General features: G+C 39.5%; 1 protein-coding gene across 1 annotated transcript in view; it reads left to right on the top strand.

Annotated features, from left to right (window-relative positions):
• LURAP1 (leucine rich adaptor protein 1) overlaps positions 1 to 696 on the top strand; it is a 14,823-nt gene extending 14,127 nt beyond the window's left edge. Inside the window, exon 2 of the mRNA XM_063297859.1 lies at positions 1 to 696. This exon is cut by the window's left edge and continues 3,569 nt beyond it. The gene's annotated coding sequence lies outside the window, so the exon portion shown is untranslated.
• Positions 697 to 144,179: the final 143,483 nt, after the last annotated feature.

Consider the following 144,179-nt stretch of genomic DNA (forward strand, 5'->3'; position numbering starts at 1 on the left):
TTAGTTTATGGCCATGTTGTATGGGAACAGAACATCAGCTATGCTGAACTGCCTCAAATCATAGCATGTGGTTTTCTGGAAATAGTGCATATATTTTGTGTTTTGGAAGCATAACAATGCTGACCCTTTTCCTTTTTTTTAGAAAAAATGTTCTCCACATGACAAAATTAAATGCTGGATATTTCACTATTTTAGCCCAGGAGAATTCCTCCATTTGCATCAAGCAGGGAGAAATGAAGTTTGTAATTGATGTAGCTCTTTCTTGGGCACCTAAAAGTCTACGTCTTTCCCTTTGTTATTATAGAAATGGTCTCTTGAGATTGATCCTTTTAGAACCACATATTAACACAGGGAGAGAGAGAGAGAGAAACAAGATCTTGGGGATAATGAAAATAATAGAGTCCCCTTTTTGGGAGAGATGGGCGGTGATAGAAATTTGAAGAATAAATAAAATAAATATCAGACAAAAATTTCCAGTCTTAACATCTGCTATTTTATACGTACATGATCACTGGTAGCTTAAAAGCATTGGTGGGATTATATAGAATTTCTTTTTCCTTTGGGTGCAAAGTTCATCATGCCATAAAATGTAAATTGATGCTGTGCTGAATTTTCATGAGGTTCAATTTTCATTGCAAATGTTCTTGCCTTGTGGGATGCAAAATATTTATTAATAAAGGCTGATCTTTAACTCTTGTGGCATTTTGAAATATCAGTTCACAACTATTGTTTTCCCAATCTGCTTTGGTGATTGTAAGAAGGAGTTGTCTGACCAACAAGTTACTTCCCTCATTTGTTACTAGGTATGGCAATTACACTGACTGCTAGCTCTATGACCTTCTTTTTGTCCCATTCCAGTTGTAGTCAGTTATATTTGTGACCAACTAGATTTAGCAGATTGGATTCAGATGCTCAAACCTAGACCTTGCCCTTTGCATTGCATAGCTTCCAGTGAAATACGTCTTCAGATTTACATCTATTACAAACTTTCAGCTATGTATTATGCTCCTTTTCATCATTTACAATGCTATCACTTTTATGGGTTTGGTTGGCCACTTCTAGGGATTATTGTGAGAAGTTCTGACCATTTATTGTACCAATGTAGGAACTGACATTTCTGGAGTGGCTGTTACAAGGCTTGAAGAACATTTAAGTGATTTCACATGGATAGAGATCAGATGCACCCATGTGGTCAGTCTCCACCCATGTGGTTGAACGCTAAATATATTTTCAGTTCCTCAGGAGTCACTCATCACTAAATAACTACCTTACACCTACACATAAAGGCGTTCCATGTTAAGACAGTGAATCCTATGGGGGAAGGAAGTGGGAAAATTGGGGAAAAAATACTGTAAATACATTCTGGTAATGAACTCTCTCTGGTGATTTTCCCTCCTGTTTTCATCAATACTCCTTGGGTATATCTCACAAGCTGTCTAGCAAGTAAAAGGAACAGATTCATGGCAATACAGCTAGCAGTGATTGAGTTGATACATTATACTAAATTATAATTAGTTTGAACTAGTATTTGCTAACAAAACACTGGTTCACAAAAACTTCTGAATCCCAAACTAAACAAATCAATTATGACTTATCTAGACACAGGAGCCCTGCCTGTATGTCCCAACACAGAATTGGTGTCAGTGATGAATTTGTCCTCACATATTTTGTTACTTGATTGCCAAGTTACAAATCCTTTCTCTTAAATTCAGACAAAAAAAAAAAATCAAGTATTTTTCAATCCCCTCTCCCCAAACTGAAGTAATAATAAGTTAAATTTAACTCTGATAAGAAGTGATCTGGAGTCTTTCGAACTATCTTATTTTCATTTTAAAAGTATCTTTAAAACCATTCACTTCTCCAAGAGGTGAGAAAACAATCTTTATGCTTTCAGAGCAGCATGGGGGAATTGATACAGGAAATAGCTGAAAAATATGTTAGAGCAGTGTTTCTGAACCTTGGCAACCTTCTCAACCTTGGCAACATGCTGGCTGGAAGATTCTGGGAGTTGAAGTCCATCCACCTTCAAGTTGCCTAGGTTGAGAAATGCTGCTCTACTGCCAGAAGTAGGGCCTGCCCCGACTTTTATTTCATTTAGAAAAGACCAGAAGACAAATTCCAATTAGCCTTCAGCCCATTGTATGATTGTTGAGTGACCATTCTTTATTTTACTGAAGATTATATTATGTTCTCCTTGTTATTTTTATTCTGTTTCTGCTTATTCAGCATCAAGCAAAGTCCTAGTAATTGGAGCAGCAAAGAGAAAGGTAAATGAATACATAAATTCCTTGAAAGAATTTTGTCCAAAAGAACTGGCTTATTGGACATAGCCGCATAGCTGCAAAAGATGGCAATATTTATCAATATGCCTATAACCAACACCATCTAGCAGGCTTATGATTTATACAGTGTAATTTTAGTAGAGTACAGTGCCATCTATGGATTTTGTTGGTGGTCAATTCTTGATGATTTACTGAAACAGATGTAAAAGAAATAATATTCCATGAAGTGTTCCAATCAGTTTGATTAAGTTTAAATCAATGGCTTTATTCACCCAAGCTTTTAAAGACCATTGGGATTAATGTGAAAGTATTCTATAATAGTGACATGATGCCCTTCAAATGTATTTAATGTTTTTACTTGATGAGACCTGGAACATTTTTGAAGGAAAAACTGAACTTGATTCATATGAAACCCAGATGGAATTTACAATTATCCTGCAAAATACATTCAGCAATATTAGGATTACCAATATTAGGATTATTACGTTTTTCTGTAAAATCTTTTATCTTTCTATTCTTTATATTGATCAGATTTATCCTCATGCTTAAAAAGAGAATGATGAAGTTGTGGGAGAAGACCACAGGGGCAGAAGCCAAATATTGATTTCACTTTTTTCCATACATTCCATAATTTAAGATATGAGATATTATTTTTAATACAAAATAGGAAAAAAAGGGAAGTATTTATATGAATATCTAATACAGTAAAATTCAGCAATTACTATTTTATAGAAAGTTTGTTAAATCCTTTATAAATACAGAGTTGTAAAACACTTAGGGCTGTAGGCCCACATCTACATATAAGAAGGTGTTCTAACTGGAAATATTGCCTCTGCAAACCGCTGAGCTGTCGATCGGAAGGTCGGTTCGAAACCGCGCGGCGGGGTGAGCTCCCGTTGCTCGTCCCGGCTCCTGCACACCAAGCAGTTCGAAAACATGCAAATGTGAGTAGATTAATTGGTACCGCTTCGGCGGGAAGGTAACGGCGTTCCGTGAGTCATGCCGGCCACATGACCACGGACGGGTCCTTAGGGACAACGCCGGCTCCAAGGCTTAGAAACGGAGATGAGCACCGCCCCCTAGAGTCGGACACGACTGGACTTTACGTCAAGGGAAACCTTTACCTTTACCTATACTTATCTTGAAGATCCTCAAAAACCCATAATATTTTTAAAGTACATATACACACATGTACCTTAATTGATCTAAAGCATGTATGTGTTTGTGTGTATAGATTTAAAATAATTTACTTTACACATGGACCAAAGACCACTGTAGGGGCAGAAAAGCAGTTGAAAGAAAGCACAGATGTTCCAGTCTGGTAAGTAAAAGCATCTGCTTCAGTGGGATTATTTAACTGACTCATGTTTGAATTGACTTATTCCTGTGAAGTTTTTCATAGTAATACTTGTAATAAAAGAGATGTTGCATGAATTTAATTCAGTTAATTGTGACTTATTCAGTCAACAATGCTTAAAGAAGCCGTGACTTAGCATTATGTGTGAATATATTTACTTAATAAGGCAAAAGTAGGACTGTATATACGGGACGCGGTGGCGCTGCGGGTTAAACCGCTGAGCTGCCGATCGGAAGGTCGGCGGTTCGAAACCGCGCGGCGGGGTGAGCTCCCGTGGCTCGTCCCAGCTCCTGCTCACCTAGCAGTTTGAAAACATGCCAATGTGAGTAGATCAATAGGTACCGCTTCGGCGGGAAGGTAACGGCGTTCCGAGTCGTCATGCTGGCCACATGACCCGGAAGTGTCTATGACAACGCCGGCTCCAAGGCTTAGAAACGGAGATGAGCACCGCCCCCTAGAGTCGGACACGACTGGACTTTACGTCAAGGGAAACCTTTACCTTTACCTAGGACTGTATATAGCAAAATACAACATTCTGAAACCATAACTTTCAGGAGCACAGTGGGAAAATCTGCATTTTTTATCCCATTGACAAAAAAAGAAACACAATCAAAGGACTATTGAAACAAAATATGAATTGATTCACTTCCAGAAGGCCTAAGCAAATGAGAGGGGCACAAAGGCAAATAAACCTCAGAGCCAAAAACTTTCTGACATGGGAAAATTACCTTCCTTGCCATGATCACTATTAGACATTTGCAAGGTCAACCATCTCTAGCTATATGTTCTTCAGAGGAAAAGTAAGAGCTCAATTATTCAGCTCAGAAAAATGGAAGATGCAAGACCTAGCCAGATTAAGCAGTTCCACACTGAACACCCAGTCTCTCCCTCTGTTCCATGAGACAAGTCCCGTTTGTGTGACTGGGCCCAAGGGTGCATTCAAAAAAGAATAATTGTCTGGGTTACTAATGGAGGGGCACATTTGGAAGCAAGATTCTCCTGAATGTGCTGACAGTGGGGAGAGCATTATTCTAGTAGCTTCTGTACAGAAGCCCCTTGTCTCTGGCTAATTGGATGAAAAGGAACTGAAAGAACCTCTTTGAGCAAAAGAAAAGCAGAAGCTGGCATACTAAACACATCCATACTGTCCTCCTCCCCCAATATTTGATGCCCTTCATTCCTCCCCACTCAAATAATTCACATTTCTTGTCCTCTATATTTTTGCTTGGGGTTGCAACAGCCAGTATTCAAAGTGTACATACCATGCCATACATTTTACATGCTCTCCACATACAGAATTGTGCCACTCGCTCTCCCCACTCTTCCCTCAGCAGTGGAAGTAATATGCTATGAAGCATTCCAATGAGATTGATTAAGTTCAGATCTATGGGTTCACCCACCCAAGCTTTTAAAGGCCGTTGGGATTAATCTGCAAGCATTCTATAATAGCAACATGATGCTCTTAAAATGCTTTTGCACCATCGGAATGAAAAATAGATATGTAAGAATTCTGCAGCTTGAAGACCATCACCCAAGCTGGGTTGAAAATGTTCACCTCTAATCACCCCCAATAACATATCTCTGAACCCCGTTCATGATGTCTGCAGCCATCTAATCTATCCTTGTTTTGGGAGGCAAGAGCTTGTATTGCAAATCTCAGTTCTTCATATTTTAAATATTTATTTATTTATTTATTATTCAAATTTTGTTACCGCCCATCTCCCCCAGAAGAGGGACTCTGGGCACTTTTTACATAATATTTTTTAAATATTATCTAATAAAGGGATGCAAATGCTTATAGGCCACATGTGGTCTCCCTTTTTTGCAGCTCTCAACTCTATTCCCATTGCACCCAATTTGCAACTGGGAAGTGAATTAAAATAGGTGTATTATAGCTATGATAGATATAATGTATATCATAGATACTCTTAGTAAACTAATAACTATTCAGAACTCCCAATTCCCCCAAATCTGAAAAATCATGGATCAAAAATCTTCCTTTTGTCCCTCTCCCATAGATCAAAGGGGCACTTCCCCACCCACTAGAGCATTTTGCAGGCCAAAGGAAAAAAAAATGTAGCCCCTGGACACGAAAATGTTACCTGCCTTAATCTAATGGCACAAACAGAACTTAATGTTTGGCTTCGTGTCTTACTATTTTTTTTAGGCAAACAGCAGATCTTAACCATCTGCAGACTATCTTCAATGCCCTAACTACTCCTGGAAAATTTTCTTAGTCACAGTTCCTTGCTCCCCTCACATTTTCCTCTTGCAATGATTTGAGTTGTAATAATCTCAAACTTTGGGACAATCAGGTTATAGGCCAGGAAGCAGTTGACTTTGGGGTTATTCAAAATCATGGCAATGTCCTGGAACAGGAGTTAGAACAATTGCCCAATGTCCGGCCAATATCACAAGTATTCACACATCCCTATAGGAAAAGTCCTTCATATGGATTTTGCAGATGGATCAGCCATTGTGAAATCAGGAAATCAATGCTCCTATGGCTCCCTTTTTACTGAAGGGAAAGCAACTTGTAATTGCCAACTCACATGATAGAAACCACCAAATATGTGCTCTAGAATCCACTGAAAGCAGAAGAGAGTGAAGAACATCCATCCATATCTTTGTTACTTCCAGGGTTTGGCTGCAATAATAAACGTGATTTGACTCAGGCTACCATTTAGAGGGTTATATAAGAGCTTAAGAATATAAGAAGGTGTCATACTCCCAGATCACAATGTCCTCAGAACATCCTGATCGGACTCGCATCCATCTTCATCGAACCCATGTCAGCAGACAGAGTCGTCAGAGGGGAGGGGGTATTAACCTGGAGTGTGAATTCATTTGTTTAGACCATGCATTTATTGCCCAAGGCCATCTGGCCGAGTACCATCCAGGCCATCTGTTGGCAAGGGGTTGAGTACATGCTTTGATGGGTAGAAGTGGGGGAAAGTAGAGAATGTGATTTTTAAATTGTAGAATGTGCGGGAAAGAAGCCATTCACAACTTTGCTTTGTACCAGACACTTCACTTCATTAAACAGTTACTAGAACCCAAGTCTCAGGACTGTCTTTGAGTGAATGCCCAAGCATGTGGATCATTACAGAAGGGCCCTATGCAGCATTCCACAGGACTATCTAGTCTAGCATTCAGTGGCTGACAGGATCATTTGGGAAGGCAACTGGTCACAAGCCTGGACAAGAGGACAATATGTTCTTCTGCTATCAGTTCACAGCAATCAGTATTTAAGACATACTGGCTGTGATTCAGGAGATAGTAAACCTCCTGAACATTATCATTAGTAGCCATTGGTAGCATGACCCTACATAAACCCCAGTATCTTAGTAGATGGTATCTGAATAGGAGGTCTCAATCTAGTGAGTTAAAAACCCATGTTAGCTGGAGAATTCTGGGATTTGAAGCTTACATATCTGGAAGTTACCATGGTTGGGAAACATGGGTTTAAGCAATGAATCAGGATACACCCATCCCCATTCCAAACTCATCTCAGCCACAGATTTATTGGTAAATTACCATCCAGGATGACGACTTATACTACTAATGTTAGAAGGATTACCTGTGTAAATGCTGAGGATTATCAGGTAGATAATTCCTTTAGCATTTTAAAATAATTAACCATACACACCTTGTATTTACCACATCATTCAACTCTATGAGTCTACATTTGAATTTTGTCAGCAGAAAGGAAAGGAGATGCTTCTAAAACTTCAGAGCTGAATTTGCTATCAGTGGGTTTACAACTGTCTGCTCCATTTAATCTCTGATCCAGATAGACAGAATCCCTTCTAGTTTTGTCAGGTTGACATAAGGTCTTGGTACAGCACTGAAGAATCCTGTGATTCCTATAAACAAACAGACTGGTGGATTTTACATGGAATGAATCAGGCTGCAGATGATAAAGGACTTAAAAATCCATGGAAAACTGTTCACACAAAGCTAAGAAATGTTACATATTTTGGCAATTCAGATGACTTCTGGAATTCTATTTCCAGAGAATTCATCCTTACATGGATGTTTCTCTAATCTGTGTTCCCTCTGTTTTATTACCGGGAAATGTCTGGCCTTCTGGAAGCTGTGAAACTATAACTACCAGCATCCCTCACCATTGACAAGGCTAACTAGAAGTCATGGGAGATGAATTCAGCAGTATTCAAATACTGTCCAGCCCCCATCATGGATAAAATGAGTATTTCCCACTGACTAGCACTGAAGCTGAGTTTTTGTTAAAAGGCAAGAAAAGACAAACCAGTGATTATTCTGAATGTAAGTAAAGTGCAATACTTTTTGAGGAAGAACTTGATAAAGCATTATTATTATTTGTCATGGAAGATTTTTAACTAAGTTCCTGAGGTAGCATTACTTGCCCCACTTTGGACTTGGAGCTGCTATGTCTGCCATCTTGCAGATTTTGACACTCCCTTGAAGTTATTCTTTGCACTCCTTCTGGCAACTTCATATCCTCTTTCCTTACATTCTGTTTCCATTCATTCTTTTGAGAGATTAATCTGTCTTCTAGTGATTTTTCCTGAAGAACTCATTTTCTCTTCCTGTAGTCAGTCTGCTTTCTCTCAAGTTTCTTTCACTTTTTTCCTTTTCCTCCATGTCTGTTTTTTCCTCAAGATCTACTCTTAGCATGATGAAAAAATGGTCTATCTCGCATTCAGAATCTCTCATCAGCTTTGTCTTTTTCGCTAATTCTCTCAAGACTGATAGAATTAAAAATATTATCATAAACAATGGAATCAATCATGTTTTAATCATTCCTTTTCCCTGAGTAAATTTATGCCTAAACCACATATTTGAAACAAAACAGATTTTTTTCTAAGCAGATGTTCACCAAACAGTCATATTCTCATTCATTCTTGTGCCTCCAAATGGTCAAAGCATTTTTTCTACACTTTCTCATCTTGTTCCCATGGATCAATTTATGTTACCTCATAGAATAATTTGGATCAGATTAATTCACAATGTTGCACAATTTTCCCCCAAACTCATCCCTGGTTCTTTCATCTCACAGTCTCACAGAAACATGACATATACTGTATATTATTCTTTTCATTTTTAATTTAATTCATTAATTTGTGCTCTTAACCATTTACTTTTTAAAATTCCAAGTCACAGCCTTCACTATTGTCAAGGTCATCATCTGATAGGTTCATAGATATTGACCTCCTCCACCAATCTTGGCTTTGGTTAACTGAAATATTCATATGACTTTTTTTTAGTAAGATAGTGAAGAAATAGACAAGATGAGCAGCCTTAGACACATCTATGTCCCATGTAGCATTCCCTGCTCATAGTAGGGAGAATACCGATCCTTTTGGCCAGCATGCTAAAAATACAACCAAAATTATATAAACTATGATTTATGGTTTCATGTGGTACATGAAATCAGCTTTGTAGTTTATTAAATAAGCCATGGTTAAACAAAACATTGACTAATACAATGTGTGAGTCCAATCAGTATGTAACTATGGAGGTCCGTTGGCTCCTCCCTTCATTTGTCTAATTGTGAGATCACTTGGGGATTATAATTATTATGCAAGGTTGGCATGCAGCTTGATTGGATATGATTGCAAACCATTTTGCAACATAAAACATGGTTAATAAATATATACTTAACAACTGTAGAGATTTCCAGGTGAATATCAATCATAGAAGCAAATTAAGAGAGTAAAGAAGCTGATGTCTAACATACATAATTTTACAGTGGTGCTGGTGCTGACATAAAACGCATCCAAAATTCATGTTAAACAGATCCATCTCCACACAGCAATATTCTTTCAGTAAGATGAAATAAGAATGGGGTCTTTAACTTTTTATGGGTGAATTTCCTCTTATTAGTGTAGTAATGTATTTGACCTATTTCTTCCAAAAGTTATAAGATAAATGTCCTGGTGAGCAATGCTTATTTTCCTCCAAAAACCTGGATTTCAACTGCACCAGCCTTACAGAAGTACAGTTTTTTCCCCAGCACAGTTTCTCTGGTATTGGGCTGCCTCTGCTCCACTTCTCTTGCACTTTTGGCATGATATTGCTTATTGATTCTTGTCAGGCTTTGTAAGTGGACAAGCAAAGCTTTGGCTTGAAAAATAAATGCCCTGTGATAGCCAGGCCAAAATATAACTGAAGCCCTAACCAAAATATAACTGGAGAATTCTCTTCCTTGATTGATTAATCCAGATGTTGCCTGTATCTCCTATTTGTTTCTAACTCAAAGTGAATAGATTCATTAGATAAAATATACTTTCTGCCACTAAAATGCTCCTGGGTAGTAAGAGTTCCATCTAGGTGGAAATCTTAAAGAAGATGAACTGGTGATTTCAGATAGAATGACACAGAGAGCCAGTTTGGTGTAGCAGTTAAGGCACCAGGCTAGAAACCAGGAGACGGTGAGTTCTAGTCCTGCCTTAGGTACAAAGCCAGCTGGGTGACCCTGGGCCAGTCACTCTCTCTCAGCCCTAGGAAGCAGGCAATGGCAAACCACTTCTGAAAAACCTTGCCAAGAAAACTGCAGGGACTTGTCCAGACAGTCACCAGGAGTCAAGACTGACTTGAAGGCACTCCCCCCCACCAAAAAAACAAATAATGGCACAAAGAAGAAGCAAGGCTGTGGTGTGAAAGCACCTGAGCTAATGGGCTTCCAAAAAGCATAAAACCAACTATGCAAATCACTGCATGTGCACAGGGAACATAAAACTACAGACAATAAACACAAATACTAGACCTTCTGAGACATGTAAGCACTTAAGTTGCATCATACCTTAAAAGAAACCATAATGAGGGCTGTGGTGGCTCAGTGGTTAAGACACTGAGTCAGAGGACCATTAAGGCTGACAGCTCAGCAGTTCGAAACCTGAGAGTGCAAGCTGCACGACGGAGTAAGTTCCTGTCAACTTGTCCCAGCTCCTGCTAACCTAGCAGTTTGAAAGCATGCAAATGCAAGTAGATAAATAGGTACCACTTCGGTGGGAAAATAACAGGGACATGAAAGGATCCCCCTCTGGCGTCCCCCAGGCAACAGTGATGTCACCGGCAAATCCTCTCAATACAGAAGCGCCTTGGTAGGTGCTTCTGACACACACACACACACACACACACACACAAAGAAACCATAACTAGTTATACTACTACCATAAATTTCTAGATGAACCTAGAACAAATTCAAAGAACAATTGCTTGAATCAAAAGCTTCTTCCTGATTCTTCCTTGCCTTGCTTTTAGTTTATCTGGAACATCCAAGCTTATATGTTGTGGTTTTGGAGAGATGGTGTAGCCCCATTCCTTTCAGCCTCCTCTTCTGGACTGTCTTGCTGTTCTAGCCCCTGAGTTCTTCCCCTCCATCTTCATGGCTTTGAGATTTCCCACTTTCTCCTTTTGAGATTAGGAAATCCTTCCCTTTTGTCTTCCCTGGCTTACCTAACTGAAAGTAGCAATATATCTTTACAAATTATGCAGGCCTTAATTCATTTTGCGTAATTGGTTCATCAGAAAACAACCTAAAGATATCTCATTAACTACACTGTAAAAAACAAAAGAGTGTATTGTTTGGCATTTTGCATTTATCTCTATTTTCACAGTGGGACTATTTTCTTGAAACATGTTTGTCCTGCAACCACAAGAACTATCTCTTAATTTACATGCTTCTTATGTAACCAAAACAACATGAACAGCACACCAGTGGGAATATCTGCAGTCTTAAAGGATACCCAATGTTTGCAAAAGAAAAGGAAAAGTTTAGAATCTCAGCATACACATGGCAGCTCATGGATGAGTGAGGATGCTCAAAGTGCATGGAAAGTTGGCTGATCATTGAAAAAGAAAGAAAACTCAAAACAGTAAATGGAATGGAGTGGCTGGGTCAGGAATCAATAGTACTGTATGAATTTCGTAAGTACATCTTCCCACCTCTAATCATACGCAAGCAGCTAGAGGAGTAACTCATCTTTGGGCAATTTGGCACTGTGGCTGCCATGGAGAGAAGCTCTCCATCTTTAATAGCTCTATGATAGATAGAAGTCAACCAATGAAACATTTTCCTTCCTTTTCCCCTTTCCCCTTTCCCCTTTCCCCTTTCCCCTTTCCCCTTTCCCCTTTTTGCTTTTCAATTCCTGGCAAACTGTTTCCTTTCATATACCTGCTTTGATGGTCTGTGGGATGCCTTGGCTCCAGCGGATGGGCTCCTAGAATTAATAATCAAAAGCCATTAAACAGCTATTTCAGTCCTTAGTGAAATAGTCAATTTACTGTGATTTCTAAAAAAAAGAAAGGCTGGGGAGAGAAAGGGATGATCATTCAGATTCTATAGGTCAGTGTTGCTCAACCGTGGCAACTCAAAGAGGTGTGGACTTCAACTCCTAGAATTCCTCAGCCAGCTTGCTGGCTGGGGAATTCTGGGTGTTGATGTCCACACCTCTTTGAGTTACAAAGGTTGGGAAACACTGCTATAGGTGAAGCAACATACTGATGAAGTAAAACCTTTCCTCTGTCTGCAGTGTGGCTGAACTTCCTATTACCTGGCTTTTTCCACTAAAGGTGAAACTGGATAATTTGGTTTATCTTTTATTCTCTAGTGTACACACACACACACCTTCAGACTTCTTTATAAAAACAAGGTGTTTTGTAACACTTTAGCATTTATAGTACATCTATGTTTTGGAATAAGTTTCCTTGGACTAGAGTTTCATATTGAAGTCTCCACATCGTTGTGCTATTAAGTTGTTCAAGACTCTGATATTATCTCTGCAACAAATTACCTAATTAGCTTTCTGAAAGCTTTTTTTTTTTTGCAGTGCTGATATTCTCCTAGAAGGATCAAGGGCAAGGATTTGCTATTACGTCAGATAGTATTTCTTTGTGTTTCTTTACCAGTAGGTCCCGAACTTCACTTGAGCTGTGTTAGGCTCGCTAGGAAAAAACAAACACATCAGTGTGGGAAATAGAAATGGATGTGATCTCTGGGTTAATCTGATGGGTTTTCTCTTTCTTTTCTTTTCCTTGCTCCATTCTCGGCAAAGTGGCCACATGCCCAATCTGGCACAGCCACCTGAACCTTTGGCAAAGCAACAGACAGCTGATGAATGAGGCAGCAGGGGTGGTTCAAAATCAACTAATTATAAGTTTGCCTTTGTTTATAACATTTCCCGCCCTTTCAAATGCTTTGAGGCTTCCTTTGCCAAAATTGCAGGGCCCAGGCTGGGGGAATATTAAGACTGAACAGAGAATGGGGGATTTGTATAGAAGAGGAAGTTTAATAACAAAGCGAAAAAGGAAGGATGTGTGGGATACTGAAAAGACTCTCAATAAAGGCAAAATTCAAGATGCTTCACATGGGTTCCTTTTCACTACAGCTGTTGTTTTGTTTTTATATATCTGAGCTTATGTTTTTCCTTCTTTAAATGTCCATCTCCTCCTCCTGTACTTACATTCAGATATGTAACTCAACTATAGCTGAGTTTCTGAGGTATGGATTGGGAGAAGAAGCAAAGCTGAACTGGGTATGGGTTGCCCTACTCTGAAACCAGCATTCTACCAATCTCTCTCTCTCTCTCTCTGACTAAACTCAAGCAAACTTCGTAGATTTTCATACGAAGTGATATCAGTTCATGTGAAAAATAATATATTTCAAGTATTTGAATTTTTTTCTTGAACTTCTTAAGAATCAATTGAGACAGTACCTGAGCCTGAGTTCATACTCAGTCGAATATTTTAGGGTTCAAGGCAATGATCACATGACAACATTGAGAGTTGTGTATTTTTCTTGGGATCCTTTTAATTCTGGTTTTAAGTGTTATTAGTGTTATTTTAGATTATATTTTGTATGTTTTACCACAATAAGCCATCTTGATTGTTGAAGAAACAGAAAGGCTGGGGAGAAATTTCACTTCCCCTTCTTCTAGTGCGTTACTGAGATTAAAGAACATTCAAGGTACTGAATACTTCCTTGGAATTAAAAGTTACAGAGCAGGAGAGCTGTGTTTCATCAGCATAATGATGACCCCCCCCCAAAAAAAAACTCAAAATCACCATGCCCAGTGGTTTCATGCAGATGGTGAATAGCCTAGGAGACAAAGTAAAGCCCATAGATCGGAGACTTAGGTGTCGAGCAGTGTTCCCTAGCATTTCTCTATAGGGAAGACTCATCAGGAAAGACTTGAACCACTACAAAGCAATATTTCTACAGCCCACCCAGCCAAACAATCCAGAAGAACATAATAGATAATGGTTGAGAAATCCAGAAGAACTAGCAGATGAAGTTTCTAGAGAAGGCCTCTACCAAAGTGACCCAATTAATTTCAGTACCGCATCCCAGTTGAAATCCCAGTTGAAACAGGTTCAGAAAATCAGTTCCATCCAGAGGTTTCACAACATTCAGAATCTGTGAGGCTTCCATTTCTCAATCACCCTGTCCAGGAATGGAATATTTGACACTGGCCAGTAATTAGAGAGATCTTCCAATTCAAGGCTGGGCTTTTTTTTTTTTTTTGGTTAAATGATCAGCCAGGAAGAACAAAGGTTGAACATGTAGATGTTGTCCTGTACTCTGCCCAGACAGAGGTACACAATGTGATTTCAGTTTTCTTAGTGCTTTTGTAGCCAAAATGGCACCATTCCCTTGCAAAAAGGAGAGAGTGATCAGTGTACAAAATAAAATGACCTTTAGGAGAATTGAAAAGGCTTCCAAAAATAGCCCAAGGAGGGCTGAACATACATAGAATCAAATCATTTAAGGTAATAAATAACTTGTTTATATTATAGAATCCTCATATAAATATTAAATATATTTATACTAATGAAGAATGAGTGGTAGTGAAAATTAAGTTAACACAGTATCCAGCTTGAAGGAAATTATCCCTAGTATGCTTTAGGTGACATACTTATGTTTTGTAAGCACATTCTAGATTTTCTCTTTGAATATAATTGTGGCTACCTTATTAAATAGCTCTGTAAATATTTTATGAAATGCAACTAATTTCAGTTTCCTTCCCACCAGGTGTTAAATCTAGAAAATAATTTATTGCTAACAAACAATTTGTGATTTGCTGTTTTATACGCAAAACTTGATATCAGTTAATTTTGTAAATAGAAATGATTATGTTATCCATATAACAAATGCTGTTTTCCACATTCTGATTTTTTTAAAAAATTCATTTGAGATACTGGTCTAATTACTATTAGTTCTTGATTTGCATTTGGCTCACTCCTGCTTTTATTCTGATTGGGTTTGTAGCTACACTTCTTTGCACTGTTATGTTTGATCTTACTGTTTTTAATGGCACCATTTTGCTGTCTTTGTGGTGGTTACCCACCTTGGCCATTTTTGTAAGTGGAAAGGCAGATTTTAAAAATCGAATTAATTAATCCCTTCATTTTTTTGATCCAGGGTTTCTGCAGTATTTTTCCTCAACAAATCCTACTTTTGTTTAACTATTATCTAATTTTGCTTCTGAGATATTAAAAATTATATATGCCCCAATAACAAAACAAAGTCAAACAAACAAATAATATTCTGTCTTGTTTAGAAACATGATAATATAAAATTGGAAATATCAATAGTTTGGAAAGAGTGAATCACCTGGACTAAACAATGGTGGACGTTTGGCATGCACATATTTACTATAGATTGATGTATATTACATTTGTGGTTCAGATGCAAATGACTTGGAAGCAACTTTCATTAATATTTTATCCCTAATGAAATGCACCCCTATTTAGTTAGGGATGGATGAGAATTTCATTCATCCTGTATTACAACATGAACTTATCTTGAATGTATATACTCATTGGGATATCTTGAAAAAACGCATATTTTTCTGGACATTGCAATGCAGTTCATATCTCAAAAATATGTATATAACTAAAAATGTGCATTAATTAGGACAAATTGCCTGGGAAGAATGTGTGTTTGCTAAGTTTGCATCAATAGATATGATGGGAGAAAGGCATATGAAAGCACATGCTGTTTTCATCCAGATTTTTTTTATAAATGCAAACTGATGCAGAAACAAGGCAAATTTAGGATTTAAATAATCAGAAACTGGTGAAACAAAGTTGATAGGTATATAACCTACATAATTCCTGTCAATGAGAAAGGATCAGGGTAAAAATCTTGTCGTATGGCACAGGCAGGAAATGGAAGTGCCAATTCAGGATTGTTTGTTTGTGTGTGGGAAAGCAGGAATTAGCTTTCTTGGGCAATGGAAATCTACTCACTTGCCATCTGTCCCCCACCACTCAGAATGAATATGGTGGGGCAGCTTCAGTTCTTTTCAGCACATTCTGCTTGGCTCAGATCTTATGGAAAAGAATCCTGTTCAGGGGGTTGGGGAGGGGGGCAGCGAACGGGCTATTTGTGATGCATTGCAATTCAGAAGTTTCAGCTGAAGATGATGATCAGCAATAAGAATGTTTCAAGTGTTCAGAGTGTTTCAAATCTTTATGGATCCCTTCTGAGCATGTGGAAATTCTGCCACTCATTTTAAGAATTCCAAGGCAGCAAGCATAAAGTATTTGGGCCTTACAGGCAGAAAAGAAGGTTAATCCATTGGACCACAGGGCAACAGTGGATGACAGACTCTGTGTTAGTGCCTTCTTGTTCTTGAAGTTATTGGTGGGTTTTCATAATTGTACAAGGGCCCTGCAAGTCTATGCTCTCCACACATCAAAGCATGCCAAAGTCATGGCTGTAAGTTTGTATGAGCTAATGCTTGGTGCATTTGATTATTTTTAGGAGACTGGTAGTACAGAAGATGACTGTGATAATAGTGCAATAGGGCCTCTGGATAGCAGAATCTGGAGGGATGGGATGATGTATGTTCTCACATGAATCTGGTTGCCTGCATGGGTGCACGTAGCTGGTTGTGGGAGAAGGACTATATGAAAGGAACAACTGCTTCCAGATTTTTGGAACATCAGTTTGAAAACTCGGAGTGTTTCAGTGAAGGTCTCAAATGATTGTCTCTTCTCTGTGCTTCTCTGAATAAAATGTGCCTGGTTACAGCTAGAAGCAGGAAATGTTTATATTAATAAATTGCCTCCAGCAGGGAGGCTGAGACATCCTATGGCATCTTTCCAGATTGATATTATAGAAGATACATAGTTCATATGGAAGCCATTTCCATTTTTTGCCAGATGTCTTAGCTTTGAAATGCAAAGGCTCTCAAAATTGTTGTGTTGCTTTCTCTCCAGAAAAAAATTCCTTGTTTACAACAAGTGTCCCCACCCTGAACTGGCACCCTTCTCTTTAAATGGGGGTGAGCAACACATGCCCTCCAACTCCTATTAGGCCAGCATGAATAACCAGTGATGAGGGATGTTGGGAACTGAAACATCTGGTGTTCTAAAATTGGCTGATATTTGTGCTTAAAAAAAAAAATTAGGCATCATGATTGGATAAAGGCCTGATAATGCATGAAACAAAATAGATATATAACATGTTTTACTGCCGTTGTGTCAACATAAGCTCTGAATTATAGGGTAGCTGCATAAATAAACAAAATATAACAGGTGTAATTTACCATGCAGCCCACACCTACTAAAACTTCTGTATGACTATTAAAGGTACAGATACTCTGTCCCAGTCAAACAATTCCTCTTCAGGTTTGCTCTTTCTCTTCATTCATTTGGTAGGAATTAGGCCACTCCATATGGCAGTCACTCGATGCTGTTGTAATCCCAGATTGCAGAAATAAATGTACAACATTTGATCACTGAACCAAGGTGTTTTAAATAAATGAACAGGAACTTTGCAAACTGCATTCGCATGTTGGAAGTGAAAGTGAATGAAAGGATGCTGTTTTGCCCATTTTATATTTATTTGCTGGGATGATTAATATTATATGCTACACATCTAAAAGTAGTAGGCATGAAGGCAGTTGCAGAGAAAAGAAAAGAAAAGAAAATGACTAAAATGCCTTAGAATCACCTGGAAACAAGCATGTTTTGAAAGAAAGAAGTATAAAAGAAACCAGAGCAGGTAGGCAGAAGGGGGGAGGGTTCTAGGTTTGGCAGGAGATCCTGCTGGAGAGGTGGACTTGAAGAGGCAGCATCTGGAAGAGTCAGGATCCAGATGATCCACAGCCAGGGAGAAGAAGCCGGAAGGAGCTGGAGGCAGCTGAAGCCAAAGAAGGAATCTGCATAAAGACCAGCAGAAAGGAGAACACAGCCCTGGACTACAGATGGTGGATTCACCAAACTTCAAGGATTCAAGTCTAAGTGAGAAGTGTGTATTAAGGAGAGAAGCTGTTAGCTTTCTTAAGTCAGTGCTGAAGATAAGTAAGTGTTGGAGGAGGAAGAAACTAGCAGCTCAGCATTCTGCATGATAAAGTAGACATGTTAGTATACCATGTAGTTAGATTTTATTAGCGTACATATTTATGCTTGGTCACTGTAGTAGATACACATTAACAATTATTGTAAATACATCGTATACTGAGCTTGTACAACAATAAAGAGCACAGTATACACCCATTAGCTGCGTGTATATACCCACTTATCCATTCCCACCCTCTGACATGGGGCCATGATGCAACATGGGAGGATAGATAGCATAGTCAGGTATGAGAGACTGTAAGATTTTCCGTATACTTATAGCTTTTATATATGGCTTCTCACCCTTCAGTTCATATTTACCTTTTCATATTTCATTTTCTCAGACCAGTATTTCATTTTTCCTTGAACCTGCAATGTGTATTTTGGGACAACACACTAGTACAGTAAAACAGAAGATTATCTATCTATCTATCTATCTATCTATCTATCTATCTATCTATCTATCTATCTATCTATCTATCTATCTATCTATCTATCTATCTATCTTTCTATCTTTCTATCTTTCTATCTTTCTATCTTTCTATCTTTCTATCTTTCTATCTTTCTATCTTTCTATCTTTCTATCTTTCTATCTTTCTATCTATCAAATTTGTCACTGTCCATCTCCTCCCACCAGAGGGACTCTGGGCGGTTAAGGGCAGAATAGATAAATTCTATTAAGACATTTAAGACATCCTTAAATTTCCAAGTTCTGTAGAGATTTTATGTTTGCATGTTTGCATGTTTATTTGTTTGTTTGCTTTTAAGGCCACTAGTAACAAAGGTACCTGAAGAAAATCTGGTAACCTTCATTTAACTTCTGGACTTTAAAACTATGGTGTCTTAAAGAAAAAGAAGCAACATTAAGATTTTTTTTTTAAGAACTGCAAAGTGCAGACATCTTTTGGAATGAAAATGGAAGGTTGATATTAATATTGAAATATATACAGCACATCCACACACACATGTATGAATATGTATATGACTAGTGCTGTCAAAGGATATCATTCATTTCTATTACTCACAGATCCCAGAAATGACAGAACTTACTCACTGAGTTTATCTGTTCTGCCCTTAAGCACTACAAATCACCCCTTATCTTGTTGCATTCTGCTTGCTTTGCAGCTTCAAAGGCAAAGGAGTTTCTCCATGAAAAAGCTGGAAATTCCATTGCCACCCAGATATTCCCTGAATGGTCATCAGTCTAGGTGAGTTGTTCAAAATAGTCTTTTTTCCCCATGACAAACATTTAGAGGAAGTGAAGGGGCCAGAAATTGGTTTAGACTACTTTGTAAAGGCAGAGTCAGTGTGGAAAATCCAACCAGAATTCTTCGAAGAAGTGCCATTACAAGATATCCTGTAATTATAAATTAAAAATCACATTTTTTCTAACATCACTTAGCTACTTTTCACTTTCAGGAAAACCACAGCAGTCAGAATGCTTTGAACATCTCTTCATACAGAATTAATTTTGGTTTGTGTCATTTTTCTTTGCAACATATATTTAAATTATTTTCAGAAGACCATAGAGTTAACATTTTGAGCTCCAAATTCTAAATGCTGCATTTTATTTATTTATTTATCAAATTTATATGGCCGCCCATCTCACACCAGGTGACACTGGACAGAGTACAATAAAAACCAACAATAAAAACATTATAAAACCACTTAAAACACTTAAACAATTAAACATGAATAAGAAGATTGCAAGAGGATTAGAATCAGAATGTTATACATGGTACAGCCAACACGTGGGCTCCCTGGTGCCAGGGGATCCCCAGGCCTGATGAAAAACCACGTTTTGAGGGCTTTCTGGAAGGCCAACAGGGTTGGGGCCAACCGCACCTCAGGGGAATGAAGTTCCAAAGGCTGAGGGCCATGGCAGAAGAGGTTCATCTCCTAGGTTCCATCAGATGGAACTCCTTAGCAGATGGGACCTGCAATATGCCTCTCCTGCTGGATTTTGATTATAAAAACTTAATTCTGTAGAATGACAAGTTCTAACCAGAGCTTCTCTTTTTTGCTTCATCCTGATTTTTGAAAATTATAGAATTTAAAGAAAATTCACTACCCGATGCCCAGGAAAAAAAACAATGAAAAACAATGAAAATTAAATAAGAATTGCTGACTTTCTTCAACTCCCATGAATAGCTAATAAATTCATTTCTACATTTTTATGGCTGCCAGGAAAAAAGGCACTGGCTGAGTTCACAGATTGTGGTTTGTTTAGTTTGGGTTTAGTAAGCTGTGAGAACCCAGTGTGTTACTTTATGATACTTATAGTCCTTAACTTTCATCTCTCAAAAGCTCTCAACCCTATCATGCCATCAACCTCAACAGGGTATGCAGCACTAGAAAGGAAAGAAATGGATAATCTCTTGGGGCAGGAATTAACAACATTTTAGTTGCTAGGGTCCTTACTATTTTAGGATTATGTGGCAATTTTCAGTTCTTTCCCACCTGAAAATGTCAGCAGTTTTCAGCAATCACATTACTGAAACTTCTGCAATTACAGAGGATTTCAGGGTTGTGAGAGAAAAGAAAAGAAAAGAAAAGTGTGTGTGTATGGGGCGACTTTTTTGTGATATAGTCCTTGAGTGGCAGGTTGATCATCCTATCCTTTGAGATGATATCATAATCTTCATAGGATCTTCAAAGAAATATTTCTATGAATATACTACACATATTCATAAAGATGTTCATAGTATGAATATTTCTAACTCCTGAAACAATTGCACTGATTTTCATTAAAGCCCCATGAACCAGCAGGGCATCTGGTGCAGTCTCTCTTTTTACATATCCATCAGCAATGGACTACTGACAGTGATAAAGTTATTCTGATTTTTAGTAGTGGTGTACTTTTTTTTTTGCTTCTTGCTAATGCTACAATATGATACTTTAGTTGGCAGCCAATACCAGTAAAAAGTAGAAATTATATACAGGTGAACAGGTCTTCAAAGAACTTTCAATCATGTTTTTTTAGAGAGTCTATAACCTATCATCCATCCATCTGTCTGTCCATCAGAACAGGGAATATACCATCATTTTAAGAGATTTTCAAATATTAACGTCATCTATATTCTCTTTCCTGTCAGCCTGGATCTCTATTTGGAAGTCAAAGAGCTGTTATGATTACCTTATTGGATTTCCTAGATATCTAACATAATTTAACCACCCACATCTATTGGCAATATCCTCCCTCCCACCCCCACCTTGATGTGATGCAGGTGAGTTCTGCATGAAGGCAAGGTACAGGTTGGAAAAAGAGAAGACAGAGGAACAAAACTAAATCATGGGCAAATCTATGCAAATAAACTCTTCCCAATCATGCTTTTATGCATTTATCTGAGGCTTTCTAGTGGGGAAAACGAAACTGCTGAAATAAATCCTAAATTCCCAAACACGAACTTGAGAAAGGAAAGAACTTTTGCTCCCTTTCCCACCTCAGTCAAAATTTTCCTGTTTTTCTGTCACAGGCACTCAGCCCATTGGGATTTGAAAACAAGCAGTGAATCTGGATTATGCTGTTAAAAATAACCTTGCATCACTCTCCCCACATTCCTTTAAGATGCCCAGGACTGCAAAGTCAGACTTAGAAACCAGTCTCTTCTATTTAATAGCCACTGCCTGGAGCAGGAGGAGGAGGAGGCACCAACAGATGATTTGTAGCTGGGAATTGGGCCAGCAAAATTCCCTCCTGACCTTGGTTCTCATGAATCTTTGTGACTCTTGCTTCTTAGTGTTTCTGGCTTCAGTCAGATGGTGGAAAAGATGTTACCAGGGCATGAGACAGGCAATGTGAGGAGGCTTATTAGTTAGAATTTCACATGAGATCATGTCAGAGTTTGGACATAGATCTTTTCAAAAACCATCCCCATTTGAAAAAGTTATTCCTGTTTTCTTGATTTGTGATAGCCAGTTTAATATCCAAGATTGTAGTGAAGATCTGAGCTCCTCTGAGTGACTCCACATGTTACAAAAGGACCTGATTATGTCTTTTCTCACATTTCCAGCATTTAAAATAATTCACAGAAATGCATTATTTATCTTATGGAGGAGGTAGAAGTGGACATCTATGCTAATGGTTGCTGGACTTTCATATGCCAACTTGGTATCCTCTAGATATGTTAAACTACACTTCACATGACACCATCCATTATACCCAAAGGTCTGTGGATGATGGGAACTGTATTCCAGCACATGGAAGGTGCCAAACTGAGGAAGGCTAGTGGTGTTTTAGTGTGAACTTCCTTTGAGATGGTAACACTTTGGTTGCATTAGGACACACCTTTCTTGGTGGCACTCAGTTCAAGGTGAGCTTAGATGAGCAACTGAAACCTACCTAAAACTATGGGTGGGGGATGGGGGAAGGCTTTGTCCTGGGTGTCTTGTGATGCAATAAGACATGTTATGCAGAGTCTAACACCATCTAATTGTATCCTTCTGTCGTTACTCTGAAATGACAGTTGATCAGAAAACTTTCAGTTCATCACTCGTCTGCATGAAATTAAATAATAATAAAATAAATAATCACTTTCAAGGGTTACTTTTGTAGCTAAAAAAAATACCTACAGTGGTTTCATTAACATCTTGCTCCCAGAGGTGGGGTTAGCCCCATTGCTCCTGGCCTTCTGGAGGAACTTGAAGACCTGACTCTGCCACCTGGCTTGGGGTGGGGAGGGAAGTCGTCATGTTTGGGGATGGCTAGTGCCTTTAAGTACCCCTTCCACACAAAGACTGAATGAGATCACAGCCATCTGGACTTTACTCTTGTCCTAACTGCCAGGAAACACGCTGAGACAAGGAACTGGTCTCTAATGTTTTACTGCTTGTACATAACAGGAATCCTAACAAACTGAAGAAGCGTGGGAAAAACCCAGCCATATAAACCCCAAAGATTAAGGTGGTCCCGATCTGTGTCTCTTTGAATGGCTACCTAATTCCTCAGTGCTACGCATGCGCTTAACAGTCTGGATGGGAGCCCCCTGCTCGCTACCCTTACTCATGACAACTCTTATTTATATGTATTAGTGATATGTAATTTTTATAGTGCATTTTATATATTTATTGTTTTTGTGAATATTTTGTTGTAAACCGCCCAGAGTTCCTCTGGTGGGAGGAGATGGGTGGTGACAAATTTGATTGATAAATAAATAAATAAATAAATGCTTGGTGCTGTTCGTATTCATACGTCCATATGGATCTACTTCCTGAGTCTCCTCTAAAACAAAATAATCTCCTAGAATTGTCCTCTTGGAACAGTCAGTTTTGCTTAGATGGATGCCAAAATAACCATGAACAAGCCACTATTAAATTTGTCTGCAAAATAAGCAAGCCATCCCAGAGATATTGCCATTCTGACATATATGGATGGTTTTGGATCTTAGAGCTAGAAGTGGGAATAAAGCATATGGAGCAGCAAGAAAACTCCACCTGGCTCAAACCCACAGTCTGTACAGTATTCCTGTTTTTCACATGGCCAACTGGATGTCCATAGGAAGATTACATGGAAGACGTAAGGACAAAAGCTTTCTTGTTATTGTTGTTGTTGCTATTGTTACGGTGTGTTTCCAAGTATGTTATGCTACCTCTGTTCCTGAATGTAATATTAAGCCATCATTACTGGTACACATCAACAGAGTTATCCTCCATCAGTTTGTTTGTGTCTTCAGCCACCACAACATCCTATTACAGAAAATTCCATTGTTTAACTACTTGCTGTATTAAATTTGAAGGGATCTGATGCTTGTGAATTCCGAAGCAAACCGATCTCATCTGCACCTCCTAAACTGATTTTATGATGCACCGTAAAGAGAAAATTCACCTAGAAATATGTATTAATATGTATTCTCAGCCTTTTGGCTAAGATCAAGTGTACTGCATTAAGAAAAATGTGTTTCTGGAAATCTGCATTCATATTTTTAAAACCCTTAGATTAGAGGATTGAAACTTACCTGAGCTGAGTATATTATGATTTGTCTGTCTGTAGCTGGAAGGAATAAGATCTGTAGGGTGTGTGTGTGTGTGTATTTGTATGTGTGTTTTGCAGCTTCTCAGCTCCATTTCATTGCAACAAATTACAATTACATTAAATGCAGAAGATTTCTGTAGAAAACAACTCTTTTTAACACAGCTCTGCCCCCTCCTGGAAGATGTTAAGCAATTCATCAGGAAAATGCTTTCCCATGTTTTACCACATGTACATTTTTAGAGGCAAAATATTGGTCAGGCTGGTCTTTGAAAACGATCGTTTCCGTTATGCTTAATGCAGTCCCGAAACAATATAGGTGACTTCCTGTTTTCCATCTCATTGGCTCTTGTTAGGGTGCAGGTCCCTGACACAGTCCAAGTGTGCAAGAAAGCTGTCCCTTGCTGAAGATGGGATTCCAGACCTTTCAGCACAAGGGAGAAAGAATCATTTTCTAGAAAGTGTTTTTTCTTCCTGTGAAAGTGCAAGTCTTTCCCACCCAGGAAGTAGGGGCACACTGCTTAGAGAGCAATGTGTTTTCTGTACTTTAGGCATTCAAATTCTGTGCCAAATAACATTCAGTTCTGCAACTGGTGGCTTTTCTGCAAGCGGTGTAATTTATTCTGTTTTATTTATGTTGTTTCTCTTTGCTGTGGGAAGATATAAACACTTCTCAAGGGTGCAGCTGCCATTTTCTGCTCCCACCCTCTCTCTCTTATTTTCCTATTCTCTGTCTTCTAAGATCCCACTAGCTATTGCCTGCACACTTTTAAGCTATTTTTACATACTTAAAGTTTAGACATTTGATTCTTAGGATGTAGGATTTTGCAGCCAGCATCAGTGAGTTTCTGCCTTGTGCTGTGTGATCAACACATTAATATTAGCTTGGATTTTTTTCTCCCTCTCATTATTATAGAGAAATAACATAATTTTCTCCATCCCCAAATCATCCATCCACCCATCCAATAACTACATACCTTTAACATAGCTAAAGTCAATAGCTTCACAAGATCCCAGTACATTTACTGGATATATGAAATATAAATCAATTATGTAAAGCAGGATAGAACCTCTCTATATGGACATTAATGAAGACAGAAAATCTGTCTGTAAGGATAGACATTCCATACTATTTCTGAACCCTGGAAGTTAGCAAGCTATATGTTTTGATGAATTGGATGGACTAACAAATAACTGTAGTGATATCACCTGGCCGCAAGAAACAGAACATGATATGTTTGAAGCAAAACTTACAATCTTTTTCCATTTGATGGAAATGACAACTCCCCAAATTTCCAGGTTTCTGTTTGATGAGATGACAACTCCCCAAATTTCCAGGTTTCACCTGGAGGGCACCTGGTTGAAAAAGGATTATATCCAATTACCAAGCTATACTATGAGCTTCTATTTCCAGCTCCGTAACTTAAAAAAAAAGCCAGCTGTCCTTTGAAAGAATAGGCTAAATTCAGTCATCGGAAGGTCGGCGGTTCGAAACCGCGCGGCGGGGTGAGCTCCCGTTGCTCGTCCCAGCTCCTGCACACCAAGCAGTTCGAAAACATGCAAATGTGAGTAGATTAATTGGTACCGCTTCGGCGGGAAGGTAACGGCGTTCCATGAGTCATGCTGGCCACATGACCCGGAAGTGTCCTATGGACAACGCCGGCTCCAAGGCTTTGAAACGGAGATGAGCACCGCCCCCTAGAGTCGGACACGACTGGACTTTACATCAAGGGAAACCTTTACCTTTACCTTTACCTATATTTTCTTTTGTTGTCTTGTTTGGTGACCAAATATGTTATAAAACCTCACTGAATTTCTTGAATGAACAATTCATAAATTCTGTTAGAAAAGGTTTTTGTTGTTTGTGTTGTAAGGCTGATATAAACACCCTGTATTCCAGTCCCAGCAGTCTTACGTATGGCCCATGGCAAGAAGCATTGTGGGTTGCATTTCAGATCATTTGGAGGGCCATACTTTGCCCACCCATGGTTTATATTTTTACTACAAAGCGAGACCTTGGTAGAAGTCCTAAACAGGACTCTGAAAGGTCCAAAAGGAGGAGTAATCTAAGGAGATTCAGACTCTAGTACTGGAATTGATGACATGGTTGCAAGTCTTCAAAAAAGCACATACATTGCTTATACAGTTCTTCTTCATCCTAGTATTTTCCTGCACATGCAGGGTCAACTTTTCAAATCAATGAGCGCCATTTCATGTGATTGAATGCAGCAACCAGGTCCACCTGTATGATTTTCATGTCCACATTAATTGTGTACTGCCACTTTTGCTTCAGTCTTCCATGTGGGCATTTGCCCTCAATGTAAAAGTGGTAGGTGGTGCAGGTGATGGCGTGGAGTGCTGCTTGTAGAATGTAGCCATACCATTGTAGGTATTTTTCCTGCATTTTCTCTGTTATTGGTACAATGTCCATCTGCTGCTGGACTGTATCATTGCGGGCATGGTCAGCATTGGACATCTAATGACCAGTGGAGCATGTGCATCTCCATGACATGTAAAGGGCACTCAGCACTTTTGGTGATTGGCCAGCAGTCAGTGCCATATACTGCTATTGGGTGGACCATCATTCTATACACTTTCAATTTTAGGTTGATTGATTTTAGGTTTTTTAGGTTAAAAAAATTCATGCGCCTATCGCACAGCACTCCAGTGATCTTCTTCCACTGCAACTATGTTGCACTTCACAGTTCATAAGGGCAAATATGAGAGTGGGTAGGGTGAGACACATTATATTCTCAGGATTTTAAAGTTATGAAATGAGAAACTTAGCAAAAAGTTCAGGATACTATAATACTACTGACATGAAAGAACTGTATCTCAGCTCCAACCCTCCCCACCTGCCACCAAGTTTCTTTGTTCTGAAGAGCGAAAGGCCTTGACATATTGACCTAATGTTTATCTATCTAGCAGAATCCAGTGCTACGTGGAGCTGTAATTAATGTGTCATGTTAAGCATCAATGGGAGCATTTCACATTCTTGATTGAAAGTAATTCCAAGACTGAAGCTTGTTTCCGCTGCGGTGGGTTAACCCAATTTGCATATTATTACCCTGTATCTGCAGCGTTTTGCATCTCATCTTGCAATAATTATGAGAGGATCATTTTAAGGACTTCAGTGTCTCACTTATGCTTGTAGCAGCTGTGATCAAGTAGCCCATGAATACCTTTGAGATTTATTCACATAGTATATTAAGCAGATTCTCCTGATTATTGCAACTTTATATTAGAGTGGTGGAAAGGCTTATTATAAAATCTGGGCAGCAAATATTAAAAAATTTCTCTCCCAGTTTTTTGTAAACTTTCAAAAGTTGAGTGTGAAGAATGGAGGGGAACTACTGTGCCAGTGTGATAGGGAAGTCTCTGGTGATGTTTCTCCACCTGACTGCTGTTGTGAATCACTCCCTCTGAAGTTGGGTAAATGATGTTCCCATGACCCAGGGACATTTCTGGGATTAATTAACTTGCGAGGCACATTCCTTTCTGTGGTTGTCATCCCATCACTGAAAAAGTTTATTATATAGTACAACATTTCAAGTTTGGAAAGTAACTTCAAATTCTTCCTTCTGGGTTCCCCAGCTTTGAAGTTCTAGTTGGGGATGTGTTTTTGGCTTCCACCCTAGAAAACTGATTAAAGCTTTTAGAGAAAAATGGTCATGTTCATAGTTCATGCAGATGATAAATATAGAGCAAGTGTAAATTGTAAAATGTTCCTTTTGCTGAATGGTTTTGGGAATAGTTGATTTTTTAAAAATTTTATTTTATAGGGTTGTTTAAAATGGATTGAATCCAAAGGTGCTCATCCACCTGCAGAATGAAAATAACTTGAACTACTTGAATGCCTCCCAAGTCTCTTAGAGGGTTGGGAGACACTTTGATATTTCAGGGTAGATGCAGAGGAAATCCTCTTTCAGTAGAAGTGTGCTGACCCAACTTTATATGTAATCTTCTGTGTTTTCTTCTATGAACCAGTAATTACATAATTTTTACTAATCATAGAATGGAACTGTCAAGCAAAATGCAACTGGAGAATTCAGACTAGAAAATAATGTTACAAAAATGAATTTTAATTAAGAATCTATTATCCCTTATCAATGCCTAAGAAATGTATTTTTAAAAGTTATGTTCTCTACTGAGATAAATACTTGGCCAAAAATAACAAAATCAACCTATCTGGAAATGTGTGTTGAAGATGATGAATGCAAACATGGAATTATTTTAGCAGAAGACAATGAAGTCATAATTGGTTGATAATAAGCTACCACTAAATCTGAAAGAGAGTGTTGGCTGTAGATAATGAAGCAATATTAATTGTTATACAGCATGTGCATACTGCATATAAATTGTTCTTTGTGACCAAGTTCTAACATAATACAGTGATTCATGATACAGACCATCAAATCTCTAATGACAATCATAGATGGACTAATGAAATCTCAGATTATCTTCATTCCTTAAAACTGCATTCACAGGATTAAAAAAATTGACCAGAAATAGTCACATCTCTACTATGAATGACTTCTAGGGGTGGACAGAAGGGAGATCAGTATTTATTGGAAGGATTCTATTGATCTGCACTACATTGGTAATGATTTATGATGCCTTTGAGTTTATCAGTAGCAACAATGACTATTCTCCATCCTGCAAAGTTTGGTATAAACCTCAGTGCATTTTTGTATGGATCAGATATGAGTTCTCTACTTAGAACAATTTGTGGTCTCAAATTTATTTAATGCTAAGTGTGTTTTGCACCAGACTACAGTTCTTAAATCTCAGATTTCTAATTATAATAAAAGAAAATCTTACAAAGTCTTTCCATCTACAGCTCAGATTTTCCTTTTATCACCAAAACGGGGGAGCTGTCCAACATCTAAGAAAAGCAAGATTTCCTCCAGAGCCAAGATTCCACAAATTTCACAAATGCTAAGGTAGACAAACCAGAGGGCTTGACGGTTGCCAGTATCCACCCTTCCTGGTCCATGTACTGATTCTGGTTTAGTCCTCCTGAATTGAGCTTGGAGAAAAGAGGTCTTATGCTGCTAGGTGGGTGCAGTACCTCTGCTTGGACATGCCAGGTTGGTATTTAAGTGCTGCACTTCTGCTTCTATACTAGAGGTAATACTGGGATGTTTGCAAGAACTACATCACATGCTCTGAATGTATTTTCCCCAAGCAAAGGAGGTAATCTTTTTACATGGTTTTTTTTTTCACTCCACAGTCTCTTGTTGATCACTAGATACATTGGGGTCAGAAATGTAGTCTTCCTTTTGATGAAGAGCTGGTCTAATCTACTTTTTATTCTATGCAAGATGGCACTTAAACTGTGTTAGTCACAATGATTTCAGTCCATTTTAGCCATGACACCATCAGACAAGATATATTTTTGCATTTTGGCATTATAGGACTTCAGTCATATCCTTTGACCCCCTCAGCTTGTGTAACTTGAGCACAGTTACCTCTGGTTTTGTCTGGGCAGCTAGTTTTTGTCTTATCTGGAATTAATTAAGGCAAAACTAAATGTAACAAGAAAAATCCCTAAACAGAACTTCTAACTGCTTCTCATCCTGCTGACTCAGTGGTGGTTTCAGTGTGTAATTTGCATTTTTAAATCAGAGTTTTGAATGCAAGTTCTATTTTAATTTCAGTTTTTAATTATCTTATTAGCCTCTTCAAGTGCCCTTTAAGTGGAAAAACAGGGCAAAAAAAAGCAAAATAATATATAAAAAGATCTCCCACACTTTACTTTCATTAAAAAGCTGTTAGAGAGTCAATTTAGGTCAGAATCTGCTGTCAGGGGACAGGCTTTTTATGTTTTCCTCCATGTCATTTTCCCCCCACTTAAAATTATCTTCTTCTTGAAGCTGCTGTTAGCATCTCTGGGCAAAGCATACAGTCACCCAAGGGATGTGCATGTGTGATTGCAATCCAGAGAAGCCACATAAAAGGAAAGATTTTTTCTGCTCCTCTCTCCAAACACTGTGGTCCCATCCTGAATGCACCTGCTACTTTTAAACAATGACAATAATAGTATGCCACTTCTGGCTAGTCCCCCTAGAAGACCTCTTCTCTAGAGCATGTGAATTAAAAATGCTGCTTTCTGGGATAAAACAGTCTGACTTACATTGGGTTCTGTTACTGGCCTTAAGAGAGAAGTGAGATGGCCAGCCGAGGCTAATAAGGAGTTTGGAAAGGGAATTTATAAATGAAAAAGGGGCCTGGATGGGAGTCAACTGGCTGGTGTGAAGAAAAAGCTCTTGATTGATGCTGTTTGGATTTTGCCTCTCCTTCTGATGCTGCTGCTCTGGAATCTTTCTTGTCTTTCAGTGCAGGGTTCATCTAGCAAATCCAGCTTCTTGTCAAAACTGGCCCAATGGACCTTGGGCCGGATCTTTGCTTTCCTGGCACACATGAATTCACTGGTATCTGAACTGTAAGGGAGTTGCAATTTTTAATGGGTTGGAAATTACTGCTAAAATTTTGTGAACATAAAATAATTTGCCAGCAGCTGCAACTAAGAAACCACCCCCATTTCCTAACCTCAGTTCTCAGTAACCACCTCAATATTATCTCACCAGCTAATTTTCTTTCTCCATTTACCTCATTCTTTCATGCCTTCGATGTGTATAATCTTAAGAGTTGGTGTGTTGCTCCATCAGGGTACATCTGCCACACTTTCACACTCAGTGTTTGCAGTGAAAGTCTGGCAAAAATTGAGATCAAGTCTTCAGAGACTGGAAAGAAGTTTGAATCCAGTCTTGGCTTTTTCTAAACCTTTGGGAGAAAAATACTCTGGAACATGTGTAGATAGGCTGCTTTAGAAGACCAAAAAGGATTTTAAGGAAATTGAAGTAGGTCATTAACATAGATAATCTCCAATCTTCCAGATATGTTGTGACCACACCCTCATTTTTTCCAAGCTGATTGGAAAATGAAGGATGTTGCACATCTAAAGAAGGAAAACCTTTGTGACTATGAGCTGAGGAGGGGGGAGTAAATGGTTATGTACTGGATCAAGTGTTTCTATTCATGTTTAACATTATAAAGCAACCTTTAAACACAGAAAGTTCTTTTTTCCTCTCTTATTTCTTGGGGTTTAATGGGTTTGATAAATTCCCTACATTTTGTCAACTGACAAGGAAGAAAAAAACCAATTCTTAACTATCATGACCTTGTAACCAGATTTTAGGGAATTTAGTTCCCTTTTTCCTTCCTAGTTGTTCTTGTTTATTCGTTCAGTCGCTTCCGACTCTTCGTGACTTCATGGACCAGCCCACGCCAGATCTTCCTGTCGGTCGTCAACACCCCCAGCTCCCCCAGGGACAAGTCCATCACCTCTAGAATATCATCTATCCATCTTGCCCTTGGTCGGCCCCTCTTCCTTTTGCCCTCCACTCTCCCTAGCATCAGCATCTTCTCCAGGGTGACCTGTCTTCTCATTATGTGGCCAAAGTATTTCAGTTTTGCCTTTAATATCATTCCCTCAAGTGAGCAGTCTGGCTTTATTTCCTGGAGAATGGACTGGTTTGATCTTCTTGCAGCCTAAGGCACTCTCAGAATTTTCCTCCAACACCACAGTTCCAAAGCATCAATCTTCCTTTGCTCACCCTTCCTTATGGTCCAGGTCTCACAGCCATATGTTACCACGGGGAACACCATTGCTTTAACTATGCGGACCTCTGTTGTCAGTGTGAGGTCTCTGCTCTTGACTATTTCATCGAGTTAACATGGTCAAAAGCAGTACCAAGCACTTAATTCAATGTATTTCAAAAACAGCTGTGGTCAGTATTATAGTTATTAGATTTCAGACTGACGCCTGGTGCTGAATTCAGATCAACAATCTCACGTATATTCTTTGGATACTTACAGTGTAGTCCTGTTAATATGCTGCATGTGCACTCTTTATAGTGAATGATTTCCAACATACTGGTAGCAATGTGGCAACCCTTTACTTTGTATTCCAAATTTTTGCTGGCCAGACTATGATCTGTGTCTTTATAACATCTATATCTGTATCTATAATTTTATTAAGGGTTTTAATTACAGTGGTAAAATCTAATACAAACTAAAACAAAGAGTGCAAAGTGCAAAGGAGAATGAAAAAAGCATAAAAAAAGAAAGAAAAGTAAGAACGTAGTAAAAAAGAGAGAAAAGAAATATATAAAGAAGTGACTTCCAACCTTCATCACAACCAGTATAACGATTTTTGTAACTCTCCACCTCCTCTTAGTTTACACCCAATGATCTCGTCATCCCATGTCCCATCTCTCATCTATAGGCAGATCCATAAAGCATCACCGTTTCAGTCTCAGTGTCCGCAGACAGTCCATTAAGGGTACCAGAAAGAACAACATGTCTTATTTTAACCTTGATCAAATGAACCAACTTTATTCCTTCCTTTTACTTCTTTTTTTCCCTTTTCTTTAATTAATTAGTAAGTGTTCAAGATATAAGTAAGACACATAATGCAGGATATAAGACCGACAGAATACAAGTCTAAAAAAGAAACAGGAAAAGCTAAACCGGTGCAGGAGTAAGCAAAGAAGCATATCAGACCAGTGGCTTCTGACCTTTTCCAGCACAGGTATAAAAGTACTTAAAAGTTAATCCCTTACTATTAAACATTTAATAACCTTGTATCTCTAAAACCAAACCATTCAATCATAAAAACCTAAAATCAAGACTTCATTCGTTTGTGCTCTTCCTTTTACTTCTAACAGGCTTAATCTTTAGTCCATTCAAATAATGTTGTAGAATTTGATTTCTTTTCATTTTTTCTTTGTCTCTTCTCACAAGATTCTTCAAAGCTTTAACAAGCCTCTTTTGTACAGGCAGTCCTCACTTAACGACCATAATAGGGACCAGAAAACTGGTTGTTAAATGGTGCAGTCATTAAGTGAGTCACGTGATCGGACCTGATTTTATGACCATTTTTATGATGGTCGTTAAGCAACTCATGGGTCGTTAAGTGAATCCAGCTTCCCCAATGGATGTTTTTTGCTGGAAAATGGCAAAAAAGGTCACACAATCATGATCATGTGACTGCAGGACACTGCAACTGGTTGTAAATGTGAGCTGGCTACCAAGTGCCTGAATTGCAATCACGTGACTGTGGGGGTGGTGTGACATTTTGCAACAGTTGTAAGTGTGAGTACAGGTCATAAAGCACTTTTTCTGAGGCTGTCATAGCTTTGAGCCATCATTAAAGAATGGTCATTAAGCGAGGACTACCTATAAATCCAATATAAAAGTTATCCAGGTCATTCTCTTGGTTTACTATTCATATTTCCCTTTTGATTTTTTAGTGTTTTTATAACTTTTTGTTTTCATATTCCTCTGGATTTTTTCGAGCACTCAGAACAAAACTGCAAACAATATTGAGTCATAAAAAAAGAACTCTTGTCTATCTTAAACTGACATTTGAACAGTTACTTGTAGGTTGCAAGACATTCTGCTGTAAAATAGTTTGTGGGACCTCACTATTCACTTATTTTTTTTCTCATGGGAAATATGGTCAATTTTGATAATTTTAGGGAGAATCCAGATGATGTCATCAGGCCATTCTTTCTCATGCCTTCATCCACTTTGCTCTCTCAAGAGAGATTGCTGTGGCATTTAAAAGTAGCATTGTGCCTTTGTCTTCAATTTTTACTTTTCATTTTCAGAAGAGAAAAATTATTTCCCCACGTTTGTACAGAGGTGGGTTACATGCAGTTGAGCATTTTTATTCAGGAATTATTCCTATAAGCCTACATAACAACCCTGATTCTGAAAAGGGAAAAGAGATGAATGAACCTGTTGCCAGCTTTCAAGCAGATAATGCCCAAATAATTGTTCCTTAGGGAAAATTTATATATTAATCTATTTTCATTGTCCTTATAAATCCAATTATTAAAAAGTTGCACTGTCAAACAGCTTCTTTTATCATTTCAAAAACACAGAAATAGCAGTATTATAAAAGGAAGGCTCCGCTATGACCAAAGATTGCATGGAACATTTGAATTCTTCTTCTTCTTTTTTTTAATAAAACATGTGCACGGTAACTATTTTGTTTGGAATGCTGGGGTGTTCATGTGACATGTGTAAAAAAGGGGCAAGGCTTCAGTTATGAGCTGAGGCCACCATCTTGACAGTTTGGACCCTCCCCCCAACAGAGACCCCTAAAGGAATGATAGAGAGGGAACAATTATCTGAAATAATTGGAACAAATATATAGCAATTGGAGTACATTCTGCCACAGACCTTCCATTAGTATGGATTAGATATAGCAGATTGCTTTCCATGAGGTTACTTAACAGAAACCAATTGTGTGGCCTTTCTCTTGCAGTTCTAGAAGCAACACAAAGGGAGAAATGCAACATAATACAAATTGAACCTGATGTCTGCACACTGCTCTTTCTCTGCATACTGAAGGCCTGAGTTTGATGCAGTCTAACTTTATGATTGTAGAAACAGCATTTTATAGTTTCTTGAGACAGACTGATTATTTGGAAGGTTAAAAGTCTTTTTAGGAAATTATTGGATGATACATCTTTATGCATATTAAGCTCCTCCAACAAGTGATCACATATATCTCTTCTCTCCCCTCTCCAACAATGGATCCTGGGGAAATCCCCTCTCTCATACATCCTGTCTTCTCCTATTCTTCTTTCTCATATTATACTAATTCCAACCCCACTCCTTCCTCTCCTAGATCCACCTTCTACTTCAAGATCCTAGATCCATCTTCTATTTCTAGCTTGACTTTATTTTTGTTTCTTCTTTATATCATTTTTCCTAATGTATTTCTTTCCCCACCCTTGATAAACCTGCTGTTTGTATAAATAGAAGCTTGCTACTACAAGCAGAGTAAAAATCTCTAACTTGTATTCTTTTGTTCTACACTGTAAGGACTAAGCTCCAGTCTACAAAGCATGTTGTGTATAGTTATACAAGTATAGGTTTTTCTGAGGCCATTTATTCATTGGTATAAATGGTATTCAAAACACCTCTTGATGTAAGCCTGAGCACATTTGAAGACTTTTTGAAGTGCTTTCCTTTGAAATAACTATATCACATGCTTTTTTTTAATGTTTAAAACAAACCTTTGAAGGCACAGTAATGACAATTTAAGATGGAAATGATATGCCTCATAGTTGCTATCAACCTTTGAAATTAATGGTTAGGAATGATTAAAGTCTAGAACAGGAATATATCATTTTCTCCTGTCAAATTCTCATCTAAACAGTTTTTTTTTTTCTGGAGCTAGTCAGGTTCTGAACAGTTAAAGAATTATAATTTAGAAGAACCCCTTTGCTTGATTTTATCCTAGCTGAACCATCTCTTTTTCTGGTATAAATGCAGTGCTATTATCTTCCAGCAGAATACTCATGTCCTAAAGCATTCATTAATGGATCCTTGTGCAACATATTGAAATCATCCTGTGTATCCACTGCCTATTCATTTATCAGAACTGCTTTTAAGAAAGAGAGGGAGAGGGTGATCATTTTTACAATTATAGATGCTCAACTTACAAAGAGCTGGATCCCATTTTAATGCTAACAAGAGTTCATTTCTGAGCCAGAGCAAAATGACACTCAATGCTAAGGAAAAAAAAGTGCTATTGATTTTAAAGAGTGACAAGAATAAATGAAAGGGATCTTGGGTTTTCTTGAATGTTTCTGTTATACAAAACACAAAAGAAAAAGGTTATCAGGTCCTGAAAATCCTACTGCCAAGAAGTATATTGCTTGAAATAATGGACTGTGAACAATTTTTATCTTTATCAAAACTAAGGGTTTCTTTAAAAAAAAAAAATCAATTGCTACCATCTAATTCAACCTGGCTGAGGATGATGGAATTCTATGGAGGTCACCAGATGAAGGAAGTCTGCTTTAACTGAAAGGCTTCACTGACAATTTACAATTATTAAGTGTTCATTCTTCCTTGTTCTGTGGTTTGCTTTAGTTGCTGCTGGTCATACTGTAGAAGCCTAGCCTGGACCAGCATGAGCTCTTCCTTCCCTTTGTTTTCTCCCCTGGGACTTTAAGGCAGCCTGAAGAGCAGTGTGCTACACCTGAATTCCAATTATAAAAGGAAAATGCTGAGAGTAGCAGAGGGTGAGTGTGTAAGATGGTGATTTGTGGGAGGGCAGAAAGGAAGAATTTGAAGCCATCAGCTCAACAGGCAACTGATGGTAAAGGAGGAGCAGGCTTGGACTTTGTCAAACCAACAGGCTGAAAGGAGAAGAGGAGCTTCACCACTCCAGCAGCAATGCTGAGAAGCTACAGCTAGCCAGCAGCTGGTAAAGCATCTTCCTTTTCTCACTGCAGCACAGACTGAGAAACTGCCAAGCCAGCCCTTCAGCAGCAGCTTAGAACAGCAGCTGACAACCACAGAAGCCAACGTGAAGGTGGCTAAAGACTTTGGTGTAAGGTCAAGCAATAAAGGATAGACTGTTTAGGAATAAGAAATACACATCTATGTAGACACAGAAGTTAGTTACAGTTATAGTATAAGTTAGCATAGGCTTAGTAATAAGTGGTAAGATAGGAAATAGGTAAGTTTGTTAATTTTTTTTACAAACACAGGGAAAATGAAGGCAGTCTGTTTGTTGCTGGTCTGTACCATTTCCCCCCAAAATCCCCTCACACATACCATGATGAAGCAGAAGATGTTCTCTCAGTTTGCCTCTGTGCCTTCTCACTGTATCTCTTTACCTGCTAAATATTAGCGTCAGATTCCTGTCAAAGAACCAAGAACCACAGTACTGTGGTTTAAAAGTTTCTCCAAAACAAACCCACAAGTTGTTTATGTCCTTCAGATAAACAGGGGATTATCAGGTAGTATTTTCCTACCAGAGAGATTTCTGGAAGTGGATAGCATGAAATCAGTTTGTGGCAAGGGAGGATGGTAGTAAAAGAGGATGTATGGGGAGAACCATGAATATTTACATTACCTTGGGTAGTAACTCTGCCTTATGAGGTACGATGATATGGATTTCCCCCTATCTTTTCGTTTGGGCTTGTTTGAAGTGAAAAGGGACTTAATATTTGGAATTCTCTCACTGAGTATTTTCAAGGAAATAAAAAGTCTCCTTGGAGGTAAGGAAGAGGCAAAACTAATTGAAGCTTCATTTGCAATGCTAATTTCCATGACCACCTTGCAGGAACACACTGGGTTCACAAGTTTCACTGAACCACAAATTAACCAAGTCCATTTAGCCCAGTGCTGTGTGAATCAAGTTCTGTGAACCCAGAGAATGGGGTTAATTGAAAAAAAAACATGGCTCATTTAACCATGTTATATGAACACAGCAAAAAGAACCCCTGCTTTTTCTTCACCTGCAATTTCACAGCCTCTGCTCTACCCCATCTCTGCCCATTGGTTTAGTGTTTCCCTCTTCACATCCTTCCAAAGACACAATGACCAGTAAAGGAAGGAGAAGCAGCATTGACAAACTAGTCTAGGAGGAGGGAGGAAAACTTCTAATGTATACACCTGAATAAACAAGCAGACAAAACTAAGACTCAGTCGTTCTGGAGACTGGACTCTTTTTAAAACTGTTTTTACTCTTGCACTCCCAAAAAAGAAAGGAACATAGAATGGAAATCAGTAGGAAAAATGGAAACAAGCTGCTTTGCACAGAAAATGGTGTGAATGTGTATAGGTGTGCACACACACATAATTTTACTGAAAAGGCAGGCAGTGAACTAATCAGCAGAGTTAGCAACAGAAATTAGTGTTGTGCATACATTATTCTTTTGCACTTTGTAATACTTCATTTGAAATTGGCAGTACTTTCTACATATACAGCCCAAACCCTAATTTATGCCAGGCAACAGTCAGTAATTTGGAGTCTTTTTTTTCCCTTCTGAGCTCCATCATTTGTGAGATTATCAACTCCACACCCAAAGTAGCCTTCTATCCCTTTCAACTTCTGTAAAATTTGACCGATAGAGCAGAAGCTCCTGCCCCCATGGTACAAGAAGAATCACACGTCTCCATACAGAAGGCAAGGCCATCCAGAAAAAAACAGGCTTTACACAATCCTGTGGAATTGCAGAATTCATCAAAGTCCTGCTGATTTCTTTTTGCTGTCCCTGAACTCCAAGAAGGCTTTTGTGCTGCCATACTGTAAGAGCTCCTTGGTTTTATGTAAGCTGCATGGCCTTCAGGGATAGGAAATATAGTGACTCATCCTTAGGACTGATCTGATGAGTTGGAAACTCCCACAGAAAAGCCTGGGCTGCTTTGCCCTTGGGCTAATCCCGCACTGGCATTGTGCCCCTGGATTCTCATAAAGTTGTTCTTACATTGCTGAGCATATTTCCTTCCAACTCAGCTGCAGTGCAACTCAAATGGCACGATTTCCACCTGAAGTTGTTTCATTTGGGACCTCTGGGGCTTTGATGGACCACTTTCCATTGGTGAGAATTCTTGTCACCCCTGGTTGAACCTGATTCCAAAGATAACCCTTCAAGTTTCCTTAATACACCTGGTCAGTTTCACAATCCCTGTAAAACTACTTGCTGTCTGATTTTTTTCCTACTTACATAAGGCATGAACAAAGGCCTCTTATTACACCCAGCTTCTGGGATCAAGCAAGATTTCCTTCTCCCCCTTCCAGGCACATGGAAGTTTGTACTGCAGCCCATAATCATAGTGGCCACTTGAGAATTCCTGTGCCAGGCCATCCTCACAGCTTTCAGTGGGAATTCATATGCAGGAAGAATGTATCTCAGAAGGCCAGGTATGGTAGCTTTTCTCTCAAAGCTCAGATTCGGGGCAAAAAAAAAATCATCACAAAGTATAAACCCTATACTGAAAACACTGGGGAGAGAATCTTTTATTTTCTGTTCAGAATGAGGTGGGGTAAAGACTTTTTGTTACTCTAGCACAGTGTTTCTCAACCTCAGCAACTTTAAGATGTGTGGACTTCAACACCCAGAATTCCCCAGCCAGCCATGGCTGGCTGGGGAATTCTGGGTGTTGAAGTTCACACATCTTAAAGTTGCTGAGGTTGAGAAACACTGCTCTAGGAGATACCATTGCGCACAGGAGGAGGCACTGCCTCCCAAACAGTTTTTGCCTTCTCCTCTCAGCCAGCTGATGGGAGTATGGATTGGTTCAAGGGAGTCCCTGTCTGGTCTCTGAATTTCAAGATCAACAGAATTAAGACAATTGCTCAGCTGGCTTCAAGATATTTTGAAGGGTTTGGTATATGGAAATGGTGAATGTTCCATTTGTTCACATTCAAATTTAACTAAGTCAAGGCTGTCAATAATCTGGAAAGCAGTCCTTGAGAAAAATAGTGAAGCCACTTGAAGGGGAAAAAAAAAAATCCATGCAGCCTTTCCTTCTCTGATACCCTCCCAGCAAAGCCTATGTCAGCCTTACCCAACCTGGATATGTTGTATGACAGCACCCATTCTTCCCAGCCATTGGCAGGACTAGATGAGGATAATGGAAGCTGAAATCTAACACAGCACCAGAGTTTGGGGGAAGGGTCTAGGTTTCCCCAGATAACAGCTGGTTCATGTCTGCTGGGGAAGATGGCAAGAAGTTTCACTGATGGAAATGACCACATCCTGTGGCTGGTATTCCTGGTTGACCTGTGACCCTTGAAGCTCACCCATCTCATTCATGTTATTGCTGATGCAGTTCATGTCACTCTTGTTGCTGTTGTCATCAGAGTTGGGGCCAAACATCCAGTCTGCAAGCAGAACAAAAAAAAAAAAAAAACCCAAGAGAAATGAGTGTTGCAAAGATAGGAGGAGAGCAAGAACTGGAAAATAGCCTGACTGCATCTTCATCCCACACCTTCAAGGCTTGTTTTCAAGCCGAGAATTCATCTCCAGGGTGGGCTTGCAAGGACATTCATTTGTTCTGCTAGAGAAATAGATGTCCATCAGTAGAGTGTGATATTTTCTGTACTCAGGAGGCAGAGAGATTGGAAGGCGAGAGGAAACCCACAAGCCCGCTCTATTGAGATAATACATTATTTCTCCCCTTGTTTTCCCTGGGGAAGATCTGAGCTTTTTATCTTCATAGTTATATTCTTACAATAGCTCTGTAGGATAGATAGTAACCGGCTTATGACTTATAGCCCTAGTTTGCACATTACACTAAACTTAGTCATTTGCAGAACATGATTTATGGCTTAGCAATATATGTATGAACCCAGTCCCTCGGGACTTATTCAGCAGATGAGGGCTCAGTAGGATAAACCCTGTGTATGTGTCTCTGATTCAGGTCTGGCAGTCTCTCCACATTAACTATCTTCCAATCCCAAGCTGTTTCTCATAACCCATTATTTCCAGTTATCCAAATGTCAAACTATTATATCAATGGGTGCTGTGAAATTGGTTTTGCTGTTACCTTTCGGATCACATCTATGATTAGGTTGGTTTTGCTGTTACCTTTCAGATCACATCTATGATGAGTTGGTTTCCATGGATGGCTTTAGAATTGATAATAGTATTTTCTTTAAAAATTGGGTAAAGTTATATCCATCACATTTTAATTTTCCTGAATAACAAGAATATAAAATATAAATATTTTATGAACAGAAAATAGATATGCCAAGGGACTTTACTAACTTCGTATTTGCATTTGAAACTTGTGGTTTCTAGATCCTAGAGTCTCAAGCCCTGTTTGTTCCATACATGGGCTCTACATTCTACAGCATCTGCCTTTAAAATAAATGACAATAATATAATTCCTGGTATAACTCACAAAATGAAAATTATAGATTTGGCAGAAGAAATTATGTCAGTGTATGTATACCATTCTTGCTACCTTCTCCTAGGAATATGACTGAGACCAATTTCCTTAAACGTGGTTTTTTGAATAACTCCACATCGGCTGAATTCACCCAACATGCTAAATCAGAACTGAGCAAAACACATTCTGTCTTCTCAGGGTGTGTAAACCCAGCCTGGTTTTGTTGTACCACTCTTTCTGACCAGTTCCCACCCCACGGAATTGATTCTGAGTGCTGCCATCTTGCTACCCTGCAATGGATGGGGTTATTATAAAGTAACTCCCAAAGGGCACTGCAGAAGATTATTTTATGAAAAAAACAACAGATAAATCTACTCTAATTGTGTGTCTGAACACCCATCTGTCTCAATCTCTTTACAGGCAGGCCTACAGCTTTTTTTAAGCTTGCCATGCAAGAAGGCGCTGGAATTTTTTCCCTAATTAATCATCCCTAGGTATTTTGACTCCCTAGATTCTTAAGCACCTTCTATCACACGATATTTATTCAGCATGTTAGCCTTGAGATACCTCTCAGCTTTTGGAGGAAATGAAAATACACTCATCAGCTTTAGAAGGGAAGAATGTGGAATGCAATTTAAATTAGACTGTTAATTCCTGAGGGAAATACAAACCAAATTAAGCCTATGACAAGATACTTGCCATTCTAGTTATTCTTTGCTGGGAGGTGGCATAACAATATTGGTAGTGCTGGAATGCAACTTCTAGCTGTATCTGAAGCCAACTGCAGACTGAAAATGTGTCCAGTGACATACATCACCTTGTCATTTAATTTAATTTGCATAGTGGTGTCTGTTGAGTTGTCCCAGCTAGAGAAGTTAAAGATGCCCATTCCCTGGTGCTAAATACACATATACTGTAGATATAAATACAATACAATATATCTCCCCCTAGTGTGGGCTGCGCTCAGGTTGTTTATGTGCTTTGCTGAGCCTGTTATTCAGGGTCTAATTCTTGAAAGGCAAGTTCAGAAGCTGTTACATACATTTCTTATGATTGTTTAGCTTTAAGCCAGAACTGAACTAAACAAATTTTACAACCATATGTGTTGCAGGGTACAAGTTTACCTTCTAACTGTTGCATGTTTGAAGGAGCACTATAGAGTGAGCTACATGTGTTTGGTTCATTAGTCAAATGACATTCTCTGTGTTCCTAATGGGCACAAGTGAGATTCTTCACTCCCTTGCCTGTCTATGACCATAATAAAGATTTGATTTGATTTGATTCTCCTCTCCATCAACTGTCTAGGGCTTAGACACAGTTGTAAAGAGGAGAAGGTGATGAACATTGTAGTTTTAATCACCAGTAACAGATAGTGGAAAAATTTTGGAACTCTTAGGCCCTGAAGAACCTGTGTCAAAATTGAAAGGTCTTAGCTGAGATGGACCAGTGGCTGAAGGAAGTTTCCTCTGCTGAACTTAATTTTACGTGGCTCAGTGCGAGATAGCACTGGGCATATGTCTTTGTGCATGGTAAGATTAGATTTTGCTAAGGAGCAAGCAACCTTGGGAAAGGCCCTTCAGGATGCATATGGGAACCAAGTGCAGTCCATCAATTATAGGCTGATATCAAAATAGACTCAGTAGCACTGTGCAACCTAGCTTTGCCCCCTTATATGATCCCACTTCTGAATTATGTGTCATGCCAGAAAGATCTCTTAGTAGGGGCTGCTGTATAGTCAGGGGCAACAAGGTATACAATGCAGAGCAATATGGACAAGCCCCACTGAAACCACTTTGCACTGGATGATGATGGTTGATATAACTAGGAGCAGAGCACTAATTATATTATCTTCAACACCAAATCTCATTGATGGAACAGGATATAAATGAGTGCACAAAGGAAACAGCTGAACTGAAGAAACCTGGCCTTCAGAGAGATATTTTTTTCAACTTACTACGTGCTCTCAGGAATCTACACCCTCATTATCCATCTTTATTTGCTCTGGCTGCTGGCTAATTGCACAAATTATCAGCAAGCCACATCCCACTCCTTTCCAGGGAAAGTATACATGGAAAGTATGGTGACATACCCTCACCTCTGATGGCAATGCCAGGACCACATCAGGCCATTACTGGATTCCCCATTCCAAGACACCTGCAATGGCACAGTTTTGGTGGGAAAGCCCCATTTAATGGGGTTGTTCAGTGACAGGTATTAAATTTGCTCACAGGGTCAGATATCCCAGTATCAGAACGCTCCTAGGAAAAAAATTCTTGGAAGTTCTGAAAAACCATGGGGCTAGCTTTTGTTTTAAAGGGCAGTGAATTGAAAAAATAAAGGGTAAGAACAATGAAAGCAGCTGAATGGCATCCTCTCTTGATAGTGTTTCTGATACATTAGTTAGCTATGAAATGCTATGAGGACAACTTCAAAAGGTGTAGATATTATCTTGTAACAAAGTAAAAATCTCTCAAATGTTGCTCATCTTCAAATGCTGTGATAAAGCTGCTCAGCCATAATCATGTTGAGATTTTTATGGCAAAGATGACCAAACTTTGTGTGAGGTTTGAAGGTTAGTTTTACCTTCAAAACGAACACATGTCTTATTAGCTTTTGTGACAAATAGTATTAATATTAGCTGGCAAGAGTATCTTCTTTGTGCATCTAAAGAAATGCACAAAGTACAGTATCCATTTTCCCCATATCTCTCTGATGTAGGAAAAAGAGGCCCAGTGAGCACAGTCATTTTACAAGTAGTCTTTGTTTAGCAACCACAATTGGGACTGGCAACTTGGTTTTTAAATGAAGTGGTCGCTAAGTGAAACCACAACTGTACTTATGATTTTACTTCAGTTTTCCTTTGCTTTAAGACCTACAAGGATCATAAATGCGAGGATTGGTGATAATGTCACTTTTTCATCACTGTCATAACTGCGAACTGTCACTAAATGAGGCAGTTGCTAAATGAGGACCACTATAAAGGGAAAGATGGTCTTCAGCCCAGTGAGATTATGGGTGTACTCATGTGGCTTTCCCATTAACTCAATTATTTGTTTATTTCAGTTTTGAGGCCACGCAACTCCATAGTGACTCTGGGGGGCTTATAGTCAAAAAATTAAAAGAAACCAAAGTATATTAATTAAAAAAAGATAACTGACAGGAAAACAGGACCAAAAAAAAAAACCCAAGCAGAAAAAACAAACAAAAATGGATTCAACCATTTTATTTATTTAAAATGTTGATATAGTCGCCCTTCTTAAAACAAACTCTGAATGGCTAACAACCCATGGATAAAAACAATATCTACAAACAATGAAATAAAAGCAGTAAAACCAAAAGACCTGGTGATACAGCTAACTTTCAGAAGCAGCCCACAACACATTCATCCCATGCCTGTCTCCCAGCACATGGGGGGAAATCCAGGGCTTAAATACTGTTTGGAAGGTTAAAAGGGGAGGGGCCTCCCAGTCCAGGAAACAGCACAGTTGGTGCACAGGTCACGTATACTCAGCTTGTGCAGTTGGTGCACAAGGCAAATCTGTGGAAAGGCCCCCACAGCCACGGCTGCCATCTAATCCTCGACCAGGAGCCATGAGTCTAGGAGGACTCCAAACTGCATACCAGCTCAGTCTGGGGGAGTGTCACCCTGTCCACAGTCAAAGAGGACATATCACTCTGGTCTGGGGTGGCCAAAACCCCAACATCACTCAATCTTGCTAGGGTTGAGTTAAAGCTGGTTCTTCCCATCCAGATCCTTATAGCCTCCAGGCACTTGGTCAGCATTGCAACAGCATCAGCTGCCTGGCTAGGAGTGGAGATGTATAGCTGGGTATATGTGACCTTGACCAGCGGTTTCATGTAGATGTTAAAGACTAGAGGTGAAAGACCCGAGCACTGGGGCATGCCACATTGCAGGGGCCTAGGGCTCACCCTCTCCTACTCCACCAACGCTGATTGGAACCGGCCATGGAGGAAGGAAGAGAACCACTGCAAAGCAATGCCTCCCATTCCCAACCCTCAAAGCCGGTCCAGAAGGATACCATGGTCAATGGCAGTCGAAAGCCGCTGAGAGATCCAGGATGGCCAGGATGGTTGCACCACCCCCATCCCAAGCTCTCCAAAGTAATCTACTAGTGTGACCAATGCCATTTTAGTACTGTACCCTGGCCTGAACCCAGACTGAAAAGGTTTCAGATAATCTGCTTCATCCAGGGCCCTTTTTAGCTGAGTGCCAACCATCCTCTCAACAACCTTCCCTAAAAAGAGACAAAAGTTGTCCAAAATTGTTGGGTCCAAGGATGGCCTCTTGAGAAGGGGGTGCACCACAGTCTCCTTCAAGGCAGGCTGTACCACCCTCTCCTGCAAAGGGGCATCAACCACCACTGAGATCCAACAAAGGCCACCTCCTGTGAGGTCTTAATCAAGCAGGAGGGGCATGGGTCCAGAACACAGGTGGCTGAGCTCAAAAAAACAAACATAACTAAAGGGTGCTCCAGAACCGCCCTATCCCAAGGCCTGGGAGAACAGCTACAGTTTCCTGAACATCAGATATCATTCCAGAGGGCAGGTGCTGCAACAGAATAGACACTCTTCCACTTCCACCTCTGACTTTGACACAATAGCAGGAACTGATGGTAAAATAATCACAGTAACACATCTGACAGTGTTTTATCTGCTGCAAGGCTGGTTGTGAGTGTGCTCATAGAGATGGGGAGAAATTTTCTTGGGAAGCAATGGCAGTGGAGGGCTGTGCGCAAAATGCTCTCTGGGAGCTCACAAGGATATACAATTTCCCTCTGCTTCTCTCTCCCTCCCGACACTTTCCCCCTCCCAGGACTCTATTTCTCACTTGTCTCACCTGGTGTACTTTCTGTCTCCATTCTTTCTTTCAGCCCTGGCACCTTTTCTCTCACTCTTTAATTTCTAAACAAGATGAGAAATGCTGTAGAGCCGTGCTGCTGTTGCATCAAGAATCCTCATTTCTCTAGAGCAGTGTTTCCCAGCTCTGGCCATTTGAAGATGCTTGGCCACTTGAAGATGCTGGCTGGGGAATTCTGGGAGTTGAAACCCACACGTCTTCAAATGGCCAAGGCTGAGAAACACTGCTCCAGAGGTTATCTAGGGAAAGAGGTGGACAGGAGTTCTGCTGCATATAAGCATTTTTTGTTTTGTTTTATTTTTAAAATGTGTCCCTTTCAAGTTGCAGGTCTTCTTCATGCAGGCCCATGACACTTACCTGCACAGCACTGCTGCTGAGAGAGCAAAGACCATTAAACCAATGCTGGTTTAATTGCCCTGTGAAAAGTTCCACTTCAGTTAGGTCAAAAGTAACCAGAATTGCAGAGGGATTATTGAGGAACATGGGAGGACCTGGAAAATAGCCAAGTTCATGAAGGTTAATTCCTTTGGAACTTTTAAGTGTAGTTCCTGTCACACTGGTATCACTGGGGTATCATCACAGGAAACTCCCAACAATATCTGGTGGGCATCAAGCATCAATTCATTTTCAAGTTTACCTTGTGACACAAGAGCCATTCTGTGGCTCCAGCTAAGAGAGATTATGAAGGAATCTGGCCATTGGTATGAGACCTCCTTCTAAATTACAGTTTTTGATGCTTCTCTTTAAGAAAGAAAAAAAAGTAAGAAAGAAATTGGCAGGCCCAGTTTGTAATGAAGCCACATACAGAGACACAAAGTAATGTTCAGATGGGGGGATAAGCTTTTCCCCCTTTTATTAATTCATAAACCATGTTTCATGAAATTGTTCACTGTGCTCATATAGCTTCTGAATCTTTTCATTTGTTGATGACAGATTTTGAAGTCCTAGAAGCTGAGTGGGTCTCTTTATCTAGGGATACCCACAGTATAAATCTATTTTTCTACACATTCTGTTTTCCTCCTGGCAGAGGAGTGAGCTACTGAAGAGATGCAATGCAGGGAGGTGCTAAATGGACTCAGCTTGAAGTAAATGAGCATGTATTTACATACAGAGCTTTAAAATCAAGATATAGCCACAAACAGCCTACTTAGATAGTATCAGCCACTGGCCTCCTTGTGCAGTGAGGTCTTTATTTATATTACTGTGTCTGAATTACAAGGATGTCCCAATTTTCATCTGTAAGAAGTCATAGGGATTAGAGTTAATTGGATGAACATATGATTTGCATGTATTGTAGAAGTTCTTAGATTCAGTTGTTGGCATCTTTAGCTAAAAATGTAATATAGCAGGTGATTGGAAGATCTGTTCCTGGGACCCCTGAATGTTGCTGGTTATCAGACTAGATAAAATTGTCGTAACATGAACAAATGGCCTGATCTTATTGGTCACATGACCTTAAATAAATATGAAATCATGTAGTAATGAATTGGTACATGTTTCATTCCTTTATCGGGAAAGGAAATAGCTTAGCAGTAGAGCGTTTGATCCATATGGAAAAATTCTAGATCCAGTTGCGGTGCAACCCATCATCACTGTTGGTCGGCCTACTCCTGCCACTCAACGCCTACACTCAAATCAGAGCAGGTCTTTGCTGAACCAAATTTTAGGTCTTTCAGTGTTTTTGTAGAACAGCTGACTCTTGGCAGTCCAAACTCTTAGAACGTTCTCAGAGCAGCAGAACTGCTTTGGAATCCCATCTGCTGAATGTGCTGTAGGAGAAGAAAGAAGAGGGTACGTGTCATCTCACATTATTAACTGTAAGTGTTCAGGGTTTCTTTTCTTAAGGCTGATTTTAAAATTGAGTTGCACTGGCATCGCTGGCTTAACATGAACCAGGGAGACGCTAATTGTTCAGGAGAGTCATTCATAGTTAAAGTAAACAGACATATGAAAGATATAGCCAGAGCATCTACTCAATCAGATAATCTGATCTAGTAGAATGCATATGATTATTTAAGGGTGGGTATTCATCTCTCCTCTTGCAAGATGATGCTGTCAAGGTAATGCATGCTATATGCCAGCAAATTTGGAAAACACAAGAATGGCCATCAGACTGAAAAAAATCAACTTATATCCCCATACCAAAAAAGGGAAACACTAAAGAATGTTCAAACTATCAAACAGTGGCACTCATTTCACATGCCAGTAAGGTAATGCTCAAGATCCTGCAAGGTAGACTTCAGCAATTCATGGAGCGAGAATTGCCAGATGTACAAGCTGGGTTTAGAAAAGGCAGAGGAACTCGGACCAAATTGCCAATATCCGCTGGATAATGGAAAAAGCCAGGGAGTTTCAGAAAAACATCTATTTCTGTTTTATTGACTATTCTAAAGCCTTTGACTGTGTGGACCATAACAAATTGTGACAAGTTCTTAGTGGTATGGGGATACCAAGTCATCTTGTATGCCTCCTGAAGAGTCTGTATAACGACCAAGTAGCAATAGTAAGAACAGACCACGGAACAACGGACTGGTTTAAGATTGGGAAAGGAGTATGGCAGGGCTGTATACTCTCACCCTACCTATTCAACTTGTACGCAGAACACATCATGCGACATGCTGGGCTTGAGGAATCCAAGGCTGGAGTTAAAATTGCTGGAAGAAACATTAACAATCTCAGATATGCAGAAGATACCACTTTGATGGCTGAAAGCGAAGAGGAACTGAGGAGCCTTATGATGAAGGTGAAAGAAGAAAGTGCAAAAGCTGGCTTGTGGCTAAACCTGAAAAAAACTAAGGTTATGGCAACCAGCTTGATTGATAACTGGCAAATAGAGGGAGAAAATGTAGAAGCAATAAAAGACTTTGTATTTCTAGGTGCGAAGATTACTGCAGATGCTGACTGCAGTCAGGAAATCAGAAGACGCTTAATCCTTGGGAGAAGAGCAATGACAAATCTCAATAAAATAGTTAAGAGCAGAGACATCACACTGACAACAAAGGTCCGCATAGTTAAAGCAATGCTGTTCCCCGTAGTAACATATGGCTGCGAGAGCTGGACCATAAGGAAGGCTGAGAGAAGGAAGATAGATGCTCTTAAACTGTGGTGTTGGAGGAAAATTCTGAGAGTGCCTTGGACTGCAAGAAGATCTGACCAGTCCATCCTCCAGGAAATAAAGCCAGACTGCTCACTTGAGGGAATGATATTAAAGGCAAAACTGAAATACTTTGGCCACATAATGAGAAGACAGGACACCCTGGAGAAGATGCTGATGCTGGGGAGAGTGGAAGGCAAAAGGAAGAGGGGCCGACCAAGGGCAAGGTGGATGGATGATATTCTAGAGGTGACGGACTTGTCCCTGGGGGAGCTGGGGGTGTTGACGACTGACAGGAAGCTCTGGCGTGGGCTGGTCCATGAAGTCACAAAGAGTCAGAAGTGACTAAACGAATAAACAACAACAAATTCATCTCTCCATTTTAAGATCTGTTCGTGCTTACGCTCACATGAGAATGAAATATGGTGGAGACAAAAACTCTTCAGATTTTATAAATTCATAATGCATGGTCATCTGGGAGATACATTTCCAACCAAAAGGAAGAAGAAATGGCTCAGATCCATGAGGCTCTTCATTGCCTGGAAGGCAAGTTCAAAAAGTACAGGAGCCTTTCTGAGACACACAGGAAGAAGTATGATCAGTAAGGTCAGTGGAAGTTATCTGCCCTCACTTCCAGGGAACTAAAAGTGAACATAAGCTTAGCAAACTAGAGGGTTTGGCAGTTAGAAAAGAAGGAAGATGGGGCCGGTGAAAAGCAAAAACCCTTATCTGCAAAGATGCCGGCAGTCCAGAACAGTAGCTTTTCTTTAGTATCAGTGTGGTAAGAGGTGCAGCTGGAAGATCAGGACCTTTTCCTCACTATTTTTTATATGTGAAAAGAAGAAAAAGCCATGATAACTAGGATATCCAAGAATATTTACATTCCGCTGCTTGAGATCAAAGTCAATGGAACACAACAAATAAAAACAAATGCATGTGTCAGAAATGTTTTCTCCAATTAACAATGAATGATGAAGCTTTAAAGATGATCAAAGCATACCATTGTAGTTCCCATCATCAATTAAACTTTTCCAGATAGTTAAAACATCAACTAAACTCTGTTAGGCTGTAATCTTAAACCTACTGACTTGGGAGCAAAATCTATTGAATTCAATGGAACTAACATCTGAGCAAACATGTTCGGGTCTGTTCTGAGCAATTTGCATATGTGTTATCCTCATGTCCTGCACAGATAATGAGTTACCAATCACCAGATTAAAGGAATATTAAATCTTAAGGACTGAGCATTCTGCAGCATGGGAGGTTGTCTCCTGTCACCAGTAGTGGCATCACTGATTCCATTCAGAATTATTGATAAGCATGGTACAGTACAACTGTATTATTGTGACTGAGGGGGCAATGTGATAGCACTTTTCAAATTATCTGAAGGAGGTTACACAGAAAGGCAACATCTGTTCTTTCTCACTCCAGAGTACAGGATGCAAAATAATGGATTTAAGTCACTGGAACGTAGATTCAGACTGAACCATAGAAGAACACTTCCTTACAATGAAAGTGGTTTGACAGTGGAACCATTTGCCCAGAGAGGTACACACTTGATATGTTCAAGGAAGTTTAGACAGCCATCTGCTGGGAATTCCTGCAATGAGGAGAGTGTTGGATTCAATGATCTAAATGGCCCCTTCCTGCTCTATAATTCTATGAACCTGGAGCCCTCCAGCTGTTGATGAACTACAGTTCCCAACATCCAGCATGAACAATGGTGAAGGATGGATGAAAGTTATATAGAGGAGACTGCAAAGGGAGCCAAACGATGAAATGAGCATCATGTTCTTGTGATGCACGCTTCCCCCCTTTTGGACATATGACACAACACTGCATACACATACAAAAGGGGTGGCACTTGGATCATGACAGCAGGATGCTTATTTTATCATTTTCATGAAATCATTGGATTCTGTGGACATCTCTAAAGTTGTAGTACTGCAACAGCTGGAGGACCATAGCATCTCCACTTTGATTTAATGCCTGTACAAGCTAGGATTCCATAATAGAAGAGGGTGGAAGAGCAGCACCCTCCAGGCAAATCCTGATGCATCAAAAGCAAAATGGATTTTGCTAAAGCAAAGCAGCAGAAAATATACGGTATGGGTGTAGAGAGATCATATGGTGCTCCATTAAAAAAAAAAAAGACTTGCTTCTCCAAATGCAATGTGGCCCTTCAGCAGACAATAATTAAATAAAAATCAAGACTTTTTATGCCCTGGAATGGGAACAATTGGCCTCCATATGGCAGGGGCCTTCCTCTCCCTTTTAAATTCTAGTGGTGAAATCTCCAGCAATGTGTGCAGTAATTATAGTCTAACTTTCACTGTGTTTCCAAAATTATGAGAATATAGACATGGTTTGGATTCACCTCATTCCACAAACAGCAGGACAACCCTCCCCCACCCCGACACATTTAACAAGAAAAGCACACACATATTAGCTATTTTTTTTCTTTTCTTCTATTTTCTGAATTCAAAATATACAACAATTTCAGAAATGGTCATCAGAACCTGGAGCTAGGCTCTCTCTCCGAATTTCTGTTTGGGGGGTGGCAGTGGAGGTATTGCTTTTACACAGTTAGTGCTCATTAAAGCACAATTACAAATCATGTTAGCAACTTTATAGTAACTGACCAGTTATGAAAATGGAAAGGAGATATAAATACTCTAAGTGAATTCCCAGTTAATGAAATAAACCGAGCTATGAAATCACTTTGCACAGTGGAATTTGTTTTATGAAAAGAATGTACCCTGTTGGTAGATAATTCCTAAGAAATCATGTTCTATGCAGTTAACACAGTGGGAAGGATGAAACATAGCTCTGTGCTTTTAGCAGGTAGGTAGGTAGATAAACCTTATTGTGGTCTTTGACCAACATGGGTACATATACAGATATAAACCCACTCCTCATTTAGCAACTATCTCAGTTAGCAACCATCTGCAAATATGACAATAATAAACTAATAAAAAATTCATTTTCTGACCAAACGTCATGCGCCTGACAACAACACAAGCTGGAGTAAGAATAATGCTGGCGTAGCTATACAAGAGAAGCAAGCAGTGATCTTCGCAGCATCTCTCTCTTTCAGTCATATGGTCACTTAGCAACCATTTCACTTAACGACCTGGGTGTTGGAACAGAAGTAAGTTGCTAAATGAGGAGTGGGTGTATACATAAAATTCTACATGCATCATTTAAAAATAGCAGTTAAAAGAAGTTAACAGAGTTGGAGAGGTGAAAAGGAAAGAAGAAGGGGAGAGAAGAATATTTTAAAGGCATCAAAGGAATGCAGTTTTGCTGGACAACATTTGTTGCCTCACTCTCATAGCTGTGAGGCAAAATTTGGCTACGTTTAGTAGTTGTTTTACGATCTGCTAGAAGATAGATGTACCAGGGGTCATCTCTCCTTGGGAATTCCTTTAGAAGAGGCTGAGTTAGTACATCATGCAGGTTCAAATAAAAATTAAAGAGCAACAGGACAGGCTGAACATCCTCTATGGTACAGGGATCAGGAGCAAAGTCGTTCATGGTAGGGAATGTTTTGGTATTTACCATCAATACCTGCTGAAGGGAGTGCATTGAATCTAGCCAGAGCAAATGCTCTGTGATGTCTATTGTTATTAAGGATTGGCCATAATCAGCTGGCTTGGTGGTAAAAGAGAGTCTCCAAGACTTATGTTGCCTTGGTGCTAAACTGATATTTAGGCAGAAATGTATCAGGTAAAGCTTTCTTCTGGCAAAGACTTACTCTGACTTACTGTCCTAACAACCAGGAAACACACTGAGACAATGAACTGGTCTCTAATATTTATTGCTAGTACTTAACAGGAATCCTAACAAACTGAAGAAGCGTGGGAAAAACCCAGACATATAACCCCCAAGGGTTAAGGCGGTCCCGATCTGTGTCTCTTTGAATGGCTGAACAGTTCCTCAGTGCTACGCATGCGCTTGACAGTCTGGATGGGAGCCCCCTGCTCGCCATCCTTGCTCATGACACTTACCACTGATTATGCTGGCTTCAGGACAGACCTTTTACTGGGGAATATATGTTTATTACACAGTTTCATTGAGCATTCAGATAATATGCTAATAACTTCATTTTATTACAACCAACAGGTTCTTCCTTTAGTTATAAGCAATATTTATTTCCCTTTTCATTTTTTCTCTGACTGGAAATAATACATTTAAACAGAAATGTCTGGAACAGCAACACAAATCTCTGAAGGCTTTTTTCCATAGTGCTTTGAGTGGTGCTTATCACACCCTCATCTCATTTCTTTACCTAAGTGACTGAATTATTGTTGCTGAAGATTTGCATTTGGCAGGAGTCTTTCTTCGGGAATATGCTCCAGAACAAGAGCAGAAGGCTGAAAGAAGTCTGAGTAATTAAATAGCAGAATGTCTTATGAAAGAAAAATAAAATGTTAATAATATAGTTGCTTTCAATGAAGAATTTGGGCTTAACTTAGCTATTAATTAATGCTAACATTAATGCTAATATCAATTATATTTGAAGTAAAATTTAGATTTATTAAGGAATGCATGAGGATAGAAAAGTGTCACTTCTATCTAAACTGTATCTTGAGGAGAGAAAAACTGTGAAGAAGTAGGAAGCATAAAAGAAAGGATGTTCCCTTTTTCTCTTCAACACGGACTTGTTTGACTAACAACTGGCCAAGTGAGAGACAGATGCAGGGACAGCATATGAAGACCCTTATCTAACATTTGCCCTAGTGGTCAAAACTGTTGATAGCTGCAAAGAGGTGATGCAATCTCCAACAATTGTGAACGGGCATGCAGCTGTTTTTCACACCTTTTAATTGGTTTCTTTAATTGAAATTTCAGAATTCCTCAATTTCAAAATCACCAAGTTTCAAGCAGCTAGTATCCAAACCACTGCAATCTAGGAACAATTCTTTTACATAGTAACATGACTTAGCTGACATCATGAATGTATGACAAACAACAGGATCTTCCTTTGTCAAGAAACAAGGAAATCAATATTATGATGAGATGGTTAGAAAACACAGGAATATTGATTTTGTACTTTGTAGTTCTAGTGATGTCTAGTAATATGGTATATCAGGTATGCAAACACTTATTGACATCCTTATAACTACTGTTATGTTCTGGGAGAAAAGACAGGAGGCAAGATGGCTTGAGGTGGGCAGATAAATAATGTAGAAATCTCAATGAATCCTGCCCTAATCTGTTTATTAGTATAGAACAAATCTGGCAGGTTTTCTTTCATAAAACAGTTCATAGGAATTAACCATGTAGACACTAGATGGCAGTTTGGCAAGAAATAAAATATTAACAACATAATAGGATTGATACTTGCATGGATGTTTAGAATTGTGCTTTTAATTCTCAGCTAGCTTATTTGATTGTCCTAATTTTTTGTATGCTATCAGAGAAGAGTGAGATTTGGGTGTACTTGTATAAGCTATCATAAGACATTTCAAGATATTTCTTGAGATATTTTGGGGTTTTCACCTGAGATCAATAACATCTCAGAGGTGACATTTGGGAACCTAAATATTTTTCAAATGCTTATTTATTTATTTGGCACCTATGCCATTGGGTGAGATTGTACAATGTTCCCTAGCCCCTGAAAATAACAATCCCCTGGAATAGAAACCATCACTCAGTTCAGTTGACCTTGTTGTTGCTTCACAGGTTTTAAAAGTTCCTGAATCTGGAATCGCTTCAGTAGGGCACATAGTGCAGGAGTTTGTCTGTGGTTTCCAGCTTGACTGAAAACAGATCATGGTGCCATTTGGTCAATAATTAAGATGTTCTCTGCTTCTCTGAAAGACAATTTTAGCACTGGCTGTTTAAGAATCAAGAGACTCTGCTAAATCCAAACTAAAATATCCCTGATAATGTTTTGAAGAACTCACCACCTCTCTGGATGACTGGTTACTTTTAGGGATTTTTTCCCTTAGGTTCCAGTTGGAATCTGCATTTCTATATTCCATGAACTGCCTTTGGGGCTGATAGAAAAGAGGTCTTATTTTATGTGGTATCTTCTGTATTTAAAGAGTAATGACAATGTGCCCCATCTTCTCTTCTGAAAGGTATACATTCCCAATATCTTCCACCTATTTTCATAGGATTTAGGATTTAGTCCCTTGATCATTCTCCCTGTCCTTCCTTGTACCTGTTTGAGTTTGTTTGAAGCCCTTTTAAAGTTTGATATCTAGAACTGGGCACAGTGCCTGAAATGGGATCTAATCAACTCAAAATAAAGTAAACAATTACTTTCCACATTTTGGAGACTATACTTTTGTAGACCCAGCTTCACCTAATTTATTTCCTAAATGAAGAACTCTGAATTTGATTCTGCTAAATTTCATTCTGATACTTTCAGCCCATTTTTCTAACCTATCAAGGTTGTTTTGAACATATTTCTATCTTTTAGAGTATTAGCTATTCCTTAAATTTTGTGTCAGCTGTAAATTTGATAAATATTCTGTTTTCATCCAAGTAATTAATAAAAGTATTGAAGAGTACAGGGGACAAGACCAAACACTGTGGCACTTCATTCCAGTTTGATGAAGAAAACAATGATGAATGATTTTTGAGTATGATTTTCAGGCTAATTATGTATCCATTGTAATGCATCCAGCCCACACTTGGCTAGCTTGTGGTGAGAGTAATTCAACAAAATAATATTTTTCATGTCCATTGGATACTTCAACTGATGTTTAAGAAAGCCTTTCTCGTTGTTTCTTTATGTTGAAGATGTGATACATTTGAGGAAGAATTAACACATGACTTGGACTTATTCTTTGGCTGCCCCATTTTGACTTTTATTAATGTAATGTAACTGAGAAGACCACTGAGGTTTAAGGATAATTATAAACTATGTGCTGGAAAATTTGGAAGGTGTTGATCTGTGAGGGTTATCTATGAAATTCTATTTTCTCAGCTACATCTTCTCTATTCATCAATAGTACAGGTAGTTCTCAACATACAACCATTCATTTAGCAACCATTTGAAGTTACAATGGTGCTGAAAAAAATGACTTATGACTGGTCCTTACACTTATGACTGTTGCAGGGTCCCCACAGTCACATGATTAAAAATTGGGCACTTGGCAATTGGAATGTATTTATCACAGTTGCAGAATCCTGGGGTCATATTCACCATGTGTGACCTTCCCAGCCAGCTTCCAACAAGCAAAATCAATGGGGAACACATGATTCACTTAACAACCATGTGATTCACTTAACAACCATGGCAAAAGAGGTAATAAAATTAGGTGCGGTCACCTGATGCCTTGCTTAATAACTGCACTGCTTAACAATGAATTTTCGAGTCCCTACTGTGGTCATAAGTCAAGGACTACCTGTAGGGGGAAATCCTATATATTGTGAACTGCAGGGGTAAATCTCATAAAATTTAGTGGAAATTACTCCTGAGTAAATAAGCTGTGACTGTACTGTGCAAGTATGGTTGAAATCACATCTCAGTGCCTGGTTATGCAAACTGATAGACTGAGATAGAAGATACCTTTGTGGTCCATCCACTGAATTCTCAGCCTTTTTCATTAATTTTTTTTTTCTTATCAGCTTTTATCATGATCAGTGGTATACATTTAGCTGGCTCTGATCTTACATCTTCTTACTGGTTTACTTGTATCTCTCTTTCTTTGTTACAGTTTAGAGCATATTTTCTTGCTTTTAATACTTAGTTTCTTTCTTCCAGTAGGAACTGAAAGCAAGGTTATAACAGTTATTGCAAATACTATTAATACTCATTGACGTCAGTGGTTAAACATCACTGGGAGAAGGTAGGATATACAGTGACAGCAGACAATTCATGACCTGAGAAGGTAGGAGGACAAACCAAAAGAAGTGTCAAAAGGATCTTGGATTCTACAGGTATAAATGGAAAATTCTTAATATGGAAATGCTAACACCTGACACAAGGATATTCCAAAGTCAAGAGTGACCGGAATATTTGTGGAATACAAGCAAATCTCTGTCTTGCAGCCTAAGCTACCTTTATGACCTTGGGGGAAGGTAACACAGTGCTGATTTTTTTTTCAGTAAAGCTTCACCTTCTTAGATTTCTAATCACTTGCATTTGCCCCCTGTTACATAACATGCACAAGAAATATATTTTAAAAAACAAAAAAATCTGCTTATGTTGCCATGCAAGCAATAGGCAAGAATTTCAACAAGGAGATAACATAGTTTTTGGAGCCCAAAACCTTGGAAGCAGAGTTAGCCTGTCAACCAAACAGCAGTTACAATTGACCCAGAAATACTTAAACAGCACTGAGATTGCCAGAGAACTGTAACTATAACTCTCATTGATCCTGACCATGGATGGAGCTGATGGGAATCAGCATAACATCAAGTTTTCTATCTTTGATTTTTAAGGTAATACTTGTCAGCTGCAGCAAAGGCTGGATCAAAGGCTGGTCTAGTCATGAGGCAACTGAAATCTTTTTCAAGAGGTAAATTTGGAGTGTTGTTGAAGAGCTGAACATTCTGAACCATCCTTGAATCTGAATCTCACTGAAATTTAGTCTCTTGTAAAGCAATCTGAAGACATGAATACACACTCAGTAATTGCTCTAGGCCAAGGTAAGTGGAGAAAGTGAGGCCTCAGATGGCATAAGATTAAAGCTAGCCCTCAAAAGAGCTAAAAGTGACAGCATTTGGGTTTACTTTCAAATTAAGGATATAATCTAGCCAAAGTTATCTGTAGCCAAAGCCACTAGACCCAAAGTGATCCTAATCAGTTACTGATCTCAACCAAGCAAATAAAATCTTACATAATTCAAAATGGTCAAACTTCTGAGATTAAGACTTTGAACTCTTATCTGAAATCACATACTGTACACTACCTAGGGATTTTACTAGTATTGCTGCTAGAAATTATGTGAGCTGGTGAGGTCAGCAACTACTAAATCCAGCAGATATGGTTGGCCCAGAATGATGATTGGCAACTGATCATAAAAATTGAATACAAAATGTTTTTATTAGATAGTCTTCAGATAATTTTTTGTCTAATTTCTGTAGATACATATGCTGATTAGCTCTGGGTTACTGTCAGGACCTTCAGATATTTACTGTTTCCCTTTAATTATGAACAGGAACATTATTCAAGCTTCCAAATCCACTTTTATACCTGTGCAAATCTTGTAGCTACAGCTGAAATGGGGTCTGATTTGAGGAAATGCTGCATCATAATGGCACAGAGGGAAGTTATATAACTCAAGCTTCATCTAATTCCAAAGTAAATAACAGGATGGCTTATACCTTTCTAGGCTAATCCACAAGCTGGTTTCCATGAAGATTATTTTGAGACCTTCTGGATTTATTAAGCTAGTTACGTGCAGGAAGTTGTAATTAGCACGTTGCTACTTAATACATATGGACATACAATTTAGATTTATTTATTTATTTATTTGAGGCAAGAAAGATGGCAAATATACTGTTAAGATTTGTTCATGCTCCAAATCCCTGGTCACAGTATTTATTATGACATTGTGAGAAAGCTCATCTTCTAAGAAAAACTAGTGATAATGAAAATGGTGAATGTTCTGTTCCATTATGCTCATATTGGATAATTAAGGCTATTTGTAGTTTTGGTCTTGCTTTTCTGTTGTTACAAAAACATTAATGCTTCAGTGGAATAATTGCAAATTGCAGCCAACTGAACCAAAAAGCAGAGTCTCTGAATCACAGGGTTTTATCCATGTTGTAAATTTTGTTACAAATGGATCACTAAAAGGAAATCATAAAATTAAGAGCATAAAGAATCCCATTAAAACTGACCAAAGGTCAATTTAGTTAAACATTTTGCTTCTGACTGTGGCCCACAAAATTCTGGAATTCCACAATCAACATCTAGCTTAGGGCAAACAGCTGATTGGTATTCAGTTAAACATAAAATTTTATGGCAATGCTCACCATTTACATTTGCTGAGTTTTGAATATACTGGGAAATACCTTCTTGGTGGGGAAATAAGGAATGAGATAGTGGAGCTATACTAGGAAGAGAAACTAAACTCATACAGGATTTATTTCTTTACCTACTTATTATGCCTTATATGTTTCTCAAATGGCACCATCATGGAGCGAGGATAGATCAATCCTTATTGTTCCCAAATGCTTTCCTGATGAGCCATGCCCTCACAGCTCTTCAGAAGACCAAGAAGGAGGGGGAGGTCTGGATTTCAGTGGGCAAACTATCCTATAGAAGGGTAGCATCAATGAGAAGACTCAACTATGGGGTCCCTGCAGATGGCATTTTTTGTGTGTCCATGATTCTTTGGTAGTCAGTTGTATATACTGTTTCATAATTTATTGAAATCACTTTTGGGTGTACAAGTTAGCCTCCAATGATACATTCCAGCTATTTTATTATCAGTCTTCATATTAGGGCTCATCAATAAATTATAGATCTCCAGATACTGAGCCCTTAATTCAGTTTTTGGCTAGACTTAGTAGAAGATTTCCAGACCTGACTAGGATAGATTAGAAATTTTACCGCAAACAATTAAACCTTTAATACAACAGGTCTTTGCTCATTTCAGTATAAGGAAGTCAGAGGCCATATATATTTATGCTCTGGGCCTTTTCTTCCCACTTTTCCAGATTAACAAATAATTGGTTATTCTCTAGATGGTCTTGGAAAGCAGCTGCTGATATATGTTTATGTAACAGTTCTTCCTAGCTTGGGATTCACTGGTTCTTACTTCACTAGTTTCAGCCATTATGCCTTTAGCTCTTATATCCTCCTTCTCTATTTGCTCCTTACCCTTCCCTGCTGAAACAGGACATGTCAGTATTTCTTTCCTCTCTCTTTCTGTTTGCGGGCAACAAGAGGTTATTGGGGCCCCTCCTTGCATTTTGATTTGTTCTTTGATTAATGCTGGTGAGATATCCCTGTTCTCAAGATTCTCTATTCTTCTCTCCTCATGACTAAGGAATAGCAGCAAAGGGAATATTTTCATTTTTTCTATTCATTAGGAACTCCTTCTTCATCTTGGGTTGAGACAGTTTCTCCTCTCTCCCTCTCCCTCTCCCTCTCCCTCTCTCTCTCTCTCATCTTACAATCATTTCCTGGAATTCTTTGATTATGGCTTCCTAACTTGCTTCAATAAAAATTACTTATCAGGACATCCTGAATTTCTTATGAGATTGCCCCAGTGACTCCAGTCTTGTTTCCTGGATGAACCTTGACAGGTCATTCAACAAATGGTGTAATTCAAGAACAAGCTGTATATAAAGAACAGTTTTCAAACTCTCTTCCAATTCTTTTTTCTTCCTGCCCTACAAAATAGGCTCCCTCTTCGAGGAGGCTAGATTTTTCCCACCTGCCCTTTGTTTTTGCAATGGTCAGATATGCTCTTATCTCATTTTTCACTGTGTGAAAACTCTCACAGTTGGAGGAGGGATGTAAAGTAATAAATACTCTGATTTACTTGAATAAGCCTGCTTGTTCTGTGAACTAAGAATGTAAGAGATATGAATCTGAAAAGAAGAACAAAATTGTGCCCACCTGATCTGGCATTGTATTCCAAATTCATGGGGCTGATTTGGACCTCTATATATTCAGCTGGTGTCAATGCTGAAAAATCCTTTTGACCAAAAACTCCTAGTTTAAAATGTAATTTCTTTTGGTTGGGAGGAGTTGACTAGAAACATATGCATTGGGAGGGAGATTGTTCTCAAACTCTGTAGTGGATTCTAAAAGCAGAATTCTGAACCTGAAATTGGAAGCATCAGTCTGTACAACCAAAGGGTGGGTGGGATCTGAATGATGGAAGATGGGCTGAGAAGTAAGTTGAAGAAAGGTTTGGGGGGCCTTGGAATCCCACTTACTCACTTCTCAGTAACGTGAGTCAACGGAGTGGTCAGTGCAGTTACATTTATTTGGGAATTAATAGGCACCACTCCAGCGGGCAGGTAACGGCGTTCCGTGTAGTCATGCCGGCCACATGACCACGGAAGGGTCTATGGACAAATGCCGGCTCTTCGGCTTTGAAACGGAGATGAGCACTGCCCCCTAGAGTTGGACACGACTGGACTTAATGTCAAGGGAAACCTTTACCTTTACCTACATCTGGAGAATATCAGGTTGGGGACAGAAATAGTCTAAATTGCTTGAAGCTGTATGTTATGAGACCAATTGAAAATAATGCGATGGAATGGTTATAAGGCCAGCATCCAATGGTATATTCCAAGAAAGAGGTAGCAATGCCAGTTCTCTCAATCTTTTAGGCAGGTTACTTTACTCCTCTCCTTATGTTACCAGCTAGTACAGTATTTGGTGACATGCAACATCCTCTCTGAAGTATTACCACAAATTGAATCATTCCAATACACAGAGGAAGTGGGGAGAATAAGCTGTGATGTGGAAAACTAGGGAGACGATGTGTGTCACAGGTGCTCCTGTCAATCACACATGCATGCCTAGGGATGACAGGAAGCTTGAAGGGGAATTGAGCGTGACCAGAAAGTACTATTGATTGCTAGACTTGAGCAATGTGATGGCTCTCAAGCAAGCCAATTAAAGGCTGCATCAGGTTTAGAACTGGAGTGTGATCAATACAGTTAAACTGATTAGGGAATGTGGCTACAGAAATTTGGAGAAAGGCAAAAGATGAAGGATGGAACTGGGGCAAGAGAGGCAGATGAATTTCTGCAGTCCATGCAATCATTGTGGCTCTAGCAGCAGCCTCATACTTGCATATCTCCAGCAAACCAAACAGCTCTTGAATGCCAACATACAAAGCTACATAACGCTTTTGTGACACATTTTTCACAATGGAGAGTGGGAGGGAGGAAGCTGTTCCATAAGCTGCTAAGAGCTTTATTTCTATTTGCTTCTCACTTTGTCAGGTTACATATTTGATCATGAACAATGTGACTGAAGTAAATCTCAACTTTTTTTATTTATTTGAATGATATTACATGGTGCATTTTAAATCTATTTTATGGCTCTTAAATCATGCATGAGGCGGTATATGTATGTATGTAGGTATGTACACACACACATGCAGTATGTGGTTGTATATTTATGAGTTTGGAGGAGGTGAATGGAGTTCAGAATAATGTAGTGCAAAATGTATAGATTGTTACAATGGCACTAAAAATCATTGTATTGAATGGTTTGTTTCCATTTTAAAAGTTACACTATATGAAATCTGAACTGTGGGAACTGTGAAGAAATTGATGGTTGTTATATGTACTGTTGTTTCCTTTTTGCAATTTTTTGAAGATTGGACAATTGAATTTCAAGCTTTGTAACTGGATTGAATAGTTTCCCCCTATATTCTCTTTCTGTCCCTTTCTGTCTTTTCAATTTTTACCCCTACATTTTATCCCTACATTTTACATTTTATTTCGGCGCTAACAGTCCAAAATAAAGCAGAAACTAATTCCAGTGAAACAGTAAAATTATTATTAGTCCAAATTGAAAGGCCCAGCAGAAGAGGAAGAGGAAGAGAGAGGAAGAGGAAGAGAATTGCTGATCAGAACTTCTGAAAGAATGCATTTCATAGTTTGGGAATAATGGAAGCAATGCCCTATGGATGGGTATCCAAAATGGCAGGCATCTTTAAGAGGGTCTCTCCTACTAACTTTAATAGTTGAAACGATCCATAGTACAACAGGCAGATCCTCAAGGACCTAAGGCATTCAGGACTTTATAGCTTAAAACAAATACTTGAATGCATCAGGATATTACATGTGATGCAGCCAGTGTGCAGGCTTCCTATTGCCAGGGGATCCCCAGGCCTGCTGAAAAAAACATAGTTTGAGGGCCTTCTGGAAGGTCACAAGGGTTGGGGCTAACCTCACCTTGGGGGTGGGGGATGATGTTCCAGAGGGCGGGTGAAATGGCAGAAAAGACTCGTCTCCTGGGTCCCTTCAGATGGAACTCCTTAGTAGATGGGACCCACAACATGCCTCTCCTGCTGGATCTAATTGGATGGGTTGTCCTGACAAGCAGGAACCATGCCAAGATGAGGAATAAGTCTCTAGTGTTTTATTACTGCTACAGTAGACAGAAAATCCTACCAAACTGAAGAAGCGTGAGAAAACCCATACAGATAAACCCAAAAAGTCAAGGCGGGTCTGTTCTGTATCTCTTTGAATGACAGCTCAAATTCTCTCTACTATGCATGCGTTTTCCCCCCTGGATAGGGGCCCCCTCCTGCTCACCATCAGTGCTCATGACATGGGTAGATATAATCAGGGAGAGGCGGTCCCTCAGGTAACCCATACTGTGTAGGGCTTTAAAGATCAAAACCTGCACCTTGAATTGAACCTGGAAGCAAACTGGTAACCAATGTAGCTCATGGAGCAGAGTTGCAACATGTGTCCTTCTAGGGGCACATGTAATTGCCTGTGCTGCTGCATTTTGCACCAGCTGAAGCTTCCAGATACTCTTCAAGGGCAGCCTCATGTAGAGCATGTTACAGTAGTTCATTTGAGAGGTGACCAGGACATGAGTACCTGTAAGCAGAGCATCACAATCCAGGAATGGGCACAACTGGCAAACAATACGAAGCTGTGCAAAGGCCCTCCTGGTCTTGACTGCCACCTGCTCCTCAAGCAGGAGTCATGAGTCCAGAAGGACTCCCAGATTGTGCACTGGGTCTGTTTGGAGCAGTGCCACCCCATCCAGTACCAAAGATGGTAAATTCCCAGATTCAGAAGGCCCTAAAACCCAAAGCCATTCAGTCTTGCCAGGGTTCAGTTGAAGCCTGTTGTTCCCCCTCCAGAACCCCCACAGTCTCCAGGCACTGGGACAACAGCATCACTTAACTCACCAGGGGTGGAGAGGTATAAGATGCCTTACCCCATGGTGATAGATGATCTCCTCCAGCAATTTCAGGTACATGTTAAATAGGAGTGGCAAGAGCACAGAACCCTGGGGCACTCCACATAGTAGGGGCCAAAGGCAGGACCTGTCATTAATGATCAACACTGCATGACCCAAACAGCATTGTAATATCTGAATGCATATCCCAAATAAATGAAGAACATCACATGAATGCAAGGAAATGGCTTGAACTGATACCACTTTGTATCACTGGAGAATCTGTCTTTAAAGAATTTATGATTTAAATAAATCAAGTAAGCCTAGAAGGAAAGATTTATTGTTATTCCTACCATAGCGATTACAGACAGGCACAATCAAAAGAGGGTAAGAGCTTGATAAGAGCTGATAGAGTAGATAGGAAATTGAATAAAGTGGAGCTGGACAGAGCTTTGAAATAGAATTAAACATATTGGAATCCACCAGTGCCAATTTTATGCAAACTTTGTTGTTTTTGAATGCATAAATCAATGAGGTTCTGTTTCCAGTTTATATCCAGCTCTTAATTCATTGAATGTTTGGGTTAGGACACTTGCTTGTTGTTGGCAAGAACTTAAGAAGCTCCATATCAGAACAAACAAAATCCAAGATTCTTCTTGTTTTCTGCCAGATATTTATGAAAAGCCCACAAAAGTGAAGAAGCCAAAAACTACATATTCCATTACGTGAAAATGAATGGAATAAAAGCTGAGGCAGGAATTTAGTTCAAATTGTGCATTCGAAGAAAATTTATGTCATGTTTATTACTCCTTTTAGCTCCATTAAAAATAGTCCTAGTGATTAATTACCATCAGCAAACAGGTCTTTTTCCTGTTGCTGAGTTAAAGTATTATTCACCCCTCTATTTTGGCATGAAACTGGTTGTCCCATTGTCGGTCTCTGCCCCTGCCAAAGCTACCTTGAAGTGTCCCATTACCTCTATTTCTCCATGTGGAATATCCCAGTTCATGCTAAAGTCTAGGGACTGAAGCCCTTTTGAAGGGGAACTTTCTCCCTAATCCCACATGCACAGGTGTTTATCAAGCTTACTCAGTGGCATAAGTGGTGGCAGTCTGCATGTGCCCAAATGCATGATTTTGTAAGCCAGGAAAATATATTCACACTTCTTTGGGCATTCATTCTTATAGCTTCCTGGATATACATCTGCAAACTTCTGAGGTTCAGACAATGTTGATGCATGGGTGAAAGTCAAATCTGGTTGTAATTATTCCTTGAATTCCATAACAGAGTAACAGGTTGCAATATTTATCTTCCTTTTATTGACTTGAAGCTGAAGGCAGCTGCCCTTTCTCCTCTTGACCAGGAAACCTTTTAAATTAACTGTGACAGTTGTGGGAAATGTCCTGCAGAGGAGTAATGCAAGGAGGCACATAACTGTTTAACAAATGACTGTATCAAAGTGACAGGCAAAAAGATAATCCATTTCTTTTACAGGAGCTGTCATAGCCAAACTAAGAAAATGGTCTTGCTGGAACTTTGGAGGAGATAAGGAAAGGCATTAGCTTAAAATATTTATAATGAAGAATTTCTCTTCTGTTTAACATCAGTAGGAAAGATTAAATGAAAAGCCCAACCAGTGCTGATTTAGGACATCCATTGGTGGATGTCCAGTGTGAAAAGAGAGGAGTCTGTCTGCATTTTTAACAGCTGCATAGAAGCAGGGATTTTTAAAAAATGTTCATTAGATTCATATCTTCTCTTTATTCCAGGAACCAAGGTGGCCTACAGTTCTCTCTCCTCCAGTTTTAACCCACAACTTTGTGAGGTAGGTTGGTCTGTGAGAGAGTGACTGGCTCTCAAAGTGACTTTCTGTGTGGCTGAGAATGAACTTGGCTGGACCTCCCCAGTCCTAGCTTAATATTTTAAATTTCCACACTGCTCTGGCTTTTAATCAGAAAGAGCAGGAATGAACAGGAACTGACCCTGGTATCCCAGGGCAGATCTTGTGTGTCACTGCCTCACTAGAATTTACCACTGGGCTCCTTTTCAACCAGAGGAGCAACCAGGCCCTGCCATCTAAATTTTCCACAGTGTCCCTGATGTGGCCACACTCCTGGCATTGGGTGAAGTTTAGATCATAGTCCCAGTGGAATATTTTCACTGACATCATTGTCTTTAGCAAGGGCCTCTTCAGATTTAGAGCTGGCCCCAGGAGTCAGGATAGCAACGCAAAGAATCTCAGTATCACAATACACTTGGAAAGTGCAGATGATCTAAGATTTCTCAAGCTTCCTGAAAGGTACCCAAGATTGATTGTTTTCCCTAGCAACACATTTTTCTCTTTCTCTCAGTGCCTCATTTTGAATATCAGTTTTCACTGTTGAAACTAATTGGCATTCATTTATGCTACCAATTACAAAATATGCTACCAATTACATCCCACATTGGACTCATAAACTGGCAATAAAGTAACAATGCAACGTTTTTAGGCTTGTTCATGAACTAGTACGATGTGATTAAACCATTGGGCTGGGATTAGAGAGGCCCACATTTGAGTCCCACTTGATCATGGAGCTCACTAGGTGACTTTAGGACAGTTACCATCTGTCAGCTCAATTTACAGATTAGTTCTTATGAGGATAAAATGATTGGAGATGAGACTGCGTAGGTGCTTGCGTGCTAAGTTCCTTGACAAAAATTAGGATAGAAATGAATAAAAACCCATACAAATATGTCAGTGATAGATGCTGCTGTGTGTGTGTGTGTGCACGCAGTTGTCCCTTTCAGAATGATTCATTATGCCAAAAAGAAGATTGCCACTCTGGTTTTCATGTTATTTTAAAAGAAATGGCAACGTGTCCATATATTACAAGTAGCTAGATATATCACCATGAAGTAAAAATGGTTCCAGGGCTTGTAAACAGATTTGCAACAAACTGAAACTGTTGTGGGAACTCCAAATTCCTTTGTAGAACAGTTGCAGCAGGAGACATAGATTTAAAATGCATCCCAGTCATAGAGCTTCTGATAGAAAGTGCTTTAGTAGTCTCAGATGTAAATAAACATGACAGAGCTCTCTGGCTTGCTTAGAGGATGAACAGCCATATTAAAGGATGTATAAATGACTCTGCCTCAAAAGCACAAAAGGATAATATAAAGCAGAACTGAGGGGCAAGACTCACTCATTTGAGTGTGCTCATTTTCTTTGCTCCTTCAGTGGCTGGAGGCACTGACCCAATAAGAGAAAGGGTGAACTGGGACTACAATCTAAAGTGTGGTGTCTACACATCTCATTCCAGATGGCTGGCTAAATTTAAAGGTGGAAGCTTTGAAACTGGGATTAGAACAAAAAACCTTCACAACTGAAGGTGAGTGTGATAAAAAGGACTTTTTCTTCCTCTTGAATAGAGAGTGTTGCATTCAGATCAAAATAACTTAGACTCTCCTGACTATATTTGCAGACCCCGTGGACTTCAGAAGAAAGGTCTAACTGTAGGATGGATACATTCAATCCCAAACTGAAAAAGCTCCTACAGTATAAGAGGAACATCTCAGAGACACTTGTCTCCAGTTTCAGTTTGGTCGAGCAATTGTTTATTTTATTTAAATAAGGTAAGTGTCCAGGGTGCTTTCTGAATGTATACTGAATCTCCCTCTCTAATCCAATGCCACTGATACTCATGGATCAAGGAAATCCAGATATGATTTACTATAATGATTCTAAGGTTTTCAGCAATAGGTCATTCACTTACACTTCCCTTAAGTGCAGAGGTATCAGCTGCTTTCAGAAGTCTTACTTTCATTCTCAGATTTTTCTTACTTAAAAGGATTATTTAATGGAAAGAATAGCCTGATGTAGAATTTGGAGATAAGGCAGAAGAAGAATATAGCAAGCAGGCCACAAGGTCAGGAAGGAACATTTTTATTAGGAGGGGTTGCTGGGATCAGATCCCAAGAATTTGTAAAGGAGTGAAATAACAAAGAAAATGGTAACACTTAACCCATTTATTATGACAGAAAGCTAATGCCACAATAACCTGTTTCAAGTTGTCACAAACTTGCTTTTTACTTTGACTGCAATGTAGATCCCTTTCATAAGTGCTGGAAGTGGGACTTCTGGTGGGGACATGGCAGACTGAACAGCTGTGCCCATGGACTCAGCGGGCAGAACGACAATGTGGCAGTTTTTTCGGGCTCAGGCATGTTTTTCCTGAAGCCCAGGAGTGTTTTTCCAGAAAAAGGAAAACACTTGGAGTCACCCCATCTGTCCTCTGGATGGCTGCTTGCAGCCAGAAGATCACAAACAGTGTTTAAGTTTGACTGGTAAGAGCAGCCGGGAGGCTGGGACACCACCATTTTCCAAGCTGCGCTGTAGCCTTAAAGGGACACTAAGACTGGCCACCCCATTTCTAAATCACCCAATTTATATTTCTTTTAAGTATGCATACCCTAAGAGAGGCTTTCTACAGCAAGGAGAAGTGAGTTCTCCTGGTGCTTATTGTTATTTTTGGGATCAATTTTTTTAAAAAAAATCTTTTAAAGTTTTGGACTTTGTTTTCCTTCCCAATATTAAGGAGGATTGAGAGTAAATAATTGTCTCCCTGCAGTTGGGCTGTTTGATTTTTTAAAGAAAAAAGCTCTGTGCGCACTGTGGGTATATGTAAATGCTCTGGTTTATTTTGAAGTGGGATAAGGGTTTAAGAATTGCTTTTAGGGTTTGGCTGATTTCATTTATCTTTAATTATTTGGTTTAAGATTGTTAAGGTATAGTAAAAAAATGTCTAATTTTGGGTTTAATATGATTAAGATTATTAAAATTGTTGTATTATCAAGTACAATGGCCAATAATTTATGTGTTTTTTAGTTTGATCTTTATTATAGTAGACAGGAATGTATAGAATAGTAGTAGGAAGGAAATAATTAAATAAATTTTATCTTTGGAGGGCAAGTTGATTAGGAGGTTTATATTTTTTCTTTTCTTTTAATATAAGGGGAGGGAGCAACTGTATTTAGTGATTTTTATTATGTGCCAATGGAATGATTTATAGAAATTATGTGATTTTGGTTTAATATAGAGTAAGGGATTGATTTTGGAAAATTGATGTATATCCTTGCTGTTAAAAGTCAGAAGTCACCGCTTTTTGTAATTTTGAAAAAATTTCTCTTGTGTTTCTACACTTTTTTAGTTTTTTTCTTTTTTTTTCCTTTGTGGTTTTTTTGTTCTTCTGTAGCTTTTATCTTTGCTTGAAACTTCATAAAATTCTTATTAAAAAAATAAAATGAGTGCTAGAAATGGATGTTGTGTGCTGTAGTTAAGTATGCACAATGCATGATATCACAGGTTCTTAAACTTTGTGATATTACAACCCCATAAAAAGATAAAATGATTTTGTGCAACCCTCCCTGGATAAAATAAATGATTTTAATTGGTGTTATGGTTGGGCAAGAAATATATATAATTTACCTTCAATAATTAAAATTAAATCTATATATCTAATAAAACTTTGATAAAATCATACAGCTGTATAAAATAAAACAATATCATTTCAACTAAGGAGGAAAAACAATAAAATTGGGAATGATAAGCATGCTTACTGTTATATAATTTCTGCTATCTGGGTTTTATTTTGAAAATAGCCACTATCATTCACCAAAGCCATAAAAGGAAGGAGGGAAGGAAGGAAGGAAGGAAGGAAGGAAGGAAAGGTTGCTCTTAAAAATTTGGTGCTTGCAAAACATTGGCAGGCTATGAGTTCCTTCAGTGTGCTTAAAATTAAAAAACAGTGACTTCTGGTTTTAATGGCTGCCTAGCTAGTTCCCTTCCTTTACCTTATTCTGACTCTGTGGACAAAATTGCTGAATGGTGAGTGATTTATGCCCAAATTCTCATAGTTTGCTTTAAGAACTTAAATATTACATTATTTCAACAATGTACTTCATAAAATAAAGAAGATGTCTCTCCCTCGGTCATCATGGGTAAAGAACTCCACTCCAGATAATGGAGAGGGAGGTAAGCTGGATGAATTCCTAGACAGAGAGGAGGGACTAATGCTGCCTCATCTGACTCTGATGGGTTAGATAGAGCAATATTAACCCCGGATGATCACTATCTTAGCAAGAAGATATCATAAGCTTTGAATCAATGGTGAACTTCAGTCAATGTGTAACCAGATGGATGGCAGATTTACAAGTTTGGAGAACGGTGTATCTGAGATTGTGGAGAACTTCAGTCAATGTCTAACCAGATGGATGGCAGATTTACAAGTTTGGAGAACGGTGTATCTGAGATTGTGGAGAACCTGAAACTATGAAAGCCCAAGCTATTAAATCTGACAAAGATTTGGAAGTACTGAAGAAAATTATAACTCAGAATGTTAATTGTTACCAAAGGATTATGCAGCTTAGCCTGGAAGAACTGCACCCCCAGAACTGGTGCATTTCAGAGGTGTTGACTACATCAGTCAAAGGAACTGGAGAATTATTGGAGATGTAGTCAAACAGATCCTGGCAACAGGTTTGGAAAGACTGTGCTAGGCTGATCTCTGTACCTGCCAGCTTTGCTTTACCAGTTGTGCTTGCTTCAAAACTTTTGTAAAATTTCTTTTGGTGGTTTTAGGTCTGGCTGCCATCATTCCTGTCCTTTGTAGCTAGAATACAGAAAAGCAGTCTAGAAATAGATAGTTTGCGCAAAAGATGTAGTCATTTCAAAGTGCAACAGCAGCTTACTCCTGAGAGTCCTGACAAGGATAGATCACCAAGACAGGGGTCCTGCTCTGAGAAGGGGGTCATGATTATCCCATTATGTAACCAGAGCACTAAAAGGTTGTATTGAACTAGATAGTGAGCTCTACTGAGCAGTGCAATTCACATAAAGGCAAACATTTGCAGGACTATCTTGATAATAGAAAATTGCCTGATACTAGAGCCCAGTACAATGCAGGGGCTCAATCCATAGTCCTTCCAAAGTAGAAGGCCTAGGGAAGTAATTGTTTGTTTGTTTGTTACTCAGATTGTTATGTCACTCCATTCCTGACTGACTCTGAGCAGCATAGAAATCTTAGCAATAAATCATAGACAGAATTTATGTAAAAAAAAAATATTGGGGTTCAGAATTTGCAGATGATTCTGATCATGTGCATGACTTCTAACTTGTGTTGAACTGAACTGAGCAAGTTTCTTATGCCTTTTTTTACAAGAGGCTTTATTAGCAGCAATTGGGTATATTATTATTGTTTCTATCTTGCATTCATTTTAAAATGTAATCCTTGTTCTTTCCACCATGCAAAGCTTAATAATTGATCTTCCCCAAACTTTACCCCTTTTCTAGAAATGCTACATTTAAGAGGGTTGTGCAACACTTCAGATTCAAAGGCTGAAAGGTATTTTGGGGTGCAGTGTGAGGGATGCTTATGTAGCATCTGCCTGCAACTCCTTAAATCAGTTACATCTTTTCCTGGGGTAATGTGGTCACTCTCCACAGTTGCTCTGTGTCCTGGGAAGAAACATGTTTGGATTAAGGAGTTGTATACAGGCCCTATTTGCATTCCTCCGGGTGTCCTGAAGCCCCTTCTTTGCCTTTGAATCTGAAGTGCTACACAATACTATTCCCTATTTATTGTACAATTTCCCCATTCTGTCAGATTGAAAATCACAACTGACAACTCACAAGGACAAGTTGGGGAGAATGCTTGAAGGAACATGTCTTCTTCGGGCAACAGGTGACCCTTTGCAGCCTTGGGTTAGATTGACCAATGGTCTGACCCAGAAAGGGCAGCTTCTTGTGGAGTTCTTGGTGCTCTCTGAGCTTGATTGTTTACTTGCAGATGTTTCATTATCCAACTAGGTAACATCTTCCAAGCTCAGAGAGCATCAAGAACTCCACAGTTCAACCCTGAATGACATATATTCTCTTCTGTTGCAGCTTCTTGGGCTTACATAGGCACAGCTTAGCTAAAATGGGGAGAAGTCTACAGTTAGTGCTTTTAGATTTCACAGTGTGACCCCCAACTTTTCTTCCTTACAATTAGAGCATTAAAAAGGTGACTGGGGAAGGCTGTATGGAAGTATGGCTTTGCTTCTTATTTCCTTTTTTGTCTAGTTTTATACAAACCAGAGATTATAGAGTTGAATGGCTTTATACTTATAAATAAATAAATTATCAAGCTTCTCTTGGAAGGGAAAAAAAGATGATTCCCCTGGCAGAGTTAAGAAATTTAGTCTCATCCTCTGTCTGAAGAGAATTCAGTAATTTGAAATGTATGGAAGAGGAATACATGTGTGACCTGCTAAGGAGATGTCAGTTGGAGATCTCATTTCACTCTAGCTATCTTGAGGTGCCCTGAAACTCATTTCCATTTCCCATTTCCAAGAGGTGAAAACACATTGTTTTTGTTCTGAACATAAATAAAAGTTCACCAGTCCCAAAATTTGCTCTTTATCAGGGCTATTCTTTCTGACAAGATGAAGGATATTATCTGTGAGAGCTGTGAAATGAATCAGGTTTGAAGGATAGTCTGTCATCTCCAGGAATTGAGAGAAAAATAGAGCAAACGTAGGAATAATTGCCTCTGGCAGAGGACAATACAGACAATGGTTATTAAAGTTTAACCAAAATTAATGGAGACATCTGATTTAGATTACAGCTAATAATATCGAAGTGTTTCATTAAAATTATATTTATGCACCATGTTAACAATATCGCTATTATAGCTTTGTGCTAAAACCATTTAGGATATTCCCATTTAATTGAAAGGGAAAATACATTTAAATCAAGATGCTTGCTCAAGGTCAGACTGTGTTAGCAAAGCTATGGGATCTAGGGGGTTAGTTTGCTTTATGCTCAGGATTCTCTGCTGAACTGGTTTAAACACACACACACAGAGAGATTATTAATCATAATAGAACATGGAATAGATTGGCTATAATGTGCTATATGACCCTTGAGATGCAACCTTCACACACTTACTTGAGGGAAAGTCCTATTGACCTAAATAAAACATACTTCTGAGGAAACAAATCTGCAACCACAATGCTCATTTCTCTATTTTTACTGTTCTACATAACGTCTAAGAATGTGTGGAGAATACACACAGAGAGACAGACATACAATTCATTTATTGTTTAGCTTACCAGCTAAGTTAAAGTTTAACCTTTTGAACAAATTAAAAGTACATAAAATTGTGGGCAAGCTTGATGCTATAAAAAAGGTGGCACAAAGAGGAGGAGGAGGAAAAGAAGAAAAAGTTGGTATGGATTCCAGGAAGTCTCGATGAATTGAATCTTAAGGAGTGGTGGAAGAGGAAGAAGATGTAATTAAATGGGGTAGCTGAACTAGGCATCACATAGTGTTCTAATTATACCCAGGATTGGTGGGACAAAGACAGGATGGCCAATTCCCTAATTTTAAAAAAATATAAAACCCAGTTGTTAATTGGATTTCTCTTCAACATTAGATGAAACGGGCAAGTTCTTTGTCAGACAAAAGTGAAAGAAATTTAATGGGATGTGAGACCAAGAAAGCTTACCTCAAGGTTATTCAAAATATGTTATTTAAGGTTTTCAACCTATGCCTACATAATGGAGTAAACTCTGTTAAGCATAGCAATTTTGTCTTTGGACATACGTTTAGGATTGTCCTGGTTGTTATGGTTCTTCTAACTCTAGCATGTTGGGCAGTATTATTTTATGTTATGGATTCTTTACCCCTGCCCTGCAGACACCCCAGGAAAAGGGGTGGAAAAGAAGAAGAGATGGAAAATCCCATCTGCAGGTAGATTTCACTCATTTAATGTTGAATGTAATCACATGTATCTTTTCATAAATGAGTTGACTAAGTTGCCCAAATGAAGATCATAGCCCTATATTTGGAATCACTTTTAAAAAATAATAAACTTCTCGTTCCAAAGAGCCTAAAGTCTAAAATTACACTGATCTTAAAATAATAAATAGTATAATAATCTTACTTAATCAGCTTCATAAGAAGACTTCAAAGTTCTTTTTATTCAGTTTTACATTGATTGAAACTGGTATCCCATTTATGTCACTACAAATAAGAATGCATCTTGCTTCTCCAAATATTTTTCTAGCAATTTAGCCTACCTTATTATTTAAAGTGTACAAAAACTCTTGTGCTAGCTGCTGTTCAAGATAGACACAACATTGACATCAACCCTATCTATATGCTATACAATTATAATTTGTAAATTTGAGTTTGATGGTGAGGCATAACATTTAATAAAGCAACAATAGCAGCAAAAAACATTAAGATAAATGAAGCTTTAGTACTTTCTCATAAAAGGGCACATATAAGGTCCAAATCAAAACAGAACCAATTAAGAAACTTGAAGCAGGATGATCTTGCTCTGAGTCAGATTGCTTTCTGGTGTTTTCTCACATAACATTGGGAATCTGCATTTGAGCTTCCTTCATGCTTGTTGTATAATCAACAAGAGCAACTAAATTCAACAGACCCTTACAGTGGAATCTCATGAATGTTTACTAGACCTAACTCCCACTGAACCCAATGAGGCTTGCTCTCAGGTAATAATATAAGATTGCCTTTTTCATCAATGTTGAAAGTACAAATATGAAAAATGCAGAAACTATTTAAGTATCCCATGCAAAAATAATAGATGTTATGAACTCTGCATGTGGTGCAAAAGAATAGTGTGCTTTTAACACTCACCTATCAAATCATGGACAAGATCCTTGATGAGATGCCCAACAATGGCATAAGCCACAGCCACCACCACAAGTGCTGCCATCAGAAGGTAAAGCACTGCCTTGGGTAAAGGGATGGCATCCCGAGGTGGGGGTTTGTATTCCTTATAGAGTTGATCATTGTCTGAATCTGAGTATTGGAAAAGATGGTCCAGGCTAGTGGTAAAGTTACTGGAATTCATGGATTGGCTACTGGACAAGTAACTGTCTTGCTCAGGATCCTGCAGGACACTCACCACAGAGCTGGTGGTGGCTTCAACTTGCTGCACCAGGTTGAGAGTCTTGTTGACACTGGGCAGAATCTGGGAGAGAAAAGCACTCCAATCTTTTATTGCACTGATGTTGCAAATGAGCATAGTGCAAAGAAGGGAAAGGATCCTCCACCAGTCCGAGAGATTTAAAAATATAGAATATCAATGTACTTTTTTGCTGTACAAATCATCTGCATAGATAGCATTAATTTAAGCTGCAAAGACTCTGTCTGAGGGCAATTTGCCATCCTGCTTTTGCATAATGATGTACGGTGATCCAAGGGAGTCACACTTTAGTTCCCAAATGCAAAAGGCAGACAGCCAAATTCTACAATAAGGAACTATTCCTGGAAAGGAATTAGATGTGTCCTTCCCACTTGGCACGGATATTGTCCAGATTTCCCTTCATGATGCTAAATGAGAAAAGATGAAGAGACAAAAGTTGGTTGCTGGCTTCAATCATCTGGGCACAGAATGTAATCCCTTCTTTCTCCAGTTTCTGAGTTCAGACCTTCAAAAGAAAAGACAAGCACAAATAAACTGAGCTGTTAAACTGGGTACCCTTTCTAATGGCTTAGTGTTAATTTAGCTCCCTTGATGTTAAAAAATTAGATGGAGCCAACCTAACCTGAGACAGTCTACAAACTGAAAACGTTCTTAAAAGGGGAAAGACAAATGACAAAGCACCGTTCCTGAAATTAGCACCAATATGTGATATCCATCTCGCGTTCATTCAGAAAGCCTTCCAATAACTACTTGAAAGCTGGGAATCCCCTCTGCCCACTCTCCTCCCTCTTCTTCTTCTTTTTTATTTTTCTTTTTGATAGAGCGGCAGGACATGAAATGAGCGAACCTACGGTATGGTCGAAAAGGAAAAATGCCTCTCCCCACACAGCTTCTTTATCCCGAGGTTTGCTTGGAACGGAGAAGGCACATTCCTGCTCCCTTGATTTAGCCGCCCTCCCAGATCGCCTCAACATCGATCCATTTAGTGGCGTTGTCTAAGGAGCGTCTCCCTACTTGCGGTTTTCCCTTGTGTCTTGTCGCGCCGGTAGGCGTAACAGTGGCGGAGCTGGCCAGAGTGCTGAATCCATTCTACCCCACCCCCTGCGTTAACCTAGCCGCCCAGGGAGCTTTGATGATGTCGACAGATTGAAACTCGCCGTTGGACTTAAATCGAGGATAAAAAAAATAACACAACGACATATGATCAGTTGCCTCCTCTTTCTCTTCTCTCCGTTTGCTATTCCCTCCTGTTTTGTCTAATCCCTGCATAAACTCTTTCTATGTCGATATGATAGTTGTAAATACAGGATAGAAGTTGGACGCTACTACTTACCTTAGCGATCATGGCTTAGCAGAGAGCAAAGAAGTCTTTGGGTGGCAAATGCATATTGCCAAGAAGAAAAGATGCAAGTGATTTCCCTCCTCTTAGCAGGACAAAGACCACCTTCTTATTGGGAGGGGGGAAAAGTCCTCTGGGAAGATTAAGTCATGGGGAAAAGGAATAGGGCTGCAACTCCAGCTATATTTACTTAGGGGAGAAAATCCACTGACAGGCTTCACTTCTGGCCCCAGATTTCTTTCCATGAAATTGGGTTACAATGCATAATCTTCCCTGATAGGGTCCTATAGTGTAGTCAGAAAGCTTGACACAACTTCAAGTGATGACAGCCCCTCTTAATAGCAATATTACTTAAGAATGATTGTAATAATTTAAATTATTTCTTTACTTAGAAATAGTAAAGTGTCTTAGTCTTCCAGTTAAGTTTACCGAAGTATGGTCTGAATCTACTAGGTAGATTCATGATGCAATGATGTTTGAACTGGGGACTTCTTGGTTAATAATTCACACTTCTGACTTCAACACTTGCAATCCATCAGCTCTTATTAGAAACAGCAATTTCTCAGAATGGAAATCTATGAAGTCTTTATTTTACAACTGACTTTTCTGGGCTAAATATTCAATTAAACATAGTTGTTAAAATGAATCAGTGGATTACCTTATATGCATCTGAGTAAATAAGTAGTACTAGAAGATGAGGATGTGTAACTCTGAGCAGCCCTCAGTTTATGTAGCAGATTCTGTATTTCAGTGAGGGAATAAAAGAGGGGCAACTTGGCACTTGCCCTAAGGGCCATCAAGCAAGATTATGGGCATATAATACTGTATATCCCATAAAATGTAAAATATCACATATTTAATCAGGAAACTAAAGGTGGATGCCATGTGTAGAGAGCCTGCAAGTTTTATTTTCCATTTCTTTTTACTTTCCGTAGCCTTGATGGGGCCTCTCTCTCTGTAATTCAACAGTGAAGTTTTACTGGCAGGGCTTCCAACAAGTTGCTTGCCATGGTGGATCTCACTTTCAACTACAGAGTGGGGACAATGCATAGAAATATTTGCTCTGAAAATAGAAACAACAGATTATATGGCCCTAAAAGAAGCTAGGGTGGACAGGGAGAAACTGAGGCACTAACAAATCTGATTTGGGGAAAACCATTTTTCTCCTCTTCCCAGTGTGGATAATCTGACAAATCCTAAACCTTAATTTGAACTAGGATTAGTTATGACTCAGTATAGACCATACTGAATGCCTTGACATAGCCTTGATGTATATGATACAAAGAAAGTAAATGCCTTTTTGAAATTGCTGTTTGCTGCTGCTGCTGCTTCTTTAGTCCAGATAAGCCAGACTACTTTCAATAAACTACTTCTCCACCTTGTTACATTCATGGAATGCCAGCCAGCAACACTATTTTAAGTAATCTGTCTTTTAGGGAAGGATGATCTGGAAGACCCATTAAATATTTCCTGAGAACATCTGCCTCATCATTCTGTGGATAAAATAACTCATGTTTACTTAAAGCAGGAACCAGATGGCCAGAGTGTGATGAGTTGACATAGTGGTCTCATGTGATGTTACCTAAGACCTTGAGGAAATGCACAGGGTTCTTTGTGATGCCAGATCTGTCATTTCTGGGCTTGACCACCTGGTCGGTGCAGGTTGCTATGAAGGGGACAAGAAGCTGAGAAGTTCACCGCTTCCTCAAGGGGTCTGCCTTGGACACTGCACTACTGCACAACTACCACCCTATATCCAACTTTCCCTTTGTGGGGAAGGTTGTGGATAAAGTGGTGGAATGGCAATTGCAAAAGTGGATTATCTGGATCCTTGACACTCAAGATTCAGGATTCTGGGCATGGGATAAAAAACTTTAATGGTTGCCCTCATGGATGACTTGTGGTGGGACTTAGATGAAGAAAGCATGACCAATCTTGTATTGCTGGATTTCTTGGTGGCTTTCAGTGCTGTTTATCAAAATACCTTTGTGGATTACCTGTGTGTTTGGGAACAGAGAGCACCATATTAGTGTGATTCTGCTCCTTCTTAAGCAGTAAATGATTATGTGGAAGCAGAGGTCAAGACCATGGGATGCCCCAGGGCTTGGCCTTCTCCCCCATTCTGTTTAATATCTAGCCATTTATCTCCACCCTGAGCCAAATGGGAGAAAATATGGAAATCCTGGCAGATGTCTGGAGCTTGTCATCCTGATCTGAATGGGATGAAGTAGGCTTGGACTTTGTTTTACTTATTTTTCCAATTTAAAAAAAAATCATAAATACTTAAACCATCTACTTAAATGCTTTTTTGAGAGGAAAAAAACCCTGTTTAAATAGCTTCATAATGAAATCTATTGTTTACCCAAGAAATTCCAAAAGCTAATGAAAGTATAACCAGGCTTATGGAACCACCACAACACAGAAAAGAAATTCTGTCCTAAACCTGAACTTAAGGACCATCTGATCTTTTATGGGTGGTGATGAATTCCACATCTGTTAACTTTTTTATTATTTAAAAAAAACAGAAATCAAACAAACAAGTAATATTTTTAAAAAAGGATCCTTATTCAGTTGAAAACAGAAAATAGAAACTTAGCAGTTTTATTATTTGTATTAACAGATTTGGTAATAGTTATTTTATGTATATATGTATGTGTATGTATATATATAATTTTTATTAAAGATTTTTTTTACAAAGTTAAAAGATAAACACAAAAGAATATAGAAGAAAAGTAAGAAAGAAAGAAAGAAAGACAAAGAAAAAAGTGTTGAAAACAATGGAAAGTGAAGAAAGAAAAAGAAAAAAGATACTTAAAGAAGTGAATTCTGATCTTCTTTACAGGAGTATAGACATACTTGATACAATTTCCCCCCTTCAAAATTATGTAATGTAGTTCCCTTCTCCCCATATACAGCCCTTTTTAATAGGTAAATCCAGAAATCACTAGTTCATTTTTGTCCATTTTCAGCAAAAAGTCCATAAAGGGTAAATGTGGTAATAATTTGTGATGGGTTATTGGGTTAAATAAACGACCGCTCACCCAAAACACACATTTTAGAAGTCAGAGCAAAATTAATAAGCTCACCTCCAATACAGACCAGGTCCCACCTTTCTAACACAAAGATATTCAAACCACCCTGAGAAATCTCAATAGTTTGGCCTCCCTGAAAAGCCCTCGCTTGTTTTACCTGAGGAAAATTCCTGAAATTTATATGGAAGCCGAGGTGGGGAATGAATATTCCATAGATAGCAGTAGGACAACTCCCAACATTTCTCCTCAGTCTCTTTCCTGTCTGAAGGAAAAGTTTGGTAGCACCTATATTTGCATATTAGATAGAGTTATGGGGATACTATCTCATCCCACCAGAAACTCCTTGATGAGAACCTGCAGAAGGAATCCATTTGTCTCTCTCTGAGATATACATTGCTATTGCAGCCAGTATTAGCTTTATGTACAAACCTGAGTGGTAGTAATAGATAAACAGAGGAAGAAAATGATTAATTCAGATAAAACCAAGAGGGTGTATCAGTGTAAGGATTTGTGAAGGATTATTTTAACATAATCAGAAATGTGGGTATATTATTGCAAAACATGCTAATTCTCTCTGCTACCCAGTATCTGAGCATGGATATTTAATTTCCAGGTCTTTCCATGCAGCACAATAAAAGCTGCCAAGAGAAATCTGAGGTTCAATCACCATTTGCTTTCCTTCTTCAGTCTTGCAATTTTATTCTGAGATGATGATTTATTTTTTTTTCACCCACGAGAAAAGTTGTCTCTTCAACAGATGCGATTGTTTCATTATCTCACCCTGTTTGTGCCTGCCTGTTTTCATTGCCATCTTCTCTGGACAGTCAGCCTACATCTGAAAAGGGCTCCTTTACCCATTATATCATACCATTGTATGGATACAATAAACTTTAGGCCTAGCCAAGGTGAAATTGGCATCTGAGATCTTGTTGTTGCTTTGATTTTAATTGTGGAAGGCAGCAGCCTAGACAGCAAATTGGGAACAGATGCAATGTCTATACACATAAAAGCTGTTGACTCCATTGCAAACAGTCGACTGGGAGGTGTTTGCTAGAGAAGAGTGAGTATATGAAGGCTGCCATATTTTTATGGTTATTTTTTTGCATCTTTGTAAAAGGTGTGCAATTGAATATTCAATGAAGACTGTGTTAGCAGGGAATTCTGGACTACAGACAGTAGTGGCAACACACAAGACCACTGTTATTTTGAGGAGTTAAGTGACATATGTTGATTTTCTCCCTCACACAAATCAGATTAGAGTTTACTCTGAGTTACGCTGATGTTTAATTGGCTTGTTTTTATTTCTGTTTGGCATGAGGAGGGGGGAGATAAAACCACAAGACTGAAAGAGAATAAGCCCACTCCTCCAACAGCCCTCCAGAACATATCTTTGTTTGGAGTGGGGGGAGAGATAAGAGAAAACCCCCAGATTGTTTTGTTAAGCACTAGCTTATCTGTAAATCTTCCCAGGCTCTTGGATGATGTCATAGACAGGTGTTTTTGGGCCTTGGGAAGCTTCCTAGTCAAGGTCAGATTTTGTAGCCTGCAATCATGGAAACATGGTCATGAGGTTTAAGGACCAGACTTGGATAAAACCCTTGGAATTGCCTTTTGAGTTTGGGAGCTTCTGCACAGATACTGCATGTGGGATGCTGTGAAATATTGCCGCCCTGGGGGGTCCCTGTTGCCTTGGTCAGGAGGCTCCTGGCAACATAAAAAGGATTGGGTATCAACTTGCTCTTCAGCAAAGGATCGTTACCTTGTTGTGGTGCTGGAGCTTGAGCACCTCAATGATGCCATGAGCTAAACCGTGAAGGGCCACCCAAGACGGGAAGGTCATGACAGAGAGGTCAGACCAAATGCGATCCCTGGGGAAGGTAATGGCAACCCACCCCAGTATTCTTGCCGTGAAAACTCAATGGATCAGTACAACCAGAGATATGTTGGTATACCATCGGAAGATGAGACCCCCAGGTCGGAAGATGGTCAAAATGCTACTGGGGAGGAACAGAGGATGAGCTCAACTAGCCCCAGACGTGATGACGCAGCTAGCTCAAAGCCGAAAGGACGGCTAGCGGCCGACGGTGCTGGTGGTGAACGGCGAATCCGATATTCTAAGGATCAACACACCATTGGAACCTGGAATGTAAGATCTATGAGCCAGGGCAAATTGGATGTGGTTATTGGTGAGATGTCAAGATTAAAGATAGACATCCTGGGCGTCAGTGAACTGAAATGGACTGGAATGGGCCACTTCACATCAAATGACCACCAGATCTACTACTGTGGACAAGAGGATCACAGAAGAAATGGAGTAGCCTTCATAATTAATAGTAAAGTGGCTAAAGCAGTGCTTGGATACAACCCAAAAAACGACAGAATGATCTCAATTCGAATTCAGGGCAAGCCATCTAACATCACAGTGATCCAAATATACGCCCCAACCACAAATGCTGAAGAAGCTGAAGTAGAGCAGTTCTATGAGGATCTGCAGCACCTACTGGACAACACGCCTAAAAGAGATGTTATTTTCATCACAGGAGACTGGAATGCTAAGGTGGGCAGTCAAATGACACCTCGAATTACAGGTAAGTATGGCCTGGGAGAACAAAATGAAGCAGGACATAGGCTGATAGAATTTTGCCAAGACAACTCACTCTGCATAACAAACACTCTCTTCCAACAACCTAAGAGACGGCTTTATACATGGACTTCACCAGATGGACAACACCGAAATCAGATTGATTACATCCTTTGCAGCCAAAGGTGGCGGACATCTGTACAGTGGGTAAAAACAAGGCCTGGAGCTGACTGTAGTTCAGATCACGAACTTCTTCTTGCACAATTTAGGATCAGACTAAAGAGATTACGGAGGACCCACAGATCAGCTAGATATGAGCTCACTAATATTCCTAACGAATATGCAGTGGAGGTGAGGAATCGATTTAAGGGACTGGACTTAGTAGATAGGGTCCCAGAAGAACTCTGGACAGAAGTTGGCAGCATTGTTCAGGAGGCGGCAACAAAATACATCCCAAAGAAAGAGAAAACCAAGAAGGCAAAATGGCTGTCTGCTGAGACACTAGAAGTAGCCCAAGAAAGAAGGAAAGCAAAAGGCAACAGTGATAGGGGGAGATATGCCCAATTAAATGCAAAATTCCAGAGGTTAGCCAGAAGAGATAAGGAATTATTTTTAAACAAGCAATGCGCGGAAGTGGAAGAAGACAATAGAATAGGAAGGACAAGAGACCTCTTCCAGAAAATTAGAAACATTGGAGGTAAATTCCAGGCCAAAATGGGTATGATCAAAAACAAAGATGGCAAGGACCTAACAGAAGAAGAAGAGATCAAGAAAAGGTGGCAAGAATATACAGAAGACCTGTATAGGAAGGATAACAATATCGGGGATAGCTTTGACGGTGTGGTCAGTGAGCTAGAGCCAGACATCCTGAAGAGTGAGGTTGAGTGGGCCTTAAGAAGCATTGCTAATAACAAGGCAGCAGGAGACGACGGCATCCCAGCTGAACTGTTCAAAATCTTGCAAGATGATGCTGTCAAGGTAATGCATGCTATATGCCAGCAAATTTGGAAAACACAAGAATGGCCATCAGATTGGAAAAAATCAATTTATATCCCCATACCAAAAAAGGGAAACACTAAAGAATGTTCAAACTATCGAACAGTGGCACTCATTTCACATGCCAGTAAGGTAATGCTCAAGATCCTGCAAGGTAGACTTCAGCAATTCATGGAGCGAGAATTGCCAGATGTACAATCTGGGTTTAGAAAAGGCAGAGGAACTAGAGACCAAATTGCCAATATCCGCTGGATAATGGAAAAAGCCAGGGAGTTTCAGAAAAACATCTATTTCTGTTTTATTGACTATTCTAAAGCCTTTGACTGTGTGGACCATAACAAATTGTGGCAAGTTCTTAGCGGTATGGGGATACCAAGTCATCTTGTATGCCTCCTGAAGAATCTGTATAACGACCAAGCAGCAACAGTAAGAACAGACCACGGAACAACAGACTGGTTTAAGATTGGGAAAGGAGTATGGCAGGGCTGTATACTCTCACCCTACCTATTCAACTTGTACGCAGAACACATCATGCGACGTGCTGGGCTTGAGGAATCCAAGGCTGTGGTTAAAATCGCTGGAAGAAACATTGACAATCTCAGATATGCAGATGATACCACTTTGATGGCTGAAAGCGAAGAGGAACTGAGGAGCCTTATGATGAAGGTGAAAGAAGAAAGTGCAAAAGCTGGCTTGCAGCTAAACCTCAAAAAAACCAAGATTATGGCAACCAGCTTGATTGATAACTGGCAAATAGAGGGAGAAAATGTAGAAGCAGTGAAAGACTTTGTATTCCTAGGTGCAAAGATTACTGCAGATGCTGACTGCAGTCAGGAAATCAGAAGACGCTTAATCCTTGGGAGAAGAGCAATGACCAATCTCGATAAAATAGTTAAGAGCAGAGACATCACACTGACAACAAAGGCCCGCATAGTTAAAGCAATGTAGCTTGGCTGCGAGAGCTGGACCATAAGGAAGGCTGAGCGAAGGAAGATCGATGCTTTTGAACTGTGGTGTTGGAGGAAAATTCTGAGAGTGCCTTGGACTGCAAGAAGATCAAACCAGTCCATCCTCCAGGAAATCAAGCCAGACTGCTCACTTGAGGGAATGATATTAAAGGCAAAACTGAAATACTTTGGCCACATAATGAGAAGACAGGACACCCTGGAGAAGATGCTGATGCTAGGGAGAGTGGAAGGCAAAAGGAAGAGGGGCCGACCAAGGGCAAGATGGATGGATGATATTCTAGAGGTGACGGACTCGTCCCTGGGGGAGCTGGGGGTGTTGACGACCGACAGGAAGCTCTGGCGTGGGCTGGTCCATGAAGTCACGAAGAGTCGGAAGCGACTAAACGAATAAACAACAACAATCAACTTGCTTAGGTATGTTATGATTTCTTTCTTTATGCTATGCTTTTTATGCTTTTGTATAATCTGCCTAAACTGTGTTTCTGTTTAACTTTGTTTGCTTAAGTTTATAATAAAGCTTAAAGTTTCTTTATCCACTGGCGTGCTTTGTCTCTGGATCTAAAAGAACCAATTGTTTGAGCACCTGATCACTGCTTGGGTGCTTGGCAGAACACAGACCCAATACATCTAGAGGGCACTAGATAAGAAAGGCTGGATGAACTGTTGTGCTTTTTGAACTGGTCTGGAGTGAATAAAAGTTGTAGTTTAAAACATTTGAAGAGCAGGAGGTAGGACATACCTGCTTTAATGATTGTAGTGATACATAGATAGTAATCATGTTTATGTACAAGACAAACTTACTGATATTTAGCCTTGGAATCTCTTTTCAGAATTAAGGATCCTTGGCTAGGGTCAGCCTAAGATCTTGGTCCTGTGACAGACATCTAAATGATGCACAATAGACTGGCAAGTTCTTCTGACTCTTAACTGCTTAACAATAGCTGCAACAATATAATGGTACGATGCACTAATGAACCAAAAAAAGATTGGGGTTAGGAGTTCTTCTCAGTTACGTTGCCCAGAACAAATTTCTGGGCTCAAAATAGTTTAATTCTAGGTAGAGAGCTTTTGAACCAGACTATAGCTGATGGATTTCACAGTTCTAACAAATAACAAAATAGATATTACAAAATTAAACCAGAGATTAGGAATTTGTTTTCCACAGTCTTTCCATACAAAAATCCACTTCTCGTTACCCCAACACTTCTTCATTTCAGCAGCTGAAAAAGGTCATGGTGATAATGTTAACCTGAACTCACACACTGTATATACTAGTATATCCTGATCCACCTTCTACCCATTCTAGAAATAATAATGGTCATTTTTCACTTGACTATTTATCCAATGACAGAGCATGTTCTGTCACTACTAAAGAGGGCAATTTAATGACTAATATTACACAGTAGATTCACGCTGACTGTTCTATGACTTTTCTTATTTGTTTCATATGAGACACCTGAAATGAATTAGGGAACTTTCAGAGCAACAACTCCTGAAAAGTTGTTTATGGAGCAGCCCAAAATATGCCAGCCTCTTCATTTCAACATGAACTTGTATACATTTAACAGTCTGCATGAAAGAATGTTAAATGTTAAATGATAGCTCATTATAGACTCTTTCTCTTTAATGCCACTTTTTAGGATTGACAATAAAAATAATTTAAAAAATTAAAAAGTCATTATTCAAAATAATGGCTGAATTAAAACAAAACAGGGGGATGAGCGCTTTTCACTGTAATTCCTGTAAGTCCCAATGAAGGCACTGAAGCTTTATCCAGGGTGTTGTAAATAGGACTGCAGGTGTGTCATACATGCTGCAGTACTGGCTGTGCTCTTTCAGGACAGAAGCATGAAATCCTGCTTATTAGAACAAATGCCTGAAAAAATGCACCACATTCAAAATTATGCTTTCTCTCCATCTCTCTCTCCCATTAGCTGTGGTCCACAATATTCTTATTTCAATATGCAACAGCAGATGCTAGATAGGGTTCCTTTTCTTCTTTTCTCTTCTTCATTATCTCCAAAGAAAGGCCCATGGATTTGGTTAGGAAAGAGAGAATGAGGAAATGCTTATCAGTTGGGAATAAACTCTAGGATTGATTTTAAGAAACAATGGGAAGTTGTCATTTTTGCCCAGGGGATGGGGAGCAAAATCAGACTACTAGGAAGTCCCAGTTCAGACAAAATAATTTGATCAAGCTATTTTAAAATATGTGGCTGTGAATTAGAGGTGGGAGAGAAGCTGTTCAAGGGACAACATACGTAAAGGAATACATTGAAAAACAGGGACTTTGAAGAAGCACTGAATGCTGTGATTAAGGAACTGAATGAAACAAAATGAAGCAAGAGCAAAATCAGACCATTAGATATGACTTCCATATGTGACAAACATACTCCCAGGCAAACTATGCTGAAGATGCTGCCATAGAGAAAGGGAAGCAGCCGCAAGTAAGGAAGGAGTGGTCCAGCATGAGAGGCCTGAAGAGAAACTATAGGGACGTTCATTACATCTAAAAAGACTAGGCTCTGACAGTTCTGACATTCCTAGGCTGACCATATTTCCTTGAGACAAAAACAGGACATTCGGATGCCAGAACAAGGCGGGGTTAAAAATGGGACATTGGGACGGCAAAATGGAAGGGCTGGGCGATGGGCTGGATCAGCAGGCAAGAACTTCTCTGGTTTTCTTGGGCTGGGAATCTTTGGATTCCTTTGTTTGCAAGAGGCAAGGCTGGGCTGAAGAGTCTAGTGAACGGTTGTCCCTGACAAGTCATTCCTCCTCTGGCTGTGCTTTTACATTCTTTTCTTCCTGCTGTTTCAAGGCAGGAGCCAATCAGCTCGCCCTTTGATCACCGCCTATCAGCTGATCCTGTTTTTTTCTTTTTAGTTTTCCCGCCAGGTTGAGCTCTACGACTTTTTTCCCGCCATTTCTGCTGAGCTCCCCCTCCTTCCACTCAAAGTCAGACTTCATTTTGACAGGTTCACAGGAACTTTCAAATTTTTAAGTAAGGTTTTTAAGAAAACGGGACAAAATGGACATTTATATTAAAACGACAGGACAGTCTGGAAATGTTAAAAAAATGGGACTGTCCCATTCAAAACAGGACATATGGTCAGCCTAGACATTCCTCTCTACTGACATCCATTAACTTAGTGACCTAATAACTTTAGATGTTGGACCAAAAACCAAGAAGCTGCAGAGTAGTGCTAAATTTCACACTGTGAAATGAAAGGCTTCTGAGTCATTATATATTCTTACTTTTAAAATTTAGGTTAACAAGAACCCATGGATAGTTCCATGCCCAACAATACAAATCTCTTTTCTCATAGGGCTTGAAGGGACATTGACCGACTCATCTCCGTTCATGACATTCAAAGGTAGAGTCCCCATGAGAGTTGACTCACCAATCTCTGCTCGAGGACTTTCACCAAGGGAGCTGCTCCTAAGGTATTATTTAATATAATAGCCACTCTCCAATGTTATGTAAAGTAGTATTCAGCATCTTGGTAAAAAATCCAAACACAGAGGATTTTGTCTGATGTACTGGAATTTAACAGAGCATTCTCCCCCGTGGTTTATTTATTACAGCTAAGAAATGTAGTCTTGATTCTTCAAGGCTGTGTCCAATGATTAAACATTTAGTTTTTTTTTTAAATGTGGAAACAGCCAACTCTTGTTTTAGATTTAAAACTGTGATGATTTCATAATAGTACCATTGCCTGATTCAATCAATATTCCAATTCTGTTACTCAGTGGGGGGAAAATATACAATGTAATGGCTCAAATATTATATTTCTATTTATCTCACTTGTGTTAATACTAACTTCTGAAGCATTTAGCAAAAACATTCAGTATTGTAATCCTAGTCTGAAAAAAAAAAATTGAGGTATCCTTTCTCTCCAAGAGAGAAGAATAGAAATTGTGGGGCAATTATGTATGTGAAATGTAGCTCGGTAAAAACAAAACATAACACACACACACACAGACACACACACCAAACCTTCCAGGTGAAATAGCTTATATGCATTCTTAAATCACTCATTTTTATGTTAAAAAATAAAAATCATATGTTGATGAATGCCATAAATTATATACTAATCAACTCTGTATTCATCTGGGACTCCACCTGTGTTAATGAGTGGAGTGGGACTTATTTGAAACATCAGATAACTTCTGGAGTACACACCGGTACTTCAGCTTCTCACTAGAATTAATAAACAAGGGTAAGAAAAAGGAAATAATTAGGCATGTGAATTGTAACTGCATAAGTAGCAAATGCATTTGTCCTCTGTCATGGAGATTCATGCCAGAAACTTTACTTTTGTTGTAAATGAAATTGCATAGATACCCCTGCATTCTAGTGGGGACAAGTTAAGAGTCCACCAAGGCTAAGAAAAACAAAACATAAAAACTGTGAGCCTCCTTCCAATGTTTCCCTAGCAGTTGTAGAAGTAGCCCATGCATACTAGCGTCAAGGGCAGTGTTTCTCAACCTTGGCAACTTTAAGATGTGTGGACTTCAACTCCCAGAATACCTCCAATTCTGGGAGATGAAGTCCACACATCTTAAAGTTGCTTAAGTTGAGAAACACTGTTCAAGGGACTTGGATTGCCTTATCAGCAAAAGAAAACACACACACCAGGGGTGGCCATTGTGTTAGTAAGCATTCAGATAAGCTAGGGAAGGTAGAAAAGCCCTACACAGATCTGTACAGGGAAGAGATTTTTTTCCTCACTTCTACATAATGTTTGCTGAATGATAATAACTTAACATCCCCAAAACCAAACTGTAGGTGCTGTGTGACTTGCCGCATCCGTAATAGGAACCCTTTTTGTGAACAGGAAACTGCTGTTCCCAATGGCAGCCATTTTGTAAGAATGCTTACAATACATCTTCAAAAATCCAGTTGTGTCCACTAACCCCCAATATTTGGGAATCATCTTTGATATTCACCCCTTGTTGCTGTCTTCTTTCATATTTTTAGTTTTCCTTCATTATTGTCTCCACACCATATCTGCTTTTCTTCTGTACTCTTATCTTCCTTCTTTTACATCATATCTGCTTGAATTCTTCTACCTTTGGTGGCTAGGAAAAAATGACATCTCTCCCAACTTCCTTGCTAGGATCATTAAAACTAGATCTGGATGAAGCCTCTCCTTTGAAAAGATCCTTATGGCCCTATCACACTTGGAGATCAAGGATAGTGAATCCTGGCAAATAATCTCATAATCATCCTTTAAGATGCCTTACTCAAGGAATTTGCAGATGTGTGGGATGATGTATAATGACTAGTCATTCACACCAGCTTGAAACCTTTTATCATCCCTCTTTACTGTGACAGTAAAGTGTCTGAGTTGATGACCAGATCAAACATCGTCCTGCTATAAGAAGCTTTCTGCGTCTGAGCACTTTATAGGAGAATAAATCATAAACTGAAGTATAAGACATAGGAGAGTGATACCAGCTATAGATCTCTTGATCTGTAGCTTATTTACTGTTGATGCACTCCTGCATGTTCCTGAATTCCCTATTGTGTATGATGACCACCCCCTCCCTTATATTTCATTATTCTAGCCATGGAAGTGCTCAGCTTTTCAAAGGGAATGCAAGCTAGGGGCTACATAAAATAGTGAGATGCAGAAAGCTCTGCAGGAAAGCAGTGCTCTTCACACTTTATGTAGCTTTCTGTACATCTTTATTTGTGGTGTACGTACTGACTCATACATTTTAGTTCAGTCTACTGAAATACTCTTCCTTCATGTTCCTTGAAACTGAGAGGTATGAAGAATTGCACACACCTATTTATGCTGTCCACAGGTACAGATGGAAACTCAAGCCATGAAACAACACAATTTCTTGTCCACAATGCTTAACATACCAGATACAGCTTTTCAGCCCAGAGTGGAACTTGCTCCTTAGGAATAAAAATTTTCTTGTCACTCTAAGAGAAAAAAATAATAATAATAAAATGGAAAACTATTGAATGCTCCTATGCCCTATAAAAAGAGAACAGTAAGAACAGGGGAAAAATTAAGCAAATTATTGGTGTTTAGAAAGAATAGCATAGATGAATATCTTCTAAGAACTTGTGATTTGTAGCTGGGTGACATGTTCACTAAAGGAAAAAGAGTGGTGGAAGACAACAAAGCGTGAAAACTTCCTTTGATGCTCTGACCAATGTCATCTCCTTCCTGCTAATTTGTCTGGTTTAGAGCTTTCTTATACTGCATGAGATAACAGGAGATAAATTGCATAAAGTGAAATGCATACTTGTCATGAGAACACTTATCATGCTTACTAAACAGAAGTTCTTTGCCCATGTAGTGTACCTGTTTTTCCCTTTCAAATCCACATGTTTATATGTGGAGTATCTACAAGTAGCCCAACGGAAGCAGCCGGAGTAATAGTGTTCCTATCTGCCAAATGGGTGTCTTTGATTTTGTGAATAGATAGGTCCTGTAGCAGCCATTTTGTTATGATGCCCCAGATACTTTCTCAAAATTTCCATCAGCCTTCCAGCATTGGATATTTGTTAGAGGGAGTGAGTTCTGTATAAAATATGACATATAGTTCAAAACTTCTTTGGCTGATCATTTTTGCAGTCATGCTATAGGTTCCAAAACAGTTTCCATACTGGAAGTGACATAGAATGAGTGCTTTATCTTCAGAAGAACTGACACAATTATTCATATCTATTTGGGAAGGATCAGTGGATATATAGATTAGCTAGAATGCAGTAGCAGAAAGATGACTATGTTAACTGTATAATTGGCATAACTTAGTTGGAAGAAGTATGGAACACTCTGATATGATTCAATAGCCTCCCTTCAGGAATATTAATCTAGATGTGGTAACAAAGCTGCCATCTTGGTTTATATTTAGGGAATTATTGTGAGGGATATTTGAAATAGGTCAGGATCATAGCTTAATCTCTACTTCATAAATTAAGTGAAAAATATTAATGAAGCAATAGGAAATTGTAGGTTTAGAATGCCAAGAAAAATAAGCTTTTTGGTTATTAGCACTTTAACATTAATTTTTATTTTTAAAGAATCTAACTGTTAAGTTATTCCCAGCCCCTTTACATTTTAATAAGATTCTGTATTAATCCAAACCTTTCTGAGATGGAGGAATGAGGATTGCATCTAGTATTTTAATCATAGATGTGCTTTATTCCTATTTATTATTATTCCATTTAGTTTTTTTAAAAATTAAACTGCCCAAATAGCCAAAGCTCTCTAGGTGGTTTGTAATAAAACACCTGCAAGTTAAAACATATACAATAAGATCAAATTAAAACATATAAAATTAAATTAAAAATATACAATAAAATTAAATAACATTGAAAATAAAAACACCATAGAAACTAGGCAGCAGCAAAATTTTGGTCATCAAAATCTATAATAATACAAATATAAATATGATTGAAATATTAAGCATCTGGGGAAATAAAAAGGTCTTCACCTGTGGCCAAAATTATGCTAACGTGGGCCCCAGTAGATCCTCTCTGGGGAGGGCATTCCAAAAATGGGGTGCCACCAAAGAAAAGGCTCTCTCCTTTGTAGAGACCTACCTAACCTCCTTTGGTTAGGGAACCCGAAGGAGGGCTTCATTAAAAGATCTTAAGGCCTGGCTAGGTATGTACGGGAGAAGGTGCTTCTCCAGGTAACCTGGCCCTAACGACTGAGAGCTTTAAAGGTCAAACTTAGCACTTTGAATTGGCCCAGAAATGGACTGGCAGCCAGTGTAGATGGTGAAGTATTGACATAATATGTTTGCATTGACCAGTCCCAGTGAGCAATCTAGCTGCTCTGTTTCGAGACAGCTGAAATTTCTGGACTGTTTTCAAAGTCACCGCCATGTACATTGCAATAATCCAACTGATTCAATCAGTTGAAGCTGATGAAAGCCTATTTAAATGATTTTTTAAAAATTATTTGATTTCAAATGCATATGTGTACCTACGCATTCCTCCTTTCTATCTTTGTAAGAATGCAGTATTCAAAATAACTTTATGCTCAGAACTTTGAACAGATCACATTGCTGCTTCAGAATTGAGGTACCATTCATCATTCTCTCTGTTGAAAAAGCAGAGATGTACAAATAGAATTAGAGATCATGATAAAAAAGTTGAATCAGCAATCAGCTGAACTACAACAATAAAAGATTAATTAAATTATTAATTAATAGCATAAATTAGTGTGAGTACCAGTGAGCAGATTATAGCTAAATAAAGAGCCTTGGTAAAATGGGATTGGAAGTAACTGACAGGAGGACTTTTCTGATATAATGGGAAGGAAGAACAACCCAGGCAATGGTCAGATAAAAGAAACCTGAGTCCAGGCAGAAATGTAATTTGAAAAAACATCTCAGACAGGACCTTCCCTAGTTTTTACAAAGAGAAAGGGAGGGAGGGAAAAAGTGTATTCAGACTTGCAAGATTCAGTTACTGTAACCGTATGATAAATGTAGTATTAGCATTCATAACTTTGATTTCCTAGTCTCAGGGCCGCAAATAGAGTCTGTCTCGCCCGGGGCAAATATGGATTCCACGCCCATTTCGGCACCCATTTTGGTGCCCCCCCAGCGTGGCACCCGTGGCACATGCCCCGCTTGCAGCCCCCCCCAGTTGTGGCCCTGCGTAGTCTGGTCTACCTTGAAGAGCTGACACCTGGTCACAAATAGTTATGGTTTAGCTGAATCGAGTAGATAGGATAATTATTTCAAGGTTCAAATACAATCTCAAACTGCATTTAGTCAATGCAGTTTCATAATTATGCAGGTGTGCAGAACTGATCCAAGAGAAACTGCAGCTGCTGAAATTCCTTCTTTTCCCCAACATTTACTGTAAAGATATGGAAATTCTAAATTTTTGCAGTTGGCCATCCATACAACAGAACATCATTACCACAAAGATTAACTGCGCCTTTCTGAGCTTTCTTGGTGTCCCAGTTAATTAAAAATAATCTGCATCACTGATGAGTTCATTTCCATAAACCCCGAAGATGTTTGTTATTTTCATTTGAAAGAAAATGAATCCTGAAGCAAAAGGTTGCTTGACGTCCTATGCCTTCCTTTTCTTCCTGTCAGATTGTTCACTATCAGTTTGCAAACTTGGCAAATCATCTTGATTTTTGTGTACGTGCAAAATTTAGAAACATTCAGTTTTGTACTTGCACACGCACCATTATTAAAAGACATAAGCACTGGAAAAATATGGTGAGGGAGAAACGCTGGTGGGTTGAGATATATTGGGTACAATGTATAGCCTAAGAAGATACTACTGTATTAGGAAAAAAAGTATGGTCTGGATCTAGCAGGAAAGCTTCCAGAGAATCCCACAAGTCAAATGTGTTATGATCAGAGGGTTAAACAGAGTCCATCACAGAGACCAATAGAAGCAAACTGATGGCAGTTCTGGAGAAGAAACCAATGAAATTCCACTGTAGCACAGTCTCTCATAGTCAATGGCCCTTTGACCTAGGCCATGGTTCAATTCTTCATCAGTGAAATACATATCAGCTTCAGTCTACAGTCCAGATCAAAGGAAGGAAATGCTGAAGAACAGGAGGAAGGAATTACATTTCTTAATCAGGCTTCGTTTAAGCTGTGAAACACCTAACAGCTAATCAAAGATAATCAGAGAGAATTCCTAGTATAGGCACATTTCTGATTACTGCAGAAATGTGAGTTTGGGAGCCAAGTGTTGAAAGAAACAATGGTGCTTTACAAAAGCCCATCTGGGGAAAGGTTGGCAGAGCAGAATCACATGTGAAAAAAGTACAACAGTACATTTACCTCATTAAGAATAAGATATCATAATTACATTAAAGCATACAAAATTACTGTGATAATAGACTTATGTGGCAGAGTGGTTAAGAACACTTTAAGAAATCATCTCTCTTCTAAAAATATTTTCAGCCCTTTTGCTCTTGTTTTTATTTTATTTATTTTACAGGTAGTCCTTGCTTACTGACTGCCTTGTTTAGCAACCATTCGAGGTTATGACAGTATAAAAAGATAGTTTTGTGACCAATCCTTGTAATTAGGACCATCACAGCATCCCACAGTCATGTGATTGCCTTTTGTGTGCTTTGTAACTGGCTTGCGACAAGCAGAGTTAATAGAGAAGGCAGAAGTAATAAGTCATGGTCATTTGATGTTTGTCTTAGCAACTATGGTGCTTTACTTAATGACTGAAGGGAAAGTGAGGTCGTATGCCCACTGTGGTCACACTATTTTCTACTTAGCAACCATGGCACTTAGCAACAGAGTTGCTGGTCCCAATTGTGGTTGCTAAGTGAGGACTACCTGTATATACTAAGGCCCATATGTTACTCCAATCACAAGTGATTCAGAGCTGCTTACATCCCATATACAGTAATTGGGTTAAAACTTAAAACCATCAAAATATAAAATACTATATCCCATATACTATATGCTACATCCATAAAGAACTAAAAGTCCTAATAGGGTTTGGGTCACTCTGATCTCTGGAGATACGTTGTTCCAAAAGAAGGGGATTGCAATGGCTCATTTGCCATGCCTAGTTTTGAGGAATCATTACAAAATTCTAAGATAGGGAACCTATTTCTGGCTCACATTCCTGGTCTGACTAATCTGTATGAATGTCATCATGTCATGCAATATTTGAGTCTGACCGGCAAAAGTGTATGGTTAAGTTGACTCATTTGAATTTAGATTTCAAATCTGATCTGTATCTCTGGAGGCTTGTTAATTTTAGCTTTACTTTCAAATTCATTTAACTTTCACTATAGCAAAGATGGGAGTAAGCTAAATCTTAATGAGCCACTGAGCTCTGATACACTGATTCTCATGTTTCAGTTTAATTTACATAGGTCCATTCCTATGTACCAAGATGATGGGCATTGCACTATATGATTGTGTGGGTTATTTCACAGCTTGGTCATTCATTCATTCAAAGGTCTTGGAGCAATGTACCTGAAATACAAAAGCAATGGTACAATATCACATAATAAGAAGAGGACAACTTCAGAGGCATGATGTAAGAATGCTACAAACAAAACTGTACCCCCACCCAAAGGGCCAGGAAATATGCAAATATATACAGTATGAACATATATGCTGGCACAATTATTAGTCAGTACACAAACAAGCATGGTATATAAAATGTATATTGACCAGCCTTAAGGTTGATATTTACCAAATTATGGTTACCTAAAAATAAATCCCTTGATGTTTCATGGGATCTAATATATGTGTTTAGGATTAAAATCTGCAGCTGCTGTTTGAATATTTAAAAATACAAGAGACTTAACACATTTGTTGTATTGCTAATAGAAGAATGAATCAGGGTATCCTCACATAAAGTGAATTTCACCATATCCTGTACAGATTGGGTGCTGATTCTCTTAAAATAAGGAAATCTTACACCCAACACATCATATTATTTTCTACTTTTTTAACCAGCTTTTGGAGATGCCCACACTGTCCTTGACTATGTCATAGAGAACATATATCTCCAGGGTGCGTTTTTTAAGGTTTATGACAGAATTCTTGAAGGTGTACATTAAGAGAATGGATAGTGATAATAGTGCCATATGGACTAACTACTGAACATTAATTATCCTTCAGCTATGAAAGGAGATGGTAAAAACTTAGAGAAAGTATGGCTAAAAACATTCTCTGACCTATCCTATGCTCTTCTATAAAGTAAAAAACCAAAAAACAGTGTTTCCAATTGGACCCAAAAGCCTCCTGACAACCAGGACAACAACTTTAGATCTTTGTCATCTGCTTTGGGAGTGTTTCTTGGTTGTAGAGCAAGGTTAAAAAAATACTTGCAAATAAATCCTTCTATGATTCCACTCACTCGCTCATAGCTTGAGGTATCTCCACTAATGTGAGAGCTTATATTAGTATGCATATTTGCACATCAAAGATCAGCCAGAGTGAGAAAATAGTTGACTTTCATGAAAAGCAAGTCAGAATCTGTTGAACCAGTTTGCTGCTGACAGTACAGGAGAGGCCAGTGCTGACTCAAAGTCACCTTTTGCAGGGAAGTAGGAATACTTGATTAGCTACAACAATATCGTGTCTTCTTCAAAAGCTGTTTAGCGAGTCAAGAAACCAGCCATATTAATAACAGGTTAGGGATTTAGTCAAAAGCTGGATAAGGGAGAAACCATTTATTTTCTTGTATTCATAATGAACAAGAATATAAACTACAACCGAAGAGAAGATGCGCAAATTTAGCATTACTCGCTCACCCAGTTTGATTCCTTGTAGAGCTTCTAAGGCTAATAAATGGAGAGGAACCAAAAGAGAGGGAGGGAGGGAGGGAGACTGAAGGCGGGAACTGATCCCTAAAATCTCCCATCTTCAGTTCAGGCACATTCTAGACCAGTATTTCTCAGCCTTGGCGACTTCAAGCAGTGTGGCCTTCAACTCTCAGAATTCCCCAGCCAGCCATGCTGGCTGGGGAATTCTGGGAGTTGAAGGCCACACTGCTTGAAGTCGCCAAGGCTGAGAAACACTATTCTAAACATAGTATCTGCCTAAGAGATTAGCAGGGCAAGCCCTAAGGTTTGGCAGAGTGAAGCTGCCACCTCAGATGGTAGCTGTTGGTGGACTGAGAGCACCAGCAAGCTGTTGGTGGGCAAGGCTGTGTCTGCAATGTGCTCTAGCCATAGCTCTCTATGCCACTCTGCTGCTCTTGGAAACGGTCTCATAGCCAGAACTGAAATCAAGTTAGTTTTCCAGTCTACTTCGGTCCCCTATATGGAATGGAAGACGTGAGGTGGGAATCGCTAGCTTGTCCTTTGTCTTAGATACCAAAATATCTCAGATCAGTCGAAATCTTTTTGGGTCTTTTTTTTCCCTACCAGTGCAAGAAGGGATACAGAGGAGGAGGAAGCAATCATGTGAAGTGCTGTTTTGTTTGCTCTTTGGAAAACAGAACTCAACCTATTGATTCAATGCTTGCCCCTAATGCAACATGCAGGCTACACTTGTACTTCACATGTTTCTTTTCTAGCATTACAGCCCAAACCTATGATTTTAAGTTTATTTTCAGTTTATTTATGTGTTTATTAATTTAAACAATTTGCGTAGCCACACATCTCACGAAGGTGACTCTGGACAGCATACAAAGATTAAAACCAAAAAACCAATAACGCAGTTCATAAAATCAACACAGAAAGCATGCTATAACGCATGCCTGGGATTGAAAACCATTCCCCTTCAGTCACTAAACAAATCAATCAGACAATGGGGTTAATCTCCTGGCCCAAATGCCTTTGTGAACATCCAGGTCTTTAACACCTTGCGAAAGGTCACAGGGTTGGGGCCATCTGGATCTCCAGGGGAATGCTGTTCCACAGGACAAGGGCAACAACAGAGACAATATTTAGTGGTTCCATTTGAAATGCAGATCCTATGTCTGTCTGTCTGTCTGTCTGTCTCCCCCACCTCCACTTCTTCCAACTTTTACTGATTAGTCTGATTTGAGATGTTCTGGATATTTTTATTGTTTTGTTTTTTTAGATATACATTATTATAAATATAGATACAATATCAAGGCCTATCAGTTCCATTTAATGTACTTGGGCAGAAGCTAGCAATAAATCTGTGTTAAATATTGAAATCAGTATTATATGCCTGTATTTTATTTGTTGGGTTTCTATAACTCACTTAAGCAGGTCATGGATAGACTTGCTGTACCTTGCCTAGATAGCATCCAACTAGGCAAAAAGGAAATTTTCTTTCCTTTTGTCTTTCTACCAAAAAATATTTCCCATTCTCTTATTCCCCAATATCCCCTTACACAAATACTCCTTTATACATCCTTTCTCAGACTGTTTGGAGCTTTTTCAGGGATCGCAGCAAAGGAAAGGGACAGGAAATCTTTCTTTAAGTTAACTTACATTTAGATCAAAACCATAGCATTTGGCTCTAGAATGGTAAACATAGCTAGCATTCTATGTCATGTATATTTCCTATACCTGAAATCTATTACTATGGTATTGCAGCTTATTCTGGGTCCTGATGCAGGTGCTGAAATCACAAATATCTGCAACAAGATGGCTTTCTATTCAGTTCAGTCTGCAGTCTATTATAGTTGTCAGTAAAACTCCTGTACATTTCGGCTCCAATTATAGACCTTCTCTAACTTCTAGCAGGATAAATTGGTCAGCTGTAGTTCCTGTTTTCAAGCTCTATCCTTTTCAATTCTACCTCCTCCACTTGTTCAGTTCCTTCTCCTTCTAGTGTGACTTTTGATTTATTTGGTTAACTTCCATTTCCTTATTGCCTTATCCAGGATAATAAAGTGAGGGTTGATTATCAGAAAACCTTTACATTTGTGCCACATTTGTAGTTTTATGAAGATAGATGAACAGAAATTCAACTACTTAACCAAATCCCAGAAATCCTTAAATTTGGAATGGGCAGAGGAGCAGTTATATAACCTGATTCTGAATGTAATGGTCTTATGTGGTCTTATCTTATATGCCACTGATAGGTATATGAGTGTTTTTCACTTACCATGTGCATTATTTCATATCTTTCAAATTATGCTAAACTCTGCTGAATTTAGGGAAACTTCTGTTCATTCTGCTGACTGGAGCTGTCATGCTCTACAGTCTTGTTTTGGCAGCACTACTGAATGGGTTACAAGGTGAACCATTGGTGTGGCAGAAATTAAAATTCTTTTTGCAAATCTAGGTAAGTTACTTCAAGATCAGACTAGAGGAAATGACCTGTCCTCTGCCATGACCTTAGTATTATCTATATTTCCATGTCCTTGAAGTTGCAAAGGAGATAGAGACTTGCCAAGAAAAAGAACTTCTGTATTAATGATTTTTAATTAAAGAGCCCCAAAGAAGCCAAATCAGTTCATCTGTGCACTAATTCAATACAGAAATGAAAGGTATCAATAAAAGTTGCTCATAATAGAGAGAAGATATAAATGAAAAAAGACATTCTCTAGACCAGGCAAAGCTATTTTTTAGCTTTGTGTGACAGGCTATGCACAAAATGATAGTCTAAGCTTAATTCTGAAAATGAATTACTGGGCTGATGTGTTCTGATGTTTTAATTCCAGGTAGTCCTTCCACCAACCCGACATGGCTCCAACTGCTGGCTTTTGGAGGAAAATAAGCAGGCAAGCAGGCTTCTGTCTATCTACTCTTGAGCTGGAGAATGAAGATTATATGCTATAGATAAAATACATTTTGCAGTGGCTTTAAAACAGGTAAACCGTGCCCTTGACATTGCTGTCCTTTAAGATAGCCTTGAAGACCTGGCTGTTCCCACAGGCACTGGGCTATGCTATTGTGTGAATACACCATTTGAGTTGATATTGTTTAATTGTTATAGGTTTTTTTTCCTCTTGGCATGGCTATTTTTCACTACCCTTACAACTGATTGTCACTACTCGTTTTAACCTTCTGTAAATCACTCAGAGTATTAGTGACTGGGCAGCCTTAGAAATTGAAATAGCAAACAAACAATTTTATTTTTCTTCTGCATTAATAATTTCCTAAAACTCGCATGTACAATTGAAAGATGTGTCTGCACTGAGAAAGGCCACTGAGTCCCTAGTAAGTAGCCTGAGTTCTCTCAAGAGAAGGATGATAGGAAGATTACAGATGATCAGATTTGCTCAGCTGCCACTACAATAGTAGTTCAGTATTTCTTATTTATTCTTAGTTGGACAATAAATTCAATTGGTGGTTTCACCAGACAGCTAATATTGTGCTATTGTTACAAGAACAGTTTTCTAAATCCCATCTTCACCGGTGGGACCCTAATAGGTAGTTTATCAGACTTAAGTCTCATTCAGAAAAAGACTGGCTTTTCTTGCTTATACATGTTTTAATTCATCAATACCTATTTGCCCTTTTCTTTTAAATATCGTATTTGAAGATTTTTAACAAAATTGCATGAGAGCCAGTTTGGTGTAGTGGTTAAAGCATCAGGCTAGAAACCGGGAGGCCATGAGTTCTAGCCCCTGCCTTAGGCACAAAGCCAGTTGGGTGACCTTGGGCCAGTCACTCTCTCTCAGCCCTAGGAAGGAGGCAATGGCAAACCACTCCTGAAATCTTGGCAAGAAAACTGCAGGGACTTTTCCAGGCAGTCTCAGAGAATTGGGCACAATTGAGTGGATTAAAAAAACTGTACATATCAAAAAGGATAGGTAATGTGTGCTAGGAGGTGGGGGTGGGGGCAAGAAGAGAATCAGGTGGCTATCCAAGGGTGGGTATATAGTTGAAAGAAACTCTATGGCAGGAAGTATTCCATGTCATAGAATCAATAGTCCTGTGTCTGGAATCTTAATTAGTCCTTGTTCCTTACCAGAGAGGTGGGTAAGTTGAGTGACTTGCTTTATCTCATTGTCTATTTTATTTATTCTCACAGTTGTAGTCTGTAGTCTTTGCTGAAACAGCACGTATGTTAACAATATTGCTGCCATGTTGCAGTCTAGCAAAACTGTAGCATTGTTTTCTTTCCCCCCTATGAAATATTCCTACAGCCTACTTGAGAAAGTAATGAACTCTATGATGAATGCAGCATAAATATATAAGCATTCAAATGAATGGCCTGAGAACAAAAAAGCTGTCTCTTAACAAATCCAATTAAATCATGTCCTAGCAATCTACCATGCATACATTCCTACCAGAAAGGTGTGTCTACGAGGAATATATTGGAAATCTCTTGCACTTTGTATCTTACCTTTCTTGGAATGGAAAAATGTCAATAATTCACCTTTTTGTGCTGATTTTGTAGTGTTGGATGTGCTGTTTGTTATGTGTCAGAACCCTGTTCCTGAAATTGTGCCATACCCATACAGGTAGTCCTCGACTTACAACCACAACTGGGACCGAAACATCCATCACTAAGCAAGGCAGTTGTTAAGTGGGTGATGCCTGATTTTACGACCTTTTTGCCATGTCCATTAAGTGATCACGTGGTCATTGAACAAATCCATCTCCCCCATTGACTTTGCTTGTCAGAAGCCAGCTGGGAAGGTCACAAATGGCAATCACATGATCCCAGGATGCTGCAACCATCGTAAATACATGCCAGTTGCCAAGCACCTGAATTTTGATCATGTGACTGCAGGGACTGCAACAGCCTTACGTGCGAGGACCAGTCATAAGTCAATTTTTCAGCACCGTCGTAACTTTGAACAGTCGCTAAATGAATAATAATAAGTTGAGGACTACCTGTATAATCATAATGATCTCCTCATGAACTCCATTCTCACATTTCTTATAATTCCCTTTAAAAAATCATTATGTGCTAAACAACCTGGACGAGCCTTGCTTCTTATAATTAGACTGGAGATTCATCTTTCCTTTTTTGCTTTTCCTTTAGTTTCTTGTATCTCCATCCCTAATCCCAATAATTTCCTTTAATTTGACAACTGTGTTTGAGTGTACACTTTCACCAGCTCAAGAATCTTTCCCCTGCCTACATTTTCATGCTCATATATGGTCAGAGGGAAGTTAGATGGTAAACTGGAACCATTACTTAATAGTGATTGGAGAGTCAGCTGGTAGGTGTTCCTCTAACTCCAGTGTTAATGAGAGATTGAGACATGATAGCAAGTAACACATTATGGAGTTCCACATGTTTATATTCATGAAAAGTCATTTTCTTCTTGGGTTTCTTTGCTGCAAGAGAAATTGTAGTTATTCTAATCTTTCTGGGTATTGTCAGAAGTAACTGATGGAAGCCATTTTCATTATCATTCATGGCTTTCTAAGTTCTTATGAGCTTCACATTCCCAATTTTGTTATTTTCTGATAGGCTTCCATAATTTTGACATATTTCTTGTTTTCTTTATAGCTACCATTTATTCCTCCTGGGAAATTAATGGATGGAAAGCAACCCAGAGTTTATGTTGCTATGTCCTCTGGGAAAAGAAGAAAAATTGACACCCAAATGCTCTTAAAGCTGCCATAAAGCACAACACAATTAAATGCAGCATAATTATCCCTGTCTTCCAAACAGGAATTACTGAATCCTAAACTAGAGACTAGTTAGCAGGAAATATTAGGAAGTATTCATGATTAAAAGTTGTCTCTTAGGAATTGGATATAGGATGACTAGAAATCGCATTGTTAAAACCAGTTCCTGCACCTCTGAAGAATGAAATCTCAGAAGAACTTCTTAGGATGCTAACTCTGTTGATGTCAGTGGTATCCTTTTAGAATAAACACATTTAGGATCATTTACAGATAGATGTATAGGAAAGAAAAAAATATTTATTTGTTTGTTTGTTTGTCAAATTTCTCTACCGTCCATCTCACATACAACAACTTTGGGCGGATGGAAATTACATCCATCTGGTGATCTTTTCCTATTATGGTATAGCAGTAAAAGGATTGCTTTGTTACAGTTCAGTTCACACCATAATTTGCAATTCTGCTCTAGTTTATTGATTGATTTAATTGAAGATGGCTCTTTCTGAAGGGGACTGTCCTAAAACAGAAGTGTCCATCCCCAGTAGATCTGAAGCAGAATGAAATTATAAGAACCTCAAGGCCAAAGAAATTTGATGGTAGCATATCCTCATATTTAAATCTGCACCTGACACAATGCTGTAAAAGAGCAATGAGTGTGCACAACCTTTTTAGTATTGGTAGATGGATTTGTTCCTGAAGAACCCTTTGTGCAACATATAAGAAGGTGGGTCCAGAGTGCTCATTCATCTGTGAACATCTATGAACCTCCTGCCTTGATGATTAAAGCTGTTCTCTACCAGCAATCATCCTCAAGCTGTTTTGTCTTCAGATATCATTAGGGGGGGGGGCAGGGGGAATAGGGGTGACTGCTGCAGTGAGGAAACAGTGGTATCAGAAGAAGGAGAGAGCCTATTCTAACATAATTGAGAAAAAGAGGGGAACACAGTTCAGGATGGGTAAAGATCTAGTAAGAGGATAGTTTGCTGTGTTAACTGATATCTTTTGGGCCAAATGAATTATACTGTAGGATACTGAAGGGGCTAGAAGAATTTATCGCAGAAGCACTGATTGTAATTTTTGAAAACTTCTGAAGAACTGGTGAGATGTCAGAAGACTGGAGAAAAGCAAAGATAGACCAAATATTCAAAAATGGGAAGAGGAAGGACCTCAGAAACTATAGACCAGTTAGATTAACATTTGCACAGGCAATATACTAGAACAGATTGTCAAGCAGCATATCTCTAAATACCTAGGAAAGAATGTTACCATTACCAGAAAGTATCATGGGTTTATCAAAAACAAGAATCTTATCTCTTTTTATGAAAGAGTGACTTTTTTTGCAGATCAAGGTATTACTTTGGATGTTGCCTAACTTGATGTCAGTGTTTTTAACAAAGCCTCACATGATATTTGTTATAAATCAGCCTAGAGAATATTGTGATTCTATGAATGTTCAACTGGTTAAATAGTGTTCATAAATAGTTCTGCATCATCCTGGGGGGAAGAATGAAAAAGAGACCTCTAAATCTTTCACAATAAGAATATACTTTTTACAGTTCCATATCAGATAATCCCCATTAATATTAAATTAGATTCATATTTTAGATTGACTTACTGCCAAACAGGTTTTAAACCATTTCAGTTATTGCAAGATAATTTGGGTTGTCTAAATTGCAAAATGGCAGTATATTGAATTAAAACAGCTCTTGATTTCATAGTTTGGTACAAATACATTAACAGTGTGTAAAATTCTTGAATTACTACTAATATTAGAATGTATTTTGGATTATTCTGTCTACAGGAGATACACACACACACACACACAGCACAAGTATTGCTAAGGTGGCTATTAGTTATTTCCAAGAACTCTAAATAAAGAGTTAAAATATTCCATATTCATAAATCAATGGATGTCATAAAGAATATTGGTTGTATTTTTTATTGTCATGATACACATAAAAAATGGGCAAAGCTTTGATTGCATCACCATGAGCTCTGTACTGACATGTTTGAACACACCATGTGGACACCCCTGAACAGATCTCTGTCCCCAGCAGCAACTTAGACAAGATCATCATCTTACAATGAGACTAATTCAACAAAATGTTTTTCCATGTTTGCTGGACACCACAGAGGATGTTTAAAATGGGTTGGCTAAATAACCTCATTGTGTTCAAAGTGTAAAATGGTTGAGTACCTTACTCATAGAATCACAGAATCATAGAATCATAGATCTGGAAGGGACCTTGGAAGTTTTCTAGTCCATCCCCCTGCCAAGACAGGAATTCTCATACCATCCCAGATTAATGGCAGGCCCTCCCTCCCTCCCTCCCTCCCTTTTTTTTTTTTTTGAAAACTTCAATTCAAAAACCCTCACCACCACTCGGAAGTTAAGCCTTAAGACTTTGGGGACATCAGAATTACATTTGTAATTCTTCTCCCCTCTGACCATCCTTAGAAAGGTTTTGTGCAATGGTGCTCCTATGGCACACTGTGGCCATCTGATTATGGCTATCCCATGCTAAAGAGGGATGCCATGTTTTTCCCCAACAGAGTACTTGGAAAGTTTTTTCCTGAAGCTATACCCTTCCTCAGTGGCACTGTGGAATGAAATATCTCTACAGAGTGTTACAGCCATTTCACTTTTGTAACAAAAACCTTTCAAGAAGATTAAGAAACTTCTGTGGTTTGTTTTTATACACGTATTTCCACTCCAAATGCTGAAGAATTTGGACAAAACACCTTCATAAGCATTGAAGAGCCTCTCTACCTTTAATGTTGGAGAATAGCTGCATGTTTTAGAGGGTAACTTCTACACTGCCCTAATTGTTAATCAGCATGGGCACCCCTAAATGGAAGGCATGGTATAAATTAACTTATATAAATATTTACTGCATTGATGTGGCTGAACATTCACTTTTCCAGATCCATGCCCAAAAAACAAAATGACAGTGTATTAGACTGGGTGCTAAATTGATCCTCATCTTGCTGTTCAGCAAATGCACATCTGCTAAGAAGCAAGTTTATTGTTTTTAATGAAACTTAATCCCAGAAAGGTTTACACAAGATCATAGCTAAGTACATGAGCAGGCAACTTATCTTTGCAACTTTTTTTTTAATATGGGCAGCCAACCATACTTCACACGGATGTTGAATAAATGCCTGTTAGCTCTGTTTCTAATTGGTTTTCTAACCACACAGTAAGGTGATGCTTGAGCAATATGATTGTAATTGACCTTTGGAAGTATTAGAGCATACTTATTAAATGCCATACAGTGGGAATACACAGGAGGCATTGTTCCTGCCTTCTTTCTTTCACAGTGGCATTCAGACTAGCAGCCATATCAGAGAAGAATTGAGAACACAAGGGCAGAGTAAACAGAACTGCTACACTTGAAGTGCACTCCAGAAATATTACTAAACAAGGAAAGAGAAAGGAAGTGACCTCCTTACTTGTCTCTCATATACTGTAGTTAATGCAAATAGCAAAGAAAACATCTGATAGTTCATTTCACATTTCTTAAACCAGTGTAGGCACTACTTCTTTTTGCTAATGTGAACATTATTCTTTTCTTGTGCTAGCTCTGAAAATGCCTGGGTAATCTGACTGACCTTGATTTGAAGATGCTTTACTAATATTCCACTCCAGTTTTTGCCATCTATGGAAAATTAGCAGATTGGCAAATTAGGCTGATGTAGAGGAACCGCAACTGACTTTGTCAAGCTCCTGAATTCAATCAAATCTTCCCCATGAGGCCAACTAGGGATCCAGTGTAAAACTGAACTGGGACCATCAATAGACTTTATAAGTGATTGGATGCAGAAAGAAAGGCCGTGGGTGGGTTCATATCATAACTTGGTTACTGATTTAACCCATTTTCTGGATTTGCACAGTATATCAAATCACAAAATAACATGTTGGTTCGCACAACATGTCAATCCGCAAGCAGAAAAACCAAAACGAACGAAGCTCAGCATGTTTGGCAAATGCTACTGATAGGATTTTAACTGAACTAATTAACCACAGTGTATGAACGTACCCAAGGTATCTGCCAAAACAAGCTACTTTGAGCTTTCATTTTTCCAGGAGAGGGAGAAGATGAGTGGGGTGATATCACAGATCAAACTTTTACTTACAGGGAACAATTCATCTGAACTTTTCAATCGTAGTATTGTGGGAAAGTCAAAATGATGGTCAGAATTATGCCATGTCTACAGTTTTACATGTATTTCACATATTTCATGCATGTAAAAAAGGGGCAGGGCTTTTATCACATGGTAGCACCCACCATCTTGACATTTTTTACCCCCCCCCCCGAACCCTTATGTACCCTTAATATATCCCTAGGGATTTAGAACCCAGCTAATCAAATAAATTATAAAATCCTGCCCAGTCCCTCAGGGTAAGCTTTCCTAACCAGAAATTCTTCTCTGTTATCTTTGTATTCAGAAATGAGGCTGAAACCTGCAGCTCAAATGAAGATAGGAAAATTTGCAAATAATCTAAGATTAACACGAAAGGAATAGCTTCAAATTTTACCAGTTGTCCAGTTCAGTTTTTCAGTGGTGAATGCATATGTTTATTTCAAAATCCACTTGCTTTTGACTGCTGCTAAAGATATAGAATCAAAGAGTTGGAACAAACTTGAGAGGTCATCTAGTCCAACCCCCTGCTCAGTGAAGAAACACCTAAAGCATTTCTGTTGCAGTGGCTTACAGCATAAACCATCAGTAAGTTGCTTCTGACATCTAGTGATTCCTTAAAGTCTCAGCAATCTAATATTAAAGACTTTTGTATGCCAACATCAGTTACCCTCTACTGAGAAATTTCACAATCAAATATAACTGAGTGACAAAAATGAATATTTATTCAGTAAATAGATTGTGACTATTAAGATATTTAGGATACACTGGGACAGCATATTCAATATTGAAACTAATCAAGAACAGTTTTGGGAAGCACATTTATTCACTTGCCAATATAGTGGGCACCCATACAGAGGTGACATCTGGCTTATTTTTATTTGCCTCCCTCCCCAATTAATTTATTTTTCTTATGGATCCAGACATGCTCTTGTTACAATGATTATGCACAAGGGAAAAGGGAGGTAGATACTTGATGTCATTTGGCCTAGGAGCCCCAAACACACATATATGCATTTTTTAAGCAATAAATTCCAAGCAGAAGCTGAGCACCCTTGGCACCATATTAGGTACAGAGTCTGTACGTGAAATGGAGACATTGCTTTTCCGTCTATGCAATATGAATGGGTACTGGTAGAAAGAGTGCTTTATTCCATGAACTCTGGCAATTATCATATAATCTGTGTTATCTGTCCTTCTTCTTACCATCCAGCTGTTAGGTGGATATGATTGGCCGCAGAACAGTACAGTGTGTCACTGATTTGGTTACAGTGACAAGTCCTTACAAGTCAGATAGAGGTAATGACCTTTTGTCTCCCCTCACCAGTTTGGCAGAGAAGGGACTGGATGTTTTGTGTCTTCTATGTTTCTGCTATAAAAATGGCTTACATCACAGGACTGATCTACTGCTATATTGACTAGAGCATATTCAGCAGCAACAGAAACTTCAGAAGTTAGTTATTCATAGAGTGAATTATAATTCTACAAATTCTGGATATAGTTTTTCACTGCCCCTTTCCCTCTTATTCTTAGCCCCCCTTAACAAAAATCATTTTAAAGTTGCCAAATCTGAATTGATCTCAGTTGACTGCCATCTCAACCAAACCATTTCTGTATCAATGTATATTTGATAATTACTTCAAACATGCAAATGAAACACATACATTATTCTCATGACTTGCCCTTATTGTCTGCACTGATGTAGGAGGAGACACACACAGACACACACACACAGATGTCCCCCTCAAGTCCTGCTATGCTGCCTCATTGTGGGAGGGGCTGCTTCTGGGAGGGATGAGCAAAGAATGCTGGGAGTGGGCGATCCTTCCTGTGTGTCCAGCATTTCAAAGGGAAAGTGGCTGAGGATAACCAAACTTTTACTTCAGTTGATAATCAAGTGGTTGATTTAATGTGTTATAAATGTGATCAATAAATAATGAATAAAGATACACACACTTCACCAGGCTGTGTTTTAATCAGAGGAGCCCGTAAGTGCTTTTTAAAAAAATCTCTTTCTCTCTCCCATCCATCCATCCATCCATCCATCCATCATCTATCTTTAATGCAATAGAAAGGCAAGACACAAGCTAGATGACGTTTATATGTATTGAGTTACAAGACCCAGAATTCCCCTCAGCACAATCATCCCATGGGCTGAGAAAACTGGGAGTTCAATCCACACTTTGGAAGAGACCCACTAATGGAAGGATAAAACTACTGACAGGCTGCTATCAGTTTCCCTTACTCAGCCTCAAATGGAGGCAGTGGGCACATATGGGAATGAATGAATGCAGTACATGCACATTAATAACTGCAGACCTTCCTCTCTTCTGGAAAAGCGTGCAGTGCCAAGACTCGAGAGCCTGTTGCTTACACATATATCGAAACACTGGGAGTGAATGAAAATTGATGGGTAACACTTACGTGTGGGAATTGGGAACTAGAGTTTTGAACAGAACAGAGTAGCTGATCTGCCACATGAAAAATTGTCATGGCTATGGTGTGTCTGCAACTGCATAGTATTTTCTGTGCAAAATTGTGATGATTCATTTGGCTCTTCAACAGGAGAAATTTTTGCTGCTGGACTGACTCGTCCTCCTGGTGGTCCATATTATCATCTCCCTTCCGCAGCTGAGCTAATTCACTTCCAGCTCAGCTGCGGTATACAAGGAACATCTCTGAACCTGTTTTTCATGCTGTAAACACTGAGCTGATCCTGTATTTCTCAATCTCAGCCATTTTATCATTTGTGGACTTCAACTCCCAGAATTCCCCAGCCAGCATGCTGTAAGGGGATGCTGGCTTGATAGCTTCTCATCTCCTCTCAGCCCAGGTGAAGAGAATGAGACTGAAAGATGCAGCTGCATGTAAAACCTCAGGCTGATTCCTTCTTTTTTAAAACATCTTTTCTTTCCTTGCCTTTTTCATGGAGGAGGTTTTTGTTGTTGCAGGAACTGTGACAGCTCAGAGCAGGGCAGTGATTTTCACTCTTTGTTCTCGGCTCTGTGAAGTTAGCAGGTTTGAAGATAACCATGGATCATCAGCAAAATGCTTTCATAGGACTGGAGAGTGGAAGTGAACATGGACAGATGTAGCCATGGTTATATATAATCTTTCATTTGATTATAATTAATTCTGATTATAATGGCCATTTATCAGCTGAAACCTATGCATTAGAGCTGTGTAGGAATGTATCTGTATTATATTTAAGAAGCCTGGTATGTTCCTGACTTAGTAATGTTTGCTGATCTGTGCTGCATAATTGCACCTTGCCTGCAATTTTGGATAGCTTTTTCAAGGGTCTGTTTATGCCTCTGCTTGGCATTTGTTGTCATGGGAAATTTTTTTTTAACTGAATCATAATGACTGATTAAGTACTTCATAAGTCATGGAGAGAGAAATTGAGGATTAAGAGCAAAAGAGCAGGCATTGCAGTGCTTCCCCATAAAACAATTAAGATGCTGATTGTTCTTATTTGAATAAACAAACCAGTCTGGAAAAGGTCAGTGATGACAACTCAGGGAAATGTTGCATGTGTGCATCTGTTTTATAGTAGAAGTCATGAAGCCATTCAGATTTGCAGTCCAAAACCACCCTGCCATATTTAACTGGCCTTGTCACAGTCAGACAGAACTACTTTTCCTTTCCAGCAGTTTTTGTATCTATCACGACTATATATATTTTTCTTCCACTTGCTGGTCTGCCTTGTGGAATCTAAGCCACAAAAGCTTTTGCTGGGGAAATCAATTGTTTTTGGGAGCGTAGAGATGGCTCTGTGGTGAAAGGTGAAAGGTCCCCTGTGCAAGCAGCGAGTCATGTCTGACCCTTTGGGGGGATGCCGCTTTCGCAATGTTTTCTTGGCAGACTATAGTGAGGTGGTTTGCCATTGCCTTCCCCAATTGTCACTTTCCCCAGCAAGCTGAGTACTCATGGGGATCAAATTAAAAGATAAATGTACTGGAGTGATAAAAGCAATTTTTGTCAGGTATGGTGGCAGTATATAGGTCTGCATGCAGAACTATTAGTTACCTAGTTAAGTGTCTATTCTGAGAACCAGTATGGCTGGCTGGGGAATTCTGAGAGTTGAAGTCCATACCTCTTAAAGTTCCCAAGGTTGAGAAACACTGGGTTAAGGCATCAGGCTAGAAACTGGGAGACCGTGAATTCTAACCCTGCCTTAGGCACAAAGCCAGCTGGGTGACCTTGGGCCAGTCACTTTCTCTCAGCCCTAGGAAGGAGGCAATGGCAAATCACTTCTGAAAAACCTTACCAAGAAAACTGAAGGGACTTGTCTGGCAATTGCCAAAAATCAGACATGACTGAATGGATTTAAAAAAAAATGTCTGTTCACACATATCCCTGCTAGCCTCCCAGAGTTAATGCAGAATAGGGGCCATGCAATAGAGATAATAAGTGGGCAAGAAGCAGAAGCATCCCCAAGGGGTCAAAAAAGTCAAGGTAGAGGATGAAACCATCTGATCAAAACTGCCCTCGTGACCTTTTTGATTTCCTTCCCTCCTTCCCCAAGACACCACTGGCAGGAAGCGACACATAACCTTTCTCTGGCCCACTACTTTCTTTACATGTACCTTCTCCCAAGTCATTTTGCACCTGATCCATCCCCCTGGTGGGATTCATGCCTGGATGTAAACTGAGCATCAGGAGAAACAAATAAGGGGAGAAAGTGGAGCAGAAGAATGGCTAAATAAGAGAAAGATGATCATCAATTCAATAAGAGGAAGATGCCCGTCAGTTCTCTGCTGCCAATGTCTGCCCACACAATAAAACCATTGCACAATACACAGAGTTGTAGAAGAAGGAACCTCAAAGGTCATTTATTCCTGCTGGCAATTCATGTTCGTTGGAGTAACATGTTTGCCCTTAAGGGATTCTTACTGAGATCCATAGGTTGATAACATAATAGTAAGCAGTACAACAAGCTGACATAATGTGAATTCTACAGTAGTTCACAGTGGTATACAGTGGTATTTTCCATAAGAGATTTGTCCTCAGCACTTTCTTCATTGCATAAATACTCTCTCTCACACCCACACCTACACTAATTTCCATATATTAATTTTGCACATGTTTTAATTTCTTGGCCACACACGTCTTTAGGCAATGAACAGCAAAACCATGTTAACTGTGCCTCGTTAAAGGAAGAGGAAAGCAGACTGCTGGGTTTCACTCATGGACTGACTGATGGGCAGGCCAAATTTATTTTCTTGTAGACCAGCAGCTACTTTTTCAGGATGATACTGATGTGATAAGGCTGGGGAAATGACTGCAGTAGAGAATAGAAGCAGATGAAATGCTGGTGATGTAACAAGGCTTGAAAGCACTGCTATGAAATCCTATCTGTCACCAGGTAGAACACTGAATATGTCCTCAAAATTAGAGAAGCAAGAAAGGCACCATTGACTGCAGACCTCCTTGATCATTCAGGACACGTAGGCTTGGTCAGTCACCAGCTTGAAACAAGACACAACAAAATCCACCTGTGGAGGTGTAACATCCTTAAGTAAAATAATGCAGCATTGCACTCTCTTAACATTAAGCCTAAAAACTAAAATTGAAAATTACCTAGGAAAATAAAACCCCATAAAATTAAGAGTAAGTGAAGTCTAAAACAAGATAGAGCCTATAGTGCAATAAATTAACAATACAGAAATAAATTGTACTGTAAATTGAATAATCTGAAATATTAATAAGTAATTATTAATTGTTCATACATGACCAAGGATTGATGGAGCAAATATTATTATTATTATTTTATTATGCATGTAGACCATTCATGCACACTGATTATTCATGTAGCCAGAATTCAGTTCTTTTCACACATTCATAGCTGCTGTGCAAAACTTTGCTACATTATGTATAGTAGGAGGAAATTAACATAAGATTTCTCTGTTTGGCCTGGAACACGTAACAGCAAAGGAAAAATGAATCTTCTGCAGGTATCATTATAGACAGAGCAGTGTAACAGCATGTGGAAGATGGAATCAACTGAACTATCACAAGGGCAGTTTCAACTAGCTGTCAGAACTTTAATAAATCTCCCATATAAATTGCTAAAGGCAAGCTCTTGTATTTGGCTCTGAAGAAAAACTTTGTTGCAATGAGGTGATCAATGAATTGATATAATTAACTGGCTCCCACCTAGAGTAGTTAAACTTTTCTTGAATAGATTTTGGGATGAGGCTTCTCTCATTCTGGTATTCAATATCTAAGAGCTTTTCTCTATAAATCTCTGAAATCCAGGAGATGTAAGAAATAAAGGGAGAAGCTGAATGTTTAAAGTTGCTTGGGTCCAAAAGGACTGGAATTGATCAGATAAAGGAAAGGGGAAATAATGGCAGACAAGATATGGATTTTTGACAATCCAAGCATAGTGATTAGCAACTTGGGAACCCCCCCCCACCACCACCAAACAATTATTTTAACCCAATATTGTCACATCTGTGTAAATTGGGGACACATGACACACATACCAAACCATCCTCTTGACACTGTTTTCCCTCCCTCCCCTTTTCTTGATGGTTTTTCTGGCATGATGTCTGGGGCTTCAATGCACTGCAGAGTCAAATACATTTCACTCTTTTCGTGCTGTGCTTTTACTAGCCAGACTGGCTTTGAAATATATCTGTGAGGGACATGAATGGGATGGGAATATGTGCTATGAGAAACAAGTATTTTGCTTCTGGAGAGGAAAGGAGTTAAAAGTCACGAAGAGACTTTTACAGTGAGTTAATTTGTGAAACAGCTGATTGGAAGCCAAATTCTCTGCTAAATGCTGTCCAGGGGGAGAAAGAGACTTTGTGGGCAAGTGATGAATAATCTCCTTTAATCTTTTTTTCTATGTTCCCATGCATATGAATGATGGTCCAAAGATGTGCATGACTAATTATCTCACGGCATTCCTTTGCAGAAATGGAGGTTGTGATAGAATAGAGAAGGTAAACAATGTCTGCCATCTGCTCGTGTGAACTCCCAGACATATGAATGATACTTGTGGTGATGACCTGGGGCTAGGAAAGAACTGGAGAAAAAACAAGACATTTCATACACTCATAATCTCTCATAAGAGAGGGTGGTAGAAATGAACTAAGGAAATGGCAAGTAGTTAGTACAGCTGGAATTGAACTCAGAGTGTGTAATGGTATGGGGAAGAGCTGCAGCCAGGGCAACAGTCGGATAAGAGGCAGCTTAGCCCTCAGCAGGAATGTGGGTGTGGCAAACATCTCAGAAGGGACCCTCCCTAGTTTCTTGGGCTGTAAAGGCGATGGAGGAGAAATGCACTTTCAGACTTGCAAGACTGATGTCAGCCTTGCAAGGTAGTCCAGACAAGAAGCACAGTCAGAAGAGAATGGGAGAAAAGGAAAATAGCTAGTAAGCGAAGATGGAATTAGGCAGTCTTGAGCTGCTAAGGTTCCAGGCTGATTCAAGATCACTGAAGAAAAGTTGGCATAAAAATTGCTATGCAGGTAGAACAGTCTGGCATGGAATCTCTCTGTCAGATGCAAGTGCCATGGGGAAAAGAGAATCTGTAGGCAATGAAATCAAGGTTATGCCAGCCACCAGAGGTTGCCAGCTAAGTTTTAGTAGAAGCCCTTGATTAACTCTTCAGGGAATTTAATAATAGCTACACCCCTAGCTACAGCTTATGATAGGCACACTGTCATATTGGCGGCAGCAATTCTACTGCAGGCTGGGAGATATATAATCTCAGAAGGGTAGAATAATTAGGCCATAAAATAATTTATTATATTCCAACCTCCTTTGAAAAGAGGGAAGGGGAGGTGAACTTCTATTTGTATGCTTTAATTGAATGTTGCTTGCATAGTTTTATAGCTGAAGGAGGCAATCTCATAGAAAAGCTATTATTTTCTACCCTTGATTATGCCAAGAATAAAGAAAAGAAATTGACCTCATTCACAAAGTTTTTGCATGCTGTGATTTGTCTAAGCAATCCCCCAAAAAGACAGAGGTTCTCATTCAGTTTGTTGGAATATAAAAAAAAAAGTACATTGATAGCAATTGGAAAGCTCCTCCTGCTTCCTCTGTTACTCTGTTGCTTCAGTGGTTTATGGACATGTTGATTCTGAGAATATAGGGCAGTGTTTCTCAACCTCAGCAGTTTGAAGATGTGTGGACTTCAGCTCCCAGAATTCCCCAGCCAGCCATGGCTGGCTGGGGAATTCTGGGAGTTGAAGTCCACACATCTTCAAGTTGCCAAGGTTGAGAAACACTGATATAAGGGAAGTGCTATCATATGCCCTCTGAAAAGTAGTTGCATTTGAAAGTATTATCACAACAGTGGTGTTTCACTCACAGAAGTGAATAGGAGCCTACCTTTCAAACCAAAACTCTCTATACAGAAAAAAAACGTCAGGAGGACACAGAGGACAAGGTTGCAGTTCTCATCAGCAGGATAGCTGACTACACACTGGCATACAATCCTTCATTTTTAAAATGCAAAGGACATGGTGGCATGCACCTCCATCTTGGCACTCCACACATTTCCTGATTGATTCATATCCCTGAATGTCTGTAAAGGTGCTCATACCATGGAGGGAGGGGTCAGGGCCTCCTTCCTCATCTTTTTAGTGCAATGGCAAGGCATGAGCATGACATCCATTTACAGTCCTGGTGGGGTGTTGTGATAGAAAGGTTACTAGCTCTCCTATTTCATGCTGTTAATTCTGGTACAAATTCATATGCTTTATGCACGCAATTCTGCACTATCTTAAGCTTTATAAACTCATATACCTATCTTTACCAATGTTGTGCTCTCCAGATGTTTTGTATTCATCAGACTAGCTAAGGGGGCCATACTGTCTGGAAATGTTAGGGAAGCCTATCATATACATTAAATATGTGACTAATAGAAATATCACTATTTCCCTACTTGTAGTCTTTGGACCATTTTTTTAAAATCCCATAATAATCACACACTGAAACAGACTAGAACTTGGCTGTGAGACATACCATTTCAATGCCACTGTTCAACTTCAGTGAGATGGAAGATTAAAAAAAACCCTGCAGCTTCAGTGGCCTAAAGCAAATTGGATTTCTTACTTGCAGTGATCCAAAGGATTGTACATAGCCTTGGTGAAGAATTCGTTTTAAAGAATAAGTTTATATTACCAATATCTTGTGAGCTCTCTTGTTCTTCATGTTTATTTGCATGTTTATTCTTAAAAACTGCTTTTGATGCTACATACCACAAGATGCTCACAATACTCTGATATTGATAGAATATATGTTAGATAACACAAACTTTATTTTACCAGGGTAAATAAATAACAGGTGGAAGAAATACAGTTTAAGATGGAGCAACAAATAGAATTCCAATTTTGTTCAATAGCAAAATATTTCTTGGCTTTTCTCTTTGGTATCCAGATATTTACTACCCACCAGTCCTATTCTGTAAAAGACGGAGATTTCTACTGCTATTTGTGTATATCCAAAATCATAGTACCAATTCTATTTATTCATAACTAAAGTTAAGTCCTCCGCAAAGGATCGTTACCTTGTCGTGGTGCTGGAGCTTGAGCACCTCAATGATGCCATGAGCTAAACTGTGAAGGGCCACCCAAGACGGGAAGGTCATGACAGAGAGGTCAGACTAAATGCGATCCCTGGGGAAGGTAATGGCAACCCACCCCAGTATTCTTGCCATGAAAACTAAATGGATCAGTACAACCAGAGATATGTCAGTATACCATCGGAAGATGAGACCCCCAGGTCAGAAGATGGTCAAAATGCTACTGGGGAGGAACAGAGGATGAGCTCAACTACCCCCAGACGTGATGACGTAGCTGGCTCAAAGCCGAAAGGACGGCTAGCGGCCGACGGTGCTGGTGGTGAACGGCGAATCCGATGTTCTAAGGATCAACACACCATTGGAACCTGGAATGTAAGATCTATGAGCCAGGGCAAATTGGATGTAGTTATTGGTGAGATGTCAAGATTAAAGATAGACATTCTGGGTGTCAGTGAACTGAAATGGACTGGAATGGGCCACTTCACATCAAATGACCACCAGATCTACTACTGTGGACAAGAGGACCACAGAAGAAATGGAGTAGCCTTCATAATTAATAGTAAAGTGGCTAAAGCAGTGCTTGGATACAACCCCAAAAACGACAGAATGATCTCAATTCGAATTGAGAGGGCAAGCCATCTAACATCACAGTGATCCAAATATACGCCCCAACCACAAATGCTGAAGAAGCTGAAGTAGAGCAGTTCTATGAGGATCTGCAGCACCTACTGGACAACACGCCTAAAAGAGATGTTATTTTCATCACAGGAGACTGGAATGCTAAGGTGGGCAGTGAAATGACACCTCAAATTACAGGTAAGTATGGCCTGGGAGAACAAAACGAAGCAGGACATAGGCTGATAGAATTTTGCCAAGACAATTCACTCTGCATAACAAACACTCTCTTCCAACAACCTAAGAGACGGCTTTATACATGGACTTCACCAGATGGACAACACCGAAATCAGATTGATTACATCCTTTGCAGCCAAAGGTGGCGGACATCTGTACAGTCGGTAAAAACTAGGCCTGGAGCTGACTGTAGTTCAGATCACGAACTTCTTCTTGCACAATTTAGGATCAGACTAAAGAGATTAGGGAAGACCCACAGATCAGCTAGATATGAGCTCACTAATATTCCTAAGGAATATGCAGTGGAGGTGAAGAATAGATTTAAGGGACTGGACTTAGTAGATAGGGTCCCGGAAGAACTCTGGACAGAAGTTGGCAGCATTGTTCAGGAGGCGGCAACAAAATACATCCCAAAGAAAGAGAAAACCAAGAAGGCAAAATGGCTGTCTGCTGAGACACTAGAAGTAGCCCAAGAAAGAAGGAAAGCAAAAGGCAACAGCGATAGGGGGAGATATGCCCAATTAAATGCAAAATTCCAGAGGTTAGCCAGAAGAGATAAGGAATTATTTTTAAACAAGCAATGCGCAGAAGTGGAAGAAGACAATAGAATAGGAAGGACGAGAGACCTCTTCCAGAAAATTAGAAACATTGGAGGTAAATTCCAGGCCAAAATGGGTATGATCAAAAACAAAGATGGCAAGGACCTAACAGAAGAAGAAGAGATCAAGAAAAGGTGGCAAGAATATACAGAAGACCTGTATAGGAAGGATAACAATATCGGGGATAACTTTGACGGTGTGGTCAGTGAGCTAGAGCCAGACATCCTGAAGAGTGAGGTTGAATGGGCCTTAAGAAGCATTGCTAATAACAAGGCAGCAGGAGACGACGGCATCCCAGCTGAACTCTTCAAAATCTTGCAAGATGATGCTGTCAAGGTAATGCATGCTATATGCCAGCAAATTTGGAAAACACAAGAATGGCCATCAGATTGGAAAAAATCAACTTATATCCCCATACCAAAAAAGGGAAACACTAAAGAATGTTCAAACTATCGAACAGTGGCACTCATTTCACATGCCAGTAAGGTAATGCTCAAGATCCTGCAAGGTAGACTTCAGCAGTTCATGGAGCGAGAATTGCCAGATGTACAAGCTGGCTTTAGAAAAGGCAGAGGAACTAGAGACCAAATTGCCAATATTCGCTGGATAATGGAAAAAGCCAGGGAGTTTCAGAAAAACATCTATTTCTGTTTTATTGACTATTCTAAAGCCTTTGACTGTGTGGACCATAACAAATTGTGGCAAGTTCTTAGTGGTATGGGGACACCAAGTCATCTTGTATGCCTCCTGAAGAATCTGTATAACAACCAAGTAGCAACAGTAAGAACAGACCACGGAACAACGGACTGGTTTAAGATTGGGAAAGGAGTACGGCAGGGCTGTATACTCTCACCCTACCTATTCAACTTGTATGCAGAACACATCATGCGACAAGCTGGTCTTGAGGAATCCAAGGCTGGAGTTAAAATCTCTGGAAGAAACATTAACAATCTCAGATATGCAGATGATACCACTTTGATGGCTGAAAGTGAAGAGGAACTGAGGAGCCTTATGATGAAGGTGAAAGAAGAAAGTGCAAAAGCTGGCTTGCAGCTAAACCTCAAAAAAACCAAGATTATGGCAACCAGCTTGATCGATAACTGGCAAATAGAGGGAGAAAATGTAGAAGTAGTGAAAGACTTTGTATTCCTAGGTGCAAAGATTACTGCAGATGCTGACTGCAGTCAGGAAATCAGAAGACGCTTAATCCTTGGGAGAAGAGCAATGACCAATCTCGATAAAATAGTTAAGAGCAGAGACATCACACTGACAACAAAGGCCCGCATAGTTAAAGCAATGGTGTTCCCTGTAGTAACATATGGCTGCGAGAGCTGGACCATAAGGAAGGCTGAGCGAAGGAAGATCGATGCTTTTGAACTGTGGTGTTGGAGGAAAATTCTGAGAGTGCCTTGGACTGCAAGAAGATCAAACCAGTCCATCCTCCAGGAAATAAAGCCAGACTGCTCACTTGAGGGAATGATATTAAAGGCAAAACTGAAATACTTTGGCCACAGAATGAGAAGACAGGACACCCTGGAGAAGATGCTGATGCTAGGGAGAGTGGAAGGCAAAAGGAAGAGGGGCCGACCAAGGGCAAGATGGATGGATGATATTCTAGAGGTGACGGACTCGTCCCTGGGGGAGCTGGGGGTGTTGACGACCGACAGGAAGCTCTGGCGTGGGCTGGTCCATGAAGTCACGAAGAGTCGGAAGCGACTAAACGAATAAACAACAACAAAAAGTTAAGTCATACTGAATACTGTAGACTAGGATTTGTCTACTAAAAATTGAATGTTCACCAAAATGGGCCTCTTGCAGTCCTTATTTCTTCAGCAAGATTCTCCTTCTGTTATTTGGTACTCTGCCATCCATGACAATTGCAACCAGAGCAACATAAATCTGGGCAGGAAGATGGTGACATTCTATTGCAACAAAGGCTTTTATAAAGCAGTGTGCAAATCAGTGAATCCCTAGCATCTCTTCTCTCTAGAGCTATCCTCATGCCACATCCCCTGAGCATGTGCTAGAATATTACTGGGACCAATGAATCCATTATACTGGCATGAATTTGACTCCCATTTTGTACTTCTGGAAAGGATTCTCCCTTCCTGGTTGAGAAAAATATTGTCAAAATGCCCCCACCATGAGGGGATGGGCCAAGAAGTTTGAGTAATGTATTATAAATGAACCGTAATGGAACTGGAGGGTTGGGCTACTGATAGTGAGAGGCTGAAATCGTGGCTATGTGAATCAGTGTCTCATCTTATACTCTTTTAAGTTGTCCCTTTTATGAACATGCTAGACACTGAAAGATAACTGTGCTGATTAAAGGGTTTAAAGGGCTATCCTCTGGATTTTACCTTCACTTATTACTGAATGATACAGCACCTACCACTTTGGCACAAATTGCAAGATTTTGCTCTGAAACCATAGAAAAGCATAAGTGTTTTACAGATATATATATATATATATATATATATATATATATATATATATATATATATAAACAAACAAACAAACAAACAAACCAGCAGGCTTTAAAAGGCAAAATTCTACATTTCATTCCATTCTAATATTCCATGCCATAAAGTTATTTACTTTCTCCACTCCATTTTTTCTTACTTATTTTTATGTGCATCTAATTAAGGACTGTAAAGCAGTAAACAATGTAGACAAGTTTTATAGATAATATGTTTTATAGGTTTGGTTATCTAGATCAGCTCAACAGGTTTTTCCCGCATACCATCACATACACATGCAGACAAGTCAAATGGTGAAGAGAGATGCTTAAATGATCAGTGACTTGGCATGTTCCACACTTCCAAGGGCATTGGGGGGGGGGGGGAATAATAAAAGGTAATATGGTAGTCACAACCACATGATCAAATGCCCAAGCCTTTTTTACATGTGACACAACAGATGTAAAAAAGGGTTGGGGCTTCAATCATGCAGTCACAGCCACCATTTTGACTCTTTCCCTCCAGATACCCCTGGAAAGTTAGTGAAAATAAAATAAAATTCTAAGCTCAGTTGTCCCTGTAGCAGAGAATAAAAGCATGAAGGTTATTAAAACAGAGACTTTTGAGACTTGAGGGCTGCCTGCTTCAGATCTGCTTTTGTACTTTAATACATTACATGAGACTGGAGATGTTCTTTCCAGCTGAAGAACTCCAGCAGACAGAGCAGCAGTGGGTAACATACCCTGGGTATTTCCTCTGGCATACTGCCATTCCACATCATGTCTCTAGGACTATTTATAGAGCCTTCCACATTAATGTCAGAGAAGCTGTTCACAGAACCAGCTATTGCCAAGTTAAGTGCATTCCAAATTCTAGTCAATAGGCAACTATCTGGCAAAAGGCTGAAGGCAAAAATATAGGTGGGGTGGGAGATCAGGGAGGGGGTCTTACCTCTGCCCAATCAACGTACACAATACCACTAGCACATTCCAGCTTTACTGTCCAGAAAACCTACACCATGAGAGTAAGACAATATTTTAAAATGCTCTCAGGCTTCCAAATAAATAAATAGAAAGAACTAGCAATGCTGAGGGTGATTCATCACATTCCTGTTCTGTCAGTCATCTGTCACCAGCTGGTTTGCATACTTAAACATTTAAAATCAGTTGCAACAATTTATTTATTTATTTATTTTATTCAATGGGTATAGCTGCCCATCTCAAACCAGTGACACAGGGCCGTGAACGATCATAAAAACAACTAAGTAATTAAAACAGTACAAAAAGAAATTAAATACTACAAATAGCAGCCAAGAGATATTATCATCTGTTAGTGTCAGCACAACCAGGAAATGGGGCCTTTCGGCTCGCAGCAGTGCATTTTTAAGGCTTTCTCAAAGGGCATCAATGTTATTAGTCCTTTTAATTCAATTTAATTCAATAAAGGGGGTACAGTATATTAAAACTTTAGAGGAAGTTGCAACAAGAGCTGGCTTCTTGCTTCTCTATACTAAAATGCAATTCCCGATCTTCTCCTTCTAGATAAACATTCTACATTTCAAACACTACAGTACGTATTTCCCTGCACAATTTATTTCAGGGTGATCAAAAACTGCAACTCATGGGGTAGCAAGTTCTGGTTCACACAGTGAACAAATTGGGATCTATTACTGGGGTGCTGATAAAGACTCTTGACATGTAATGAAAAGTGGGCTTTGACATAGTTTTAAAGTTTTATATAACAAATCCTGATTACACAATCACAGTGATTTCAAATATAAAGTGGGACATGGCAGTCTTTACACTAACAGAACTAAAGATTAATTTAAGTGGTTTGCAAGGCAAGAGACTCAGTAAACACCATCCAGTAGTTGGAGGAAATATCACTTTAAAATCAGTAGAACATTAATGTTGCACTTCCTTGAATTTGGTCACACAATGCAAAACCTTCATTATGGTCAATGAATCCAGAAGATGACAAATTCATCCTAGGATTATACCTCATAATCTGCCTAAATAATAATAAACCTCTTAATATACCTAAATCTTGCTTTTGGTGGCCTGTCATTTTGAGTTCTCAAAATATATACAAACAAAGCAGTTATCATGACCGCAAAAATGGTTTCATTCCTAATTATTTGATGGCATGATCATAGGCTGTTCCTTTATCAAACTGGCATCACATACCTGGTGTTGTTTAATTGATTATTTCATTAAATGTACTGAAGAAATAAGATAGACTTTCCTAAAGCCTATTAGTCATTTCAGAAATGTTGCTATAGTAAAGCTGATTTGTCCTTACAAGCAAACAACATATGCTAGCTTGCCAACAACTGAGGTATCAGCATACCAAAGTACCAGGTGATAAGATGGCTGTGAAGTTAGCCAGCAATAAAGATCTCACTGAAACAATAAACTGTAGAATTTTGCAAGATTACTGTTGGCCTCGCGGGACTTGCAAGATTACTGTTGGCCTCGTGGGGTAAACCAGATAGGATCACAACCAGATGAGCTAATTCTACTTTACTGTAAAGCTACATTGACAGAATCTTGCAAGTCTGAAAGTACAATTCTCCCCCCATCTCCTTTTCAGCCCAAGAAACTAGGGAGGGTCTCTTTTGAGCCTCTTGCCCCGCCCACTATCAAGTTGCGGGCTGTGCTGTCTCTTATATGACCGTTCCCTTGGCAGCGTTACTTGGCCCAGTCTCCCAAGGTCTTTCCCACATACCATCACATTGTATGAGAAACACATCCATGATGCAGCTGTAAAAAAATAAATCTTTCATAAATCAAAGTGCAGTGCTTCTCTGCCACTCCTTAAAGCAGCCTGAGTTTTTGCAGGCTTCTGCACAAGCCTGGAGGAAAATTGTTGCTGCCATAAGTACAAGATTAACTTTAGGACTGGATTCCTTAAAGTAAGACAACCTCCTCCTCCTTTTTTCAGGCTTGCACCAATAGGCAGTACCTGGGCAGAGGTACTTTTTCTGTATCATTTTCAAAGCACGCACAACCTTAAAATATGACCAAAGGTGGAGAACAGAATACAAAACAGGTTGAGATCTGGGAGAGAGTAAATAAAAGTCTAAACTCATCTTTAAAAAGAAGGAGATGATTAATTTGAGAGGGACTGGGAAACTCTGTGGCAATAAAGCCTTCAGTGAAAACTGAAACAGGGAATATAGCCTCTCCTATGAGTTGCATGTTAAATGACAGGAATATACTACACAATGGTTGCGTGACATATATGCTATTATGATGCACATGGAGTGCCTGCAATTGTCAGTAAACAATGAAGCAAAGCTATGGAATTTTATGGAACAATATAATACTGTGGCTTACATATACATGGATATACAGTACTTCTTAATTTCCATGATGCAGGCAATGAAAACTTGACCTGCTTGGAAATTATTTCCCTTAAAACTGTATGTTGGAATAAAGTATTTCAATATAGGTTTCCTTTGGTAGTTAATGCCTATTTTGCAAAGAGATCTCATTTGGGAAAATAATGTGGAGCAGAGGATTAAACCCTCTCTGCTCTATGTTATAGGGTCCAAATTGCCTACCTTCTGACCTTGCTTTTATGTTGTAAGTTCTTACAGTGAAACTTTAATGGAAATAAACTCTTATAGTACACAATCTAAACAAATTCAAAGCATAAAACTTCCAATTAATATACTGTACATATGAAATAATCTACTGGAAAATAGATGTCCATTAGGGTGGTGAAAATAGAATAAATTGGTATAGTGATTGTGTCAAATACCATCTAGAAATCCATTTCTGCTTTTGGGACTAAAAGCACTAATTTTCCATATACAGTTGACATACTTTTTTTTTTGTACCAAAGTTTAGTTTCACATCAGAGGTAGTAGGTAAGCACTTCATACCAGTTTTTCACCAAGGCAAACAAGGTACAAGGGGTTGCATTCTATAGTCTTTCTGCTTGTCGAGCATTGCAAATGTCCATGAAAAGCAGAGCAATTTTTAAAGTCTGAATTTAAGCATTTTCTATTTGAGACTGAGGACAGGTGGTGATGGAAAAGCTGTAATCACAGCAAGGATCTCAAGCTTCCAATAATTTTAGAATCTTTTTGAGTGTGCACAATTAGGCCACAGCTATAACATGATGAAAAGACAATGAATAGCTCTAGAAAGTGCAGGAACAATAGATGTTGGCTGCATTTTCTACAGCTACCACAGAATCTCAGGAAATATGGATCAAGTGTGAAAAAATGCCTTAATCCATTATTTTTGAAGTGCTACAGGCACAAATGAATATATAGATCTTGGGTTCTAATTGCTTCAGAAAGACAGCTTTTTCTGAAATATAATAATATTTCAGAATATTAATTCTGAATTAATAATAAATTCAGAATAATAACAAATAGTAATAAAAAATTAACTGTGGCCTTTCAGTGCCCAAGCTACCTTTACCTTTATACTCTTGTCAGATTCTGTTACATTTATTCTTCGCTATAGAAAAGGGAGGACAGCTGTTTCACTGAAACTCCCTAATCTCAGACTGAATGCATTTTTATTGGACATAACTGGGGGAGATGGAAAGTACATGGCCAAAGGCTGATAAGAAATCTGTCAATCTCCTGAATGAAACATTTATCTCCTGGATTTAGGCCCCGTCAAGGAAAGCACAGAAAGCCTCCTTCAAAGCATTGCTGCTAGACATCATTCAGCTTCCAACAAGGAACAGTCTTGAAGCCGAAAGATGCTTCTATCAGGATTTAAACACCATGTCATACCATTTCAGGGCATGGGAAGCAGCTGACCAGCTGGTATGTAGGAGTAGGGCTTCTTTTGAAACAAGCAACAAAATGAAGGTTACTGTGCTCAGTTTTGTATGAATTCTGTGCTTTTTAAGTGCACAGAATACAGGCTACAGGTGAAGAGTTCCTGCGCCATTAAAAAGGAAGGGCCCCGTTTCATGGTTGTGCTGACACCGATGGTTTTTAAGATCTCTTGGCTGTATTTATATTTAATTTTCTGTATTATTTTAATTGTTTGACTGTTTTTTTTGTCATTGTTGGCCGCCCAGAGCCACTGGTCTGAAATGGGTGGCTATATAAATTGAATGAATGAATGAATGAATGAATGAATGAATGAATGAATAAATAAATAAATAAATAACCTCTATGCCCTATGCAGGTAAAATAATTGAATCAATTTTGCCTGTGCTTGCCGGAAGTTGGCGAAAGGTGATTCCAATTCTCAGTCACTTAGCCAGTTGCTAAAAGTTGCTAGCTTTGTCTCCCTGCAGGCTACAAACAGCTCTTTTTCCTGTGAAATAGCTAAGAGTCTGTGCAGAACATTCGTCGTCATCCTCATCACTTTTCTATCCCACCTTTTCTGCAAAGAGCTCAAGGTAGATTATATGATTTATTTATTTGTTTGATTGATTGATTGATTTCTATAGCCACCCATCTCAGCAAGTGATACGTGACTTTCCCTCTTTTTACCCTCCTAACAATCCTGTGAAGTTGGTTAGACTGAGACTGTCAATTTCATGTCAGAGTAGGGATTTGCAGGTGGGCCTCTCAAGTTACAGGACCACACTGGCCAGGAGAGGTGACAACTTTTCTTTAGCAAGTTATGCTAGGTCTTGGGGTTCTGCCAGCTTGCTAGCCAGAAAGAGATACAATCAAGGCAAGTTTGCAGTTGCCTGCTCTCAGAGAAGACATGGTTATGATAGTAATGTAGTCCAATTATAAGTCAGACGATGTGGCATGATCACTTGACCACTGCATATGATTTAGTAACTAGAAAGAGAAGGTGGAAGGGAAAAGCTGCCTTACATGGAGGAGGAGGAAGGATTTCTAAATGGAATTCTGATCCCCTCTACTTAATGACTTTGACTTTGTCCTGTTAATGAGGGGAAAGGGGCAATGTGAAATATTCAGCCTGGCATTATTTGAACAGAAATTATCTTAGAAGCTGGGAACATCTCTCTTTCTTTCTCATTACTCTAGAAAGAAAAATAAGGATAGATGGAGCAAGAAGCTGGGCATCAAGGAACAATCTGGGGGCAAAACTCATGCCTTCCTCTGCAACGGACTTAGAGAGATTTGACTTGAATTAAAGACAGCTCTCTTTACATCCCTTTATTCCACTCTGATTATGATGCAAAGACATTATATCTTTCTGTCACAGTATTTGATTAATACCTATTCTTCATGACCTGCGGCTAGAAGAATAAAATCCATTAATTGATTGCATTGTTAATGGATGACACTTCAAGCCAAAGGTACCATTAGCTCTCTTCTAGCTTATGTGCCCCATTAATGATTAAGGTACAAAGAAGGAGACATATAAGTGCAGTCAGCATTAAAAGCCACTTAACAAGGGAATTATCACTGCAGTATAAATAATGGTTTTAAACAGTATGCTGGTTAATTGTCTGTAACTATAGAATACCACTATTACTACTAAAAATAATATAATGCTGAGAAGGATAACAGATGACTTTCCCTTTTGCAGTACAGATCATTGCTTTCCTCTTAGACCATTTAATAACTTAGGTTTAGAATGAATGTGTACAATCAGCAAACTGGAAACAGCTTGTTGTGCTGCCTAAACTTGAAATCTATGATTCCCTGGGTTGCTAATTAGCAATATGATTCCCCTTCCTTTTTTTTACTGACATTTGTGTCTGGGGGGATTTTGAGGCTGATGGAATTGTTCTAAAGCATTTTTAAAATCCTGATTGTGTTATGCTGGAATTAGAAGCATCTCTCTCCAGTTAGTTAGTACAGGTAGTTACTGGTGGGAGGCTGCAGTTGAGAAGAGATACAAGGGTAGTAGAGGCTTCAATCAGAGGTATAGCTGACTCCCAGTTTGAAAGGGTCACTTCCTTATTTTGAAAACCCACACACATCTGCACATAAACCTTTCTTCCCATTTCACTACATTTTTTTCCTTTGCAATACAATGGATTTTTCCTCTACCTGTCCTAACAACCAGGAAACACACTGACACAATGAACTGGTCTCTAATATTTATTGCTAGTACTTAACAGGAATCCTAACAAACTGAAGAAGCGTGGGAAAAACCCAGACATATAACCCCCAAGGGTTAAGGCGGTCCCGATCTGTGTCTCTTTGAATGGCTGAACAATTCCTCAGTGCTACGCATGCGCTTGACAGTCTGGATGGGAGCCCCCTGCTCGCCATCCTTACTCATGACACTACCACCTGAAAGCTTCTATGTTTTTGCCTCTCCTGAAATAGCAAGATAATTGCCCTTGCTTCTGTTAAAGTATTCTTTAAAAAGGAGATTAAAAAGACAAAACAACCACCTGTTCTCCAAAGATGAATTCCCTCCTACTTCTATTGCATGTCTTTCTGCCTCATGTTGAAAATAGTGGCTAGATGCAAATTATGGGATTATACTACAGTGGCCCTTCACAAGCAGGAAAGGTAACTTTGTGGGAGAAAATTAGCATTGTTGTAAATCTCTGTGAATGTTTATTGATTCAGTACTATACAAATTGAATGAATGAATGAATGAATGAATGAATGAATGAATGAATGAATGAATGAAGCAAGCAAGCAAGCAAGCAAGCAAGCAAGCAAGCAAGGAAGCAAGCAAGCAAGCAAGCAAGGAAGAAAATAGAAGCAGCAGGCTTAATTCCTTTCCACACCACATTGCCTTCCATATTCTGCAATGGAATTCCAAATGTAGGCCAACAAGTAGAAAAAAAATAACTGTGGTATCAAAATATTCCATGGTGCATTATTGCTCCTCTTTTTCCACAGATGGAGACAGGCCTGAGAGAGAAAGAGAGAGAGATTTAATGAAAGAAATAAATTTGTATGTAGCTAAGCTGCTTTAATCCTGAGTTCAGCTGATTTAATAAAATCTTTTACTCATGAATTTAGTCCCTTCATTTCTTTTCAAACTGTGATTAAATCTGGACCTTGATAGAGGGGTCATGTGTCAGAACTGGACAAATCTGATGACAGCATTGGAACAAACTCCAATATTAACCTGGCTTCCAAACATGATTTAATATTCATGTTAGTTTCAAGCTGATAACTGTAATTTTCTGATTCAGATAAAATGGAGAATTCAAAGCTTCTTAGATTGAGGATAGAGAGGAGTGAAGGTGCTGCAGGTGTGAACACAAGTCTTGCTTGCTTACTGCAGTGAGTTATGATTATCTTAATGTGGCCTGGCTAGTTGTGTTCCAAAGGATCACTCCGTGGCCTCTGAAATAAGTCTCAAACATTCCTCTGCAAAAACCTGATTGTTTCTGTTTTTGTTTTGAGATGTAGGTCAGGCATAATGCTGTTCGATCAGGAAAACGAAGCAATACTAAAACATTCTAGAGATATATGGAAGCACTGCACATAGCAATGGTCTAGTGGTTAAGGTGCTGGGCTAGAAACCAGGAGACTGAGAGTTCTAGTCCTGCCTCAGGCATGAAAGCCGGCTGGGTGACTTTGGGCCAGTCACTCTCTCTCAGCCCAACTCACCTCACAGGGTTGTTGTTGTGGGGAAAATAGGAGGAGGAAGGAGTATTAGGTATGTTCGCCCTCTTGAGTTATTTATAAAAATAATAAAGGCAGGATTAAAAAATAAAATAAATAAATGGAAATCTATCATTCAAAGCTTTTATCTATGGGCCACTTTCATCTGTCACAACAAGGGCATGACCTAAATGATCAAATGATCTAAAGAGGTATTAAGCAACACCATCTATGGCTTAAATACATGAATCTAGGTGTGGCAGACCATTCATACGAACCTGTCTGTCATAGATCTTAGGTCTTACTGATGTTGACATCCTATTCAAATTAAGGTCATTACAGGATAAAAGGCAATAACATGGATCATTACATGATAAAAGGGTATAATAAGGAAACTGGAAATAGCTCATAATTGCATAGGAAAGCATCCCAATCCTGGATATTTCATGAAACAAACAGCTTTTTCAGTGGCTTCTAGGGACAACAGGAATCTAAATTCCTTGCAAGGCTCTTTATACAGATGGAAGTAGGTTCCTAATGGAATAATGAAATTTTCAAAAGCCAGCCTTTCTCCAGGTAGTAATGTAGGACAGAAGTACTTTGAAATATAGCTGCCATCCGTCCTAATAGTCCATCAGTGGTTAGGCTATAGCAGAGGCAAGAATTTCAAAAATCCAAGAGAAATGCAATGTTAAAGAATACAGTTCCTTTAAAAACTTCTGAAAGTAATTTTTTTAACATAACAATGAACAATTTATTTTGCTCACAGTTTGCAACAGAAAAACAAGGTTTTGCTACTAATATTTCAATTTTTAATTTACATTATTCTCTTTTCATAGAATAAAATTATAGCTATAATGCATACTTTACATTGTGGAGGATGTTGAAAATGGCAGTTAGTAAAGTTAGGTGGTAGGATTGTTTTATGGTAATGCTTATTGGGAAAGTCAAATGGCTGGTTCATAGGTCTAAGATTTTATAATTGTGCATTATTATTATTTTTGTGACTCTAAATATATAAGGCTGTATATTGATATTTTTTTTTTTTGCTTTCATGGGATTATATTTGTGGTTAATCTTTACTTGTTAATTTTGATTGTGGTTGGGCTGTGTCCTGGTAGGGACATGGTATAAATAAAATGTTTTATTTAAATGTTGTGCTCTTTCACTCCCTCTGTCACACACATACTATGTGGGAGTTTCCAAGGCAGGAATTGGTGATTATCTCAACAGCCAACAGTCACTAGCACCAAGCCTGAGAAATGTAAGGCAATGTGTTGATTAAGCGATGTGAAAGACAGGAAAAAGAGGTGCATGGGTGGATTTAAACTGTAGTCAGTCTAAGAAGGGACTGTGTTCTCATGTTGACAGAGGACAATCAATTGTTTTAAGTGGTTTCATTCTAGAATGCAGTTCAGATGCTTATCTGGCTGTGCCGTGTTAAATGTTGGGTATCTTCGGCCAAGTTCAAACCAGAGACCCTGACAGCCTCTGAGAAGCTTGCATTGTGGCAAATCCAAGTCAAAACAATAGCATTTATAAGTTGCATACCACATGGATCATGGTGACAGAAAGCATAAAGGAGACATCAGTCAGAAAGCTAGGCAAGAATTTTATAACTTCCAAAATGTAGAACAATAACAGGTAACTTGAGACTCCAGTGAGATATGACTGCCCTGTGCCACCCAGTGACTAAATTGTATCATGAAATTATCCAGACAATTTGCCTGAAGATGTGGAAAGCTTCCATTGTATATCGCTCAGAGTTACTTGCGTGAAGATTCCTCTTGAAAATCAGGCCAATCCACTTGAGGAAGCGACTGTAGTGTGGAAAAAACCCACAACAGAATGCCAGTGAGAAGTACTAATAGAACTTTCTTCCTAACGTGCTAGCTTAGACAGAGAAGTATTGACTATGGCAGGGGGAGGGAGGAGAAAGAAGTATTTAATTGTGCATCTTCCCCCAAGTTTACATATTTGAATCAGTCTTACTTTCTGTGCACTGAGAGGGAATGGAACATCCCTGCCAAGATTGTTAGCATTTTTTGAAGAAATCTACCTTTTTTTCTTTTTTGTTATACTGTAATGATAGGAGTGGTAGGAGCTCTCAGCTCAGCTTGCAGTGACAGAAGAGGAGAAGATTCACAACTAGGTCCTAGAACCAGATGTTAGATATATGTGAGAAAACATTGCATTTTAAAGGCATGTAGTGAGATATGACTATTTCGTAAGCAATAGAGTAATGTTATAAATATAGGTAAAGGTGTCACATTTGAAATCTAAAATAAATCCACTCTGGCTGATGATGAAAGCAGCTCATTTCATTTGAGCTCAAATCATTCATATGTTTATTTGGAAACTGAAGACTGAGGTAAAGGTAAAAAGTCAGCATTGATCTCAGAACAGAGGGTAGGATTCTGGAGAAAAGACCCATTCATAGGTCAGATTAACTACCAGGAAGACAAGATATTCAAACTGGGAGTATATTTAAGGGTCTTCTGCTGAAAAATTTGGACCAAGCAAATTAAGCCACATGTCAATTTTTTTTAAAAAAACATCAGCTTCCATAAATTAGCGGTTTAAATAAAGCATTAGCATTTTCCATAGCAGTACTGACAATTATATACAGTAGTACTAATTGGGACTGAAGAAAAAAGAAGGGTGATGTGATATCATTTTCCAAAAGTTTTGTCCAATTTTTCAATAATCTTAATGCACCTTTTGCCACTCTCAGTGTTTACTTTATCTTCTGGAGCTACTTATATTGAAAAATCTATTGTCCATCTCTTCTGACTGCCTGTGAAGCATCCTTAAGAATTAGGCTGAATTCTCGCTATGGGGTGAATGTTGTTTATAGATGTATTTCCTGAGAATCTTTTTTCAAAGAAATTTGAAGAATAACAATCAGGCTTCCAGGAGGGAGCTCTGATTAATCATAAGAACTGTGAAGAAGCAAATTATCAAGACTCTCAAATGCAATGCAACTCCACCCCCACCCCCCTGCCCTTCTTGTACTACCATTAGGAAAGATTAATTTCAAGTTCCAGGGTGGAAATAATGGAGAGGAAGTGGTCTTAATGTTACTGCATGGTGCAAGCTGATGTGTGCTATAGTTCTATAGGGCTATGCCAACATAATGGCCTATTTATTTATTAGATTTTTGAGGCTGCCTGACTCCAAAAAAGACTCTGGTTGGCTTACAAATTTAAAAGATTATGTAATACAAAAACATGAATGCCCAGACAAAGCCAATAACAATCCAAAAATTGCTGTGGGGGGAGGTTTCTACAAACATCTTAATCCCAGGTCTGGGAGCAGAGCCAGGTCTTCCAAGATTTATGAAACATTTGAAGGCTGGGAACTGTATCTCCTAGGAGATGCTGTTCCAGAGGGCAGGTGCTACAACAGAGAAGGTGCACTTCCTTCATCTCACAAGTTGACAATATCTAACTGAAGGGACCCAGAACTTAAGCAGGGAGGGACCCACTTTGCCTGATTGTGCAGGAGCGGCAGAAATAATTGGAGACAGGTGCTCTGTCAAATAACCAGGCCTTATGCCACGCAGAGCTTTAGAGGTGACAACCAGCACCTTAAATTGCATCCAGAAGCTGATTTGTAACCAGTGCCATTCACAAAGCTGTGATGACACATAAGCATAACATAACACGCCCATTACCACCCATGCCACTGCATTTTGAACCAGGTGTAGCTTCTGGACAGTCTTCAAAGGCAGCTCTATGTATAGTGTGTTGCAACAGTCCAGTTGTGAGGTGATTAGGGTGTGAATGACCATCTGAAGTCCTCCCAAGTTGAGGAAGGAGCATATGAACAGGAAGACCCCCAGATTGCACACTAGTCTCAAATGGAGTCTCAAGCTCAAGTCAAAGGAGTATTTACTATGTACACCAGACAGTATGGTGTAGTGGTTAAGGTACTGGGCTATGAGTGAGGTCCATCCTCAGCTATGGAAGTTCACCAGGTGATTTTGGATCAATCTCTCCCTCTCTACTCATTTTCTCTCTCTACTTCAACATACTCACAGGGATGTTATAGAGAAAAATAGAAGAAAGCACTATGTACATTGCTTCGAGCTCCCAAAGAAAATATAATTCTAATAAATATAGCTCTTGCTCTGGAGATCCACACCAACCACTGTCCTGCTGCAGCAAAATAGCAGCTGCATATGGTAATCTGGAATTCTCCTTAGCATTTGTGCCATGCTGAAAATGAGGTACCAGAACAGAGTGCTAACCTCTCCAGGACTTGATTCTCCAAGATGACTCATTGTATCTAGGCTTTGCTCTGAAGACTTCACAGACGGAGACTCCCCGGAGGGATCAGAGAAGATAGTTATTCAGGAGTGCTGTATATTTATCCTAAAGCAGTGTTTCTTAACCTTGGCAGCTTGAAGATGTGCGGACTTCAACTCCCAAAGTTCCCCAGCCAGCATGGCTGGCTGGGGAACTTTGGGAGTTGAAGTCCGCACATCTTCAAGTTGCCAAGGTTAAGAAACACTGTAAAGGTATGCACTGAGCCTATAGGAGCAGGCTACCAATTCCTGGGTGCTATTTGTGGAGCAGTGATAAAGTTCAGACCCTGATCCTCAGTTATTCTCAGTCTACTGGCTAAAGTGAGTGCCTCACCCTGAGACTGGTCACTCAGTTTTATATTCAATCCACATTTCTTCTGTAGCCATTCATTCTTCACCCTGTCTCTTCTTGTTTTACAACACGCCCTGCATTCCACTTTTGTTTTTCCTGACAAACCCAGCTCTCGCTGCCATATACCAAAGTTGGTACTCTCTTATCATAGCCCTTTTCACTTGTTTCAGCAAACATTTGTTTCTCACAAACATGCTATCTACTAACTTTTTATCAGCAAATTTTAATTTTACAATTTTTTTTACAATTTTACCAGCAAATTTTAAGCAAATCTTTAAAATTCCTCTATCCAATTTCCCATCTTTAGTAAACATTCTACTAAGGTACACAAATTAAACTACTTGCTGTCATTTTTACATTCACTCCAGCTTTCCCTTAGAATAGGGGAAGGATAACATTTTTCTAATCATCAGGGGCAGATTCAGTCTGCACACACATATTAAACAAGTCATACAGATTATACATTGTATAAGCAAACTACATCCATATTTTAACATTTTTTCCAGTTACACCATCTACATCAGCAGTATGACCAATCTTCAATATTCTCACAGCATTTCTGATTTCCTTTACCTCAATTTTTTCTAGGACACTAACATTTATAGTATGTGTTTCAATTCTACTTTTTGACGTATCACTTTTATTTCCACAAAAAATCTCTGAAATACTCCTTCCAACATTCCACATCCAGTTACATCCCAAAACATTTAATCACTTTTAATTTCATCCACTCTATTTGAGGCTCTTTGTTTAGCCCTTTTCACAAATATCTCTGTTTAGAGTTCATACATTCTTTTTCTCTTTCACCCACCTTGTTGAGGCATATGTGCAGATCACACCCTTTACAATCTATGTAACACACTTAATTAAGAGTGGCTGAGGCTTGATCACCGGGCAGGGTTGGGTGGGGAGGAATTTATTAGTGGATACACTTGCACACTTTCAGCAGAGATACAGGAGTTCAGGATCTGATGCAGTAATTAAATACTCAAAGGAATACAGAGTCTCCATTAACCTACAAAAGCTTCATTAATTACAACTGATTAAGCATAACATGGACACTTACACACACAACCATCATCAGTTGCTCTGCCTCACCTTGGCCAAGTGATGCATAGGGATTAGGGAAGACAGGAGCGCTCCACAGATGACAGCTATGTGCCCAGATTGGAGGCCTTCTGACAGAGATTGATGCAGTTTGTCCTTTTATCTTTTGCTTTCAGCATCCCATCACACACTTCTGTATCACTCTGTAATATACACACATACATACATTTACTATTTCAAGCAGTTTACATATCTTCATTCCTTAGGTTTACTTGCTGTTCATGCTGCTGGGAGTGGTCCATCTTCTAATACTTTTCATACTCAACTCATAGTTTCTCTTCCTACATTTTTCTGCTTTCATTTCTTTTACTCCACCTCCCCCCCCCTTTCTTCATGCCCCCTTTTCCCCCCAAGGCCCACTCTTGATACTACCAAAAAATGGTTTGTCCACATTGAGAACCTCTCTTTACCTCTTGTGTGCTTTATCTCAATTATCTCAACCTTTCATAAAAAAAAAAAATCAAATCAATCATACTTTTAGATTGGTCTCAGCAACTTCCGGTGGGGACATGGCAGACTGAACAGCTGTGCTTGGGGGCTCAGCAGGCAGAACTGACAATGCGGCAGGTTTTTTGGGCTCCTTCAGGTTTTTCCTGAAGCCCTGGAGCATTTTAGTGGGAAATGAAAACGCTTGGAATCACCCCATTTGTCTTCCAGGATGGCAGCTTCCAGCCAGAAGATTGTAAACAGAGAATATTTATCTGTATCACTTTTAGGGTTTGGCTGACTTCATTTATCTTTAATGATTTGGATTAAGATTATTAAGTTATAAAAAATGTCTGGTTTTGGGTCTGACATGATTAAGATTATAAAAATTGCTGTATTATCAAGTATAATGGTAGACAATCTATACGTTTTTTAGTTTGAATTTTAATTTTAGTAGACAGGAATGTATAGAATACTAGTAGGAAGGAAATAAGTAATGTTATCTGGGGGGGAGTTGATTAGGAGGTATGTGTATGTGTATATATATATATATATATATATATATATATATATATATATGTATTCTTTTTTCTTTACCGGCCAGGAATCAGCCAGTTGAGCAGCCCAATCAGAAGCAGAACAGGGCTGCGTAGAAGGCTGTGGCAACTCAGGAATGGGTACAAAATCTCGCCCAGAAACCACCCAAAAAGGGGTGTGTCCCGTGCTCTGATGGACAGCATTGTTGTAAGCCACTTCCGCAAAAGGATCAACCCAATTGTCTTGCTGATAGTTGACAAATGCCCGTAAAACTTGTTCAAGGGTCGAATTTAAAACCTCTGTAGATCCATCAGTCTCCGGATGCGACGCAGTGGACAATGCTTGTTTGGTGCCAACCAGTTTCAAACATGATTTCCAAAAGTGGGAAGTGAACTGTGTCCCACAGTCCGTGACCAAATGGGAGGGGCTACCGTGAATTCGGTAGATGTGGATTAGGAAAAGGCATGCCAATTGTGGGGTGGAAGGAATGGAAGCACATGGAATGAAATGGGCTTGTTTGGAAAAATAATCCTTTACCAGCCAAATTACAGTCTTTTTCTGACTAGGAGGTAGGTCCACAATGAAATCCATAGAAACCTCTTCCCATGGATGGGATGGGCTTGCAACCAGCTGCAAAAGCCCCTGTGGCTTACCCCCCTTCCATTTTGACATGGCACAGACAGGGCAAGAAGCAACATAATTTTTTATGTCACGTCTCAGGGTAGGCCACCAGAACTGGCGCCATACCAGGTGCAACGTTTTGACAAACCCAAAATGCCCAGCCACCTTATCATCATGAGACCTGGTTAAAATTTCCCTTCGCAAATTGTCAGGCACATAGAGGCGGTTTTGCTCCAAGCTAACCCATTGTCAAAAGTAACACTGTCTCTATTCGCCTGCAACCAAGTATCAGATTTCAGTTCCTGGAGAAACTGTTGTTGCAATTGAGAGGGAACTGGCATCCTCCTCCCAGCTGGTGAAACCGAAGCTGGAGGCAGTTGCGCACGGGTCTGGCTGCATGTGACAGCCTGCAACCCCAGTTGGGGCTCCGTCCACACCGTACCCACGATTTCCGGTGCTTGGACCGAATCTTGGGGTAGGCGAGAAAGCGCATCAGCTAGGAAGTTTTTCTTTCCTGGGATAAATTTCAATTGAAAATCAAAGTGACTAAAAAACTGAGCCCAGTGAATCTGCTTAGGACTGAGTCTGCGAGGTGTGCGAAGCGCTTCTAAATTCTTATGGTCAGTCCAAACTTCAAAAGGGCATTTAGCCCCTTCTAGGAGGTGCTGCCATGCTTCCAAAGCAGGCTTGACTGCAAAAGCCTCCTTTTCCCAGACATGCCACCTCCGTTCCGTTTTGGAAAACTTCCGAGACAAATAAGCACAAGGCTTCAAGTGATTGTCAGCATCTGCTTGCAATAAAAGCACTCCAATTGAAAAATCAGAAGCATCTACCTGAACTACAAATGGTCTAGTGGGATCAGGGTGCTGCAAAATTGGTTCAGCAGTGAACAGGCTTTTGAGCTTGTCGAAAGCCACCTGGCAGCCAGTTGTCCAATTCAGCAGTGCCCCCAGGTTCTTTACTTTGCGTGTGTCCCCCAACCCCTTGGTACATAATAAGTCAGTTAAAGGCAACGCAATTTCAGCGAATCCCTGGATGAACTGGTGATAATAGTTGCTAAATCCAAGGAAATTTTGGAGTTGTCTCTGGGTGCGTGGGTGCTCCCACCCCAAAATAGCCTGAATTTTCCCAGGGTCCATCTCGATGCCCCTGTCAGAGATCCTATAACCCAGGTAGTCAAGTTGAGTCTTATGAAACTCACACTTAGAAAGTTTGGCAAACAGTTCAGCATTTCTCAATTTGCTAAGCATCTGTCTCACCAGGCATTCGTGCTCCTCTTCAGTTTCAGTATAAATCAAAACATCATCCAAATACACCAGTACACCTTTAAACAAATGTTCATGTAACACTTCATTGATTAATTGCATAAACACCCCTGGTGCCCCCGCCAATCCAAAAGGTAAGACCTTATATTGGAAAGAACCCAGTGGACAATTGAAAGCAGTTTTCCATTCACCCCCCTCCCATATGCGGATGCGGAAATAGGCTTCCCGCAAATCCAGCTTACAGAAGATTTTCCCCTTTGCCAGATGTGCCAAGATGTCTTTTATTAATGGCAGAGGATACTTGTTTGATATGGAGACTGCATTTAATCCGCGGTAATCAGTACAGAGTCTCAGTGTCCCATCCTTCTTACCCCGGAACAGCATAGGGGCGCCGACTGGCAAATTTGCTGGTTCGATAAATCCCCTGGCCAAGTTTTTATCCACAAAATCCCTCAATGCCGCAAGCTCCTTCTGAGTCATGGCGTAAATCTTCGGCTTGGGCAGTTGAGTGTTGGGGACCAACTCTATCGCACAGTCAGTTTTTCGATGGGGCGGGAGTTGGTCCGCTTCCATCTCACCAAACACATCTGCAAAGTCCTGGTATTTCTCCAGCAAGCCCTCCAGTGGTGTTACATTGAAATGCGGGGTTGCTGCCGCAGCCCTCCCCACCACAGCAGACAGAACTTGTTCCACTGCAGGAGCTTGGTAAAAGCCATTGGAAAAAGTCAAAGTCCTCTGTTCCCAATTTATGTAGGGGTTTTGCTGGACCAGCCAGGGAATCCCCAAGATGATGAAGGGATGACCCACAGGTGCTACCACAAATTGTAACCCCTCACGGTGGCTGCCCAATTGCAACACCACCGTTCCCGTGAAATGAGTCACTGGTTTCCCTCCCACCATTGAACCATCCAGCTGGGTGAAAATCATGGGCTGCTGCAATGGGAAGCTGGGTAAGTCCAAAGCAGCCACCACGTCAGGGTGCATTAAGCATCGCAAACACCCCGAGTCGATTAACGCCCAAACCTCAACGGTCTTAGTGCGGGAGCCTAACTTCACTTTCACATTCAGCGTGGGACAATTTGCACTCACCAAAACATCTTCGCGCCCGTCATCCACCACCTGCCCACAGGCGCTTTTCAGAGCAGGTGGCTGGCGTTTCCCGCCGGCTCTTTTAGATCGTTTTCCTCCTCTCCCCCGAAGTAAGGAACCTCCTCCACTTCGGTTTCCACCTTGGCTGCCTTCATTTTCCTGGGCAGTGAGGGCAATTTGCCCGCTGCTTTTCCGGACCAATCTTCTGCCCTGGGTTTTGGGCAAGCAGCCGCCCTGTGGCCCTCCTTCCCGCACCGGAGGCACTGCCCTTTGGCATAACAGCGCTCCCTCTCCTCCTCCCAGGCATGTTGCCCGGGTTTCCCAGTCGTGGCAGTGGGTCGGGATCCCTTGCTGAGCGCCACGTGTCTCAACGCCTTCTTACTGTGTGCAAAAGTCTCGTGGGCAAGTTCAGCCTTCCCTGCCAACTGTATCCATTCATACTAAGTATCTGGGTTGTTCCTGCCCAATGACCACTGCAGGACCTCCATATTCAGGCCGTCCTTAAATAGCTCTATTAAGGTAGCCTGGGACCACTCCTCAACCTTCCCAGCCAAAGCCTTAAATTCCAAAGCATAGTCAGCTATGGATCTTTGCCCCTGGCTGAGTTCTTTTAGAGCCCTCTTCGCCCTTTCTTTGGCTAATGGGTCTACAAAGTGTAGCTTTAATGCCCACAGGAATTCTTCGAAATCCTCAAGCTCAGGAGCGTCCGCCTCATTTAACTGGACAAACCAGACAGCAGCCCACCCCTTTAGCTTGGTGGCAATGGCATTTATCTTGGCCCTTTTGGAATGGAAATACGGGCCGAATTCATCCATATAACTACTTGCATTGGTAAGAAAGAATGACAGCTTAATTGGATCCCCATCAAATTTGACTGTAAAGTCTTTAACCCCCGCTCCAGGCGGGCCCCTCTCCACATCTGGGCGGTCGGTCTTTCTTTTGGATACTGGGGATCTCCGCCCTCGAAGAGGGGACCTTGAAATTCTCACTCTGTGAGATTTTGGCTCAGCCCTGTACCGTCTCCTTCCTCTTTCCACTGAGTGAGGAGGGGGAGAAGGGGATGAATACCTGGTGCTGTGAGGTTTTGGCTCAGCCCTGTGCCTTCTCCTGCCTCTTTCCACCGAGCGGGGAGGGTAAGAAGGGGATGAATACCTGGTGCTTGATTCTCCTCTCCCCCTCTCCCAGGGCCCCCAGTCCATTGACAGTTTCTTTAGCATATATTCCATTGACTCAAATTTGGCCTCCAATAGTCTTATCCTTTCAGGGGTTTGAGAATCCTCTTTCCTTTCCCCGTCCTGCCTCACAATGATTGGGGACATCCGGTACCGCTGCTTCCAAGACGTCTTGGGCATCCCTGGTAGGGGTCCCCGTGCTTCATCCCAAGTGATCAGCTCACCGGGCGACTCTCCGGTAGGCTCAGGGGCTCCTTTTTCTCCAACCTCCTCTTCCTCCGGACTGGAACTCGAAATCTCCTGTACCTCAGATAGTTCCCGAGTAGGGACCCTCTCCGTTCTCCTCACTGTGGAGTCGGGTTCCCCATCACTCGTGTCCTCGCTTTCCCCGGTTTGGGGTTTTGGTTCGGTCATCGCTAGCGCTACTCCCTCACAAGATAAATCTGGAAAGGGGCTAACGGTAAACTTTTAAGAATTCTCAGCTTTATGTAATGATTGCCTACCCTAACAAAACCAGACTCACAAGTAGAGACTTAATGATATCTGATTTATTAAAGAATAGTATGCAAATACAGAGAAAGCTGAGAATGAGCAAAAGCACGCCAAATACAAACTAAAAACCCTCAGTGCAAACGTAATCCCTCCCCTCGCCCAAACCGTTACAAATTCCCCACTGCAGGTGCTGGTAACAATTTCTGCTGATGTCCTGGGAAGAAAACCTTGAACACACGAAATAACCCAAACACATTCCAATCCAGCTGAATATAGATAACATCCCAGGAGACCGATTCCTCCTCCCCTCCCAACCGAAACACGCATCAGCAAAATGACATGCGAAACGTTACAATGTACGCTTAACATTGAAACGATGAACATGACAATATAAGGGGAGGGAGCAACTATACTTAGTGATTTTTATAATGTGCCAATGGTATGATTTACAGAAATAATGTGATCTTGGTCTAATATCAAGTAAGGGATTGATTATGGATTTGTTGTATATCCTTGCTATTAAAAGTCAGAAGTCACCTCTTTTTGTGTTATTTTTTTTTCTTTTGTGTTTCCACACTTTTTTAGTTCTTCTTTTCTTTGTAGTTTTTTGTTTTTCTGTAGCTTTTATCTCTGCCTGAAACTTAATAAAATTCTTATTAAAAATCATACTTTCAGATTTACATCCATTCCTTTGCCATATGTGCATATGAATAGATTTATAAACATATTTGAACAGACCTTTTTCTAAACAGATACTCACCAAATAATCTCCATTCTCATTCATTCTTGGGTCTCTGAATTGCCGATCACTTTTTCTGTACAATCTTAGCTCCTTCCAGCCAGCTACTTATACCATCTAGCAAAATTATTTTCTGCTGCATCATATTGCTTCCAAATATTGCTCAATTTTCCCCAGAACTGATCTCTGGGCCTCCATTATGATAAGTAGGTAGCATACGCAGTACATTGACACATTCAAAATGCATTCCTATATTCAATGCCACTTCAAATATTCTCACATTGTCATATCCTTTCATCAGGTGTCCTGACTCTAAAATTTGAGCATAATGCCTATTTGATGCAGTAGATTGCCCTTCCTATACAGTAAAAATGTGCCACTTGCTTTTGAAGCCATTAGTGGACAGATAGGACCACTGAATGGAGCAGAGTTTAACACAGCGGAGAAGCTGTGCACGGAAAAGGAATATTATCTTAAATAGCTTTAATGAGCATGTCAGAGAAATACACTTATTGATCTTACACACTCAGCCCTCCCAAGCATAAAGAATCACATGCTTAGACAAAGTAGATTTAAAAGTAAAAGGAGTCTTACTGAATTTATTCTTGGTTCAGTTACATCCATCTCTGGTGGAAAATGAAGATTCTTTGTTTCTTCTGTTCCCAAAATTTAATGAACGCTTAGCCCTCATAGCTGCTAAGAGCTGTGAAGAAAATGGGAAAAATCCTTCTTCAAGGCCCAAGCACATAGCCATAATGGAGGGAGAGAAAGCAGCATGCTTGCTGCCTCCTCAGTTGGTAGAAGAAGGAGGAAGAGAGAGAGAGGAAGTGGGAGTGACAACAAACAGCTTCCTTGCACATAGAGAACTGCATCATGGGATCAACACATCTATATGCTAATGAGGCATGCTGATTTGTTGACATCTCCAACAGCTTTTAGCTGTGAACTGAACTTGGTCTTAAATGGTATACTGGGGTTGGGGACGAGGTCACGTCTCAAAAATACTCATGGAAAGAAATGGGTGAGGGAAAGTTCGTTGTTTATTCGTTTAGTCGCTTCCGACTCTTTGTGACTTCATGGATCAGCCCATGCCAGAGCTTCCTGTCGGTCGTCAACACCCCCAGCTCCCCCAGGGACGGGTCCGTCACCTTTAGAATATCATCCATCCATCTTGCCCTTGGTCGGCCCCTCTTCCTTTTGCCTTCCACTCTCCCTAGCATCGGCATCTTCTCCAGGGTGTCCCGTCTTCTCATTATGTGGCCAAAGTATTTCAGTTTTGCCTTTAATATCATTCCCTCAAGTGAGCAGTCTGGTTTATTTCCTGGAGGATGGACTGGTTGGATCTTCTTGCAGTCCAAGGCACTCTCAGAATTTTCCTCCAACACCACAGTTCAAAAGCATCTATCTTCCTTCTCTCAGCCTTCCTTATGGTCCAGCTCTCGCAGCCATATGTTACTACGGGGAACACCATTGCTTTAACTATGCGGGCCTTTGTTGTCAGTGTGATGTCTCTGCTCTTAACTATTTTATTGAGATTTGTCATTGCTCTTCTCCCAAGGATTAAGCGTCTTCTGATTTCCTGACTGCAGTCAGCATCCGCAGTAATCTTCGCACCTAGAAATACAAAATCTTTCGCTGCTTCTACATTTTCTCCCTCTATTTGCCAGTTATCAATCAAGCTGGTTGCCATAATCTTGGTATTTTTGAGGTTTAGCTGCAAACCAGCTTTTGCACTTTCTTCTTTCACCTTCATCATAAGGCTCCTCAGTTCCTCTTCGCTTTCAGCCATCAAAGTGGTATCATCTGCATATCTGAGATTGTTAATGTTTCTTCCAGCAATTTTAACTCCAGCCTTGGATTCCTCAAGCCCAGCATGTCGCATGATGTGTTCTGCATACAAGTTGAATAGGTAGGGTGAGAGTATACAGCCCTGCCATACTCCTTTCCCAAGCTTAAACCAGTCCGTTGTTCTGTGGTCTGTTCTTACTGTTGCTGCTTGGTCGTTATACAGATTCTTCAGGAGGCAGACAAGATGACTTGGTATTCCCATACCACTAAGAACTTGCCACAAGTTGTTATGGTCCACACAGTCAAAGGCTTTAGAATAGTCAATAAAACAGAAATAGATGTTTTTCTGAAACTCCCTGGCTTTTTCCATTATCCAGCAGATATTGGCAATTTGGTCCCGAGTTCCTCTGCCTTTTCTACACCCAGCTTGTACATCTGGCAATTCTCGCTCCATGAATTGCTGAAGTCTACCTTGCAGGATCTTGAGCATTACCTTACTGGCATGTGAAATGAGTGCCACTGTTTGATAGTTTGAACATTCTTTAGTGTTTCCCTTTTTTGGTATGGGGATATAAGTTGATTTTTTCCAATCTGATGGCCATTCTTGTGTTTTCCAAATTTGCTGGCATATAGCATGCATTACCTTGACAGCATCATCTTGCAAGATTTTGAACAGTTCAGCTGGGATGCCATCATTGTTATTAGTAATGCTTCTTAAGGCCCCCTCAACCTCACTCTTCAGGATGTCTGGCTCTAGCTCACTGACCACACCATCAAAGCTATCCCCGATATTGCTATCCTTCCTATACAGGTCTTCTGTATATTCTTGCCACCTTTTCTTGATCTCTTCTTCTTCTGTTAGGTCCTTGCCATCTTTGTTTTTGATCATACCCATTTTGGCCTGGAATTTACCTCCGATGGTTCTAATTTTCTGGAAGAGGTCTCTTGTCCTTCCTATTCTATTGTCTTCTTCCACTTCCATGCATTGCTTGTTTAAAAATAATTCCTTATCTCTTCTGGCTAACCTCTGGAATTTTGCATTTAATTGGGCATATCTCCCCCTATCACTGTTGCCTTTTGCTTTCCTTCTTTCTTGGGCTACTTCTAGTGTCTCAGCAGACAGCCATTTTGCCTTCTTGGTTTTCTCTTTCTTTGGGATGTATTTTGTTGCCGCCTCCTGAACAATGTTGCGAACCTCTGTCCATAGTTCTTCCGGGACCCTACCTACTAAGTCCAGTCCCTTAAATCTATTCTTCACCTCCACTGCATATTCCTTCGGAATATTCGTGAGCTCATATCTAGCTGATCTGTGGGTTTTCCCTAATCTCTTTAGTCTGATCCTAAATTGTGCAAGAAGAAGTTCATGATCTGAACTACAGTCAGCTCCAGGTCTTGTTTTTACTGACTGTATAGATGTCCGCCACCTTTGGCTGCAAAGGATGTAGTCAATCTGATTTCGGTGTTGTCCATCTGGTGAAGTCCATGTATAAAGCCATCTCTTAGGTTGTTGGAAGAGAGTGTTTGTTATGCAGAGTGAGTTGTCTTGGCAAAATTCTATCAGCCTATGTCCTGCTTCGTTTTGTTCTCCCAGGCCATGCTTACCTGTAATTCCAGGTGTCATTTGACTGCCCACCTTAGCATTCCAGTCTCCTGTGATGAAAATAACGTCTCTTTTAGGCGTATTGTCCAGTAGGTGCTGCAGGTCCTCATAGAACTGCTCTACTTCAGCATCTGTGGTTGGGGCGTATATTTGGATCACTGTGATGTTAGATGGTTTGCCCTGAATTCAAACTGAGATCATTCTGTCGTTTTTGGATTGTATCCAAGCACTGCTTTAGCCACTTTACTATTAATTATGAAGGCTATTCCATTTCTTCTGTGGTCCTCTTGTCCACAGTAGTAGATCTGGTGGTCATTTGATGTGAAGTGGCCCATTCCAGTCCATTTCAGTTCACTGACGCCCAAAATGTCTATCTTTAATCTTGACATCTCACCAATAACCACATCCAATTTGGCCTGGCTCATAAATCTTACATTCCAGGTTCCAATGGTGTGTTGATCCTTAGAACATTGGATTCGCCATTCACCACCAGCACCGTCAGCCGCTAGCCGTCCTTTCGGCTTTGAACTAGCTGCGTCATCACGTCTGGGGCTAGTTGAACTCATCCTCTGTTCCTCCCCAGTAGCATTTTGACCATCTTCTGACCTGGGGGTCTCATCTTCCGATGGTATACCGACATATCTCTGGTTGTACTGATCCATTTAGTTTTCACTGCAAGAATACTGGGGTAGGTTGCCATTACCTTCCCCAGGGATCGCATTTAGTCTGACCTCTCTGTCATGACCTTCCCGTCTTGGGTGGCCCTTCACGGTTTAGCTCATGGCATCATTGAGGTGCTCAAGCTCCAGCACCACGACAAGGTAACGATCCTTTGCTAAAGGTGAGGGAAGGACAAAAGTAAAATTGATTTAAATTAGCTTTAATTACATATTGATTAAATATAGTTAATACATCCACACCTCTCCTATGTATTTAATAATTTCTCCTTCTACCACATTAAAAATGACAATTTGGTAGTACTTTTTGGAAGAATTCTGGGGCTTGTATCCAGCAGGACCACATTAAGACCCTTATAGGTTCTTGGCACATTTATTTTTGTAGGCCCACATTGCAGTAATAATCTGGATGCTTAGGGTTATAAAGCTATTTCCTGAACCTACATTCTTCAATAAGTAACAAGGAATCAGTTGCACTAAGTATATATATAATACAGTAGTAAATATAATATATTTAATTTTAGGGTATGATTTTATTGTTACTTTTCATATTTTTGGAATTTCTTTTTTAGCTTAAAACATCTTCACCAGTGCCCACAGTTTCATATACCTTAGATACAGTGTCTAGTGTGCCTGATGGATAA

The sequence above is a fragment of the Candoia aspera genome, chromosome 3, assembly GCF_035149785.1.
Source record: "Candoia aspera isolate rCanAsp1 chromosome 3, rCanAsp1.hap2, whole genome shotgun sequence".
NCBI classification, from domain to species: Eukaryota; Metazoa; Chordata; class Lepidosauria; order Squamata; family Boidae; genus Candoia; species Candoia aspera.